This window comes from Chlamydotis macqueenii, chromosome 6 (assembly GCF_036417535.1).
Source record: "Chlamydotis macqueenii isolate bChlMac1 chromosome 6, bChlMac1.mat, whole genome shotgun sequence".
NCBI classification, from domain to species: Eukaryota; Metazoa; Chordata; class Aves; order Otidiformes; family Otididae; genus Chlamydotis; species Chlamydotis macqueenii.
The window spans coordinates 39456189-39558184 of NC_141561.1; the positions used below are offsets into that span (position 1 = coordinate 39456189).

The following is a 101996-nucleotide window of genomic DNA, read 5'->3' on the forward strand; positions in this document are numbered from 1 at the left end:
CTGAGGAATAGGAAAATGAGTTTCTGCTGGTGTTATGGGAACGTTCTGCTTTCTAATACGCTAGATACTGCTGCTCTTGATGTTGTAATTTCTCCTCCTGTCTGGTGCTGTTTGTAATTCAAAATTATAACTCCTGTCCCTCAGCAATCATACTGGGAATCATTTTGTTATGTTGCCATGCGGGGAGAGTGTTCAGTGAGATCCGACTGCTTTTAATTTCCTTTGACAAAAAAGGTTATTTGAAAAACAACCTTCACTTTGAGCCGCAGACGTCTTTAGCTGCACACGTACGAGTGCCTGTCGGGTTACTAATTTTCATGCAAAACCCAGGACTTTGGACTAGAGAAACAGGCCAAAAGATAGCTGCCGCAGGCTCTCGGGACTCCAAACTGCTACCTGAATTAGTCATGACTTGCTTCCTCTGCACTCCAGGAGTCTCACTTTGGCTGTCACCTCTGTAGCCGTGATTGAATCGTTCCGTCTCTGGAGAACTTCCCTCAGCAACCTGCATCCCCGACTCCCTTCATGCACTCGTGCTCCCACAGAAATGCTTGCAGACAGGGCTGGGATGGCTTTCTGGCTCCAGGGAAGATGTCCCTCTCCTGGAGTATTCTTCATTTTCTCTTTCATTAAAGAAATCTGATTTCTCTGTTTTGCTTGGAAAGGAGGACTTACTGCACCAAGACTGATTCTCTGTGCACGGTCACTCCTTTCACAGCACAAACCCCTCCAGTTGTTTCAGACAAAAGCCTGGAATCTTTGCACCCAGCACTGACAGACTTGACAGATAAATGAAATAGGAAGGAAAAAAGGAGGAAAAAAAAAAGGAAAGAAAAAAAGAAGTAGATTTACAAAATGGAAGGCTGTGATTTATGCCGAACTTGGCAGAACTGAGGGGCATATCAGGAAAATGTAGTAATTGAAATACCTTTGGTGCAAGCATTTAAAGGCTCAGGTTTTAAGGAACAGCCTCTTGCATTTGCTAGAGTATGACTGTGAGCTGTCGAAGTAAAAAGGGAATTCCAGCTGGTTTATGGGAAAGCCTTCACAGGCCCAAGATAACAACCCCATCCCTAAATGCTGGAATGAAAAAAGGTGAAGGAGGAAAGTTCAGATATGCTTCGTAAGTATTTCTCCAAGTCATTCCTGGTTCCTAGTTTGCTCCATGGTCTTTTCTCCGGGAGGACGTGTCTGGGTTGGAGGACCATGACTGTGCTTTCTTGATGCTGCTTCAAGTGCTATTTCCACAAGGAATCATTTTACGTAGCGAAAGAGAGGTCCACAACCCATCGGAGTGAAGGAGCTCTCAGTCCCTGTGCTATCCTTGAGTTACTGTCATCTCAACAGACTGCGGTGTCTGTCACCTCTTTTGAATATCCAAACTGAATCATGGCTGTAGGTGATGTGTTACACCATGTGTTACACCAATCTCTTTTTAAAGGACAAAAAGGGTTCTGGGTTAATCATTAGGCAAGCCAAAAGCTGAAAATGTAACACTCTCTCATGGTGCTGGGCTGGCTCCAGCTCCAAAGTTCAGGTTGTCATTGAGGACTGTGACCTCCACGGATGTGAAGTCCTGCAGGCTGACTATGTTCCAGGAGATGAAAGACAGGATTACTCCGCTCAAGAAAAAAAAGTCAAGATTAGAACTCTCTAGGCAAGAAATGCAAGCCTTCAAAAAAACCAAACAAAAACAGTGTGGGGCTTTTGGCCTTTTTTTTTTTTTTTTTTTTTTTTTTTCCTCTCTCCCCCCTAGACCTGCAGGCAAAACTTGGCTTTCTAATCTGATTTTGAGCATTGCTCTAGTGTTTCGTTCTCTGGTTTTAGTGGTGCCCAGGGGAAGCAGCAGCTGAATTCCAGGCCAATGCAGTCTCCGATAAGTATCAGCAAACATATTCACCGATTGTAATCGGAGGGTTGTGCAATTGTTTGCTATAAAGTATACATCAAATTTCAGCCGCTTGGCAATCATCACGAGACAGAGCCCATGGGGCTGTTTTTTCTCTTCTCTTGGCACGTTTCTTCGGTGCTTTGCTTACAAACTGTCCACAGCGATGCACAACTGTGCTGGGAAGCCAGCTGTTACTGCAAGAACTCTAGAGATCTTCTTTTCATATGACTTTAATAAAGCTGCATGTGGAAAAAAGCTCCGATATTGCCATCATGACCACGATGCAATTCCAAACGGCTTGCAGCAGACGCGAGTCGAAGCGTGCAGGAGGCAAAGCATTACACGTGGCAACGATCTCACGTGCCTCCTATCAGTGATATTTACTTTTTCTTGGCTACACGGACACGAACTGGCCGCTGTAATACTGCAAGCGCCATTGCCATAGTTACTGTTGCACAACATCATCATCTTTCTGATACTCCAAAGCCAGTTTTGGGTCTGGTGTGACAGGTCAGTCTGTAATGATTTTAATCTAAAAGCAGGATGCTCTCTTAAAAGAGAGGGAGGGGAGGAAGCCAGCACAGGTTAAACCCAAAGAAGCAAACAAGGTGGTGGAAAGCAAAGACTTTTGAGCACATTTTCTACCACACCAGGAAGTCCGGGTTGCTCACTGACTTCCTTCACTGTTTAAACACCGCAAGTTGTGTGATACCGCATTGCTTTTACCTTTGTACTTAAAAGCAGATCCCTTGTCTAAAAAGAGTCTTAAAAACCAGCTATATCCTTAACTTGTCCCTGTTTTAAGGCCCAAAACCATGCGGCCTTCTCCATTAAGGTCCAGTTTTTTGCTTTTCTGTAGGCACAACGTGTGACCCTTGCCCTGGCTTGCTGAGCACTCCAGCACAAATGCAGAACCAGCATCTATCTGGAGACAGCAAACTTTGGGACTGAAATGTGAGCAGCAGGGACTTCTACTTTATTTTTCAGCAGATGGAATGTGTCTGGATATAGAGCTAGCATTTTTAAAGTAAGAGCACAGAAAAGCCGTGTTTAGAGAACCCGTGAGGGAGGTAGGATAATGGTTGGTTCTCTTTGTTCCCAACAACATGAGAACTTCCACAATCGCTCGTTAAGGCAGGAGCTGATACTTTAACAAAAAGCCGACTTGCTCTGCTTCATCCCCAGCAGAGAAACATACATGTTAAATAAAAGCATGAGAAAAGTACACAAGAAGACATAAATACTCTTTAAATGGTGGCACAGTTTAAATGAAAGATGCTTGTTTTGCCTTCTCTAGCTTTAAAAACAGTCACAGCTGGGTAATTGCCTGAAATCCAAGAGAGGAGAAATCTTGGTTTTGTTTGCCGCACCAGGTGACGTCTGCACCAGCTCAAACTCTTGCTATATGAAGCACGAAATACTTGCCAGGCCACAGACACAGTGATGGGAAAACAAAATACTTAATCCTGCGTGCATCAGCTGAAAGTGGGTTTTAGCTATTACTCGTTTTCAAGTAGTGTTTTTAAGTACTGATACAGAGGTATAGATATAAGATTATAAAATTACTTTGTAAACTACTCTCACCAGTGGTTGTTTCCTTAAGTGCTGAACCTTCGAGACTCGGACCTCTTCAGCAGCACCTCTGGAAACATCTTGTTTTGATGCCTCAAACACACAGCGCAGTGCCTGATTTGAGGAATCCGCCAGGAAAGTTTTCACTGGAGCAGTTTGCCTGAATTTGCCCCAGATCAGCTGGTACTGGTGGAAATCTAGGTTCTATGTAAGCGCATAGTATTTCTCAAGATCGTGGTCTCCTCGCTCTTGGGTGACTGAGAGATCAGCTTCAGGAGTAGCTTACACTACATTCTTCGAGCCTAAGAGATAAAAGGAGGTGAGAGAATGAGAAAAACATCTTGTCAAAAACAAAATTAAAGAATGAGCAAACACGAGTTGAGAAAACGTGGCAGTAGGAAGCGTGTGCACATGCCGCGTCTCCCTTAGGATACATATTTTGTCTATATTCACCACGTTCACTTCATTTTTTCCCAAACTAGATGTTGCGTGGGTAGTTTAAAATAGGAGACTCTTGCTTCCAGTAAACAGCCCTGCCGTCTCTCTGTCTAGACTTACAATAACACTGTCTGAAGAAAAATAATAATTGGACCATGGGTTTAGATTAATCTGATTTTCAAAGACTTTTCTTCACGCCATTATAAACTGAAATTGTTAAGCAGTTCCAGAAGGTCATCGAAGACCGAATGCTGAATTTTGCTCATCGCTAATAAGAGGAACTGGCAGAGGGTGCAAGGAGTCTTGACACTGTTACAGCCTGCACTGGATAGTATTGGCTCAGCTTTAATTAGTCTTTAGAGGAGGCAGCAGTATGTTGACAGCACCTTTATGAACTGGTTCATAAAAACATTTTATTAATCCCAGCACGGGTCACAGTGGCCAGATATTAACTGAACTGCTGTACTGCAGGAAAAGGCAGGAGAGCTGGCGATACCTGAAGATAAAATAGAAGCCGATTTCTTGACTTTTCTAAAGAACAGCTTAGCTGTTTTTAAGGTCAAGGCATTTTAAGCCTAACTAATAATAACGCTGTTGTGACTCTGGCCTGCTCACTGAATTTTAGATTTTGGTAGTGGGCAGTGGCCTTCAAGGGAGGAAAAAATATCAGCAAAAGCAGAAAACGGAGCCAAGGTAGGAAACCAAGGGCTGCCACATTCACTGTTTCTAGCCATCATCGGCACATACACACACCCCTCGGGCTTGGTTTTTAATTCCTCTCTTGCCTTCTACCCTGCTGAAGCCAGACAGCGGAGAGCAGGTTTTTCTACAAACATACTTTCTTCATCTTTCGGTTACAGTTTTTCTCAGCTGAAAAACAAAACATGAGCAACTGGAAATGGACAGGCTGTTACTAAAACTTGCGGAAAAATAAATTTGACTGACAATCTTTGCATTAATAGAACAGAATAGAATATTTAAGTTGGAAGGGACCTACAATGATCATCTAGTCCAACTGCTGTGGAAGGGTTCTGACAATTTAAGGCCTCCATGTTGCGGTTCTGCACTGGTTTAACTAGATTTGACTACAATAAATTTCAATCATTTTTTAGTGAAGGGGAAGCAATATTATTCCAGTGAATTTTTAGGATGCAGCAAGTATTCTATTAGCTGACTGCTAAACCTTGTGTCGGGTCTCTAGCTTTGCTTGATCAAGCCTTCTAACCTGGATGCTTCTCCAATTGCTTTACTTTGGTTCCTTTATTAACTGGAAGCTAGTGCATGGAAGACCTCGTTAAAGCTATGCACATATTGAAGATTTACAGGTTGAGGGTCTGATTTAATCTGATCATGAAAGAGCTTCTGAAGAGTCAACTGGTGAAGTCAGTCGCTTATTCTCTAATATTAAATGCACCCTTATTATAATTTTTTTTTACAATCATTTAATCTGATTGACCATTTCTTCCACTGACCTGGTGCTGGAATGTGCAGTTGAAGTGAATTAATTTAAGCAGTCACTAATGAAATGGCCGCAGCATGCCAGATGTTTAAGGTCCCCTTTTGAAATCATGATGATTGTTGGTTTTCCTCCTCTTGTAATGCTGCCATTTTTCACATCTACCTGGTGATCTGCTGTAATTAATACTACAGCCCTGCAAGGTGATGGTAGAAGACCACATTGGTGCTGAGGGAAGGCCGTTCCCGCTGGCAGGGCCCTGATTTTCCTCAGACACAGAGGACAGAGCCGCGCTCCTGCGCGTCAAAATGGCGGCGGGGCCTCAACTGCTTCCCCCTCCTCCTGCGCCTCAAAATGGCGCCGCCCTGCCGGGCTCTCAACGCCTTCCCCAGCCCTTTGCCGCCACTCGCAACTCTCGCGAGAACTCGCCGGACGCCGTTGCTCCCCCTCCGCCAATTCCCCTTGAACTCTCGCGAGATCTCCGCGCGCGGCCGGCGAAAGCGGTTGTTGCCGGGTGCGCGCCTCCGCCTCCCCCCCAACCCCCCCCCCCCCCCGCTGCCCACTTCCGGCGGCCCCGCCGCTGAGGGAGGGAGGGCAAGGGCGGGAAGGAGGGAGGAGCCGCGCCGCCGCCGCCGGCTGCCCCGGGCCAGCCCCGGGGATGGTGTTGGCCGCGGGAGCCGGGCCTTGACGCCGCGCTCAGGTGAGTGCGGGCCGTCCCTTTGCCCCCCCCTTCTCTGCTTCCCCTTCGGGCCGGGGCTCGGGCCCAGCCCCTCCCGCCCCGCCTCAGGCCCGGCCCCCTTCGCTCCCCGACATCTCCCGGGGCGGCCCTGGCCCGCCAGGCCTCGGGGCCCCGGCCGCGCCACGGGGGAGGACCCCTCTGGGCCCCCGGGAGCGCTCCCCCGGCCTAACAGGGCCGTGCCCCCGCCGCGCCTCCCTTCTCCCCCTGCGGAGGGGCTTCCCGGGGGCGCAGGGAGCGGGGAACCGGCAGTGCGGGGCAGGGCCGCCCCCCCCCCCCCCCCGCACCCAAGGGAGCTGGAGAAATCCCGGGGCTCGGTAAATAATCCCGGTTCCCGCAGTGGCACAGCCTCGCTTTCCCCGTGCGGTTGGCAAGTTTTGGGTGCTTCCTCGCTGTGCTCCGCTGATGACATTTGGGATATAGCTGGAGACGGTAATCTCTTTTCCACACTGGTCACACTTCTCTTTGGTTTCCTAGTTTCTAGGGCAAGCGGTGAGGAAACAGATCTTTTAAGGTATTTAGGCATTTAATTCCCATTGAGGTTGATTTCATTTGGACTTGGCACCTAAAAGATGGGTGGTTTGTTTTTTTTTTTGAGGGAGTTGCCTGCAGTTTACAGTTTTTCTTTTTTTTTTTTTTTTCCTTTTAGACCTTGTGAGACTATTTCCTAGACTCCCCTACTCCTCCTCTTCCCCCCCTCAACCCCCGAAAACCAGTTGTTGACTTTCTCTTCTCCAAGGAAAAAAGAACTGTTTTGTCTACTTATTCTTTCTGTGGGGTAGTGGGAGAGAAAACCTACTGAATGTTTCAGTTGAGCAAGCAGGATTTAATTTGCCCTGAATTTTACTTTTTTTTTTAAAAGAATCTGGATTGTGAAGCTAACACACGTACTTATCAGCTTCAGAGAACTTGACCTTCTTGTAGATCTTACCCAAGTTTCATACTGTTAAGTACTATTGTGAAATATGTGCTTTCCTTTTTTTTTTTTTTTTTTTAAACCTTGTTATTCACTTACCTATTAGGTTCTTCTCAACACCCAGGTGTGGCGTCACTTGTTTTATTTCTCCTTCTTGCCCCTTGACCAGTATTTGGTGTTGGTTTGATGTTTGGTATAAATCTGTCAGCTTTCACACAACCTGGGGAAAGCAATAGGGCTGATACAGTCAGATATATTTCACAGATAGAGCGATGAAATCGACAGGCCAGAGGCTTTGTCTCCTGTTTACTCTGTGACAAGAACAAACGAAATGAACAAGAGAAGTAACTGCTGTTGCAGTGGACCTGTTAAACTTCACTTGTGTTGTCATTTTATAGTGCGATCCTCTTCATCAGTGGTTTGCTGGACTTTATCGTTTGCCTTATGAGTATCTCTGCTGACTCTCCATTTTGTACTCTGAGAGCTGATGCTACCTGAATGTCCGTTTTCCTGTCTGGGTAACTGCCTGGTCTTCTATGCAAACTGTTTCATGGAAAGGCTATATACTATCTTTTTACAAGTCCCCCCCTCTTAATTTTTTTTTGCTTAACTCATACGACTAAAGGATAAACATTTCTCCTACCATTTTAGTGGTGGTTGGGCCTAAAGAGCATGGATCTTGTCAGCATTATGTTGATTTTGGCCAAACTGTGAAGAAGAACGTGTTGCCTTCATCTAAGGGTAGTGTCAAGATGTATTAAACCATGACAGAAGGAATGTTTTGGTTTTATGACTTTGGCATTCTGTCCACTTTTTACTGTAATGTATTTGTCAGTTATCTTCTATAGTGGAGGACTGACACAGCAAAAATTCTCTTCTTTTCAGTTTCCAAATCTCCGTATGTAACATTCTCCATCGTTGCTTTGCTCTGGGAAGAGTTATTGTTGTGCAGCTGCGTAGATAATTGCACTATTTGCAGTTTAAATCCATTTCCTTTCTTGTGTCCTGGTAGCTGACTCAAAGTTTGCTTCCTAGTGTTAGAGAATTGTTCCAGTAACACCTCCCCTCCCCTTTCTCTCTTTATTTTTTGGCCAGACAAAAAGTAACCCCGAATATTGAAGCGTGGATGAGAGTGGACGTAGCAGGTTATCTGGCCAGGGATCCGGCAGGAGTATTTTCAAAGGAGCGGTGTCAAGCAGTGGTATACTGCAGTGAAATTGGATTGTAAACAATGATGAAAGTCTGACCTTTCTCTGGCAAAATTGAACTTCCTCTTGGCCTAATGTACTGTAACTCCCTCGGTATTCACATCTGAAACAAACTCCCATTCTTTAAGTACTCTAGGCCATTCTTGGCTTTAATTGCAGTCGTGTTAGCTGCATATATCGTATTCTTTGTTTGACTGCAAAGAATATGATCGTAGTTATTGAAAAAGAAACTAACTGTAACTTGGTTTTGTACGTTTTTTGTTTTGGTAATTGCCTTTATTCCAATATTTCTGTTCTAGGTTGAAGACAGCAGTAATGCTAACTCTGGCAAGCAAGTTGAAGCGGGATGATGGTGTCAGAGGACCCCGTGCATCCAATCCAGCTTCCGATTCAACTCGGAGGGTGTCTGTTCGAGACAAATTACTTGTTAAAGGTGAAAGGAATTTGTGTTTGAATATTTCGGGATTTAGAGTTTGCAGGTGTGTTGACAGTGCTCAGTATGAAATGATTTCCATAAATATTTTTTAAATTGCTTGTGACTTACCTCATGGTTTATACTGTAGGGTGTATATTGGTGCGCATCACATCTCCAACAGCTCTTTGCCTGTAGGACACTTATTTTCATTGAATAATGTAAAACATGGAAAGCCTCCTCCTTACTCTGTTGAAGAATTAATCTGTCATTGGGAACTGTCATCAATTAAAATGTTATGATAAAAAATTGTCCCAAGTGTCACGAAACATGTAGGAGGAGAACATCAGATTTGACTTGATGGAAGGGTATCTTTTGAGCAAAAATATAACTGCCTGTAACAGGAAAGAAAGTCCGAAAAGTAATAACAGTCTCCTGGTGGTCTTTAATGGTACAGATCAGAGGCAGTAAACTTTAAAAAAAAGCTCAAAAAAGCAATGCAAAGAGATACTTTTCATAGTCCTTTTTCCAGGACTTCCTGGAGTCACAGGAAGTTGAGTGTGAGGTAGCGAATAAAAAACCAGCCCCCTCATTTTTGTAGCACCACGTGGTCTGTTCAAGAAAGGCTACTGTAGGTTGCTACTACCTGACTCTCCATTGTTGGAGGTAAAAAAAAATTTTGCTTTTTGGCAGTTCTGGATAAATGAAGTAGTTTGAGAGACAGTAATTAAGCTATTTTATAGGAAAACTGGGGATGGCTCTTTTTTGTTTTTCGGATTTTCTGTAGCACGCATAATCTTATATTTTAAAATCCATAGGTGCGGGCACTTTGCAGTTACTATGGGCTTAAACTCAGGTTTACTCCCTCTAGTAATAGTTGAGTGTTTTAACGGTCGAGCTGTACAGCTTGACGTAGTGGCAAGGAATCATGTTGTTTAGGCTGGTGTTTCTGCTAGAAATGATCAATAGCAGATACGCTCCCGTTGATGTGTAGGCTGTCATGGTCAGGATTCATGCCAGTCAAATGAAACGTGCTCATGTCCTGGTCTTATTTCAGAATGGCTTGAGAATCCCTCTGGTATATTTGCCTAACTATAGCGTTACATGCCTTTTTCAAATCAGGGTAGATTCTGCCATATAACTGTATACTGGAGCAAGGTTCCACTGCAAATGCTGCTGCCTCGGTGCGCTGGGAAGTGCCTCAGCTAGACTGTAGGAATATTACCGTCAGAATTTTCTCTCTTTGCATTGTTCTAAGGACAGGGAGTTTTAATTCACTTTAAACGCTGATGTGATACCTCTTGCAAAGAGCTTGCTTTAGAATTCCAGTTTGGGAATCCTCAGTTAACTGCAGTTCTGAGGGGGAAAGATACCAGGCAGGAGCAGTAAGCTCTTTAACCAGGCTAAGCTACAAAGCCAAATTACTAAATATACATAATCTGAGATTTTCATTAACCTACAAGTGTATTCTTGAAGGGAAAATAGCAGTGTAGTATAAAGACATTTCAACTACAATGCCTGGTACAGTTTGAAGTGCCGCTGTACCCTTAGAATAATCATGTTTTTTCACTTTTATGACTCAAAGCTTACTTATGTCTGCAGGGGAAGAAAAGAATGTAAGCTGTAGAAAATTAGTATTGACATTGTAATTGCTATGGCTACCATTAGCAAACCACCACAGACTGAGTATTGACCGAGTTGGGTCCCAAACGGACAAATGTTAAAAGCAGGTCACTGCCAGCATCCTTCTGACAAGCGTGAGTGTTAGATGGTGATCCTATTGTGTGTGAAAATTGGCTCTCCAAAAAGAGTTGTAGGAGCGACTGTCAGTCTGGGTAGGATGGTTTTTGGACTGAACTGGGAACTGGCAATAAAGTTACATCACTTCAGTGTAACTACACTGAAAGTGAGGGGGAGATCTAGTAGTTAGCCTGAAAAAGGCTTTTTGAAGATATTTTCTTTTAAGCTGCACTTTAAACTAAATGTAGACCGTTCAATTACAAAAGTTTCTAGAACTTGCTCCAGCTCTTCAAGCTAGATCAGCTGAAGCACCATCTACAACACTGAGAGCCTGAGTGAAGCTGGACGTCTGACGTTGATAGTGTTTTTAGGTCGCATTGTCTAGATCTGCAGGAATGAGTTTGATAGGGAGTGAAGAGCTGCCTGCTAAAGGTACGCGTGCAGCCAGAATGCCTTTTACCGCTTGGTTGTATGAACCTGTAATAGGCTGTTTTATTAGACTTGAAACAAAGTTAGTAGGAGCCTGTAAGAGTAGTTTTAAGTAGAAGTTGTTACTGATGTTTGTTTAGGCTGGAGTTATCAACCAGACAGATGACAGTTGCAGAATGGGAGAAAGGCTCAATCAGGTCAATCTCCTGGCAACTGTGAATTAAAAAATAATCTATTCTACAAAAAAAGACAAGACATGCTGGCCATCAGTAAGGAAGGAGAAGGAGGAGAGGAGAAAAGGCCCAGCATATTCTGTTCTTATTTGCCCCAGCAGTTGTGCTGACGTTAGTGCTGGTTCAGTTGTACCTCTTAACGGTGGTGGTGGTTTTACTCTACTGTATAAAGCCTGTGAGTTGAAAGAACAAGGGAGTGTGGTCACTTACGTTAGAGAGCTCAGTGGTAGCTGTGCTCTCCCTGTAGCACACCTGGATCCTTTTTGGCCTTAAGTCTATAGCTTCTGAGTCAGTAGAGCAGCAGGCAAGTGATCTGTGCAGCGTCCTCCACAGCAGCTTACATACGTGGTGGGGCTGTCCGGGAAGCTTAGCTGAGGGTGATTTTTGGCACAGTACCTTAAATCCCGCCTGGCCCTGGGAGCTGGTGATAGCAATAAGCCAAGGTCAGATAGTGGTTTGCCTGCTCGAGTGGTGATGATGTGCTGGGAAGATATTCTCCTGTTCCTGATCCACAGTAAATTGGTGATAGTCTAATAAATTCTGCAGACAGATGTCTGCCAGTTCTACTAGCGGTATCGCCCAGACACAGACAGTGTCTGATTTTTATCTGGAGGTAAATTAAAACCAGTCTTGTTTGTGCTGATAGAGAGTCCAATCCAAGGAGACGTTAAAGGGTCTTTTTTAAGGGTGTGTTGTCGCACTGGTAACCCTGCAGTCCTCAAATGTATTGTGCACACTGGCTGGTAAATAGATCAGTGCTATTTTGATTATGGGGTGGATTGTCATGACCGCAGCAACTGATAAGTGTGGACAACGCTTACAAAATTTTAAAAACTTGGCATAGACCAACTACATGTGTCTGCTAACTGATGTTTCTGTAAAGTAGGGAAAAATAAGTGATAATTTAGGTAAAATGTTAGCTATTGGCACCATATGAATGAGAAGAAAATTCAAAGTGGACATTTGAAATAATTTTACTAAAACTGGAAGTATGTGAGCTGTCAGCCAAGTGTCATGAGGTGCTGTCCTTGGTTTTAGTGATGGGTGCATGTTAAACAGGCTTTTTTTCCCCACTTCTGTGAAAAAGTGACTCTTAAAACATTGGTGCCCTTTGCTAGTTTTTCTAAGCTGTGCCTTTGATTGCTTACATGTCCTGTGTTGTTGTTATATATTCAAATATCAATCATGGCTCAGGGCACCGTTTCGGTAGATTATTTCCTGGACATATTATGAAAGGAAAAAAAAAAAAATCTCTAAAGTTTTATGTAGGGAAGTAATTCTGAGGCAGCTGGATATTCTCTTCCAGCTGTTTTTCCTCTGAGGTGTTAAAGTCACAGCTGCTAACCAGGACTTGGTAGCAGCCTGTGCCCTGCTGATTATCTCAGCAGCTAATGGAGCACACTTGGGAGGCTAGCAGGGTACATGTACCCAGGGTGAGGAGCACAAGGTAGTTCTGAAACCCTGGGAAGTCACAGGAGAACATCCACCACTTCAAATCACTGAGGGTGTGGGAGGGTGAGGAGTAGTAATTCAGACTGACATTTCTTGGACAGAGACTTTCTAACCAAGGAGTGGTGGACTGGAGGGAGACCAAGCAGTGACTAACGTGTATTAAGACGAATGAAAAGGAGGAAACGTGAACAACTGGAGAAGGTAGAAAGCAAATACTGATGTGAGGGGGAGCAGCGGACAGAAATGGTGCTTGAAGGGGCTCTGCTGCCTCTCTGGCAGGGAGAGAGGCTCTGATAAAGCACAACTTTTAACCAAGTTCGGTATGACTCATTCTGGCATCTCTGTTTTCCCTGGATTTTCAATGTAGGCTCAGTTGGAGAGCAGGGCCCTAATTCTGTCAGAGTGGTACACCAATTACAATAGAGCAAGACATACACTTGCTTTAGCTACTTTCAATTTGTTGAGGCAATTTTTGATGTTAAAACCGCTTTAAATTAATCTCTAAGAGGGAACTTAATGGAGTTAGGAATAGAGGCCACATGACTGCTCCTGCAGGATGCTCTGAGCCATGCAGTGCTAAACTTGAAAGGTAGATCCTTTCTGAAAACGTGAAACGGGCTGAGGACAAGCCAGAGTACTATTTAAGTTTAATATTGTCTAAGGCACGTGATTCCTAAATTGAATTAAAGAACATGCCAGGATGTCAGTAATATCAGCAATGTATATGCTTATTGATCGCATCCCTTGAAATGATTTTTTTTATAGTGCATCTAAACATCATTCGGTTTTATATTATCAGTGCTGCTTAGTGTGATTGTGAGTGACAGCTTGGACAAATTTAACACCTATAAAATGAGTTAGCATGGATTATTCCTCAGTTGTCTTCACCATTTGTGGGTTTTACAACCAGGTTTATGTAACTGGAAGATGTTTCAGGTGTGCATTTGGAAGGAAGTGGGAAACTGATCATAAAAATGAAGTAAATATGCATGTAAATAAAAACGAGGAGAATCCGTATATTTGCTTTCTTCAATCCTTCTGATACAGTAATATCCCTCCTTACAATGACAGGTGAGGAAAATTGGGAGGACAGAAAATACTTCTCTTTTGAGAATTAAAAGAAAAAACCTTCCTTCATTAACGCTCTTGAAATTATGTGAGGCATAGTTTTAAAAATGCTGCATTAACTTTTTGCACATTACACAACTTATTGACAAAAGCATTTCCTTTTCAATTATGCTTTTCAGCCCTTCAAAGTGAAATCCCTTATTTTGGAAGAAGACAGTGGAAAGCTGCTTGATAAATGAGTGATTTACCTTTATTAAAGAAGAAACCGGTAGTTTACAGTAAAGTACTTGCAGTGTAACTGTGATAGATATTGCAAAGCTAAAAATACACGATGAGAATTGAAGGTAATTTGAGAAATTATTAGTGAGACTTTTTCTAGGACTTCACTGGCAAAGGGAGGTCTGGTTCAGTGTATTGCTTCACTCCTTATGCCTCTGATACAGACAGACTCTTTGTAGTGAGGCTAGTACACAAAGCACTTCTATATTCTGACTTGTTGGGGTGGGGGAAGGGGAGGGGGCAGGAAAAAGGTGATTATAGTCTGGGCGTTACTGAATATAACGTTCACGTGGGTCTCATAAACCATATGCCTGTGCACACGTCAGAAGTGTGTGTGTGTTCCTATTTCTGTCCTGAGAATTGTCATGGGTAGAGAGAGTTATTGTTTGTGAAATAATTTATAAATAGCTCTGGTTCCTTGTGTTAGCCTTAGCTTTCCCCTGTTTTGTAAAGTTCCTAAGCTGTTTCTGAAGCATAATCAGTTTGCATTCAACTCTTCCAAAGTTTGTGGAACTTTGGAAGAAGTTTAACCCTTACCTTCTTTTTATGTTTGATGGTTTAAAATAGCGTTTGGAACTGTTCAAACAAGTGCATACTGGGTCAAGAGCAGGAGTCTGCAGATGGCACCTGCCATTGGATGTGCTCCTGCACTGGATGACCTAAGGTTTCAGGAACACCAGGCTGGCTGGTTCGGAGCTCGTCTGGGTTTGGGCTGACTGCATCCCAGTTTGCTTCCTGCTAAAGCTCTGGCACACGTCTGCGCTTACAGCCTTTCAAACCTACCCAGGGTGGCTTATCAGAGCAGGAGCAGGGCCTTGCAGTGCTCACGGGTTTGCTGCTTCTTGACAATCAGCCCTCTTGACTGCGAGAGGAATTGAGATGCTCCGCAGTCTTTCTGCACCTCTGCTAAGCCAGTGCTGAGCCGGCACTGACGAGTACTATCTTCCTGTGGAAGTTTTGGAGTGCTCTCACACAGTATTTTGTTTGATAGACAAGGTCAGAAAGATTCTGAGATTAAGTTTGCTCTTTAGTTTAGTGAGGCTTTTGGAGCTCCTGGAAGTTCAGTGCATTGGAGCTGTAACTGTTGCTTCCATGTTTTGCTTATTTACAAATTTGTTGAACCATGGCAGTAAGTTGGCAGACTGCACAAGGGGTGTTCTCTTACGGAGAATATTCTTGTTGGTGGTCTTACTTTATGTAGAAAATACATAGTGTAAAACATCAGAATCCTTATGGAATTTGAATGAGGTGGTCAAAATGTTTGCTTTCAGAGCAGCAAAATACAAAAATGATTTCAATGTCAAGACTATCACTAGCAAGAGCCATAGAATTTGGAAAACTCGCCAACACTGTGGCTTTGGTGCATTAAGTGTTCTAATTATTGTTACTCACCAATGTTAATGTGGCACAGTTAATAGTAGCATCTGTTTCCTTACTTGGTGTTACTTTAAAAGTTTAGATTATTGAAGTGGGTCTTTACCTGCTTTTTTTTTAATCTTTATAAAGTTGTTTTGTTCTTAATTTCAGTGGTTTGTTGCAGAGTTGATTAGAAAGCTTATTTTTGGGGAACTTGCCTTTATTTACAAAGCTTTTGTGCAGGTTGGTTATCGTAGCCTTCCCACCTGTTTGCACACCTGCAAAGAAAGAGCACGCTGTTCTGTACTCATGGGTGTGAGCGCCTTCGTTTTCATGTTTCCACAAGAAAACACGCTCAATTCTTCTGCTGTGACAAAGGGAAACCCACTCATTCTTGTGCCATGACAAAGGGAAACATGGAAGCACAAATGCATTCCAGGAGATTTTTTCACACTTCAAAGGAACTATGGTGACCAGGAGATTCTCTACTGGCGCTTGCAGGAGGCAGAAGTGAGGCCCTGGCTCAGCAGAGCTGCTGTCATTGATGGGTTTGAACATGCTCTGTCCTTGGATTTTTTTTTTTTAATTTTTTTTTTCCTTTTGCTCTTTTCTCAGAATTGAAGTGAGGGGCGGGCAGGATTCATTAAGCCGAAACACACAAGCACAGAAAGCCATAAGGAAAGCAGTTAACACCTTAAAATAAGAGGCAGGTCCTAAACTCTACCCTGTAGTGAAGATTGATAGTGCCTTCTGCTATGAAAGGCTGGTGAGTTTAAAGAGAAAGGGATGGGGGAAACACTCTTATGATGGGTTTGTGTAGCTGCAGCCTTCACTAGTTGGTTATGTTTGTTGTTGGTTTTTTTTTTTAAACTAGAAAAGGAAAGTGAAAATGAAGTCCTTCCTTAGGGAAGCGTGAAACACAGTGCTTCTGTTTTGGTGGGGTTTTCTCTCTTGGTGTAGTAGGCTGCAGATGCAGAGATACCAGCACTGTGCCAAGCAGGTGGGAGGTGGGAGTCAGATAAGCGCAGTGCTCACTGCAGAGACCAGCCAGGTTTGGTAAGCATGAATGCAAGAAAAGTTCTGAGAAATTAGTGGTCTCTTAATTGTGATGAAATCAGCTTGGATTCTGTGCCAAGAAATCACTCCCCGTGAAAACTACAGTTTTCTTTAGATTTATTTTTTTGAGAGTTAGAGTTGAAATCTCTTACATGTTGTTGTTAGCTGAAATAAATGGGCTGTGTCTGTGATCAGGAAGCAAAGTCAGAGATCAAGTGGTAAAAAAGACTACAGAAAATGCAAAAAAAACCAAAACCCAACATTTCATTAGGTTTCCTAGAACTTCAGAAGTAAAAGGAGGGGGTATCTCGATACATCTCATTCATACTTCCGTGAACTACAGGTAGTTGAAAGTAAGACTTCAATAAACTGCACAGGAGATGGAGAAAGCAGGGGATCTTCCAGAGGAAGTAGCATGACAAAGAGAGGACTTAGGAATCAACTTCCCTTCCTAGGAGCTATGCAACTAAATTGGCTGACTTCCTTTCTTCTGTGAATAATTTTTAAGTTTTATGCATGGGAAATATAATAAATAAAAAGAAACCTTAATTGAACAAGAGTGCATATCTATAGCAAACTGTACTCCCAGGGGAGATACCTAGCAGAGACAGGAGAAGAAAAATCAGCACTCGTGAGTTTGTTCAACAGCGCAGAGGTTTATGGGGAGTTGTGCAATGGATGCAGTTTTTATCATCAACCAGTGCGTGTTGCTGTGCCAGGTGCCTGAAGTGAAGGCTTGTCTTTCTGTGTTCTTTCTGTGCTCTTAATGCTGGTTTCTGCAGGCAGGACCACATCTGGCACGGCAGTGCCCTTGAATTAGGGTTTCAGTAGCTGTTTTCAGGTGTGCGGTAGGTGGCATCGTGCTTGGAGGCTTCCCTACAAAAGCAGTGGGTAACCTGAAGCAGCCTGTAGCTGATGGTGGAAGAGCATTAGCAGTTGGATGCTGGAGAGTGGTGATGTGTATGCTTGTGCCAGTGCTCTGTGTATTAGAAGCCCCGGAGCTTCAGTCTTGGTGGAGCTGAACCTCCTAATCGCAGTAGGATACGTTTGCATTGTCTATAGGGCAGATGAGCGTTTTTAGTAATGAATTGAATGGCTTAAAGAGAAATTTCCAGGTAAACCTCCACTGCAGCTTAACTATATTTTTAAGTAAAATTTGATTTACGGAGTGGTTTAAGTTAGATCTGCTAATTTGGACTAAAAGAATTGCTTTATGCTTGTGTAAATAACAGTTGTGTGTTTCTTTTTTTTTTTTCTTTTGACAGAGGTTGCAGAACTTGAAGCTAATTTACCATGTAAGTATAGCATTTAATGGCAGATATTAAGTCAATCTAATGCTTTTTCACTTCACATGCAAGCTGTAACCTGATGTGTTTGTTAATAGTGAAAATAATAACAAAAATATTTATTTTAAAAAGTGATCCATATTCCTTAAAAAAAAAAAGCAAGATAATGTGGTTTTAGCCCTGTAATTTTACTTGTAACATATATAATGCTGTGAGCTCCCTTTCCCTTCAAATGCTGACCAGAACAGCATCATTCTGCCACGAGTTCTTGGAATACAAACAAGCACAACAAATTATTGCCTAGTAAGCTCAGAGGTATATTCAGAGCCCATGGTTTGCTCTGCCTAACTTCCTGTGGTACACATTCCTGTTTCAGAGTAATCTAAGATGTTTTCCCCGCAGAAGAGACACGAGCTGCTTGCAGCAGACTGAGAGTGTACGTGTGGGTTATTACTGTGCTGTGCATTCACACTGTCTTGTCCATCTGCTTGTCTTGCAAATAAAAGCAGCAGCTATTCTCTCTGATTATACTGGCAGGTAGCTTGTGGTATTTCAAGTCTTTCCCCATCTAAGGGAAGTTTTGACCGTATTTTTTCTCTCCGGGTTAGACTTCTGAATGCTGCTTCTGATGAGCATCTTCTATTTGCTGATGATTCTAAATCCAGATCAATGCTTCGGTCTTAAAAATCAGGCTTTTCAGTGTACAGCCTGCCTGATGGGAGGAATTACAAGGAGGAGGAAAAAATACTGAACAGAAGCAGCAAAAAGGGAGGGCAGGAAGAAGCATTATTTAACTCATCCTTTCTGTATACTCTTCTTTCTTGAAGGCAGTTATAGAGATTTTACATAAAGTAATTTTAACTTTTGTTGAACATTTTTGTGTAGACTCTTCTATAGGAGAACAGACACCTGGGAAATGTATATCAGAGTTTGTAGTTGCTACAATGCAAATGCATTCCTAGGGTTTGTGTACAGTTTCAGTAATTTTTTCAGGCAAATAGGGTCTATATCTCTCATAAATTTAGCTCCTAGACTACAGGAAAAGAACAGGCAGCTTGATGAGTTAAGAAGCTAAAGGCTGCATAACATGGATGATAATGTATCCATGGATATACATGTCTTCTAGTGCCAGCTTGTCTCTGCCACAGTTAAGAAAGGCCGGTTTTGTGCCTGGGAAGGCAACTTAGTTTGTGTCATCAAATGCGAACAAAGAGCTGTTATACTGTGAGCTTGCATCTATTGAACCGGAACCACTGGCTGGTTTCATCAGTTTGATGTTTTATCTTTTTTTTTTTTTCTACATTTGTTCTTCACTCTCACTATTCTGCTAAATTAATCTAGAAACTAGAAACAGTGTTTGGTTTGTAATGTTGCTCCATAACCTTCCCTGATAGTGTGTGTAATTGGTTATGCAGAAGAAACTTGTTTGATATGACAGCTGAACAGAGACTTCACTGGCTTTTGGATGAGGCTTTCAGTAAAGCTTGTATCTCATTATACCTTGCAGGTATAAATAATCCTTTGTTAGCGTAGGGCTGTGGTGGCATGACTTCTTGCAGACTGCAGTGTATGATCAAATGTTAATAAGATACATTACCATTAAAGAACTTGTAAGGAAGAGATGCTCGTTATGTATGCTGTCATCTTAGCGTGTAGCTACTATATATACAGAAGACCAAATCCTTTGACATTTTAAGGTCTTTGAGACAGCATAATTACTGAAAGGAAATAAGCTTCTTCCTCACAGCTCAAAGAAGTGAAGTTCCGTTACCGCAGGTGACCTGAGACTGTATAAGGAAGAGACGCTTAGAGACAAAGTGTAGGAGGAAATCACTTGACTGGAAGGTAGGGATTAATCAGGGCGTGAATTTGGAGAGTAGGAAAGATTATATACTTACTTTCCCAACAGTGGAAAAACAATTGTCTGATAATAATTATTCTTTCACTTCACAGGTACATGTAAAGTGAATTTTCCTGACCCAAACAAGCTTCATTACTTTCAGCTAACCGTAATCCCAGGTAATTTTTTTTAAACGTGTTACTTCTGTTTTTGTGTGTGTTGGTGTTTAGGAAATATATTTCCAAGAGTTTGCTTAAGAATCCAATAAACTCTCTAGTCAAAGAAAGACTGGCTGTAATACAGCGATTATTTAATAGAGGCAATGGAGAATTTGGATTTTGAGAACTCTGTTCCAATAAAAAGGCCATCAAAATTGAGCAGGTTTAGGAAGTATTCAGGTCTTGTTTGATCACTTTGATTGAAAACATTTTTTTTTCTCTCAGCCAATTTCAAACTGCCTTGTTTTATTTGCTGAGAAAAATCTTGGACTACACGTAGAGAAATTACTCTATTGCCAGCCCTGTTGCGTATTTATTCTTTTCTACTGATTGCTTGAGTCTGCAGAGATGAAAAGGTAGATGAGAGATGTAGTACTGTGGAAAACTTCAAATCTATGCATGTCTGAAGATGCTTAACAGGTGGGAGTCTTAGTCTTTGAATATTCAAGTATATGGAAATTAGTTATTTTATTATTAATACAACTTAAGTATACTGTGAAGCTTCTGCTGGCATGCTGTTCAGTAAAAACACTTTCAGAATTTATCATGTCCATGGAAGTTTCTTAATAGCCACCTGAAATTACAGAGTTTTGCTCACATGGCTGTCCATTTTAGAATAGAAAGTTAGGTTTGTTTTGCGGATGAATTTGTATGGAAGATTATTTAAACTTTAGGTGCACTTCTTGTTTTTACTGTGTGTCCCTTTGAGACTCTTTGCAACTCCTTAAATGAAAATATTGACATCTGCAGTGCACTGAATTGTTTGAGGTAGATGTGATGGGATGAGTAACTCCGTGCCAACTAATTGTTGTACATGCACATTTTCTGCAGATGCTTATTGTGAACAGAATTCAGATGCAGTATGGGAGTCCTCCTGATTTCTTACCTATAGAAATAATGGTTTACACTTAACATAAGTGATAGGAATGTTTCTGATAATCCAGTTACTTTGAAGTCAATGATCACTAGAGGTCACTGTTGCTGCTTCTTAGCCAAAATCAGCTAGCACTTCCTCGTTGGTAGAAATCCTGGGTGGTCTTCTAACACGTTCATTCATGTGATTGCTTTTTGTGATGGAAAAATGAGTAAGGCTGCCCTTAGTGTAATAAAAATAAATGCAAGCCCTAGGACTTTCAGCCTCTCATTCTGTGTGAGATGTATTCATGTTTACTTGGTGAGCGTTAGTCTGCTTGCACCGAATGTCCTTCAGTTTATATGATGCTGCTTTATTCCGTTTTGGAAATGAACTGACTTTACAAGATCATCACCATGAGAGTTAGGGAATGTGAAGCAATGACAGCTGCTTCATACTAACTCTAAAGTGTCTGAATAAATAGTCTTTTTTTTTTTTTTTTTGTCTGTTAACTGCTGTGCAGCAAGGTGTTGCAGTCAGAAGACAGTCGTTGAGTGCAGAGCATGTTTTCTGTGCTAGCTTCATTGCTGCAACGATCTTGGGAACGAGATGATATTAATTAACATTTTTTACTCTAAATATAGCTGCACAGCTGAAGTCTCTGCAGTTGCAGTCTGACCCAAGTAAACATCTATTTTCAGCTGTGCATAACTCAGGTACAGAATGTTGTGATCAGCTACAGCTTAGCACAGCTCTCTAAAGGCAGAACGTAACACATACCAAGGAAATCCTTGTAGCTTTCTGATTCCCTTAATTATTGAGATTTTTCTCTAGCATGTGCTAAATACTAGTTTTCTGTGGGATGGCAGAGAGGCAGCTAAGTGGTTGTCACAGAATTTGTCTGGGTCAGACGGGCCAAAATCTTTCCTTGATGCAACGGTTTTTGCAGTGTCTGAACAATGTTGTATGAATCTTGGCAGGCTGGAGGAAGAGCCAGTTTTCCTCCTCCTGCCCGGAACTCTCTCTTGCATTGAGGAGCTGAGTTACTTCTAGAAATCCTGCTCATACATCTGGCTCTTAAGGGAGCGCTTTGCAAATATCTCTGCAGCTTCCCAGTTGTGAAACAAGAGCTGGGCTCAGCGCAGCTGCGGCTGCCGGGGAATATCTCATGCTGCCGTGCAGATCTCAGTTAGGACTTACGTAGTAAGCGTGCATAAGCCAGAGTTGGTAGTCTGCACAGCACAAAGATTCTTGCTGGCTCACTTCTTAGGATTCTCAGTTACAGAGGTTGCATCCTTCTATGACTGATCTGCTACAGGGCTGCAGTTTATTTTATATTCATATTTTATGTTTAAGTTCTCTTATATTCTGATTAACGTTAGAGCTTGAATGTTGAAACCACGTTTTATAAGGAGTCTTACACCAAGACAGTTTCTGAAAGCAGCCGGCTGTCAGGGTACGATTAAGGCACTGACTGAACATGTTTTTCAACACTAGGAATGCCTTTTGTGGCCAGCCTTCTAGCTTTATGTTGTTGACAAAGCCTGTTCTCGGGTGTTTTGTTTTATGCGGTCAGCTTGAATGTGGCTGGTCTTGAAAGGGCAGTGAAAGAAGCTTCTTTAGGTTCACACAAAAGGTTAATTTGAATAAGAAAATAAACTTTACTGTCAAACAAATGCATTCAGCTCCCTTGCTCTCCACTTCTCTCAGTAGCCTTTCTTAGTAAGTATTTAATGTCACAAAATTATTCTGGTGACAGTGAGTTTTAAATGAAAATGAATTTAGAAAATCTTGATGAGGTTGACTGCTTATTTTGCATAAAAAGTTACTTGTGCTCAAGGAATTCTGATTCCTTTATGTTACAGCTTTCTGCAGTGTACCATGAGTGAATATATAGTAGCACACGATAGAAAATGGATAAGACTTAGATTTTGCTGCCACGATGGACAAATTGTGTGTTCTTGAGGGAGATACTGCTGGCTTTCACTGCTGTCTGAAGCTTCTTTTTCCTTTTGCCGTCTGAAACAATCGTGCTGTTGCTGAAAAATGCCCTTATGCCACTGCTTGCCTCATTTTTGTGCCAGTACCTTATTGGATCACAACCTAAGGAAAAGAAGATAGATGCTTACAAAGCAGGCAGAGTCCTGCCTGCTGCACTGATATTTGGAGCACAAAATTGGAAGCTGAGACTAAAGCGTGGTAATGACCTGGGGGAAAAAAAAAAGGTGGGTTTAGGTAGCTTGTACATGAAGAAAACTAGAGGAATACGTAGAGCTAATGCAGTTTTTCTGCAGTTCCCAGGCAGCTGGGGTAGTTTGGGGTTAGTGTGGTTATTTTAGAGTCCTGTTCTTCAGGGAATTAATAGAGAGCCTGTTTTCTATTCTGCGTGCCATAAAATGACCAATGTCAGTGAGCATGGCTGAGCATTTCTGTGCTGCTGATTTCAGGAGCTACTATCAAAAGCTCATCCTTTGTGGCCTGTCCTAATTATCTTGCATTTTCTTTTAAGGGAGTAAAATAATTTGGTTTATTTTCACAGCACTCTTAGCCATCAAAACACCTTAAAAATGCAAACTAGGATTTAGAGTCAGGCTGTTGATAATGAAACTCAAGAGTGAAGTGGGAGGGATGCTTACTCTGTTAATACAGCTTGAAGACATAAATTTAAACAGTAGGAGGAAAACTGGAGCTCAGACACGCTCCCTTTTTGCAGGAGTCTTGTCAATGGCCAACTTCCTAAGTTATGTGCTAAAGCTATTTTATTTGACTGTTTTATTTGTAGTGCTTTCCTCACTATCAGCTTTGCCAGAACTTCAATTTTTCCCACCACTGTTGCATGGAAGGTCTTTGTCCTGGTCTGTATGGGTGTTGTGGGACACAGGAAAGGAAACTACTGTGTGGGAGAACCTATTTACTTGTTTGAGCTGCCGTAAGGTGACTTTTTATCATGAAGACTGATCTTATTAATGCATTGCAAGATTTCTGGCTGGGTACTGAGGCCCTCCAGAGATATGAATTTTTAATACGCATTTGAGTGATTGGGAATGAGTAGCATGCTTTATTGTTGCTTTAGTGAAAAGGTTTGCAAACATACAGGGAGAATTGTAAAAAAGAGGGCAGGAGAGATGCTTTACTCTTCTAATTTGGTAAATATGTCCTTGCTTATTTTATAACAGAGCCAGTAGCATACCCATAACTTAACATTTTTTTGGCTAGTGCTGCCATGGATTGATGCCAAGGTAAACCCAAAACATGAAATGAGAAGTTGTAATGCAAGACAGTGGTGGGGACTGAATTGTCTTTGAGTGAGACTTCATCATGTAAGTATGTGGAAATGACCTGCAGTGTAAGGCACAGCGTGTAAAGTGCTCTCAGTCTTCCAGAGATTTCCCATCCTTACGTAGAACACAGAAAAGCAAATAACAGAAAATGGAATTAATACATGAGGAATTTCTTACAGCCTGTGGAGGTGTTAATACGCGGTTAGAAAATGTTTGAGCTAATCTAAAATGTATTTTTGCTAGGAAAAGGGATGTGCTTTCACCGTCTGGTCCTGCTGCTTTTCTGCTGACACTGGTGATAATTTAATCCCTCTACACACCGGTTCATCTCAGTAATCTGGCAGGAAATTCTGCACTGTCTTTGTGGTGATGGTTTTATACAGCGAGAGAGGCTCAGCTGGGCTTGTCCCCTCCATTTCAACTTGCCTTGTATGATTTCATCCTGCGCGTGGACACTGGGAGTTTCTTTGGTGGCTGGGTGGAAGCAGAGCTAGCCTGAGCTAGATCTGTGTGATGGGGAAAAGCAGAGAAAATTAAGACTCTTTTCAGCTTTTTTCCTTCTTGTGCCTCTCTTGAGCAATGTCAGAGTGATCTTGCAATCACTTGTGCTTGGAGTCAAGGGCCTACCTTAGTGTTCCTGCACACTGCAGAGGCTGAGGGCCCGGTCTTTTCAGTGTGCAGAGAGATGTGGAGCGTGGCATTTCTCTTGCTGCTTGGCTGGCAGGAATCTGACAGCCTTTTGGCAAGCTCTCCTCCCCTGGAGCCGTTCTTGAATGTTTCTTTTGGACAATTGTTCTACAGGGAGGATTAATAAAATCTGATTTTTTTTTTGACGTAAGGCACATGCAGATGCATCCATCACCAGGCATCCATTTCACATCAGCAGGGTTCGAATACAGAGAGCTGCTGTGCATTTTGCTCCAAGTCCACAAAATCAAGTAACTGTTGCAATTAAGCCAAGGAAAATAACTTTCCACTGCTGGGCTTCCTGAGCAACCTTAACAGCGTTGATGTTTCTCCTTTACCTTGCGGTGGTGGCAGCAGGCTTCTCCCTGTGCAAACACGTGTGGGTGTTTCATGTGATTGCTTTTATTGGGAAGCGATGGCTTGATAAGCGCTTGTGAGCCAGAGGGCAGCGGGGAGGCTGTGGAAGGCTTTGTGGCTTCCTCTATAGCAAACACTGAATTCCCGTATGGTGTTGCTTGTTTGTTTGAATATGATCACTGAAAGACCTGAGATTCTTTTGACTGTGGTTTTTACAAGGAATGGCATCGTTCTTGGAAATAGTGAGGACTCCTGACACTTGGTTAAAGCTAATACAGTGTGCTAGATGGTGGATAGTGTGAGGTTAGCTGTATCCTTTAGGGTAACTTGGTGGTGCCTGAGCTGTTTGCACTCCCAGGAGGGTGTTGGACCATTTTCCTAATCATTCCTTCCTGGAACAGTCAGTGTCTTGCTTTGAGTGTTTTGCACGTTTGACAGGGAGCAGTTTCATCAAAAGGATATTGGTATAACTCACCTTTTACATCTCATTCTTTAGAAATGGCTTGTGTTACTGATTTTTATCTCAGTATATTTGAAAACAAAAGATAAATGCTTTTATCTTCTGGTTTTTTTGGTTTTTTGTTTTTTTTTTTTCATAAAAATCAGTACATGGACATTTACTTTCTGGTAAAGCATAGTGTGCCTGAAAAAAACTGCTTAATAAATCATACTTTCTCCATTTCCACTCCAATTCAATTTAGAAGTCTTTGAAAAGCATATATTCTGGACAGGTTATTAAAGTGAGATTTTCAATGGCTAAGGCTTTTGCACCGCACAATTCAGTGTGGAGGCAGCTGTAAACATTACTGTGTGGAGTGGGAAAGACCACCATGTTCTGTTTTCGTACTCTATGCCTGTGCTGCTGTTGCAGTCCAAAATTTCTGATGCTGTTCATGTACTGAACCTGCCAATGGTCTACATAGGCTCCTGGGAGAAGCTGGACCATGATGTGCTTCCCAGCAGCTCTTCTGTTTCGCTGTTCTGCAGTCACAGGTCTTTTGGAGTGGCGCACACTGGGCGTAGTGTACACTTAAGTCTCTTCTCTGGCAGCATCAGCTTTTAGTGGCTCACTTCCCTCTACAACTGAGGGTTTGTGTTATTTAATGGGGTGATGCCCTCTCCTTTTCAGTAAGTCAGTTGATAAGAGTTTGCAAAGAGGAGCTGACTGCTCTCTTGTGATTATGGCAATTCCAGCCTGGAAGCTGCGGGCTGGTGCTGACAGCAGTGAGATTGTAGCATGGACTGAAATCTGAGCAAGTCCGTGTGGTGCTGGGTGGGAGAAAATAGAAGGTCTTGCTAGATCTGTGTAGGGACTGGGAAGGCAGCAAGTCCAGAAGACAGCATCCTGAAAGAGGATTTTGATAACCTGTGGTAGAGAAGTTAGTTTTTTCTGATCTGGAACAAGCTAGATAATAAGAAAACTCTTCTTAACCTTTCTGTAAACTATGGATTGCTTCACAGAACTTTCCTTAGCAATGGTGGTTTAAAAAAATGTTAAAAAATACTGTCATATGATCATAACCAGCCTTCCTGACCTTCAAGCCTTCACCATAGCTGTACTGTGTGATACAGAGAGTTAGAATACTGGAAGTAGTTGGAGCCTGAGCATTCCTCAGGTGCCCCAGACCCCCAGTGTGGGCTGTGTACCTGTCTGTTTTACTTAATGAAAGAACTCAATAATGGCGATGCCAAACAGACATATTTCAGATCACTTGCAAGCATTTCAGCTTCCAAGCACAGCCACCTCAAGAGTTGCAGGCTGACTATTATCCTATTATATTATCTCTGGTTACATGCAATTAGATATTTTCAGATCTCATATTTCAAAATCTAGCCATTTTAATAATTCAGTTTTGAGTCTGAGGTTGACAGAGAGGCAGGCAAATTTTCCTAACTGTATATCATCCTAACATAATTATAAGAAAAGAGCTAACTTGCTCTTTTATTGTAGTAGACTCTGAAGCGTGCTCTTGGACGCCGTTATTCATACTACTCATGATAGGTGATTGCTAGCACAAGTCTGGGAAGATGTAGTAAATCCTGGAGCAGGATTTGGCATGCATTAGCAAGTGAAGTCTGTATCCAGCGCCTTCCAGGGGTCGGTGCTGTGGTACTGCGTGTTGGCATCAATGGTTCCTCTAGCTTGGTGTTGCCTGGTCCTCTGATCAGGAAGGTGAGTTTTCTGGAGTCTCTCTGGGACTGTTGACTCTTCTGACTTAAAATTTCTGCTGTAAAGGTTTTGGGAGTGGAGGAAGACACTATGTTCACACTCTCTTTGGAGTAGGTGGCAGCTAGTGTTACGGTATAACTAGGTTAAGTGTTTGATGATAACCTGTGCTGTTATTTTAGTCTTTGTTATGACAGACATCTTGTATTATATAGTGTCCATTATTTTATCTTGTTTAACTATTTTTCTTTTTTTTTTCTTTTCTAGATGAGGGCTATTACCAAGGTGGAAAGTTTCAGTTTGAAATTGAAGTTCCTGATGCCTACAATATGGTGGTGAGTATTTGTCATTGATCTAATAGTTGTCATTTTAGATTTCCTTTCCAGCTGATATTTTTCTTTCCAGAGAGTACTTGGAATTGAAACTGAGAATCTTCTGTCTATTACTAAAATATCATGGTTTGTAGAAAAATCTCGATTGCCTGGCGTTTTTGGAGGTCACCTGAACTCCTGCTCAAAGTTGAGGTAGTGTTAAAAGTTGGATTTGGTTGCTCAAGGCCCGGGCCAGCTGGCATTTCAGAATCTCTTAAGATGAAATTCCACTGCCTCCCTGGACCACTGTTCCAATGTTTAATAACCCTTGTTGTGAATTTTTTTCCTATATCAAGTCAGTTTTCCATTTGCAGCTTGTGTGTGGCCTCTTGCTTGTGCACCTCTAAGAAGAGCCTAACTCGGTCTCCTCTATGTGCTCCCACTAGGCAATTGTAGACAGCAGTAGGGTCCTCACCTTCAGCCTTCTCTTCTCCAGGCCGAACAAATCAGGTCCCTCAACTCTCCTTGTACTGCGTGTGTTCTGATCTCATCATCATCTTGGTGGCTGTCTGCTGGGCTCATCCAGTTTGTCAGTATATCTGGTACTGGGGAGTTCAGAATGAGACTTCGTAGTTCTGGATGCAAAAAAAATAACAATTTCAATGGTTATTGAGCAAACAGCTTTCCAGAGGACGTACGAATTATTGCAGTGTCCTTACTGTAGTTAAATAGAAAGCTCCAGACAACTTAGCCTTTTCAAGCATGAGAAGTGTTGGTATTTCATGATTGTAATTCTCTAAAATTGCAGAATGTTGCAAGGGAGGAGAGGTGCAATTACAATAAAAATAACTTCAGACATCATTTTCAGAGTTTAGCTGTCAAAAGAAAAGGATTGACTCCAAAAATGGAAAACAATTGGGACACACGTCTGGTTCTCAGCAGTACATCTGCTGTTCTGTGTCCCGATAGTTTGCTATGTAAGGAAACTAGAATAATTTGAGTTGCAATATTTGCATTTAAGTGTATGAATTACAGGAAGAAGGAAGCCTCATTTTCTTCTAGTTTGAATTACTTGGATAACTTTGCTTTTGTAACTTTTTTCCAATCCTTCTGCTTTCTGTTTTCTTACTTTTGGTGTTGATTGTTTAGAACTTCTTCAGAGAGATTGAAGAATGTGTAGGGGAGGATACTAGAGAAATATTTCCAGGAGGACCTTTGGATTTTGTGTTCAGACGCACAAAGCCTGAGTTCAGTATTGGATATCTGTAGCAGTTGCAGTCACAGCATTGTTTTATATACACATATGAAGGGAGTGCAGTGGTCTGGAATGTAATAGCTTGAATTCCCAGACTGAGCTTGGAGAACACTGCATTAACGCTGATAGTAGAGTAGAAAGGTTATGTTTCTGAAATTGGAGGAGTTGGGTTTGCATTCCAGAAGATGCCTTCACGATTTTCCCAATACTCCTTTATTTATAGTCTACGAATACATGGGACATGCACTATGTCATAAAAAGTTCATGCCTTTAGAGGACCATAGCACTTCTAAAAGAGCTTTGAACTTTCCTCCTCCTTTTTCTGGTAGTTGTGCTCTCCCTTTGTAGTAATTTTGATCAAGGATTATTTGCTCAAGCTATTTTTTTTTTTTTTTTTTTTAAACTGCTTAGGATCCCGGCTGTCTTTGTTCATCTACTTCTATCTAAAACACCTACATGTACTAATAGCGTTTGCAACTGTATGCTTTTGGTTGTGGGTTTTTTTTTTTAAGTTCCCCTGAACCTCACCAAATAATTTAACACAGGTCACTTTTACTGGCTTGGGTGAGGTTATGCACACACTATAAAAGACAAAGGTGGTCATTTAAGGTTGACTGCATCCTCGTTTTAACTAGAAGAAATTGTGCCATTGCGTACCAGGGAAACATGGCCTTCAGTCATCTTCATGTTCTGTGCTGTCTACATTTTTTAATCATTTTCAGTAACAGCGGTTTAACCACCGTTGCAGCGCTGGGCACAGCGCTATAATATAACTTATGTGCCTTATACACAATATATACTCATTTTAATTTCTTAAATTTTTATGTTTAAAGTGTTCACCTAAACAACACTGCTGCAGGAAAGTATTTCCTATGTGTTAACAGGAGAGCAGAATGTTAATTTTGATCTGAGGTTTTTTGATTCTTGATTGCTATAATTAAAAACATCTTCTGGTTTGTTATGGTTCCCTGCTCAGCACTGGCAGAAAGTCTGCAGCAGATGTTAATTAGATACTTTTAAATTCTGAGCACCTCTCATTCAACACAAAAGTAAAAAGTTTGCTTGTGTGCAATTTAGAAAGAGATGCAGTGGGTTGAATGTTGAGTTATGGTCAGGTTATTAATGAAAATGTATATATTCACAAATATTGAGGCAATTATGCTGAGGCCATGGGTTTTTTTTCTGCCAGGCAGAGTAAGACTGAACCAAGTGATGGCAGAGTTTTTTTTACTAGAGCTTTTCAGACCTGCCAGTGCTCTTTCAGCCCGTAAGCAAGGTTGGGATATTGCACATCTGCATCAAGCTCCTTGCAGGAGTGCTGAACGCGTTTGTGTTGAGAGTAAAAATACCAGACAAGACTGGCAAGTCATTATAGCCCTGCCCCAGAGCCTGTAGCCATTTTCTAGCTAATCTTTTTAGCCTACAGAAAAAAAAGAACATCTGTTTTTAAAGCTATGAAATGCATAATTTATAGTATCGTTTCTGTAATGTCATCCTTTAATTTCTGTAGCATGCTGTGGCCAAAATCGTGTGTGTTTGTTGCTCCTCTGGGGAATTATTCTTTTTTTTTTTTTTTTGCCCTTCGTTCCTCATAAGCGAGCATTCAGCTTCTGCACTGGGAAGAGAAGTGGATGTGTAGTATGGTGGCATAGTATAAGAGTATATAATTAAAGAGGAAAAATTTAGCAGATTTTGTGTGGTGAACTGCAGCCATGGCTTTCTGCTTTGCCAGGGAAAGTGCTGGGGGCTGATTTGGAAAGCACTGTGTCTGTGAATACAGGGAAACAACGTGTCCTTGTGCCTTAGCTGTGACTGACTGGGATGTACACCAGCTTCCAGTACCTGGGCTATAAACTTCCTTAGTGGAAAGATTCAAGAATGTAAAATTCAGGAGGGTTGCTTTGCAGCATAGATGCTTTGGAGCAAGCGCTACGGTGAAGTGCTGCCTCTTATTTGTGAGTGGAGTGCACAGCTGGTTAGGTTCTACACCACTGATCTCCTGTACTGGGTATTGGAAATGTTTATTATGATTATCTGTAAGGCAATAAAATATAAAAGTTCTTCCACTGTATCCGTAATTAACTGAACCCATTTAAGCTGTTGGAGAGGCGGATAATTTCAGAAGCATCTGAGCTTGAGAGCTGGAAAAGGTTGCTGTTTTTAATCAGTTATTGGACGCACGAAGATGGTTCAGATAGATCTGCGCTACAGTGCTAGTGGTAATTTGTCACCCCGCTCCTGCAGGCTGCTGGTCTGCGTTTCACTCCGTGCTTTACAGAAAGGCTGAAGAGAGCTAAGAGACCTCACCGTGGGTTTTTCCTGAAGCAGTGTGTTTCCCAAAGAGAACTCTTCCAAGTGCTGCAGTTATGTGCTGTCATGTTGGCTAGTCCAATGGTTACATTTTCATTGCTGCTGATTTAATACTGTAATAGAGCAAGTATTGGTGTTGATTTGTGCTGAAACAAGCAATAATCAAATGAAATGGACCTGATGGTATCTGCGGTCCGTAAGTGATCTTTCTCCTACGCTGCTGCCCTTTGAAGGCAGCATCCAAGGAGCTGCATGCCTCGGTAGTCTTGGAGTTGATTCAGTTTGTACACTGAGCACTTGACTGCAGTCAGCTTAATGTTTTCATATTTTTCTCTCTCTCTGTACTGTTCTCAGTTAAATTTCTTTCTGCCTGATTAAGGCAGACCCGAGATCTTTATCTTCTTTCTCAATGTTAATATAAAACTACTACAGAGAACTCTTAACATTAAAAGCTATTGCTCGCTCTTTAAACTCTCGTGTGGGAAATGGGGCCAGAATGAGGAATTTTGTTCATCCTTTTTCTGTGGCCTCCGAGCAAGCAGTCAGGTGATGCTTCCTGCAGCCATAATAAAGGAAGTAGAGTTGGTCACGCTCCCAAGTACACAAGCACACAAACACAGCCTGAATGGGAAGGCCTCTGCTTTCCAGGGACAGTCGGAGTAAAAAACACTCTGAAAGGAGGACTTCATCCCATACGTGCCCCACAGATGTCTTCCAAAAGGAATTTGTGCACCTTGGATCTATTCCTTCTGTAAGAATCTGATTCAGATTGCCCAAGGTTCCAAAAAGTAGTCAAACCTGGCATTGTGTCTGCAGAATCCTCTGCTCAGATCCAGTCTCTCACCTGAGACTTACTTGATTTTTTTTTTTTTTTTTTTCCCAATTTCTAGCACTGTTTTAGGGGTATTCTACAGATGGAACCAGTAGAGTTGAGCCTTTGTTGTTTTCTGGACTCGGTGTAGTTCTTCCTGTGAGTAGTGTCCAACAAGTACAAAGAAAAGAAAAAAAAAAAAAGATCATCCTGAGAGGCCTCTTTCCCTCTAAAGTTGGAGCTAAGCTGTGTGGAAAGATACTACGGTGAGAAAATTAAGGGTTTTGATATTTAACTTTTAAGTTATTTTAGGGCGTTAAAAGACTTTGGAAGATCAACACTTCATTTTATCTCTTCTGAATTGTTTTTGAAAGTTTCATTTTTTTTTTCCCTCACTACTTCTGTAAAGATAACTGCTAAAATACTAAAAGGAATGTCAGTCTCGCCTGTCCCAGGCAGTGAGTGTGGGATGTATCTGCTCCACAGTTCAAAACACATCATATTTCATCGTACTTGGGAAGAACAGTGACCGCTCCCTGCTTGCTTATCTGTATGTGCATGAAACTGCCCTTAGTATGTTGCATACTTTCCCAGTTTCCTGTTCTTTGTGTCCTTAGCAGGAGTACAGAGTGACGGAAAGGTTTCTTGAAAAACATGGAATATTATTTACCAGATAGCCTGTGGACTGTTTTATTTGGTAATAATGGGGTGTTGTGTCCGAAAGCAGTTGGTACTGATGCAGATGTTGCAGAGGGGTCATGAGGAGAAAACTGGAGGCAGGTTGGTTAATTCTGTAGTGTCTGCTCAAACTGTTCTGCCATTAGAAACCTGTTGCTCGGTGTTTTAAAGCATTTTTTGTTGTTGTTGTTAGCAAATAGGCTGCTTTCTTGAGCTTTTGTGTAAAGCGAACATAAGTTTGTTCGTCCCGCTGGGAATGTTGCTGTCCATACAAACACCAGAGGAAGCTGTGGAACAGCAAGCAAAACATTTAATTGTGTGCACAGCAAAGGCCTTTAGCACCAAGTGCTGCCGCTTTGCCTCTGTGTCTGCAGCATCTGTTCCTCAAGCACTAATGTTTTAGTTGACTAGCTGGTGTAAGGCAACTCCTCTTCCGCTTGTTGAGCTGGGTAATCCAGTCCATCAAAAGCACCGGGCAGTGTGGCTTCGTTTTCCTTGACTCATTTCTCTGTACAGTGCTTAGCTGTGTTTTGGTGTTCAGCTTCAGCTGGTCTCAAGAAGTTCTTCAAATAACATTGATTCCACATTTCTGCTGAGAACCCCATCCCTTTCCTAGGGAAAAAGTTGTGAAGAACTACAACCGCAGGACGGATAAGGTATCTGTGTTAGTATACCTCTCCCATTAGAGTGCCAAATTCATCCAGATCTGGAACTGTCAATTCAGTTCATTTATTGATTGACACTCAATATTCATTCTCTCATTTGGTGAGAATAATGGAAGAGAGAGATCATTTATTAGCTGCGTTTTTAAAGAAATGAGACAAACTTGATCTAAAGCTTGTTCTGCAAAACTTCCACCGAAGTCAGTATATGCATAGTTCTAAAATGCTTGCGACGCTTTCTTGTTCCATCTCTGTATTCACCAGTATGTTGAAGTGGACTGCGACTGGATGTGTAAGTCAGACAGTTTCCATTACCAAAACTAAGGGGAGATCCTAAAAGAGAAGTGGCTGCTTAGAAATTGAAAAGAAAATGAATCTGTTCACTCCTGTGACCCCCAGCTAAGGTTGGATCTACCTGTGTGATTTTCAGTGTCTGAGGTCAAGGAGGAGTTTGAGCAATGAAATAAATGGATTTTGTACGCTTTGTTGTGCAATGTGTCACACGTGACCTGGAGATTGTTGGAGGTATTCAAGTGAAGTATCTCGAGAAAATCTTGTGTGGATTTAGTGGGCTAAGGAAGACTCAAAAATGATTTGGAGCAAGCTCGAAGAAGTTTTGTTTGAAGATAAATTGTGTGATACTGCTGCAGTTGTCCTGACTGTCTAATAGAGCAGAGAGAGAGAGAAAACCTTTATCTTACTGTCAGAAGTGAGTTTTTCTGATTTTTAGTAATGAAAAACACTTTGAAAGGATAAAGGAATTCTTTTGTTTCCATGATACAAAAAATAACACACCTGTTAATTCACTCTGACTGTGAGGATTAAAGGATATTGTCGTAGTTCAGCCCCGACTGGGGCTTTAGTTTGTATAAAACTTGGTTTTTTTTCCCTACTCATCAGTACATTCCCTGTTTGAAGGTGCGTATGGTAGACATTTACTCTTTTATCTTGCTCTACTGGCATGGAATTAATACTGCTGCTTTCCCTTTCTTGAGAACTAGACGTGATCTTTCAAAACAACGTGAAGGTGTACCCTAATGAAAAGCTCTGCTGTTAGAAAACTTCGAAGAACATTTATTTTGAAGGTTAAAAGTTTGAGACTGTTTTCTGCGTGCCACTTAATTGTCAGTAATGCCGTGATCCAGCACTGGGGCAGCTGGTCTACCTTGAGTTATTGGACAAACATGAAAATAGAATTTATATCTATTATGAGCTATAGATTTGTTGTGGTGATATATGTTTCTTCTTTTAGTGCTGGACAGACATGTTATTGGTAGCTCAGTACCATGCATGTTTTCTTACCTCTTTTCCAAGGAATCTTAGTTTAAAAAAAAATTTACCAAAAAGGTAATTGGGAAGTTGAGAACAAAGTGATGAGACAAAACACATCATGCTGCTTTGCAAGTGCAGCCATTTGAGCTATTTTTTTCTCTTAACTGAAAACTTCGTGGGAAGCAGTGGAGGAAAATAGCTGCACATCTGTGATATGTGATTTAATTGAAGCTCTGAAAGGTGCTGGTCTGTGCTGATGCGTTCCAGTATACTTACTGTAAGAAATCATCTGCTTGATTGAAAGCTGCAAGTTGTAATTTGGAGAGCATGGATAGAACAACGTGCAGTTGCTAAGCTACCGGAATTTTTATGACCTGCTCTTTATTTCCTTCACAAAACTAAAGCAAATGAGATTGTATTTTAAAAATCTGTATTTCAAAACTCACTATGGAATTCTGAAATCTGATGATCTTTCCTGAAAATAAGTTTGGCTTTTAATGTTAGTGTCTTAAATTCAGATGTGATGCGCCTTCTTGATCTGTTCTATTAAATTGTGAACAGGAAGGTCTGCGTTACAAAGAAGCTGTTCTTTTGATGTAGTTATTATCGTTGCATCCTCTGCTGGTTTTTAACAATCCTCTGACTTGGGTAAGCCTTAGGGGAAAACACTTTTCTGATTTAAATTGTTGTCTTACTGGTTAAGTGTTAAGAAACTGAGTGACTTGAAATGTTTTTTTTTGTTTGGTTGGTTTTTTTTGGTTTTTTTTTTTGGTTTTTTTTTTTCCCCCTGAAGGATACAGGGGGAGAGAGTAAATTCTCCTGGGTTTCTTTAAAGTTATGTTTTTCTAGGAAAAACCCTCATACCATCCCAGCTTTTGTAAAGAGTTTAAGATAAGCTAAAAGGGCAGAGAAAACCGATGTAACTCCTGTAGGTTATATTATCAGTGTCTTTAACGTATAAACCTAGGCCCTGAATATCAAGTATATTTGCTTTTTCTCAGATACCTGTGGCTTGTAACAGTGATAGGGTTTTGTCTTAAAGGATAACGTTGTAATTTGTTTTCTCTCCTGGCAGCCTCCAAAGGTAAAATGCTTGACGAGAATCTGGCATCCGAACATTACAGAGACGGGAGAAATCTGCCTAAGGTAGCAACAGCATTCTATTTATTTAACCATGGAGGTTTTTTCTGTGTGATAAAGCATTGTGTATCACTTTCATGCTGGTATTTTTTTCAATAGATTCTACAAATCAGTGGCACGTGACCCTTAGGATCTTAGAAATCTACTGAAAGTATTGTTCTTGCTGTGTGTTAGAGACTTGGCTCTTCAGGTTAGGTCTTAACGTTTTGTTCTACTTAACATAAAAAAATGTAAACTCCAACCTCAACAAACATTAGTTGTTTTTTTTTTTTTAATCCTTCCATAAATTAATATTCCTTAGGCCCCAGGAGGGCTTAAGGCTTTTTTCTTTTAATGCCTGAATGTGGTAAGTGCTTGAAAACAATTTATATTTCAAAAAGGAAGGAAAAAGTGTTCCTTAAACTTTGACAGTAACTATTCAATATTTCCCATTTGTTTATTTTAACATTTTATTTCCACTCTGACACGTGTGCCAATTAGAAGAAAACAGAATTGGGGGAGTATAAGTCTAAGTCAAAATACAAAGCCTGAAAGCTTTACTTTACCCAAGTGAGAGGCTTATGTTGCTGGGTGGTTTTTCTTGGTAGTAAATATTTCCTCTTCAAAATCAGTTTCTGAAACTTTATAGTGTCAGTGTTTCATCGTAAATACCTGATGGAGAAATTGGCCAGAAACCAAACACAAATGGAAGTGAGAATCATGACTGCCATTTTTCAAGTTAGTGGGAAATAAAAGAAAAGAGCAGATGAAGGAGAAACAAGGAATATAAGTGAGATTGAAAGCTGTTCTGAAAATCTAAATCAGTTGCCAGCCTGTGTAGCAAATTGGCGCTTAGGAAAAAAAAAGCCAATTTTTTCCTCTAGATTTAAAAATCATTTTAATGCTCCGTTCAAGGTCCTGGTGAGAATTAAGTTTCGCAGGACAGTCTGTCACACTTCATATGCAGGTCAGCTTCATCAGCTGAGAACAGCTAAAGAGCTGATACTGGTGCTTTTAGCCACCGTGGTCTGCTCTGTGATTCTGAGAGGCTTCTGTCATCAAAGGGTGACAGAAACCAGCTTGGAGAGGCTGTATTATGTTCCTGATACTTGATAGTGCCAGGCTGCCGCAGGAGTACAGGCAGCGAGGGCTAGCGCGCATGCACTTTACTTCACTTTGCGACTGGAGGATTTAAAAGCGGTGAAAATCGTACTAAATCTTCTGAGATAACTGGTTTAGATTTTTAGGTAATCTGGAGTTGTATGCTGGTGATACAGGAAGGCTGTTTTGGCAAATATATGTTGCTACTTCTAGTAAATTTATGAGCCCTATAGTGTTTCTCAGTGCCTCCTAGGGCTGTGTTGCATTTTACACAGCTGAACTTGTCATTTGACAGCAGGGAGAATGATTTCAGGATCATTATTTTTACAGTTTAGATTTCACCAGAGTCCTCGTTGGCTTAGTTGGTGGAGAAAGCTTAGATGCTTTGAGTCAAATAGTGTAAGTAAAGGAATAAAGGCTCCTCGCATTCTTGAGGCTATCTCACTGTTTCTTGTTTTTAAATGGTTTTAATTATGAAAGATTAACATAGTGTTGGAACATCATAATTCTATTTGATTAAGTGAAGTCATTTTTTCAGCATCTGCACTGAACTGTCAGCGTTATGATTGTCAGGTACTTGAACATATCAAACCTTTGAAATGTCTTGCCGTTTAGATGGAAAAACTAAACTGAGATTGCTTTCTGCCTGTTATAATGGAGAATACCATCTATATATAGTAACTGCAGTCAACTTACACAGGAGTCTTTACATTAAAATAGCTTCAGTTATTTTTAAAAGCAGAAAAAATTTCCTCATCGGTGTTTTTCCAAACTGTCTTTTCCTGAACATACCTCATGTTGGTTTGATAATTATCCTTGAATGCAAACATGCCAAATGATTAAACTTGTGGTCGAGCATGGTAGTTTTGGGCAGGAAAAGTGTTGTTTCTCCTTGCTTTATGGATTGCAATTAGTCTGCAATCCATTAATAATGGACCATATTAATTAGATCTGGACCATACTTGTGGATGTTGCCTCCTTTGCACTCGTGGAGAGAAATAAAATCAAGATACCTGGAAAGGGTGTGCTTGCTTCTACATATACCTGTTGGCTGCTTTATTGATAGTGTATAGTGCATGTCACAGACTGCTTCCCCCACACCCCCCGCCCCTATATTGATGTGATCTCTGCCTCTCTCTTTGTTCTTGGCAAAAGGAAGGCAAAAGTTTTGTTGGAACTGACATTTTATGTTGATAAATGTGTTCATCTGAGATCTTTGCATAAAGCAGATTTTTCTCCTGGACTGGTCTCCCCATTACAGTAATTCTTAGTCACTTAAGCTGTAAATCATGTCAGCTGGACTTTCAGAAAGTTTTAAGCTTACTGGAGCCACGCAGTTCCCAGTTCAGGAGATGTTTTTACAAGGTCTCTTTAGGATGCTTGTGTATTTAAAAAGAAAAAATTCCTCAAGGCTTTGCTCCATGCAGAGCTATTCACAGAATTTGTGGGAATGAAAGTTGAGCAGCTGGCTGTCCCATTAGTGGCTGTTTTTGTTACTACAGCTTCAAGAATAGTGATTTTGCAGTCTTCCCATGGGAACTCAGATAGAAATATATGAAATCATATACTGGGAGATCTCCTTAGGTACAAGCACCAGATGTTAAGGTGTGGTTGTTGGTCCCAGTCGCACCATGACGGAGGAGGAGATGCTTGGCTTTTCTCAGATCCTGCTACAGCTGCAGACAAAGAGAATGGAGAACTTCCTAGTAGCCCTGCTTCTCTGTGGCAGCAGGACCCATGGGTGATAGGTCTTTGAACAGAAGCCAAAGCAAATGCTTGTTCATCCACTAAACTAGTTTGTTATGTGTTTTGTGTATTTCTACTCACTTAGGTGTTCGTTCTGCTGTGTGTATGATGCTCTGAGAGCAGATCACTGTTCAGGCCTCTGCATTGTCTGGGAGTTGTATCTAGGTCATCCCCACGGAGAGCAGGAGATGCTGTTTCTCTAGATGCCCTGTGCTGGGAAAAGGTTTTGATTAAGGGCCTGATGATCGTTCCCAGGCTGTAGGAAGAGAGAGGATGCTGCTCTAAAAAGGAATTATATCAGCAAATGAGAAATATTAGGTGAAGGTACACTTATCTATCTTCATTGCTATTCTGCCAGAGCTCTGTGAGAGGTATGAGTGTCCCCTCTCAAGTCCTGGCTGCTGATGTCCCCAGCTGGAGATGTGCTGAGAAGGCTCTGAGGGTTTTGGAAGCTGGAAGGGTGTTAATGAGGCTCAGCTGATATGCTCAAGCACTTTGAGCTCTGTCAGTGGATATTTTTATGCTTTTTTTTGGTATGTGTTAGCTTATTCCTTACTCCTAAGTTTACAGTGAGCTGTATGAAGAGGTAAATGGGAGTACCGTAGCAAAATGTTATGGGGGACAGGCAGAAAGCAAGCAAAAAAGTCCTTTATTTGCTCAAAACCTGAAAATCCTGGCTCTTGCCTGTTTAGCAGCAATTTTTGCTTTTACTTTTGTAATATGAACAAAAATCACAACCACAAGATGCTGTTTTTAATGTTCTTGAAATTAGTTTTGAGCTGTACTAGTGGTAATGGTGTATTTTATCTTTCTAAAGGCACAGAAATGAGATTAGCAGCACAGTTAAGATGGAATGGTCTTGTCCGGTATCATCATCCTGTTCCTAGCCTATCTGCACTGAACAAAGAGTAATGCTGGTTGTGGTATATTTCCTTGGATTAAAAACTCATATGTATTTATATTAAAATTCAGGAGCATCTGTTATCGTTTATAAGGAATTTTTTCCTCCTATAAGCAATCTCTCTTGCCCCAAGTAGTCTTCATGGTGATTTCCGTGTGGGTTTCTATGGTGTTGAGTTTGTCTGTAAAGCCTTACAACGTTCTGCGTGGAAGATAGCTTACCTGCTGGAAGAGGGCTGTAAGACCCTGCCGCCGGGCTTCCCTGCACTCTGTCCTTGGAGGCTTGAGGTGCATCTGCTCCTGTTACAGCTGTTGAAGAACCTTCTTGAGCAGACAGACCTAAAAGTATTTCACTTTCTTATCCCTGCCTCCAAGATGCTGAGGTCCTCTCACAGAAGAGAGGATGATAATCCTCTTTATTGCTAGTTAGATATCCCACCAAAAATACCCTTTTTTAGATTCAGTTGCACCAGATTTGATGAGAGATGGATCTTCCTGTAAGCCTGTCTCTTCACCAGAGATGAATGTATTTTAAACTGGAGCACGTGTGTCTGTGCGCTCAGAGGAAAATAAAGGTTCAGTGTTGAGACTGTGTCACAAGGATTTCTCTCGCGCTGACTTTGCTTGTTGGAAATAACTCACGTGTTTTGACAGAGCTTGATCTCAGATTGGGAGATCTGTAATGATGCTGTGTAGAATGTAATTCTAGGAAGACATACCAATCCTTGTGCTTTAAGATCCCAGTACCTAGATGTAGTGCGAGAGGTAATTCCTACATTGCAATTACTTCCTACGTTCTTAATGTTTTCTGGGAAGATTTCTGACACAGGTTGTTTAACTAGAAGTTGCACTGTATAATATGTGTGTCTCTTTTCCAGTTTATTGAGAGAACATTCAATTGATGGCACTGGCTGGGCTCCAACTAGAACATTAAAGGTACTGTTTCCTTTTAGATACGTACATCAAGCTAGATATATCTTTTAAAATACTTTTATGGACTTGGAGAGAGACAGTGCAGTTTGCTTTACAAACAACTGAGTGTTCTGTCTTTCAACAAGTGTTGGTGGCAATACTGAAATAAGTACAGTGCTAACTGATTCTAGAAATGTTTGCCAGTTTTAGCATAGCTGCACAAACACCGCATTGGCCGATGAAAGGTTTTGAAGAATGGTATGGCTACAGGTGACCCTGAGAAACCGTGCTCGGTGAGGTTGATCTGCTTTTTTTTTCTACCCAAGCGACAAGTACAAGAGCGTGATGTGAGCAGGACTAGCAGTAAGTGACATCTGGCCCCTGTAAAATTGCTGGTAGTTGTGCCAGTGTGATTGCAGAATGACTTCAGAGGTCAGTCCCACCACAGCTGGGCAGTGTTAACAGATTCAGAGTCATGGTTCGTGTATGAAATACTCCGAGGGAGATTGTCACGAAGGACACGTGCTTCAGTGCAGTGACTGCTCTTGTCTGCCTACGGGAAGCAGTTGGTTGTCCGTTTACTGTTACGTGACCTTGCTGCCAGAAGAGTCTTGCAGAGCGCTGAGCAATAATCTCCCTTTTGCTTTTACCAGCAACCCTGCCAGAACTGGTTCTTAAAAAACATTAGCTGCATTAGGGTAGTTACAGGGTACACATGGGCGTAACCTTTTAGAAGGTGTAAGTTTTGGAAGTTTTAGATTGTTTCCTCTCCTGTATCCTTGTGGTGGCAGCAGAGCTCTTACCTGAAAAATCCTTCAAAACAAACTGGTGTGACCTTTTTAACACTATGAACTTGAAGAAGCATTTAAATTACGCCTTTTAACTTTCTGAAATAAAAAATAGTCTCCTAAATACTCTCTAAAAGTTATCTGATAAATTGTGTTTTAAGAGTGTAGAAAATTCTTCAGGGGGAAAAAAGCTAACTCAATTTTATTTTCTAGCATTTTGTTGCACTCTGTGTCATCTTGTCCATGATTGAATACTCTTTAAGTTACTAAGTGTTGAGCATTTTCTTTTTCCACTTTACTACTTGCTACTGAATGTGTTTCCGTGGACCACTGTGAACAGCAGCCTGTGTACTAGTGAAGGCACTGAAGAATGTGCTATTTCTGAATTTCTGTATTAGATACTTTTAAAATCCGGTTATGAAGGAAGTTGAGCTTTAACCCCGAAATAAATCATTGGTAGGTTAATGTTGTAAAAAATACCTATGTAAGTTTTTTTTAATCACTGTTGATACAGTTGTAAATGTTCTCTTTATTGGTAGCAACACACCTGAATCCTAAATTTTTAGATAATTTCTGGTAGCAATTTGCTTATGGATTGTGTCAAAATTGATGCGGTGCTTTGTAACTGATCTCTGTGTAATCTTTCACTTATTTGTATCTAGCTATGAGTTAGCAACAGGAGCTTATTTACCTTTCTGTCTCCATTCTGTTATGTTCTGCGTCATTTTATTGAATGCTTCTTTCCTCTCTAAAACGGTATTTGTAAAGCGAAGAGCTGCTGCAGTTGGCCTCTGCTCAGACTTGAGCTACCTTTTCTCCTGCTTTTAGATCTGATCAAAACAGAGGTTTTCCAGGCAGAAAGCAAATAGGTGGTTTTATATTCCATTCTGTCCTCAAATTTTTACGTCACTGAAGATACCAGCTTTTAAATACCTAGTATGAGATAAAGCTATTGTTACTGCTTTTGATACCCTGCTTCTTCCCCCTCAGTAATTCAACTTTCAAACTCGAAAGTGCTTGAGTAGCTCCTCTTAGTCCTCAGCATGTGCTTCCTTGTCCCTTATTCGCCATGAATATCATCTGCCTAGCTAAGACAGACCTCCCTAGTATTCATCAGTGTGCTCTCAAATGCTTGTTTTCACTTTGCTATCAAATTATCTCGGGTGATTGCTTTTAAAAAATAAAGGAAGAAGTGGATCTGTGTATTGTGATTGCCTAATTGGTTCTAAAAGTCAAGCTGTTTCTTCTGCAATTATCTCTAGCAAACTACAACTGGAAATTGGGCAGTGACTGATTTATGAACCATAAAAATAATCAAAGCACGCTTGTGCAACTCTGCTGACTGACTCTGGAGGGCTGAGCAGAGTAATGTAAAAAACAGTATTTTAAAATACACGATGAATGTTCGCAAGGAATATTCGGTCCTTTTTTCTTTTTGGAACCTTGTTCTGACGGAGCTACAGTGGGTTTCAGATGATTAAAGAACTATTTTCAGTAGGATCTTCATGTTGCTGGTAAGATATATATGCATTTCAGTTCTTAATTGAAATAAAGAGCTATTTTTTGTCATTTTCATTTTACTGCTGTCAGGAGAGACAGGAATGGGAATGGAAAACAAAGATAGTCTTAAACTATAGATGTGCAGACTTTTTTTTTTTTTATAGCCATCTATAGGAAAGCAATACTTTTTCAGGAATTCCTTTCCATAAATTCAGATACTAGGTTAAGAAATATCTGTCTGTGCTATTAGATAATCTAATCTAAAAGGAATTAAAACTTGCTTGCGATTATTGCTATTTGGAGTTTATGCATAAGAGGCTTGGTTATTTAATTAGCCTTTAATACTAAATGGGAAAATATGCCTTATTTGTCACCTTGGTTCTGCTATTGTCTTCAGACAGTAAAATTACTTTGTTTGAAATCATGCTGATGTCAAACTGTCATCTCTGGAGAAATAAATCAGAGGGTCTTGACTTTGATTTTTGCAGTTACCTTTACCCCAACGTTTAAGCATAAACCTGAGTGGTTTTAAAAAACCTTCCGTATAAGCACAAAGCTTTCATTCATCATCGTAATGAAAACAGGTGGTCTGCTGTCAAAATTACATGTAATTAGTGTAGAGGAGTGTTTTGAACAGACAATAGCTGTCACTGTGTTCAGGATGAAGGGGAAAAAAGAGAAGTAAACCTGTATGTTCTGTGTCGTTCTCATTAATTCTTGCTGCTGATAGTTTTGTTGGGGTTTTTTTTTGGTTTTTTTTTTTTTTTTTTTTTTTCCTCAGGCAGTGTTATAGTAACACTGTCCTGCTACTGATTTATTAAAATCCTGTTTTGGAATGGGTCTTTGTCCTGTATTTGGAGGTGTCAAAACATGTGTTTGTAAAAGCTGCCTTCCCGGATGGAATATGTATGTCCCCCGCTCTGGTAAAGTAAGGAGGAGGAAGTCATCTAAAGAAGAAAGCTAAAGGCTTTGTGGCAGCGTCAACAGCGCACAAATGCCAGCTCTTACTGTGCAGGAGGAGAAATTACTGGGAAGCCAGGCATAGCTTAGCAAGGAGGTTCTTGATCTTGCATGATTTTTACGTCCATCTCCTGGGATCTTCTTGGTTGTGATCACCAAGGTTATAGAACTGAGCACCTGAGAAATTGCACGTGCCATCTCAAGGGGTAGATGGACTCCGTCAAGGTGCCTGCCTCCTCCTAGTATGTACCAGTATAGAGCCTCCAAACACTGGGGAGAAACAAATTGCCCTGTGTATGGTCACAGTCGTTAACTGCATGAGGGTTTCCGCTTTAAGCGGAATACCTGTTTTTTCAGGCTGTGTGCTGCCGGCTGTCTTCTCTGGTATCAAACAGGAATTGAGTCAGGTGGATATTGTTTCAGGCAGTGTGTCCATGTCCTGTTGCTCACATAAGAGCCATGGTGGTGCCCGTCACCCAGGCCCACTCCCCACCTGGAGCAGTGTTTAGCACAGTGGAATGGGAGGAGAGGGCTGAACTTAATTCTGTGCCTGCAGCAGCTGTTCCAGAAGGACACCCTGACTGAGCAGACACTCAGGCATGTTTTTTGTCTGAGGAGCAAGATACGCAGAATAACTTTCTGGGAGTCCTCACTTCCTCGGTTGTGCGGTGCTTGGCTGGCTGTAGGTTTTATGGGTGACCTGACTGAAACACTGGTCGGAGAAGGACTGTGCCTGCTCATCTCTCAGTACTCCCTCTGGGCTCACACCCAGCTCATCCTCTTCATTTGCAGAGCTGCCTTCCTCCCTCGCATGCAGAGAGTGCTTAGAGTCCAATTCTGTGTGTTGGTCTCATGGAGGCTCCTAGGACCATGTTAGCACAATGTGTCCTGCTGCCAAGATCTTTACTCTTTTCCCCACTCAACGGAGTGAGTAACAAAATAAAACATATATTTGCCAGCAGATAACTTTAGGGAAAGGCCAGCACAACAGTAGGGAGCTGTACCTGTAGCTTGACACAAACAGCTCTGTGCAAGTGTTTGGTCTTACCCTTTATTCCCTGAAGATTTATCCTTTTATTTGCTGGAGTGTGTGGTGAGCACTGTGGGTCTCGATCAAAGGAATCTGTGAAGGAGAGAAAAGTAAGCCTGTTGGCCTTTGCGTGCCCCAGAAGGTGCAGGCACTGATGTGCTGCAAACTGCTTTGTCGCAATTAACGTAGACTCCTTCATAGCTATACTCCTGCCAGTGCAGCAGGAGCAGCAGCCACAGTGCTGCCGTACAAAGTGCCACTGCTGAACAGAGCAAGATCATTCTCTCTCAGATACACACACACACACACACCCCCACATATCTGTATATGTAATTTTTCTAACCTAATCCTGCTGTAAGCCAGGTAGCTGATGTAAGGAGGTAGCTGATGCTAGCTGGGATGCAGGCTGACAGGGTGTCCCTGCATGCATCCTTGAAGGGATTTTCTGCAGGGTAGGAGAAATATGCTTAAGCTATCCTCTTCTCCAAATTCTCCTGTGTAATGGTCCCAAGGTGTGGATAACTAATGAGCAAGAAGCTTTATCCTGAGCTCCCGATGTAATGAGGTGATTCGTTCAAACTCTCCCCAACCCACAGTTGTCCTGAGCCTTGAGAAGCAGGGGCTTCCTCTTTCATCTGCTGTGATAATGCCCTCTGCTTCTCCTGATCCTTCTTGGCAGTTATGAGACCAATCACTGCCTGGTACTGCCACAGTGTCCAGATGCTTGAGAAGCTTTGCACCCTCTTGCACCATGTGTTTGCAGTGACCCTCAGGGTCTGAGCTGCACATCACCTTGTGTTTTCTGGGGTACCGGAGGGGGTATCAGCATTGCAGAAGACAGCTCTGGGGAAGCAGTGAAACACAAGGGGATAAAAGCAGAAGAAATGTTAATTTAGGGAGTGGCAGCAGAAGGTAGCGGCAGATACAGAAGCAAAATGTTTTGAACCAGTAAAGGGGCAGAGGAGGAAGGACAAAAGTCACAACCATTTGAGGGCTGTTGTCAGCAAACATGAAAGAATGTGCATAATTTGTCTCCTTCCATAATGCAAGTAGTACTTCAGGGTGTTGTAGGAGCTCCCAGTAGTTCAGAGCCACCTTTTTGGTGTGGTTTGGGAGGTGGTGTCCACTTTGTTGGTCCTGGTCTTTACGACCCTGCTTGGTGCTGGAGCTCACACGGTGTGCATCTGCAGCAGGACTTTATCCAGAACGCAACGGCGACCTGCTCACTCTGCAAGCTCCTGGCCCAAGGCGGATCTCTGTACACACCCAGATTGATGAAAATGCTTACACAAATCAATGTCTTGTACGAACCTTTGCTTCGTAAAAGATTTTCAAAAATTCTCTTTTTCTCTCTGTAACGGCTTCTGGCAAAGCTAAATCTTTGTTTTAAATACAGTACCTGTTACTACTAGCACGTTTTTAGAGAGTCATTTGGTAAAAAAATGCAGTACATTAGTAAGTCTAATTAAACCATGCTTGTTTTCCCCAAACTGTTGATTTCTGAATATGCCATTTGTGTCGACTAATCAGTTGAGTAGACTGGTCTCCGGAGGACGATCGCTTTAGTGTTCCTAATCTCTGTAGTGCAGTTCATTAAGAAGCTATCGCAGAATTCCCCGAAGAACAATTTATGAAAGATTTATCTGCCTGCTCTGAAGTAACCTTGGGAACGAATGTCAAGGAGTCAGTAACAAAAGTAAGGGATTTTAGGCGAGTACTTCTGCATACTTGGCAATGCGCAACTGTCTTGGTCTGGGAGAGGAACAGACGATAATTGTTCCTCTTTTCTTCCCTCTAGCATATTTGAGCAGAGAAGAAATCGTCTTCCAGCCTTCCTCCTTTTTTTTTTTTTTTTTGTGTTTGCTAACTGGAGCAGTTCATACCATTTAAATGACCCAAAGCCCTCCAAGTAAGCTGCTGCTGTTGTGTTTGGATGGGAAGCACGAGCTGGGGTTGCGGGCACGTGAGGATTGGGATGGCCGTCGTGGCTGATGAAAGAAAGCCGACGTTATTCCACGTGGAAACAGTGTTTTACCTGCCACAGAAATTTTGTAAGATACTGTGCCGGTGTTATATGCAAGATTAGAGAGGAGCAGGACAGGGAGAGGAAATGTAAAAGAGAACATTTTATTTGGGGGAAGACTGGTTAGGAGGGAAGCAGTTTTTTTTGAAGCTAAGAAGTGGCTACCATCTCCGGCATGAAAACATACTTTTATTTTCTTAACCCCTTGGACCAGTGATCAGTTTTGTCCAGTCAGTTACGTTGTAGTGGTTGCAAACTGGCTGTTAATCCACGGGGAGAAATCGAGATGTTTGCGGAGCTGTGTCCAGGAGGCAGGAAGTGAAGTCCAACAGAGCCAGGGGAAGGTAGGGCTGGGTGGGATGAAGGATGCTTGGTTTTCTAGGCTGCAACAAAGAAAAAGAAGCCGGGCTTGTTTGTAAGAGATGACGGATGTGGAAAACCACCTTGAACTGGTGCGTAGGCAGACAGGACAGCGGAGAGCTGCCCCAGGAGACAGCCGTGCAGTGGCCTGACTTTCAGCATGCTGAGTTTTGGGGGGTAATTTCAAGCCCTTCTCCAAACTGCAATGTCAAAACCTTAGCACTTGTTTTATTGGAGTTATTGCTTCAGTTTGTTTAAAAAAGAAATCCTTCAGATATCTGCTTGTATAAATGACATCTGCTCCTTTCATTGATCTGAATGGGTTAAATTGTTTGTATATGCAAAATAGTTTAGCAGCAGCTTTAATTTAATCAGTCTATTAGATCAGGAATGCTCCTTGGATCTCTAAAGAAGTTTCTTTGATGGAAAGTTCATTAGCTGCTTTTGTCTGGCTTGTTCCCTGCTTAAATTAATGTATTAAATATACTTTGCCTGTTAAAGGAAAATCTTAATTTACAATTTGCATGTTTACTCTCTCTTCAAAAGAAGTGCTGTGTGGTTTTGTTTCCAAACGTTCACGAGCGTGCCTAAATGCTTGTGTGTTACATGGTTTCATGGCATTGCTTTTGTGAAGTGGCTGTGAGAATTGCCACTTGGGAAAATTTGGTGACTGAATTAGAACCTCCTACAAATGCAACGCTTTGAGACTCTCTAGCCTCAGGAGGGGCTGTTTCAAAAGCTGTATTTAGTATTTTGATTCATTGCTTGTGAACTTTAAACATCACTGCAGTGGATTTTTTTTTCCCTTATTTGGCATGCCATAAATAAATCTGTGGGCAGGAGTTTAATGTAACTTTTCACTTAAATGCAACACAAAAATACTCAAGAATGAAAAAGGGCGATTATAAAGGCTTATTTATAACCGTCTGTGAATATTCTGATTTGCTTGTGTTGACTTCCTCATGCCTGAGCCCAAAATGGTGACAGTGCCGTAGAGCAGAGCACGTTTCCATGATCCCATCTTCCGCTTACCGACTGTGGATTTAGCCAGGTACTGCTCTGCTTGGGAACCCCGGCTCTTTCGTTCTGGTATCATACCAAGGATGATGCTTTATGACGTTAAAAGAAAACTGAAGTTTTTGAACTGTTAAATCTGACAGGATCTGTCCTCCCGTGGCTTGCAGATCCTTTTAGTTCAGCAGGAAAATGTGAAGCAAGCGTTCAGGCAAGTGCTTATCTGCATGCAGCAAGCAGCTCTGCTGAAGTCAGTAACGCAAAGTGATTATTTTTGCGATGCAACAGTGTCAAATTCTTCAAATGTGAAATACTTGCTTCAGCCTCCCTCATCTGTTCCATCCCGCTTCCCTTTCTCAATAACCTAGATTTAAATCCAGGCTAGCCCCAAACTTATTACAAAAAGTTGCCCTCTGGTAGTAATTCAGCATTATTTTTTGTGGAACCATGCAAGGGTATAAAATGAATCTAGCAAATCATAAAACTTGACTAGGTGGAAGTGGATCAGAAATTACATTAAGAATTTCACATGTAAGTTATTCAGTAATAGTAGTAATAATAATAATAATAATAATAATCCTTTTGTGCTTTTTGGTCTCTAGAATGGCTATGAAAATGTACGACATTCTGGAAGCTCCCAGCCTTGCAGAGGTTTTTGCTGGGGTTTGTTGTGGGGTTATTTTGATAGAACTCTGTGCAAAGCCAAGCCTTGAATTAAATAATGAGACTAGGGTCCCAAAGTCTTAAAACCAAGGTTCAGCAAATGAGAGTTTGTGAGCAATTTAGTAAGCTTCAAAAGGAGGTGTTTACAAAATGACGTGGGAAAATAATTTGAAATAATTTACATATCTGTTTTGAGTTGCCGTATTTACTTGTGTAAGGTGCGGCACATCACTGCCTGTGTTGGAGCGCAAGCTGTTTTGTTTGGAGAGACGCTCTGCACATGTGCTGGTGGGGAGGCTCTGGGAGACCAGGGGCTTTAGCGCTGTTAAATGTCAAGAGAAGGTGAGCTGTTCGGGGTTTCGGAATCAATGTGGTTGAGTTACTCTCTTGTTTGTTTCTTTTTAGCTGCACTGGTAAGTAGTGAAACAGTTGCAAATAGTTCACAACCCCATGAATGCCGGTTTGACGTTCAGGCAGGATTTCAATATGGACAGACCCCGGTGTGCTAGTGTGAGCTCCTCAAACATCTTTGGGATGGTTTTTAACATGTAATTCTGCATCACGTTCTCCAGTGAAGGTGTACTGTCACATGGTGTAGATGAAAGTGGCTGGCTGGAGACAGAGACACTCTCAGCCATCTCTGGCTACCCACCCTGCGTGAGCCAGCCCTCAGCCCGCATCTGTGCTGCAGGCAGTGTACGTGGGGACACCGGAGCGGAGCAGACCCCGAGAGCGGTGACGCTGTGGCAGCCCGTGCTGTGCAACCTCTCATGCCTGAATGCAGAAGAGTGAAGCGGAGGCTGAGACCTTCATGCCTATTCCTACTCTCCCACTCCTGAAATCCTTTAATCAGTGATTTTGGCTTTTTTTTTTTCTCTGCGCGACTGCACTGTGCAAATAGTTTATCACTGGGATTGCTGAATGCAGTTTTTCGTAATATCATGTTTTGCTAACCTCTGCTATGCCCTGTTTCTGTGACAGCAGTTGTAGGTGAACAAGCAGCACAGAACTGAGATAGAGGATAAAGTGATGGCTTTATTTGAAATAATCTGTTTTCTCGTACTTGCTAAGGAACTGACAGTATGGTTGTTTGGGAGTGGGGATAACTGCTCAGCGCTGGAGCCTTAAAATGTATGGATAACTGTAATTCTTTGGTGTGGCAGCTATGTCCTTTTTCACAGTTTGTGTCTCTGTGCTGCCGTTGGAGGTGATGAGTACATTTGAAAGAGTTGCTGATTTTGGCACGCCTGATGATTTCAGAAGCTTCATTAGAAGGTGCTGAAACTGAAAGCACTGTCTGCCGATATCATCTTTGCTGGGCAGGTTGACGTTATTAAAAGCAGCTAACCTGAGTAGGTTGTTTGTGTGAGATCAAAGGAAAATTGGATCGTGAGATGCTGTTGTCCGGTTAATGCTGACACTGTGTCTTTTTCATTAGGACTTAATTGGATAGCATCCTTAAGGGATATAGATTTCTGTGGTCCGTCGCTTTCAGCGGAGAGACAAGCTGAAACATTCTTGTTTATTGAAGTTCTTTGCTGTGGATAGGAAGTTTTTACTTGGAGGCCTTATCTTTCTTGTGAAAGGTACATTTTAGCCGTGAAATTATTAACGTGCAGTGTTTGTCCCTCTACTGGAAATCAAGCAGTGTGGTTTTCATGGGTAGGCAGTCAAGTGCTAGCAAGGTGTAAGGTGCATCACTGATTTTAATTTTCTTATAGTTCTGAGCTCCAGTGCCCAGACTTCAGTGGGATTTTGCAGTAGGATACTGTTGTGGTTTTGTTTAGTGAGGGGGGGCCTGAGGTGGCAGCTTCTGTACGAAGCTGCTAGAAGTTGCTCCCCTTTGTTCAGTGGACTCGGCTGGGCCTAGGGCGGACCCGCTGCTGGCCAAGGCCGAGCCGATTGGTAGCAGAATGTTCTGTGATAACGCCTCTGCGATAACGTATTTAAGAAGGGGAAAACGGGGGGGGGGGGGGGGGGAGAAAAAAAAAAAGAAAAAAAAAAAGAGAAGATGTGAAGCAGCTGAGCTGGGGCAGAGAGGGGGAGGCATGGGCCTTGCAGGCCTCACCCTCTGACCTCCTGCCAGGCGGCCAACTGGGCCCAACTTGGCCCAGCCTGGCTGCAGGAAGTAGAGAGGAGAGGAGATCAGATGGATGATGTGAAGAGAACCTGAGAGGCGTCTGCCAGCCTGTTGTGAAGAATTTCTTGTGAGAGGAATGGCTGCAGACGCCAAGGTCAGTTCAGAAGGAGGGGGAGCAGTAATGCGGCTCCTGGCCGAGATTCCCCTGCAGTCTGCGATGACGACCATGGTGGAGCAGGTTGTCCCCCTGCAGCCCATGGAGGTCCATGGAGGAGCAGAGATCCACTTGGAGCCCGTGAAGGACCCCACGCCGGAGCAGGCGGATGCCTGAAGGAGGCTGTGGCCCGTGGAGAGCCCACTGGGGCAGCCGTTCTGGAGGGACTGCACCCCGTGGAAGAGATGACCCACGCCGGAGCAGTTTCACGAAGGACTGCAGCCCGTGGGAGGGACCCCACGATGGAGCAGGGGAGGAATGCGAGGAGTTCTTCCCCCGACCATGAGGCAGCGGCGTAAAACAACGTATGATGAACTGACCGCAGCCCCCATCCCCTCTTTCCCCCTGTGCCGCTCGGGGGGGAAAGGTGCTAGAGATAATGTGAAGCCTGTGAAGAGGGAGGGGTGGGGGGAGGTTATCTCGTTCTCTGTCTCATTATCCTGCTGTTTTTAGTAATAAATGAATAGTTTTCCCCAAGTCGAGTCTGTTTTGCCCATAATGGCAACTTTAAGGATCTCTCCCCGTCCTTATCTCAAACCTCGAGCCTTTTTCCTGTATTATCTCTCCCTGTTCCCTCGGAGGGTGGGGGGAGTGAGAGAGAGACTGCGTAGTCTGGCCACAACTGAGGCTAAACTATGGCAGATACCTTGATTATTGTGCTATTAAAGAAAATAGTCTTTCCTCTAGGTAGCAAAACTTAGCCTTGGAGTTGGTGGTAGATGGTCCTTTTAAGTCTCTTTCTGTAATATTTGGATATCTGCATTTTCTTCGTCTTTGAGGCTTGTAACTGTGGACTCTGAGATCAGTGCTGGTGGAACCCTTCTGGAGATGCCCAAAATAAGCTGTGACTCTAAACGAGGGATCATCTAGGGACAGCTTCCGCTGAAACTTCCCATTTGCAGGAATTGCAAACCCTCTCTGTTCATCTGTGTTTCAATAGATACTTAAGGGAAGTAAAATGATTTGAGACATATGCTTGTAGAAGAATGGTATTTCTCTGTACTCATGCTATAGCTGAATTTCTTTTCTCTGATACTTTGACAGAGTTTCAAATATTTGTCTTCAAAATCTCAAGCATCCATGAAACAGGGAAGGTTTTTCAGTATTTCGATTTAAATTAATCTATATTTCATTTCCAGTAATTTAATGGATTCGTAGAAAAAGTAAATTACGTGAACATGTTTAAATGCATGCCTAACTGACTGTGCTTTTCCTTTGCAGGATGTTGTCTGGGGGTTAAACTCTTTATTTACTGTAAGTAAATGAATATTTTGCATGTCCACTTTCTTTTTTCCTGCCTGGTTTGGCACCTAATGTGAGCCCTGTCTGTTGCCTCTTAAACTTAAGGTCATTATTTCCTTTGGCTTCTGTGGGTGTTGTACAAATTTTAAATCAGTTTGTGCTTTTGTTTGTATAACTGCAAGACTCGTACAGGCTGTCGATAACGCGTTTCCATACATTGTTTTTACTTTCGGTTACAAATCTATTATGGGATATTTTGATAACAAGTTACTTGGTATCTTCCCCACACTGTGAAATTCCTTCCGCTGGTTTACAGGAACTAGAAATTACTCTGAGAAGGAATTACATTGATGCTACAGTTATTAAAAGTGATGTTCAGGAATTAATGACTGCCCTGCAGTCTCATTCCTGTTTTGAACACTTACATGCAAGTTCAAGGGCCTCAGTACCCACCTGCAGAATTTGCATAAACCCCAACTTGTCGTAGGAATTATACAATTTTATTTAGGGATTCCATTTTCCCTCTTTTCTTAGATTGACAGGAGCAAGAAACTTGTGCCTCGTAATTACACGAGCAACTTGAAAATAGAGGAGAGGGCAGGAAGCTGCAAGAGGCAGGCAGGATGCTACACCTGCTTTTACCCTAAAAGCGGAGGGAGGCTGAGTCTTTACTGTACAAAAGCTGCCTTTTTTAGGGAGTCCAGGATTATGGTCCCCTTCCACAGGCACTGCTGCTGGGTAGGAAAGTCAGGAGAAAGCAAAGGCGCTAGCTTGGTGGCCACGTTCGTCATTGAGTCTGAAGAGGACTACCCTAGCTGCTCCAGGGTGTACAGAGGAGGCTGTGAAAAGCTTTGGATGAGGAGCATCGCTGTGGGCTTCGCTAGCCCTAGCTCGTTTTTAGAGAGAGGAATTCCTTCCACCGCTGCCTGACGGCAGAGCAGTGACTGCTGCCAGCACTATCACCAGGATCACGGTGCGTTTCTAAAACCTCTAGCATAGACCAGGCCAGTGGCTGGCTACAACCTCCTAGCTTTCCTGGCATCCAGGGGCTTCATCTGTTTCGACAACTTCTCTGGTAAATTGATTTAGAAGATTGTAGAGCGTTTGCCTTTTCAACAAAGAGTAACTGCATTTCGCAGTTAGTCTCCCACTGCGTGCTACGTAACTGGAAGAAAGCGAAACCCACTGGAGGTACAAAGAAGTGCCTTCAGAGGCAGAACTGCACATGAAAATAGTCTGTTGGGCAAACAGCTGTGGAGAATGATGGTCACACGTCGAGGACCACAGGGATTTGTCATGGCTGGTAAGAGCCGTGCTTCCCTGCTTGCCTCTTCAATTTCGCTCACACGCACCTTCTTATAAATAATTAGGCTTTGAAAAGCTAGAATTGGATCGTACTGGCCTTGCAGGTTCTTTTCTGGTTTTCTTGAAGAAAGTGAGTGAAAATGAGGTGGATTGGTGTCCTGGTTTGAGTGAAACAGGAGGTTTGCTGCTTGAAAATGAGTTGGAGAATGACAAGAGCCTTTCACACTTGTGAAACGATGGCCTTAAACTGGGGAAAATGATCTGGGCTGCAGGCAGATTAGGGGGGTTTGCGATTTGATGTTATTTTTAATAACGATTCCCCTTCTTCTATAAGCATGTTGTTCTCCATTGTTTTTAACTCTAGACCCTTTCTCCTTCCAAAGTTAATATTTATTGGGATTAAACTGATATACTTAGGATTTATTTTTACTGTTTCTGCTCGCTGCCCCCACATACCCTTAGCTCTGGGGGTCTTTGCACTCCCTTTCCTCTGGGCTCTGGTTTTCCCATTGCACTAAAACTGTCAGACTCATGCAGTTTCTTCAAAGAGGGAATGAAATTGCTTTGCTATGGAGATGATATTAAGGAAACTCTTCCTGCTTTATCACCATGCTGTTTGCAGGAGTTTTTTGAAGTGTTTACCCTTGAACAAAAATCAACAGGAATTGTGCCTCCTGAAACTTTGCATGTTCCTTCAAAGTGTGATTCAAAACTGTCTCGGTTTTTGAATAGAAATGCGTCACTGCCAGAGAGAAGAGTCGCAGAGCTGTGTGACATGCTACAGGATGAGGTCGAATGCCTTGCTGCTGTTGTCCTTTCATTGACTTGTGATTTGGTTTCAATCATCAAACTCATTTGCATTTACCTTTGGCAGGGACACTTGTCACCGTAGTTAGAAAATGGCTGGTCTCGTTTGCTGGTTTTCATTACCTTGTTCATTAGGGCTTTGGATTCCTCATATGATGCGGTGAGTGGGAACCCTATAACGTTCTCTGTTTCTTTTCCAGGATCTTTTGAATTTTGACGATCCTTTGAATATTGAGGCTGCAGAGCATCATTTGCGTGACAAGGTGAGTCAGCGGTTTATTTAAAGCGTGTTGTTCCTAAACAAATACACGTACTGTACTTGGCGATTCCCAGTAAGCCCTTTTAAACCATTCAAGCTGGTACTTCAGGCAGCCCAGTGACTCATTGTAGCAGCACCAGTGATTCAAACAAAATGTGCTTTATCTGGGAAAGTAAACTCAACACAGTAGTGTTATTCACCATATGCTGGACCTCTTGACCGTAATGTAGTCGTATCCCCAAAATAGATGATCTTTTCCGTCTTCTTTCTGAGATTTTCCCTGAAGTTGTACATGTTCTGTGCAGCAAATGATAGTGAATGAGTTTGGCGCAGTTACATGCGTATCCTTTACCTTTAAAGGCCTGCAAAAAGGTCCCATCCTCCTCTGTCTCCTTCAAAGTATAACTTTCTTCTTCACTTACATTTTGCATACTTTTATTAAGCCAGGAGAAATCTGGGCACATTGAAAGACAGGAGTGGAAACTTTATTTTGTTTTTACTGATCCTGTTTGTTCTGTGTGTATTATGGACTGGGCAAAACAAAACATGGTATGGATTAGTCACCTGATGAACATCTGCGAGACGTACATCTCAGTTGAGTCTGAGCATGGAGGCAGAGGTGAAGAAAAGTTCTGACTTCTTCATTGCATGGGTTTCTGAAGTTGCAGCACATTACATTATATAGATGCTTACCTCAAGCGTATGAAAGTTACACTTGGTGTGTTCAAGATCTCTTGTTTTAATTAAGCTCTTCTGATACTTTTGTTGAAGTTAACCTTAAAGATTGAAGAAAGCTTCCAGGTAATTGTTGATTTGAAGAGTTCATTGAAAATGCAGTAAGGCAGTGCACCTAATTTATTATCTCTTTTTTTTTTTTTTTTTTTTTTTCAAGTGAATATATCAAGATTTCGAGTTCATCTTTCCAGCTGTTTTTTGTTTAATGAGGTCTTGTAGCTATTCTGGTATTTATCAGTGTTTGCAGGGCTGGAATGAGACTGTAAGCCGAAGCTGGGAAAAATTGAGTAGAAACCTACTGTGGAAGAGAGGAATTTTTTATGGTTTTGTTGTATCATTTTGACAAAGAGTGCCAGGAAGCCTTCCAAGCCATAAAACACTGAAAGTAGTCACAGAGGGGATACAGCCCAGGATACAAAACCAGTGTAGTGCAGGTAGCAGGCTGAATAATTTTCTTTGTTTGTGTGTTAGACTGAATTATTGTCTAATAACTTGCCAGGGAAATTTGTAGCTCTTTGGGAATGGTGAGGTACACACCTATTGGTGAGTGTTGAATTTGGCACTTGATTTCTTCTAACCACCAGGCAGTGGTGTCCTCTTCCCAAGGGGTGATGAAATGCTAAGAAATCGCTTACCTGCATCTCTCAGCCTCATACAGAAATTGAAAATCTTGGCAATCCACAAAAAGGAGGAATATTACCTGCTTCTAAAAACACACCTCCCTCAAAAACAGAGAGGTGGGCACGCAAAATATGTGCTGCTACACTAATAGCATGAAAGGTTTTTGTTGTTTTTTTTTTTTTTTCAGATGACAGCAGCTGTGGAAGAAGTGGAAGGGAAATTGAGCGGCTTTTTTTGACAGTCTTCTAAATTAAAAGTATTTTTTGAACAAACATTTTCTTAGTAAGCTCTAATTAATCTCCTCACAATCACCTATAAAAATCATATGCCATGTTAACTTAATTTTTGGAGCTTATCTGAATTTAGTTTAGGTATTTAATTGATAGTGACAGCACCAGGTAGTGCTGGATTTTCCATAGTATGTCTTACAGCAACATCAAGACAAAACCAATAAACCAGAATAAATTATGGAAGGGAGAGAAATGGCTGCTTTTACAACTAGCCTCAAAGGAAGCGACTGCAGCGTGAGTTAGTTTTTGTCTCTCTCTGGCATAGATGTCACATAGTGTATAATTTTTGCATTAAATCTATGGCTTCTACCTGAGCATATAGTTGTAGGTTTTGGGAAAGCAGCTTTATGCTAAGATATAAAAATGATACAAAATTCAGAGCTCAGGTTGTTCAATTAATTGCTTTAAAGAACTATGGCTTATCTGAGATCCAAGTTAGTGCAGCTTCAGCTTCCAACCCTCAGGGCCTCCTTCAGCTCCAGGCAAGAGCTGTCAGTCACTGAACTTCTTCCCTTCCAGCTTCCTTCAACCAGGGATCATAAAGTCACTTTTACATGAATTATTTTTTAAAGTACATGTGATTGTTTATGCAGTCTTAGTAATTCTACAGTTCTTCCCCACAGAAGGCGGGGTCAGTACCTTTTTGGAAGGCTGTATAACAAATTTGGGCTGAGTCATCAACATCCGTTTCCACAAATGTTAAACAAAGAGATTACCTCAGTATTCAGACTTGCTAGCACGCTGCTTATGTATCCAAAAACTACCTTCTTATCAGCTACAGAAGTGAACTAGAAAGCTGTGTTGAAATTGGTTATTTTCATCAAAAGACCTTTTCAGTGACAGAGGACGCTGTCTGCCACCTTGTGTGACTTTAATTAATTTTTCAGAGGTGGGGCCCCTGTGTTTGTCTGTGTTAAATGGTACTGTTCAAGTGATTGCCTCGTCATTGCGATCAATTTTTTTTTTTTTAAGGCTTCAGTTTTGGCAACTGTGTGTTTATCTTGCGATTGTCATGAAGTGATGTTGGATGCTGCAAAGCGTACGTACCCACACGGTGATCTTTTTCCATATACACAGTCAGACTTTCACCTTATGAGCTCAATCTCAAGTTCTCTTGTTGCGGCACTGCCGGGAAGGCTCTGTCCTCTCTGTAACCTCCTCATCAGTATTAGGGGGCTGCTCTTAGGTCCCCCTAAAGCCTTCTCCTCTCCACCAGCAAGCCCTGTTCTTCACCCCGAGGCCTTCCTAGGAGTGCTGTCCACAGCCTGGCATCTGGGACTGTCCCAGTGCAGGGGCTGAGCGTGTCTGAGCATCAGGGCTTCACATTTTTGCTTGCTGGGCTTGCTGAGGTTGCTGTTGGCCTTTCCTCCGGCCCATGAAGGTCCCTCTGGAGGGTAGATTTGCATGTTGACTGCATCCTCTTTAGTGACTGTATTTCTGTAGATCTGGTGCCAATTTCCACACTCAGCCAGTTTTTAAACTGAAACCTTCTTGCAAGCTTGCTGGCTGTGGCTTTCAGCATTTAGAAAAGCATTCAGATAAAACTGTAGTTTCCCTTCCCTCCTTCTTCCCCCCTCTCCCCCCTTCTCCCTGCCTTTGTTTAACTCATAATCGTTTCCAGCTTAGGGACAGTTTGCATTGTTTGTTTTTGTAGTGTGTTACTTTTGGAACATTCCTGGTGCCCACATTGCACTGCAGTTAGGTCACAGTCATTGGAAGATAAGCAACCATCCTCTCTTGGTTTACAGCTCCAAAAATCAGAATGAAAAGATGATTGATGTCTCTCTGTAAACTAAGCAAGGTGTTTCCCAGCGTTCAGGCTTCTCACACTGATACAATCCCATCAGTTTGGCAGTATGAGTTTTCTTGTTGAATTAAAGAACCGCTTACTAGTTAATCAGCTAGGACCACTTTGGATGTAGCGAAGAAGTCAGCCTGTTGATAATTACGTGAACGACCAGAGCCATTAATTGTCAATCGAATCGATTCCATGGATTCCTAATCAATGAGCAAGTGTTTAAGTTTTAATGACTATTCACTTAAAAATGATGGGCTAAAAATTGTAGGGTTTGCTGTTTGGTACGGTGAACAGATAGATTTGCTTTCTGTGGGACCAGGTAGGCTGAATACCGAAAGAACAGGGATATAACTTGGTAATACAAAACCGAATCAGTTAAGTAGTTCAGGGTTTGTGTATTCCTTAGCCAGAGTTGCTATGGGTGCTGTGTCTGCTATTTGTTAGCTGAAATCTGGAAAATACTTTCCATACGTACATCTGTCGTGGTTGTTTTAATGTACTACCTCAGGACATTGCAATTTGCTGGGTTCCTTAAAAGCCCTTAAATTTCCTAGCAGTGTTTGCCGTTGCCAAAAAATATTTCAAAGCCGTATGTGCTGTACACAACAGGAAAATTCATTACACTGTTCATGTGGCTTAAAGTAAAAAGTTTTCCAAATATTCCTTAGCTTTCTTCCTCACCTAGGGCTGCCATATCAAGAAAGCTAACGCTGTGTTGTATTTTAATTGTATTTGCCTGTTGTGTTTGGTGCAGTTTAAAAGGCTGAAGCAATTTTTGTCATCCTGCAGATTAGCAAACACTCATTACTTGTTCATCCATGTGGTCTTGGGCTCTTTTAATAGGAGAAGCTGAGTAACATCACCCTGTGTTATTTTCCCCGCACAATCTTTTCCGTCTTCTCGGTGAAACTCATCTGTCAGTATTCAGTGCATGGAAGCGCTTCCTGCAACGACAACCACGTGTAAAAGTGGTCTTAGTTAGGGGGAAAAAAGGCAAAACCATCTTCTGCCGCTGTCAGCAAAGGGAGTTTTGTTTCCCTGCCTTCTCCATGGCTAGATCAGTAGCAAAGCTTGTAGCTGTTGTTTTGGTACTTTAGTGATGAATTGTTATGCATAGATTTGTATGGGGGAGTTTGGTTCTGGCCCAGGTTTTAGAAATCGTGGGTTTTAACTACAGCTGCCACATTTTAGCACCTCTGGTTGTCGGTGACTGTATTTCTAGTCCATCTGTCTTCAGGTAGCTTTACAGGCTGTTATGATGTTGATTGTAGACATTGTGATTTTATTCTGAGGGAGGAGGAGCTGTATATTTATAAGAATATTAAGGGGAAAATTCAGGAGAGTTGGAATTTGTGTATGACATACTGCAGTTCACCATGACTGAACAACTCATGATGTGCTTATGGCTGTAGCCTTTGTAGTTTGTAGTTCTTAAGGTCTTTAGTTTTTAGTAGATCTTCCTTACAGTTGTGGTTTCTAGTCCTGCTTAAATAACGTCTCTCTGATTCCTCACCACAGTAATACTAGCACACGAGCCAAAATTTTCCAGAAGAAACCAAGGACAGTATTGCCAGCCCCATTTCACCTGGGATAATGGTTTATTTTCAGGAGCTGCACCCTTAGAGAGTCAGCGCTGACACCAGTGATATGGGAGGGCAGAAGGTACTGGGGAAGAGGAGTGTTGGGGCAGACTTTTCCTTGTGTCACTTACATGCTGCTGTGACAGCTATTGAATCTTTTTATTTTTCTTTTTTTCACAAGAAAATACATTATCACTTGGCTTTTGCTGGTTTTGTTTGTTTGGGTTTTTTATTTGTTTAATTCAAGGCTTCTCTTGGTAATAAAGAAAATAAGGTTTTAATTTCAGGATTATTCTGTGGAGATGGATTTACGATGTTTATGGTGTTACTATGTCTGAAGCTGCCTCTTAAAGTTTCCTCTTAGGATTTTAATTGCCCTACATAGCAGTTCCTTAGGAAACAAGCCTTGAGAAGAAAAGTTTCTCCTCTCAATTGCTTGCGGTCTTTGGAGGTTGTTCTAATGAGTCTTCTGGGATGAATTTTTCCTTGAATTACTTGAGGACTGTCTTCTTGTCTTTATAAGCGAGAGCACTAATGTAATTCCTTTAGAAATTCCATTGGTAATTAGGAGCAGTTGCTGACTACGTGTTTCACAGAAGAGCTTTATAACCTTTCATAATTCTATGCAGGTTTTTTGAGTCCTTAAATTGCAAGCAGTTTAGGATTTTTATAGAATAATCTTAATTTTTCAAACCCTACTTTGGGCAACTGGGCAAGAACTAGCAGCACCTGACAAAATGCCAGTGCCTGGGCCAGATTCTGGAGGGGACATTCATGTATCTTATGAAAACAGGTAAGTCATGGAAAGAGACTGTCAGCAAGAGGTCTGCCTGTAAGTAATGATCAGATGTAAGAAACAAATACAGGTTCGTCTGTAGAAGATCTTGAGGTATCCCTTTGGAAATATAGTAAGTTGAATTTCCCCCAAAATTATCCCTCTGCATCAAAAACTGTCGTTGCCTAGCATAACCTCTTTAGTTCTGGAGCCACCATGAACCAGCAACAACTTGAAATTGTAAAAACTTATTTTTTACCAAGAGTGATTTCATCATTGCTGGGTTTTTTACCTTCTGGATTTTTTAGTTTGTTTTTTTTTCACACCAGAAACTACTAAGTCTGACTTGTGAAGCACATTCTCAAAATGGAAAGGCGTTACAGTTCTTCTGTCTCACCTCAGGTTTTATCAAACACTAAACCAATCAGCCACACTGTGCTTTCCTTCCCCAGCTGCCCTGCGGGGTGATAAATACAGAAGCTGGCAGATTTGGGATCTTTCATCTCTTCTGAAGTGTAATTGTGACCTCAGACTGATAATACCTTCAGGCAGTTAAAAAGTCCTAGAGCTTGCTGCCTGTGTGTCATCTCAGATTTGACCCTTCCGAAGACTTCCAAAATAATTTCATGACCAACCGTACTTTTCTCCTCCTGTCTTCTTATTTCTGTGTTTACTCATAGTAAGGGCGTAATTACATTTAGATTTAAGTCTACCTTGAAATTCCATTTTTCTATGTAGCTGAAGAAATGCATTTAAAGCTAAATAGTGTCTTCAGATTTGGATTCTTCTTCATCTCTTGTCATTGATCTCTTTGAATTTAGTTTTCTTCTATTGATGTAGTTTCCTATGTAAGAAGATCAGTCTGTTTGGAATGCTATTTGATGCATCTGAATGAAAAGCACTATATAAATTCTAGCGTATCGCAGGGCTGTTGCAGCCTCTAAGCAGGTTCACCTCTTCCTAAATAAAGACTGCCAGAACGTATCTTCCAGCTTTGAGGTATTTGGATTTGTGTGGCTGGCAGCAAAAGCTTGCCGGTGGATGTTCTTCACTGGGTTTTCTGCTCGCTAGATTTAATTGTTAGCAGTTAAATATCTTAAAGTAAATCTGTCTGAGAAGTAGAAATATTATCCTGTAGTGACAAGTGACTGTTGGTGAATTTGGGTGCAAAACAATTTGGATAGTACTCACCAAAAATGCCCAATATTCTGTAAAAGGCATTTCAATATCAAGCATTTATACTATATAAAATATAATAAAATTGCACAATCCACGGGTGCTGCATCTTGTCACTGTGCAGTTCATTTTCATTTGTGGTAAAAAGCACTAGAAATAGCTCTAAACAAGCATTTCACGTAATTCATAATTACCTGGAAAGTGAAATAGCTGTGTTCCTTTGATGGGTCGTGTTCCTTAAAGAAACTGAAAACAATCAAAATGGTTTTATTCTGCAAAGTAGGCAAAAGCATATGGGTAGAATAAAAGTCAAATACCTGCTCTGTATTACCCAGGTTTATGTCTGGTTTCTGTCTGAATCACGGAATCACAGGGCGGTTTGGGTGGGAGGGGTCCTTTCAAGGCCATCCAGTCCAACCCCCCTGCCAGGAGCAGGGACATCTCCAACCGGATCAGGTTGCTCAGAGCCCCGGCCAACCTGGCCTTGAACGCTTCCAGGGATGGGGCTCCCGCCACCTCTCTGAGTGCTTTTTTCTTTGTCAGGTTGGGTCCAGGCAATGCACTCCAAAAGTTTTTAATGACAAACTGTTTTTTCTAATGCCTTCCCCAAGGAATTTTTTAAAAATAATGCTCATTGAATTCACTAATGCATTATTTTTAGCCCACTTCTGTGTGTCAAACTCGTCACCCTTGCCAACAGTTTCCCATCACAGCCGTATGCTTTCCTAAAGGTCTGCAGTTTCTCGAGCATATTCCTATGAAATTTTGTAGGCGGACAACGCTAATGATATTTGAAGAATTCTGTTAATTTCATTTTGTGACCATTCTATCTTAATTTTTTAAGTTCAGATGCTTAAAGTTTAGTGATGGCTAAAGACAGCTGGGAAATTAGCCTTAGAACAGAAAAATAATTTGAATGCATTTACTTGTAATTCATTTTACATCTTGAAAATGTATTCTGTTGCGTGGAGCGACAGATACAACAAATGTATCCTGTGCTAGAGGAGCAACCGTGTGTGGAGCCGGCTGTGCTAGATGCTCCTAAGTGGTGAGGAGCAGTCCCTCAGCCGCACCCTGCCTGTTTAACTGCAGGGGGACACGGTGACGAGAAGTGATGGACCGTGCAGAACTGACTTGCTTTGTCGCACTGGTAACACGGTACAGAGGGAAAACTTTTGCTTTGACTGTTTCTGAAGGTAGCGTACTGGAGTCTGACTGGTTTTTCTTTGCACAGCTTCAAGTCAGAGAGAGCAGTTCCACCTTGACAGTTCTGTTAGGTGGAAATGCTTTTGATTAAAGTGGAAATTTTTGAGTTTGCCGCTTGGCTAGAGAGGCAGGCGTGTTTCCTGGTGGCTCTCCTATTCTGTGTTATGCTCACTGCTTTTTCACTAAGTAGCGTTTCCTGCATGGGTGGTCTGAGTGAAGCCCACTAGGTGTTGTGGAAACATCTGGCTAGGTTCTCATCCGCTGCCGTTTACAGTGACCCCGTGTCCAATCCAGAAATAGTCACTGCAGCACGTGTGTTCACAAGCGGCGGGCTTTGTGAGTTCAAAGTCAACTGTTGCCTCTTTCAGTACTGTGCAGGCTTCTTCCTTCTTGTGGGACGTAAGATTTAGAAGGTCAGTATAGTTTTGTAACCCTCCTTCCCCCCAGCTTTACAAGTTCACCTCTGCAGGTCAGAATACATTGGGTTCCATCTTCCATATGCATCTTTCTCACGTTCTGCTTGAATGTAGGGAATCACAGCATTATTTCACAGCCTCTTCAGAATATTGGGAAAGCATCTTTATGAATTGTTGGCAGAGCAGAAGGATCAGATGAGAGTTTGACGCTAACTGCTAGCTTGGAGAACCACGAGTAACTTATACTGTGTGTCTAAATGTGCAAGGTGCTGGATGCCCTCAGTATCTCCTTCAATTAAAAAAGAGTTGTGAACATCCAGAGTTTTTCAGGATGGGCCTTTAGTCTTGCATTGATCTTGCAGCAGCTGTTCCACAAAATAGCGTTCGCTAACTGTCCTTCTTCCGTTATCAGCATGGCACATGAAAATGTATTCACTGTTCCTGCAAGACCCAGGGGCGTAACGAAGCGTGAATACAGATTATCTGCCAGTCACTCCTGTCCCCTGTATGCAAGAACAAAGGCGGATGGCGGTACGGAGAGGAATCACAAGCTGTTAGTGACATGGTGGGTTAGTGTACCCGAATGTAATCTTGCATAAATGAATAGAGATAAAAAGAAAATGTAACTTTGCTGTTACTGGAAGGACGTAATGTAATATCCAGCTCCAAGGTGATGTCGATAGCCTGATATTTTGCTAATTGTGCAGAGAGTTATTAGATCTGGCATGTCACATTACCAGCTGTTTCCTGCTGCGCGCTTGTCAGAAACCTCAAATTCATGACTGACAGGTCTGCGCTGCTTGCTTGAATTTCTGCCTTCATCCAATTTATTTTGTAATTTATTGAGACAGTAGCTTCCTGCTCTGAAACAACTCAAGGAGCAACAGATGCAGCCACAACTGTAATGCAGAAGCAACACCAGAGAATTTTGGTATGAACACATCAAACAATGGAGTCAAGAAACATTGTCCACCTTGTGTGGAGTACCTGGTGGTGCTGATGACCTGTTGAACGTGGCATAAGAAAGTGGTAGATCAGCAATAAACAAATTTTTCTGGATTCTCCTTACAGCACCATGCTGGTGCTGACTTCAAATATTACCTTGTTTAGCCTCGAGTTCGTTTTGGCGAAGTAAACGGAGAGAAGTGGCTTGGTTGCAGCTGCCAAATGAAGTGTTGTCAGGGAGTGGGTCTTTTCTAAGGATTCCAGCCCTGTGTTGGCAGACTTAGGAGGAAACTATCTGAAAACTTCAGTTTGTCATGGTGTACTGACTCCTTGTCAGTAGTGTGAATATTCAGTAATAAAGTCTGTAAAGGCAGAATTTTTTTTTTCTGGTGTGTTGAAAGACATTTATTTCAATAGTGAAACATTTACCATGTAACCTGCAAATCACTTTCCCTGTAATATATTTTATTACTCAGCAGAAGCTACAAATAAGTTCCTATTTCTGTGTCCATGGCCATGGTTGAGCGTATGGATTGACCGTAGCCACCGTTCTTAAATACCCTCCTCGGGTATTCGCATTTCACTCAAATTACAGCCCTTTATCACTTTCAGAGTACTGCCAGTGTTTGTTGTTAGGAAACAACAGCTGCTTTTGATTTTTTTAGTATCATTGAGCATATGAACCCGTAAGCTGAAATCCCTCTCGAAAAAATAAGTAGGACTTACATTTAATAGAAGGAAAAGGCAGTAAACCAGGTTTGGACATATTTTTAATATTATTTCCACAAATTGCCCTGGAGCAGATGAAGACACGTTATCATCCTCTTGAATGTGGTTTCCTCCTCTCACTGCCAAGGCAACAAGGGCGATAGATACCCTGGCATTTCAGTTGTGTTCTCTTTCTTATCCTTTCCTTAATTTTCACTTGAATGTGTCTCAGTCTTGCTGTCACGTTCCGGCACAGACAGCCTTTCTCACCTATTTTCTCTCTGCTCTGACAAGTTCAGTTCTGAAGGAGCAAAGACAGATCACTCTTCTCCGCTGTGCTACCCTTCTGACTTGTAGACACCAAAGGTTCCCATTGTATAGAAAAGCTAAAATGCACAAAGGAAGAAGCAATCAATTTTGTAATCTAAGCTTGATGTTCTAATTTTTTTTTTATCTGCCTGCAAAATAAATCCTTTCTCTGGTTTTCAGAACTGAGATGGGGCTGCAGTTTGAATCAGCACTGTGCTGCAGTGACTGCGATCACAGCTGAGACTCTTTAGGGGTTTTCTTTCTTACATCTTACAAACTTCAACCCCTGCCATCAGCCCGTGTTTGTGATAAACAGAGTAGAGGATGTTTGGCAAGGCAATCAGTGCGAGCCTTAAGACCGAGTCCCTGACAGTAAGTAACCCTCCTGTCTGAATTGGTTCAGATAGCCGCTCTCCCTTGAGGAGCTCCTCTTTGGTGCTGTGTAACACTGACAAAAAGAGGTTTCACGTGGCTTTTTCAAACGGTTCTTGTGCTGCTGAGAGGAGAGGTGCTCTTAATGGCTTGGCAGTGGGCCCACACCATCCACTCATCCTTACGATGAGGGGTTACTCATCCGTGATATAATTACTATATTCTACTGGCAATCCCAGCTGCAATTCCTTGGCTGAAAGGAAATTCTCTCTTGTGTGTGGCTCAAGTCCATGGCCATCTCTTTAGAAATAAAGGCTGCCATCAGGAGAATGGCAGTAAAGTACAGATAGCTACTAAAACAGTTAAAAAGGAGAAAAAAGTTTTTGCCTTGATCATGAGAAGCAATCAATTTAACATGATTATTTTAAATTATTGTAAGTGGGCAGAGAGACAGAACTGCAGGGCACTTCGGGTTTAACGTAATTTTTTGATTAAAGTTTCCTAGACTGTAAAACTGTAATCGGGTCGGAGGAGGAGGGGAATCCATCCATCTATTATAAGCTAAACAATCTAGTCTTGAACATATTGAAATATGAGATAATAGCAATTAGGTGTAGAACAAAAGAGTTTCTGTGGAGCTGAGAGTAGAGGAATTACTGAGTTAACAAGCCTGACACTTTCCTCCTCCATTCCTCAAGACTGAAAATTATACTTTTAACAAAATATTCCTATGCTTGGTGCGTCACTGTGGTATGGATAGATGTGTCGACCTCGGTGCTGCTATCGTTTTTGAAGGATTTGTTTTCCATCCTTTCACTTCTCTGATAAAAGTTGGATATTGTTTTGGAGACCGTCAATCTAATATTCTTGTAACAGCAGCAGAATAATTTGAGGAAATATAAAATTATAGATAATGATGAAATTGAGTAAGGAGACACTGGAAGACTTTGCTAGGCAGCTGGCAGGTTACATGTTGTTAATGTGATCGCAAGGTAAGGGTCTGCCATTTCTTGCTTATGCCCAATGTAACCCAATAAACCGTGATTCGCACAGAACTGGTCAAGAGAATGAAGATGGCTGTCCAGGGTGGAGAAATCTGCTGCGTGTTTGGGGTACAAAAGGTAGCACCAAAAAGAAAGGTGAGGTCAGCACTCCAGTTTGGAACGCTGCAAGTCCTAGAGAGGACCTGCAGAGGTAATGATGACCCCACAAAGCGCTTACTCATACTTATGAGTGTGATGTGTCAGCGTTACAAGTGCTGGGACAACCGCTTGACATCTCTGGTAAAATAAACAGACACCAAGAAGAAACAAAATAGTGAAGAAGAGAGAAGGGTAGTGAAGAAGTCAAGTTTTAGCTTACGTATGTCTTTATGCATTTCTTTTGTAAAGATTCACTGGATCATCCCATAGAAAGAATTATCGGAGATCTCCTGACCTACCTCAACTGGTGATTAAGCATCAGGAAACCCACCAAAAATCCGGGGATTCTCGGAGTACTATAGCACTCGCCATATTTGGCAAAACATTTCTTATGGTAATGAGTTTTAAAAACAATACCTTCTCACTGTTTCTACACATATAGAAGTAGCTGTAGTGCCTCAAACTCTTTTCTGCCATAGCCCTGGATCCCACAGCAAACTTGGGAACTTTCAGCGTGATTTCTTGCCAATACTGTGACCTCACAAACCACGTCAGAATGATTCCAATATCCCATGGAAGAGTGAAAGTAGAGAAGGAGAAATCCAGTTTAGAGACAAATGGAAAGTAACTAAAAATGGTAGGAGGTAATCCAGCGAGCCGTTCAGGTGTTATGAAAAGGAATGCATGCAAGCAGAGCAGCTAGTTTGGTATCGTATACCATTTGGTTTTGACAGTGCCACTCTTTTCTATCAACCTTGAGAATTAATAATGCAAGATGAAGAAGCATAGAATCGTATGATCATTAAGGTTGGAAAAGATCATCAAGTCCAACCGTCAGCCCAACACCACCTTGCCTACTAAACCGTGTCCTGGAGTGCCATGTCTACACGTTCTTTCAACACCTCCAGGGACCTCAATTACTTCATAGGCAATCTTAATAACTGTTGTAGCTCAGCCCCGATGGCGACCGGACTACGCAGTCTCTCTCTCGCTCTCCTCAGCACCCTCCTCCCTGATATCCTGAGCATGGTGTCCCATGGGATGGAACAGCCCTTGGGCTCATTTGGGTAAACTTATCCCAGCTGTTGGCTAATTGGTAACCTAGCCCAGCTGGGTGCCCCAGGCCTAGGGGCCACCGGCTCTGCTTCTCCTCCCAGCTCAGGTGAATATTAATTCTATCCTAGCCAGAACCAGGACAATTGCGTGTATCTTTCTGTTGCTGGAGTAAGAGCCAGTAGTATTGAAAACGAAAAAATGAGTTGTGCAAAAATCTGCTAAAAATTAATATATGTAATAGACCAATTACTGATTACTTCAGATGTGGCTAAATACAGAAGAGGAAAAAAGACAAATGTAGGTGAAAATATGTAGATCTCATGATCAGTATGAAGTAATGGAACTCCCTGCGGTGTTTAAATAGCTTGCGGGTGTTCTCTTTACCAGAATAAAGCCTCACTTAGTGTACAGGAGTCTGTTTGCAACCCACACATTTTTACCCATCCAGCTAGGGAATATCTAGCACAATCAGGAGAGGGCTTTAAAAGACACATTCAGCAAGGAAAGACAGCAAAATCTGACAGCGTACAGATTTGCAGGCTATCATTACTCCTTCCCTGCTGCAATCCAGCTTTTCCTCGATCCTCTTTCCCTCTTCTGCTCTCCCAGCAAGAACTGCAGTTCCCTTGCCTTCCTGCAGCCCTCTTGGGTTGCACCCAGGTCTCCTTGCCACCAGCTGCGCCTTGCGTCACACTTTCCTGGTGGCTCGCTCCAGACCATCCCCTTTGCTGCCGCTGACAGCTTTTGTGACAGTTACGGGAACTGGATGTAAAGACTCTGCTGCTCTGTCAAATTTGATGGAAATTTATGTTTAAAAGCTACAGGGATTTAGGGGGAGGCTGGGATGAGGGAAGGGGACAGATGGACAGCATCACTGCGTAAGTCTTATTCCTTTTAAAAAAAAAAAAAAGACTAAAAAGAAAAGTAATTGCTAAGGGTTCACTTCAGCGGAGCTTCAGGACAAACAAATTAAGCATGGACTAGCTAAATGGACAGTGAGGTGGACTCAACCAGCTGAAATGATGGGCTCAGGGAGTTGTGACCAGTGGCACAAAGTCCTAGTGGAGTACTCAAGGGGTTGATATTGGGGACAATACTGTTTAACCGCTTCATTAACGACCTGGATGAAGAGGCAGGGTTTGCTGATGATGTAAAAGTGGAAGAAGGGGGGCTGCCTTTCAGAAGGACGTCAACAGACTAGGAGAATTGCACAGAGAGGAACCTCATGAAGTTCAGCAAGGGGAGGTGTAAAATCTTGCCTGTGAATAACACGATTCACGAGTACATACTGGGAGCTGGCTGGGTTGCAAGTATCTTTGCAGAAAAAGACCTTGGGGTCTTGGTGGTCACCAAGTTGACCACAAGCCACCAAAGAAGACCACTAGCATCCTGGGCTGTACTATGAAGACCATTGGTAGCAGGTCAAGGGAGGTGGTGCTTTCACACCAGTTAGGCCTGATGAGACACATCCAGAGTGCTGCAGCCGGTTCCAGGCTCCCCGGGAGTAGAGAGACAGGGACTTAATTGGAGTGAGCCTAGCAAAGGGCCAGAGATGATTAATGAAGCTGAACGACTGTCATGAGAGCCAGAGCAACTGACGGGGACTGTTCAGTCTGGAGAAGAGAAGGCTTGGGGGCACCTCAGTGGACATAAATACCTGATCGGAGGGTGCAAAGAAGGCAGAACCAGACTCTTCTCAGTGGTGCACAGTGACAGGCACCACTGAGAGGCAATGGGAACAAACTGAAATACAGAAGGTTTCTTTTAAACATTAGAAAGAGAGTTATTTCACTGTAAGGGTGGTGAAACACAGGAACAGGTTACCTAGAGAGGTTGTGGAGTCTCTGTCCTTGGACGTACTCAAAATGTGACTGGACACGGTCCTGGGCTACAGCTGACTCTACCATGAGCACAGGAGCTGGGCTAGACTGTCTCCCTGCCAACCTCAGCAGCTCCGTGACTCTGAAATGCCTTCTGAGGACATCGCAAGGATGAAGTGCTGGAAAACCTACGGTTACAGAACAAATAGCCTTTCTAATCAGAGAGACCCAGAAGGAGCTACCAGGATGGAACTGGGTCTCCAGGGACTCCTCAGGCTTTTGATTTCTGATCTAGGTCCAAGAATTCAGGATGCAAATTAGTATGTTTTCATCTTCAGCTTGTTCAGTGCTGGACTTTGTCAACGACTCGGGTGTTGCAGCTGACTCTCAGCTCAAGGAAGGGTAGACCACAGAAAGGCTCTCTCGTTCTTGCCAAGACAGAGATATCGTTAGAGCTGACAAGGGGAAGCATGCCCAGATGTTGCTCTCAGCATGTTTGCTTCAAGCTGGCTTTGTCAAGCCTTCATGTTTTGTTATTTGCATGGTAGAATATTTGAGTTAGTGTTGCTTAAATTCACGTAGTCTCATCCTTACTGTGCTATTTTACTTACGTTGGCGCTTCTCTCGGCATGGGATCTGCCTTTGTCCGTTGTCTCGTGCGAGGTTTTCCATTAAACGCGATTCCCTTGTTTAAACTGATAGCCCTGCACCAGCCCTTGACATCCTGAAATCTCTCTTCCTACTGGGAAGCAGCCGGTTCTGAACGTTTTGAAGAACACTGCTTTTTATTTCTAACAGTACAAAACAGTGACGTGATGGAAGTGTGAGGGGGTTTTTAACCTTCTTCAAGTAAAATGAGAAACTCGCGTTTATTCCTGGCTGCTGAATCGAGTACCTGTTTCCTGGTTTCTTCTAAAAGGGTTTATGAAACGTTGAAGAATTGTTCTAATTATGTGCACCCACAAAGCGTATTTGACGAACTGAAGTAGATCTTCACCTTGGCCAGACAAGCCTGTCATCTCTTGTGTAAGCAAACTTTTTTTTCCCCATATTTGTAATGAATCCCAAAGTACGCGCGACTGATCCAGAGCTTGCAGCCTGACTTCCCTGACGTACGCTGCCACTGTTCCGACGCCAGCTGCTCCGCGCATCGATTCCGTTTCGTGCCCATGATGGGGATGCGAGCGCGTCGCTGTGACACCTGAAGGCGTCAGCAGGGCAGTAACAGACGCGTCGGAGCTAGAGCCCCAGCATTTTCGTTATCCCAAAATTCTGCTTCAGAGCACGGATGTCCAGCCAGGACGAGCGGTTGTGGACGCCGTAAAGGTTTCGGAGTCTTTGAGTGGCAGGAGCTTCTCAAGAGAAGAACTTGATCTCCTGCGTTAGAGACCGACCTTAGCTTTTCACGCTTTTCCAACACTGGAAAAGAATTTAGCCCTGAAAGGCTTTCAAACGTGCTGTGGTTTCCTTGGAAGCTGTTTAATTTTTGGTGTGGGATTTTGATTACTCTTTGATTACAGCTTATTAAGAACAACAGTACCCCCCCAGTCCAAAAACCTCTTTTCATAAGAATTCGCCCCGTGAGTCATTGCGTTTATTCATCCCCATATTTATTGCAGTAATTCCTTCACTTCCTCTGCGCACCGAACCACCCGGTTTGGTGTTTGTCGTTCTCGCTGAGATTGTGGCAGCCACAACAGAACACGTATTTTGGTTTTCTACAGCATTCTTGCATTTAGAGGTTTTTATTCGATGACCTCCCCGTTTTATGTTCCATGTCCGTGTTACGTGTGTGCAAACGAGCAACAGCACGGCTGCTAATTGTGCTAACAGATGTAAGTAGGAAAACCATTAATTTTCTAATGCTAGAAGTATTTATAGAAACCGTTATCCGACTTTCCTCACACTTTGATTAAGGATGGAGCCTCTTTCAGGTTCAGCAAAGCTGATGAAGCTTTTGCAGGTGGTTTGACTTGCTGAGGTGATGATAGAAACGCGGAAAAAATGCAGATGTTTTAAAGATTTTTGGATTACGTGCTGTAGGTAAATAAGTGGCTGGTTGGGTTTGTTTGAACATCGTTCGACTTGAGTAGAGTACGACTTGCAGAAACCCTCTCGCCAGACCCAGGCAGCTCCCATTTCCTCCACGCTTGCAATTTATCCATTAAGATGTCGGATCCCGAGGACATATCCTCTCTTGGGAATGAGTGGCATCCTCATTGGTGGAAGTGCGTTTGCAGCACAGAGGAGGTTCACATCAGCGTAATTGGGATGATTCAGGTAATTTTCTTGAAGGGCTCTCTGTAACCCTTTCCAACAACCGTATCGACAAACCGGTCAGCACGCCTGGCGCCAGCCTTGCGCTGACCCCGCTGGCGTTGGAGGAGTGGGGAGACCAGCGCCTGACATCAGGGACTGAGTGACTGAGCAATCCCACGCTCGCTGGTTTAACTGCCAGGAAGTTTAATTTGGTTTTGGCCACCTGGACAAAATCATAAATGGTAATAAATCGGTCACGGTCAGGGCAAATCCCAAGTTCCCTCTCCTTTTGCACCAATGGGATTCAGATGTAGTTATCCCTGGCTACTCCAGCAGCTTTCACACCCTGTCTCCTAATCCGTAGCTCTTTCCTCTTGCAGTAACTTCAGAGAGTGCTTTTTTCCCTTTGTTTCACTGGCAAAGAGCAGAAAGTTTGCAGAAGCACGAGGGAGATGATTCTGACTTAAGATCTGAGCATCTCGGACGCGTGGATATGCATCATGGGCAGTGTGCGAACGCTTCGCTCTGTCTTTGGAACACATCTTCGACTTCTCCTCGGAGTAGCATCCTGGCAGGCAGGTCGCTGACGCTTTTCACATCGCTTCTGCAGCCTACCTGTATGAACAGATATTTTGGAAAAAAGTCCTGAATCTTAAGGTTTTACTTCTTCCCCACGATACTGCCTTTTCCCAAATAGTCGCAGTAAAACAGAGCAGTGGGGTTTGGGTTTTTGGCAGTAAAAATTCCACCGGTTTTCCCCTTTGGACTTAGCTACCAAGGAGCTGTCCTAAAGCATTTTTTCATGCTTCGTGCGTAGAAACAGTGTTTAAAATCTGAAGTGGAGGACACGGGCTGTGAAAATCGACGCAGTTTCAAATGCACCTGCTAGGCACGGGAGCCGGCGGGAGATACCGATGTAGAGGTGTCCGCTCTTCTCTTTCTTCGTGGAACTAAAATTTTAAGTAGAGACTGAGCTAAATAAAACAGTGACAGGGAAAGGATAGCAAGGCAGGAACACAGATTGGAAAACCACCTCACACTTGAGACTTTTGCGTTGCTCAAAGATTTCATTCAGCTCTTTTTAAACGGGAGTGGGTGTGTGGAGGTTGGTGGGCGTGCATACTCATTTATTTCCTGCAAGATTGAGAAGAAAGAAAAGATCGCTTTAAATATAATCCCTAGGGCCAAATACTGCAGTGTGTGAAGTGGTGGCAGTACTGGCATATGAAGGATAATGAGCTGAGTCTGCTTTGTTTTGTTTTGTTTTATTTTTTTAATTGTGTAATTCCTATATATACCTTTGTTTTAAATAATAACAACAGAAAGATTCCTGAGATAGTTTCCGTTACAGCTTTTCCAAACTTCTCTGGTAGCTGTCACAGAGAACTATTGTGTTTGCTGCGAATAAGTGAGCAGATCTTCTTTCTTTTTCAAATAAAAAGCTTAAAAATAGACAAGCCGTTAATCAGTACAACTCCGTGCTGGAAAAATTATTGAAAAAGTAAAGTCTCCTCTCTCAGAGGTGCCAAATCAGGTCAAACCCCAGGTTTTGAAGAGGTACCTAGTTCTTGAGTGCATGAAGTGTAAAATACCTTGTAGTAACAATTTTTTCTAGTCTGCCATCTTTTTTTAATCTCATTTCAGTGGGGCATTTTGCACACAGGAGGTCTGGCTCCTGCCTTAGCCCCGGGCGCAGAGCTCGCCACCCGAGACGAAGCGAGGTGGCAGGTACTGCTCCTCGATGGAAACCCAAACCTCGCTCCTCCCCACCACCCGGCTCGTCTCCAGGGAACCCGAGGGCGGTTTCGTCCACCTCTAACTCCATGTATCTCGTATCTGGAAATTTGTGAAGGAAATACTGCAGAGTGAGATTGATGAAAGGCAAATGACAGTAGTTTAAAATCAGATTTCCCCTTTGGAAAGCTCCTCCGGGTGGTATTTCCAGTACTCTCTGATGGTCTGTGACGCAGACTCTGGGCTGGGTACCGTTCCTTGCAGTCTCCTGCAGAAGGAGGCAGAGAAAGAAGCTCCGTTCAAGTTGGTAGGCTTTATTTTTTTCATAAGAGTAGGTGTTTTGCACAACCTGCAAAACCTCCCCGTGGCAGGTGAACGTGTCTCCAGCTCCACTCGCAGCGAAACGAGTCCCTCCTCTTTCCCTCAGCATTCCTGGCAGGATTTTCTGTGTGCCTCTTTATAATGCAGAACACGTGCTGCTCTGATTAATTATTTTCCCTCTGAGTATTCCGTACGGCACACAGACAGATGTGCCGATGAAGAAGTGCCCCCCCTGTTCATCGGGAACCGCTCAGCCGTATGGCGTGTGAAGCTGGGATGTTACAGCTGTGGGGTGATGGACATCTGTGTGATGGACTTCATCAGCTGGAAAACAAAGTCATGGCCAACACTGCTGATGGATTGTAGTTCTTACTTGATCCTTTCATTTGGGACTAAATCTTTAAAATCTTTACCCTTTTGCTGAGGGAAAAACTCATCAGCAGAAAACCAAGCCGTCGTAAAAGGATGAGGAATTGTTTGAAGCGCGGGGCCACGGAAATACTGACGCGTCCTAAGCTGAGCTGTAGCAAAGAGGCTGTGTTGCTGCTTTGTTCTGGTGCGATGTGATGTCCAGCAAAAGTTTTAGTGGCGGCGCATGGCTAAATGCCGACCAAGAGATGGGGAGAAATCTTTTGTGTTTTTTTTAAAAACAGCAACACACATGGTGTAGTCAAGCAGGCAGAGTTCGCTTGAGGCAGGGAAAATTGGCTTTGCCAGCTTCTGTTTGGATTTTAAATATCTTACCGTGTATTTCAGATTTCGGAACGGGTTACTGCATGCCCCTGTGGGGGAAGACAGCTCTCTCCCTGTTTTTAAAACAAGCTCACCGCTAAAAGCAACTCCTCGCTGCTTTTCAGGCCTCCTCCGGTACAAAGTGCTGGTGCTCACCCTTCAGCTTCCGTGGCCCCTGCTCTCCACGCAGCTGCGCCCTCTGAGCCGCTTTAGCAAACAAGTGACGTGGAGGATGGAGTTTTAATTCTCTAGGTGACGGCAAACTCTGTGCAGTCCAGTCCCCAGAGGAGACGCTGGCGGAGCACGGACAACCTGCCTGCAAGGACTCGAGCGGTCGCCTCGGTTCTCCTACACCGCGTTGGAAATGTGTGCTGGGTCTCCGTGAGAGGTGGGGGGGGCCTCTCACTGGCTGGAAATTTGACCCTGATGTGGGAATCCGCCACCGCTGTCACCCCACGTGAGTCCCTCTCTGACATGTTTGGGGTAATTCTGACTGTGCTTTCCCCTAGGAGGACTTTCGGAATAAAGTTGAGGATTACATTAAGCGCTACGCCAGATGATGAAGGGAGATCGATGGCAGGACCATGGCTTCCGCACTAGAGCTGTCCTTAACTTCAACACCACCGCCGCCGCCAAAACCAGCCCGGATTGTACCAGTCCTGTGTCCATGTTGTACTGAAGAAGAAAACTAACTTCATAACTTGTCCATGTTCAAAGGAGAGTTCAGCATCAATGCAGCGAGAAATTCTCTATGTTGGTTGAAAAAAAAAAAAAAAAAGTTGTTTGCTTACTTTTCAAAATGTTTACTCTTCTGAACTGTACTGTATATCCTGTCGATGAGATATGCTTGAGAAGTTTAAAAAAAAAAAATCACTATTGCAATTGTAATTACACTTTTTTTAACTCTTGCCTAGTTTGGAGGGGGAAAGATAGAAAAACCAAACCAGAGAGAAAAGGTGGCGTGTTTTTGGAACACTTCGAGTTGGCAATAAAATGGTCTCCTGTGAAGCAAATCACAATCCTGTTGCCTTTGGTGAGCAGAAACTGCGAGTTTTTTTCCAAGAGTCATTCAGCCAAGGCTTAGAGCTTGCCACCATGCGAGCGCTAAATGAAATTCTACTTCTCCTGTTGAAATTCTCAGTGATATTTAACGTAAGTACGTTTTCGTCACACGTTTGGGATTTTTACGTTGTTATTTTCAGCTGCAGTTTGGGCTGCAGTGTTTTTTTGTTTCTATTCATTGTGTGAAGTAGTTTAAAGAAATACAGACTCATCCGTAACTTAAGTAAATGTGTAGTATTAGTAAAAATATCTATATATATTATATATATTATATATTTCTGTGGAAATTTAATGAGAGGGAGATTTTTTTTGTAAGAAATCTGCCTTTGGCTTTCCTATCTGGATGTGGTGAGGGAGCATCAGATGCTGTTCCATCTGATGACAGCAACTTCAAGAGAAGACCTCATTGTGCTCTTCAAACTTCTGCACGGAGAGCGGGTGACAGGGAACGCGGCCGCGGACGATACCGCGCTGCACCCTCTTTTAACCAGTTGTGGCTTTTTTGGTAGTTTTGAAAGGAAATGATGCTGTAACTGCACTTTCTGTAAGCAGCTGTATATCAAACACGCGGTGCGTGCAAGCGGAGATCCTTCGGGAGAGAGCAGCACGCACCTCAGGAGTCGCCTCACAGTAAATGCCCCGAGCAGCCCGCTGCCTGTCGCGTGCCAGGGCTCCCCGCTGCTCGTCCGGGCGCAGCCTCCCAGCCCGAAACGCGTTGCGCCGGTGGGATCACGCAGAGGGGGCACGATGGAACCCATTCGAGCTTTTTCTCTCTAGATAAAGCCTAGAAATAAACGTTCGTGTGGTTTCATGCGGAGCAAGTGTGTGTGTGACGCTTGGCCGTTGGCTGTTGTTTTTTTTTTTTATCCCTCGGCAGAAGGAAGCCAACATTGCCTCAGTGAGTTGGGCTGCAAATTTTAAGCCTTGCTTGTCGAGTTTTCCCTGTGCCTTTTCCCTCACAGCTTCACAGGCTCCCGTAGGCGCTACCGGAGGCCTAGGGGAGCAGGGAGCAGCGTGCGGGAGGAGAGCCGTACGGTGGGCAGGGTTGGGGCACCAGCCGCCTGTGTGAGCGCCGAGCGAGAGCTGCGCTCGGCGAAGCCGGTCCTCACGTCCCAGCACAGTCCTGCCGTGTCACCCTGTGCCGTGGCGTTCCTCACCTGCGGAATGTTCAGGTTGGGATGCTGTTAAATGCTGCACAAGGCGGCTTCAGCGGCTTCCCATCCGGAATACACGGGAGAAAAAATGTTACACCTCATCCTCGTCCTGGAAGAGCCCGTCAGCTCACAGTTCAGGAGAATAAACTGAATTATTTTTTCCTGAACACAGGGAGCTGGCTTTTTTTTTTTCTTAATATGTATGTATATTTATTTTTACGTGTATTTTTACATGTGTGTTTGTATAGATGCAGCTTATCTCTAATCCTTCCAGCCACCCTCCGTTTTTGCCTCTCACCGAAGCGCTAAGCCAGGGTGCCGCGGGGCGGCATGGTTCACCGCGCGTGCGGCCAAAATCCTGCTGCAGAGATCTCGGGGGGAGCTCGTCGCTGTCCTGCACCCGCGCGGACCCTCGGCCGCGGCAGGAGGCACGCTCTCCTGTACGTCCCCATGTGGGCATCTGACAGCCTGGGGCGAACCAGGCGGCTGGCTGGGCAGGACGCTGGCCAGCTCGTGCAATTTTAGGGTTGTTTTTTTTTTTGCAAACGTGAAGGCCAAGGTGGGAATAGCCGTTGGGTCCCCCTGAGGGACCCCTCCCTGAGCTGGTGGGGCCCGGAGGTGTTGGGGACAGCAGAGACCAGCGGTGAGGGCAGGGGTCCTCCCCCTCATCCTAGATACTGCCCAGACCTCCCCCCCGAGAGACCCAGCCCCACTCCTGGACCCTGCTGAAGGGGAGGGGCCCCTACCTGCCCACCCACACCCAGGGACCCCCCCCCTGGGGACCCTGCTGCTTCCAGGGGACAACCCCTACTTCCAGGACGCCCAGTGCCACCCCTAAAGGTGCCCACGGGGTGGGGGCAACACTACTGGGGGAGGGGGCCCTCTGGGATCACAGGATCCTTCAGGGGCAGCGAGGGGGGGGCATCTGAGGGGGCCCCTTGACGCACCTGCACCCCGACGTTCACAGAGGGGCGCGCGCCAAGGATTTGCACCAGAGACGGACACCTGGTTTGTTTTTGTATTTATTGGTTTAGGCAGGAAAAGCACCTTACTCCCATTGCTCGTTAGCCCCGGGCTCTGCCAAGGCCACCACTGGTGCCACCACCTCGCACCGCCAACTTCCACCCATCGCTCCCCGTGCCCCAGGCAAACCCCTCCCCGTGCGGGCTTCGGCCTTACACTGTGGGCCGGGGCAGAAGATGCCTTTCCTGGTGTGAAAAGAAAAAAAAATAAAAATAAAAAGGACAAAAAGAAAAAGCCGTGACATTTTCATCGTCCGGGGTTGCACCCAGACCCACCAGCCTCGCCGTTACACCCACTGGCACCTCCCAACAGGATTTCAACCCCATGCCCTCTTTTTTTTTTGTATTAAAAAAGAAAAAAAATTCCAATTTTGGTAAAACACGATGCTGTGGGTGCCGGGAGGGAAGGAGCTGGGAAAGACACGGCGGTGCCGATGCCGTGCTCCCCGCTGCCGGGGCAGCGTGCGACAGCTTCGCCGGCCACCGGCATCCCGTACCGCCAACCAGCCGAGTCTTAAACGACGTATTTATTGGGAACCGCCGGGCGACCGGCACGTGGTGGTGCGGAGGGTACCGGCAAGGGAGCAGCGGTGGCGTTACCGTCTTGGCCTCCTGGATGTGGTACCCCCCCAGATGCTCCTCTTCCAGGGTCTTCCCAAAAATACGGGTGCTTTCAGGTGGAGGCTCCCCCTGTCCCTCCCCTGCGCCGGCGGCAGGCCGTCCCTACACGATGCCCTCGCTGCGTTTGCTCCTCCACACCACCAGCGCGGTCATCAGCAGGGTGACGAGGACGGGCAGCAGGATGAAGGGGCAGAGGACGCCGTTGGGGGGGTCGCGGAGCGCCCGGCCGGAGGGAGAGCAGTTCCTGAAGTACTGCTTGTGCACGGCCACGAAGAACTCGTCCACCAGCCGGTTGGGCCAGTAGCAGTCGAGCCTCTCGGCGATCAGCGCCGTGCAGTTCGTCAGCTCCCCGTAGGTGCTGCAACACAGAGACGGGCACGGGGGTGGCAGCGGGACCAGCGCCCAGCCGTCAGCATGCCACCTCCCCGCCCTGTACAAGCTCAAATATAGCTGCTTGCTATTAGCGATGTGTGTGTGTGGTATTTGAGTGTTAAATGAGTTATTTGAATCTTTTAGGGTTTGTTTTTTTTTTTTATATTATAGGTAGATAGGTAAAAAATGTATGTGGGTTTGTTTTATTTCCCATCAGATTTTGCCACTTTGCGCACTCTTTAAGCGCCCACCCGCAGCCAAAAGCACAGGGAGTTTTCATTTACAGAAGGAATTTTTTTTTTTTTATTTGTGTTAATTTCTGCAGGATTTCACAGCCGAACCGGTGCCGTTAGAAAAACACCAATGGGACCCCAATTACCCTCAAGGAAACCCATCCTCCGCCCGGAGCATCCTGCCCGGCAGCCGGCCTCAGGGCACCCTCCCCGAGCTTGCGCGGGTTCAGCCAAAAGGGGACGGAAATAAATACACTGCATCTACCTACAGTTCTTTTAATTGCCTAAAAATAAGGCTTTTTTGACCCAACACCGTGCTTTTGAAGCTCATCTCGCTGCAATTCACAGCACCACGCTTTGCAGGGCTGCAGGACCATCACCCATCCCACCTCTCACTGGGCAGCAAGTCCATTTTTTTGAACTTTTAATTTTTTTTTTTTTTTTTTTAATATTTGGAAAAAAGAGGAGCAGCCCTAAGCCAGAGGGGCTGCAGGAAGAGGACAGCCCCTGTGCTGGTCCATCCACCCACCCTCTGGAAGGACAGGTATTGCCATGGGTTTCAAATCCAACCTGCTTTAAAATGAGCTATGCGTTAAAAAAAAAACAGTTAATATATAATATTTTTTTTCCCCATCCCAATTACTCGGTTAATCCTAGAGAAGCAGAGCGAACCAAAACCCAACTCTTCAATTAAAAACCCGCCTGGGGAAGAAATGGTTTAGAAGCCACTCGCCGCAGCCTCTCTGCGTCTCATCAGCCAGGTTTTCGGGCCGGCGGCGGTTGCCTTGCCGTGCTCATCGGCACACGGCAGCGCCGGAGGGAGGCCCTGTGGAGTCCGGTGATTTAATTAACCGGGCGCCTGGAACCGCTAAAAAGCAGCTTCTGCTCAGCATCCCGGTGTGCAAAATTACCGTTTCCCAGTCATCAGCAGCCTTCGCGGCTCTCGGGAGCTGAAGCATCTCCAGGAATCACAGGGAAGGAGTTAACAGAGCCGTGAACAAAAGCTATTTTTAAACCTGCCTTAGCCCTTCCCCGGCTCAGACTGCGCTTTGGTGTTGACAAGTAGTTGCTCCCACACTTGTGCGTGAAGATGTCCAAGTAACCACAGCCAAATGGAGGCAGCAGATGAAGGGATGAAGTGTAATCACACCTTGCTCTTCGGCAGCACCTCTAGTTCAGTTCCTTCTATTTTCATGTCCCCTGTCTTGGCCATCCACGGCCACAAGCTGACAACTGTCGGCCGAGTCCACCCGGGCCAGCTGCGCGGGTCCTGAGCTGCCGTGGTGTTTGGAGACCAGGCCTGTGAGACTCCGTCCTGTCCTCGCATGCACAGCACGCAGACGCGCCATTGAGGACCTTCCCATCGTGTGTGCACCGCCCGCTACCGCAGAGGGACACCAAAGGGATCCATTTGCTGGGATACGGATAAACCAGACCGGTCGGGCCCAGGCTGCTGACATCTTGTCAGGAGGGATCAAGATCCCACCGGAGAGCAGCAGCAGTGTTGACGCCCGGGGCTGAGCGTGCTCTTTCCCGCCACAGCCGTGGCGAGAGCTCATCCTGTTGAGTCTCCAAAGCGGCATCTGGTTCTCTCTCTGCGCAAGCAGAGCCGTGTTATTACGTTAGCACCACGCCAGCACGGCCCCACCGGGGAATTCAGCCCGTGCTGACAGTGAAACCTCTCAGGGCCTTGTTTTTGCACCTTGTACTGTTCATAACAACCCAACGCCAGGCTACAAAACCTGGCTGGCCGTCGAGGAGTTAGTTAAGAGGAGGAATGAGCATGGAGGGCATCCTGAGCTCCCCATGATGGTCACTGTGTCCCCAGAGACCAACAGACATGGTGGGGGGAGAGGGAAGGGAGATGTGGTCTGCGCCCACACCACCTCCTTCTGCTCTCCCTCCTCTCCCGCAGCTTTGCCTTAAATTGAATCACAGGATGGTTTGGGTGGGAGGGGACCTTCAAAGCCCATCCAGTGCAACCCCCCTGCAAGGAGCAGGGACATCTCCAACCACATCAGGTTGCTCAGAGCCCCGGCCAACCTGGCCTGGAATGTTTCCAGGGATGGGGCATCCACCACCTCTCCGGGCAACCCGGGCCAGTGGCTCACCAGCATCTTAATTTAAAAATCCTTAAAAGGTGGGAGGCAATGCTACCTTTGATTACTTCATTAAAAATAATAATAAATTTGTGATTATTGAGCTGATGTAGCACAGCATTGGGAACAGGGCAAGTTTTCCCAAGCCACCCCACCACCGCAGGCTGCAGGTGGGGAGATGAGCAGCCTGCCCTGAAAAGTACATTTCTTTGTTCTCAATATTTTTTTTTCCCTGCCTGATGTAAACTGCAATTAAAACTGTTTTCTCCATCGCCATAGAAACGGTTTGGGTTTCAAGGATGCTGGAGGAGGCATCATGGGGACCCCGACGGGGACGGGGCTGGTGGGAAGCAATCGAGGACTGATTTACGGTTTGGCGGGATCCGAATGCTTACAGCGCTGTAAATCCTAAGCAATGCCTCTGGGTGGTTTTTTTTTTTTTTTTTTTTTTTTACCATCGCAACTGAGACTGGAATTGGATCTGCCATTTCTTCCTCGCCAGCGCCGTGGTGCAGGCAGTGTTACGCCACGGATACCAGCTGGGGCTCACAGGTTCGCCAGCTCTCCCTTGTCGGGATTTTCCCTATCCTCCTCAATTCCCTTGCTTCAGAAGGAAAAAAAAACAAAAACAAAAACAAACAACCAACCCACAAGGCTTTCCTTTTGCTTTATACATTAAAAGAAAATTTTCAGGCGTGCCACGGGGCGGATATATTTGGGATGAAGGCGCCGGACTCGGCTGGAGTGACACCCGCAGCTGTGGCACTGCTCAGCACAGCGAACATCGTCCTGTCCTGCTCGCTGCCCGATGCACCAACGCCGTGCAAAACCCTCCGGCCCAAGGCATCCCCCGGCCACCACCGTGAAGCAGAGGAGACCATGACGCAGCTCCAGCTTTAAATAACAGGGTGGCCGCCAGCCCTGGAACACAAAACATCCGGGAGCTTGGGCTGAATGGCTCTCAGGCCAGGGATCCATGGAGCAATGGCACGGAGGGGCTGGAGAGCCCGGGTCGGTGGGCAGCTGACCCAGCAGGCACCCGCACGCACGGCTTCACCGGATCGCTCGTCCTTTGGGGAGGAAGAGGGGGAAGGAAACCAGATGACCCAAAGGAGAACACTTCTCGGAGCAGTCCTTCTCCCTTCCAATTTCTGGAACGAATTACTTTATTAAAAACCACCTGGCAAGGGTGCACCGGCTCAGGCGCCTTCCCCTGGTACTTGATTTTGCAATCACAACCCAGCAGCTTTCCCCAAATAAGCACGGCTAAGAGAGCCAGCAGAGCTCACCGGTGCTGGACAAGCCTTCTCAGAGAGCTGGTGCTCGTCCACACGGTCCAAGCCCAACCTCAGCAACCACTCCTGGTCCAAAGAGACCCGAACGCAGCGGCAGCAGCAACGCAAGAGCTCGGTTTGTATTGCTGAGGGTAAGCCGGGAGGATAATCTACAGGCTATCAACAGGAGCGCTAAAGCACGACGACCAACTCTGCCGAGACAATTCATTTATCCAGATGTTCCCATCGTGTCACGCTCAACTGATGGGCCTAAGGGGCATTTCCCTGCTCCTGCTCCATGAGAAATCACCGCTCCGAGCGTGCTGCTGCTGATGGTACAGGTCCTGTCAGAGGCAAAACGTTCAAATATTTCTCGTTCTCGTTTTGGACAGGTTTCAAGCATCACAGTTCCTCGGTTTGGGCGAAGATCTGGAGAGGAGAAGAGGATCTAGGCGGGTGTTTGATTTCCATTTCTTCATCTCGTCTCTGGTGGAAGTCAAGTCCTTCCCCCAAAGCCAGAGGGGCGACCAGCCAGCCTAGGCCATCCTCTGCTGGGACATCTCCTAACAGCACTGTTTCTCCTAAAAGGGGGTGGGGAGGCCCATCCACACCAGGGAGCAGGGGTGTTGAGTGAGGTGGCCACCCAAAACCCACATCCTTGCAGAGCAGCTTCTTTACAGCAGTAGCTGAGCTACTTCTACCTGATTTTTTTTTTTTTTTTACCCCAGTGTCCTGAGGGCGCAGGAGGATCAGAGGAATGTCATCTCGTAAATAACCCCGGCCTTGTGTTTGCACGGAGCAAATGGACTCGCGCAATCGAATTAAACACTGCGAGTTTATCAACATTTCCTCCAAGTGCCTCGAGGATAACAAGTTTAGTAGAAGCTATTTAGAAGAAATACAGGATGTTGGAGATAAAGAACAAGCTCTTTAATGCAGCTCCGCTTCCTGCGCAACGGCTTTGGAGGAGGAGACGGATTGCACCTCACCAGGCTTGCAGATAGCACGGAACCAGGAGCGCAAGCAAAGTCCCGCCCCTGGGACACACACAGCCCCTGCGATGGGAACAGCTCTGCCGGGGGCGTCCCCAGGGGTGGGAGCTCACCCAGGAGACAACAGGGAGGTGGTTTTTCTCCTTCTCCTGCCACTCACCACACCTGGGACCACATCTGGATGCTGCCTCCAAAGGTTTCGGCACAGGAGAGCAGGTCCCACAGAGATCCCCCAAGGCAATTGGGGGCTGGAGCAACGGCAGCAGCCCTGGACATGGGATGAGGCTCAGATGAGGTTTCTCAGAACCAGAAAAATGTCCACAATCTTTCCACTCTTTTCTTCCCCTCCATTTTGCCACCAATAAAGGGGAAGGAAAGTCCAAGCTGTCCTTTTCAAAAGCTGTCTCTCTATATACACATACACAGAGATTTTAATTTGGCACAGAAGAAAGGGACGTGAAGCAGGAAATCCTCCAAAATCTTCCAAACCCTCTAAATATTGTGCAAACCCCTCATGGCATACAGCAACCTCTGTTCGCCATTCCCAACGGACCTTGATCCCCGCTACGTCGCAAGAGCTCACTTTTGTCTCTCACTTCGTTTTCCCAGAGAAAGGCCACGGCACAACAACGCTGTGTGGTGCGGGAAGCCAACTCAGAGTGGAGAACGTGGGGTTTGGTTTTTTTTATCTTTTCAGGCCCTCATGCCAACACATGGACACCTCTGACCGGTCTTTGCAACTTCAGCCAGAACCATCTCACGAGGAGAATGATTTATACCGTGCCAGCCTCTCCCTTTAGTTGCAAAGAAAATCAACATGCAACTTTTGGAAGCAGCCAGGAGGTCCAGTGGGATGGTCTGGGATTTTCTCATAGAGAGGGTGTGAGGGCATCTCAGTGGGTTGTGGGGTTTTCAAACTGAGTTAGGGCATTTTGGACGGTCTGCAGAACCTGAGTGCTGAGCAAAAAGAAAAATCTTATGGAAAATATGTCCATCAAGCTGTGAGTCACCAAAAGAGGTAGCGGAGCCATGACGGGGATCCCAATAGTCTGCCTTGTTAACACATTGATACCCAGCACGTAGCAGATAGCTGTGGTCTTCTCCTGTTGAAGCTCCGTCACGGGGGCATGTGGTTCCTTCACACATACAAAACTGTACTGAGCAAGATCACCATCCTGGCATCCAAACACGGCTTAGGTTGGGCTCCCTGAAAACCTATTTAATCACAGAATGGCTGAGGTTGGAGAGGATCTCTGGAGGTCCATCTTGTCTTGTCCAAATGCCCCCCAGTGCAGCCCCAGACACCATTCACCCTCTCTGCTGCAAGGGCAGGTTTCTGGCTCATGTTCAACTTGGTGTCCATCAGGACCCCCAGGGCCTCTTCTGCCAAGCTGCTTTCCAGCTGGACAGTCCCCAGCACAACCTGGTGCCTGGGGTTGTTCCTCCCCAGGTGTAGGAATTTGGACTTCTCCTTGTTGAACCCCATGAGGTTCCCATCAGCCCATTTCTCCAGCCTGTTGAGGGACTCTGGACGGCAGCACGACCCTCTGGAGCATCACCCGCTCCTCCCAGTCTGGTGTCATCTGTGAACTTGGTACACTGCAGGTATGGTCTGCATCATCACCCAGACCATTGTTGGAGAGGTTAAACAGGACTGGACCCAGCACTGACCCCTGGGGTACACCACTAGTTGCTGGCCTCCAACAGGACTTTGTCCAATGATCACCACCCTCCGGGCTCGGCCATTCAGCCAGTTTTCAAACCACCTCTCTGTCTGCTCGTCCAGCCCACACTTCACCAGTTTCTCTGTGAGGAGACAAAAGCCTCACCGAAGCCCAGGTAGACAACGTCCACTGCTCTCCCTTCCAAGCCCAGCAGTTGAAAGTGGAGTGAAACGACACATTTATTCCCCCCTCCATGAAAAAAAACCCCACTGCTGACCTCCTTAGATGTCCAAAAAGATAGGTGCAGGTGGTCCCAGGACACCAGGAAGGAAGGGGTGAGTAGAGGGACCTCACTTACCCCACGGTCTCATCCCAGTCACACCAGAGCCGCTGCCCGATGCCCTCCATGCTGAGCTGGAACTGCTTCAGGCAGTAGTGCCGGATCATCCAGCCATAGTCCGCCTCCTGGCACGCCGTCGCTGTGATGAAGTGATGAGCTGGAAGACAGGCGAGGGGTGAGCAGGGTTAGGCTCTGCCACAGTGTGTCATGGCCCAACGATAGCTCCTTGCCCTCCACCGCGCGGTCCCCTCACAGCTTTTCATGCAGAGGGCATCTGCCAAAGCAAAGCTGGCCATCAAAGCACCACCACTCTCGCTCTGCTGCTTCAAAATCTCCTTCTTAGGGTTTTATTTCCCTCTTCACATCCCTCTGACCCCGCAGCATCCGTTACCCTCCCAAGTGTCTGACGCTAGATAAATCAATTATTCAAAATACACTGGGTGAGTCATGAATAAGTAAGGACGTAGATTTATTCTCTGCTGATCACTTGACGGTCATTGTTGGACTTTAAAATCCCAGCTTTTTGGTTTACAAAAAGAGTGAGGGTGTGGGGAAGCTGGGGAATAACCCCACAGCTCCCAGTCAGATCCCTGCTGCTGCTGAGCAAAGGCTCCCTTAAAAATTATCTGCATGGTGCCACGCTTGGAAACAAACATCCCTCTCCAACGGAGCACAGGGACAAATATCCATCTCCGATGGAGCGCAGGGACAAATATCCATCTCCGATGGAGCGCAGGGACAAGCACGGTGAAATTCATCTCCGGCTGCACGGCGCTGATTTAATTCACCTCCGGGTACGCGTCCCTGCTACACGGTGCCTTCTGGTTTGGGATCAGAGGAGGAAGAGATCCCGCTTACTTCCCTACAAGTTTGTGCACAATCGGTGCAGTTTTGGTAGGAAATGGGAAAGGAAAAGGACAGTGATGCTTCACAGAGATCAGGCTCGAAGGCAAAAAATCCTTTGGAGGAATGATTTACTGACCCTGGCTATAAATAATCCCTCTCCCTTCGTCCCAAAGTGCCAGTTAGTGCCTTTGCAGCTCCTGGAGTACATTGCAGGCAGGCATCGCATACCAGCACTATTTTTTGCTACGCGTGAATAACTGCGCAAAAGAGTGGGGCTTTATTTTTATCTTATTTTTTATCAAAACAGAATTCAGCTACTTATTTAGCGGTCTGTGAGTGCAATCCCTGGGACAGCGCCAGCGGCTCCTGCCCCGGGGACGCCCTCCTCAGCAGCCCCCAAATCCTCAGAGTGCTTAGGTACCAGCATCCTACAGAAGTTGGACTGTGAAGGACGAGCGCCCTGCAAACATTACGCCCATCAAGCAGCCGGAGAAACAGCTTGCAGAGAAAACCCTGGCAGCGAGCACATCAAGTGCGGAGCAGGAGAGGGCTGCCTGAGGAGAGAAAGGGAAGCAGGGGAGGCGAACAGATTGACAAGCAGCCGGAGGAGCGGCCGAGGGAATTGAGGAGCAAAGGAGAAAAGGGAGCCAGGCAGAAATGAGTGAGACATGCAAAATGCAGAGAGAAATTGAGGACGACAAAGCCGCTTTAAGAAATTCAACAGCGATACAGCACAAGAAAAAAGGGAAGCAGAAGTTAACCCAGCATGGCCAGGCTGCTCTTCGCCTGGCTTCGCTCCTCCCCACTCCCAATTAGCACTGATGAACCTAGAGACAAGTCCTCACTTGTACCACAGGAACAACTGTCCTTAGAGACGGCCAGACACTTCCTGACGACCCTGCAGAACGGACCTGGAGGAAAACACCTCAGCAGGCGGCTCCACCTTGGGTGGAGAGAAGAGAGACACCAAATAAACCATGGGGATGAAGCAGCTGAGAACTGCAAACGCGTGCTTGAGTAGCTGCAAGGCACATATATCAGCGTGAAAATCAGCCCCACTGTTAAAAGAAAAGGAAAAAACAACCAACCCAAACCAAGAGCTTTAAGCACTTGCCAATCAAAGCAGCTCAAAAGACACTGCTGGGTTGGACGTGGCCGTGGGCTGACAGGTGTGGGCAGCCGGGAGGGAGCCAGCGCATGGGCTTCGCCATCCCCGAGCGCGTGACTCGTACGCTTGGACTTTGTTCCTGCCTCTTGTCTCAGCTCCGAAGGTCCTTCGAGGCACGTCACCACCTTTCTTCACTCCCCCAGCAGCTCTTCGCAATGTTCTTCAGAAGTTCTGCCTTCCCCATGAGGACTTGCCTTCTGCAGTGGTGAACATCTCAGGTGCTGACAGCCAAGGCTTGGCTTCGTAACCCCAAGGAGATGAGCAGAGACTGTGCTCCTGGAAGACACCGCCCTCCATGCATCTCCCATAGCTACACGTGGGGTCTGTCTGCAAATCCTTTTCCCCAGGAGGCTGGAGAAACCAGACCCATCAGCCAGTAACTGAGACGTTTCATGAGGACATCATGAAGGACTCTTTTGTTTTATACACCAGAGGCAAAGAACATCCAAGAGGAACAAGGCTCGACAGAGCCCACTGTGCAAATGCTGTGAGGACGGAGCGAGCACGGCGAGGCCGAAAAGCTCTTTTGTTATCAGCTGGCTGGGGAGAATTGGCTTCAGCTTTAAATGCACATTTTTAGGTCAAAGGGAGGAGAGGCTCCTGCCATGTTTCCACATGGTCCCCACCTAAACCCATGGATATTTCCCTGCTGCGTCCCGGACTTCCCCTAAATTCACGTTTCTAGATACGTCAGGCTAGGCCGTGCTCAGGGTTTGTAACAACAGCAGAAAAAAAGCAGGGAGGGATTTTTCTGGCTCTCATTCCAGAAGGTTTTCCTTCCCCCCTCAGCCCTGCTGACGGAGAAGGCATAAGTCAGCTGCAGCGAGCCGTAAATAACCGAGCTCCGGAGCGGTCACGTCCCGGTGCTTAGCAGCATCCATTTGTGAAGGCTATGAGGAGCTGCTGAATAAATGAGCTCCAAAACACAACCGTACCAAGGGCTGCGCTGCCTCCAACAGCTCCCTTCTCATGTGCTCCGGGCACTCCCGTTCCCTTGGAAAAAAAGGCATTGGGAGCTGCGGGAACGCAGTGGTCCCCTAGGAACATCCCACCGGAGCCATGTTTGGTCTTTAGGTGCCGTGTAGACACGGAGCAGGGGATTATCTCCATCTTCCTGCGTTTCCCCAACCCATCCATCCATACAGGTGGTATCAGTGCGAGCCGTCAAAAATTCATCCTTGCAGCATGCGTGTGCGCTGCCTTCTATCCAAAGACATCTTCTGTTGGAAGGAGGCACCATCCGACGCGGTGTTTATCTTGGCGCGAGGACCCGCGTGTCTGGTGATGAACGCCCTTCCCTGCTGAGAGGAGCACTGATTGCCTGATCAGAGATACAACTTTAAAGATCTTTAATTTGCCTCCTCCCAGGAAATATCAGGTGAGCGGCGGGGAGGAAGTGATTGGAAGGAAGGCTTTTTCAGGCACCCTCCTGATTACCCTGGGATTGATGTCCTGAAAAGTCCCAGCAAATGTCTCCCAGGGCTCAGCTTCCTAAGGGTTAGCTGCAAAAAACCCAAGCCATGAATTGTTACAAAGATGTTGGGAAAATAACCGGACTTTCTTCCGTTGCACTTCTTACAGCTGGGGGTTAGGCTCACAGCTCTAGAAAACAACTTGGTGGACATCACCTCCTCCTTCTCCTGCCACCGCTGCAGAGCTTGCACACTTGCCATGGTGGCAGTTCTTGCGTCTTTCTCTGCAATAAGTGTTGCCTTTCACATCACTGCCCTCCCTGTGTAATTTTTCAGTTTCCAGACATTTTCTCCTCATTTTTCTGGGACTTCTTGCTGGGACGTGCAGCCAGTCCCATGGGGAGGCAGAGGCAGGGAGGACGGTGGAGCCTGAGAACAGATGAACATTTCAGGCTGGCATAGCACAGGAGGTCAAAGCGATGCCAGCGCTGACGGACTCAGTTCCCAGGCATCACAACGGAGCCTGCCGGCGTTTTTTGCATGCCCCGCCGACCCGGTCCTCTGCCATTTGACCTCTGGATGCTGCCCACGATGTGTGCGTGCTGAGAATATACAGAGAGTCCCAAGTAAGGCAGTCTCATTTTTGGGAAGATCCCACCAAGGTGGACTCAGATGCTGTGTGTCCTTCTGGGCTTGCTGGGTTTCTCCAGATGTAGCCAGGGCAGCCCCAAGCTGTTTCCACCTTTTCTTTTGGTGGAAACCATTCAGGGCTTCACAGCAAAGAGCAGAAAAGAGCCAGTTATTCATCTAAAAGTTTAGAGGGCTCACTAAACCCCAAAAGACAGCAGATAACTGCAAAGCGACGCTCACAGAAGGGCTGGCAATGACCAAGCCACACGTAGCTCAACCCAAGCACCAGTAAAGCTCTGGGCTCAAAGAACAAGCGTCCCATTATCTTCTCCTGGGCTCCTCTCAAACGCCATGACCCACCCTGTGAAACGATGAGCTCTCTCAACGAGCCTGAGATGAGAGAGCCAGTCTGTTTTCCACTCCTTTTCAACGTGGTTGTCTGCTCTGTTTTACTGAGAACTAGCGTCGCGGTTTGGACCCGCTTGCGAAATAAAACCCAACAAGAGCTGGAAATCTGGAACTCATTTGCTGAGCGTGCTTCCAGCCTTCCAGCGTGCTGCCTTTGCCACGTCCGCAGCCAGCGGTACGAATCCTGCCCCAGCAGGTACAAATCTGTGACGTGAAACCAAGTAAAGCCCAGTGCTGCATGCTGCCAAACCAGGTACTGACCAGCTGGGAACAATGCTGGGAAAGTGACGGTCGCTTGTGGCTAACCCCAAATCTGATTTTGTCCCACTCTCTTGTGGCCAACATCCCCCAGAAGATAAGCAGGCAGAAGACAAGCACGAAAACCATCCCGGTTTGCAGCCAAAAAATTGAAACCTTTGGGGGGGTTTGCCTTGTTGACTCAAAGCCCACAAACCAGCCCAGCTGGAGGCAGCAGATGGTTTCATGGGGGACGGAGCAAGTGCTTGCAGGACTAAAAATAAACCCACCACTCCCAGGCGCGCTGGCACGTAAACGGCTGGGCTGGGCTCCGGCTGGCGCCCATAAACTGCCAACGTGGGAACTGGGTGCTGGGCACCGACGTCCTCTGCAGCTCACCCACCTGAGGAGCACCTTCCCCAACCAGGCTCTGTACCCTATGGGGTACAGCTCCGGATAAGGTCCAAAAAACCAAACCACTGCATAACCTAGCAGGAAGCTCAGTTCTTGTGCAAGAAACCTCACATCAAGAAACACGAGAAAGAGGGGAAGTCACCCACACCAGTTGGGAAGAAGGAGGAAGAAAGGCACAACTGACCCTAATGTCCGCAGCCCCATAACCACTGGGAAAGGGTCTGGCACCCTGTGCTTCAAAATGTACCTTCTGCCAGGGCTGCTTTGGGCAGCTTCACAGCTTGCAAACGCTCCCTGGCTTCACCAGGAAAAAAATGCAACTGGTGCTCAGCAAACCTGTGACCCTCTTCGGCTGGAGCTGGGTGGGCAGAAAAACGCAGATGTTGGTGTTTGGGAACGACAGGGGAGCTGGCTCAACACTATTTATTTCTCTGTCAGAAAGGAGGGAGCCATCTGCTAACACCTCTCCTTGCTGACAGCCTGGGATGCGCCCCCGCAGTCAAACGAAACCTCCGAGCCCTGGCAGGGCTATTTCTGGCCTGGTTTTTGCATGGGGAATGTATTTTTAAAGCTTCTCCCCCCTGCCTGGCTGGGTCAGGCCGGGGGCACTGGCACCCACTCCGAGCTGCTGGGATCTGGCAGCAGCTCCTGGGGCTGCGCTTGGGAACGGCGAGATGGATGGAGGTGTCCCAACCCTGTGGGCGATCACGGGGGAGACAGAGACCTGTACCCTTCTCAAGCAGCCTGCCCGAGCCCCACCAGAAGCACAGGATCATCCCATTGCAATCCCTGTGAAGGCTGAGCCCAACTTCTCTCCAAGCATCTCAAAAACTGCATTTATTAATGCACAAGTGGATGAGCTGCTGCTGCTTTCACCATAGCAAAGCAGCAGGCTCCCCCCCCCGGTTTAGGGAGCTCAGAAACACGTGAAGGTGTTTGAAGTCCTGGCAGAGATGCTGCTGTTTCCCCGACTGCTGCAGGCAGGCCCGCTGCCTCCCAAGCAACGCATGGGAAGAGCCTGTCCCCTCCACTAGCAACCCATAGGATTCAGGCTCGGGGACATTAGGACGAGGAGGAACTCAGTGGCCAGTCAAAGGCAGTCGCCCACTATCTGGTTTGAAGTGAGAAGGGCATTTCTCATCCTAGCAGCATTAATTCAGAGAGCTGCTCTGTCCCAGATTTGCTCCCTGATGCTTCTGGGGCATCCTCGGGTCCCAAAACCAGGCAGCCTCTGCCTCCCTTGCCTGCTGCACGCTTGTTCACTTGGTGTGTTGTGACACTGTTCCTTAATCCACAGGATTTTCCCTCCCAACATAGCCAGGATGTAAAGAGGGAATTCACGGGACATTCAGAGGTTCTCACATGCTGAAAGGCAGCGGGGATTTTTCAACACACAAGGATTTCGGAGGCAGAGCAGATGGTGGGAGGTGAGGGGAACATCTGCCCATCTCCCAGGAAGGCTGATCCCAGCATGTACTGGACATACTGCCACTGCTCCCTTTGGAGAAGAGAAGGAGCACCCCCCACTCCCTGCCTCCCCTCCACCCGGGGGGCTGCAGATGGAGCAGCAGAAGGAAACTACCCAGCTCCTACTTGAACAGAGTGGTCTGTAAGCACGGCACCAATGCAGTTACACAGCACAGCCAGAACTCCCCAATAAGGTCTGCAGATGGAGGGCTCATCCTGTGTTTCACCTGTCCAACAGCTTCACTGCTGTGAAGCCACTAAAACTTTCAAAGGACTCAAAAACTCAGGAAGCTTGGATGGGAAAGAAGTTGCTCAGGCTGGAGGGGGGGAAGAAAAGCCTCACGGCAGGGAAAAAAATTTAAATGAAAAGAGATAGGGCTAGGAAAGCTCAATTTTAGGAAAGCTGATATCCCCCTGAAAAACACGTGTGTGGCTGGGGCTTTGCTCATGCTGCTCTGGGGAGCGAGCTGCAGGCGCTGCAGTCCTGGGGCAGAGCATCGCTGCGGGCCTCCCCTCACAGGTCAGTGCCGCTGCATCTCCCTCCATCCGAGCTTCCTCACAAAACAGCCTGCCTTGATCCCGGCAAATAAACACTTGCCGGCTAATTCCACTAAATCCCAGTGAAATGAGAGCACCGTGGCGGGAGGTACCATGGCATAAGTGCTGTGCCAGGGGCGTAAGCTGTGGCAAGGGTCAGTGTAAAACATTGCTGGCTTGGGAGACGGGGGATACCTAAATGCAGAATCGGCAAAGAAAGTCAGTCCCTGCTCGGCCAGGCTGGAGACAGTCCCTTGTTAGGGACCTGACCACACGGAAAGCTCGGGTGGTAGACGTCCTCCAAGAGGCCAAAGGCTTCCACATCTTTGGGAACAAAGCACAACACATGGTCACTGTGGTCCTGCCAGCGCCATCCCACCACTGCTTCCAGAGCAGCATCCCCAGAAGTCCCATTTCTGGGGTGACGTGGGAGCAGAGCCAGCGCAAGGGCTGCGCCTTGCAAAAGCCAGGCCAGAGGAAGCGCACAGATGCTCCAGAAACACTTCTGGTGATAAACATCACCGAGCATGGAGACTTACTGACAGTAAAAGGCAGTAACAGGAGAAGGTCAAACGGAAACAAACGGATCACGAATAAGCATCGGCTCCAGCTCAGCTGCACACCGGCAGCCGGACATGGTTCTCGGCACAAATGCCAGCAGCCCTGTACTGGCACACTGCATTTTCCAGTCTCCTCATTATACCTGCAAACAGGGCACACAGCACCAAAGCGCTACCGTTGACCACATCCCTACCTATATTTTTTTGGCAGCCTAATGGTTACCACGATAAACGCACCGTCTACAACTCACTCTGAAGCGATACTGGGCACCACGTTATTACCCAAGCGCGTTGCACCCAAGCTCTGCGATTGCCTTCACCCAGCCACAGCAACTGGAACAGCTCTGGTCCCCACTCGCTGGAGCCAGCACCCAGACCCTGCTGTCCCATCCTGGCTCTGCGGCCCCACAAGGAACGAGGCTGCGGCACACTCCGTTGCGCCCGATAATCAGCTCCGCAGCCAAGTTCCTAATTAGGGCTGCTTTGTGAGCGGCAGGCTAACGAAGTTGGCCGGTACATGGGTCAGGACTCCTTTGCCCTCATCCCTCTTCCTAGCGTGACACCTCCTCGCCACATCCTGGCTCTTGTCGCCCGGGGATCTGCACCTGCCCTGCCTGCCACAGCAGCTGCTTTCCCATGGGACAAGGGACCCGGCCTGAAGCGCCTCCGGGAGATGCCCGTGCTTCCCCCCGGGCATTGCAGGGTCCTGCTACTGGAGATGGGGTCCCCTGCACCTGGGGAGGGAGCTCTGCAAGGAGGAAAATAATTTGGGAGACTGAAATGAAAACGACTATGGTCTTCACCTTGCCCATGCGGGATTTCACCTGCCTACCTCTGCCGACAACGCTGTCCTCTTGTAATGCTGGGGATAGCTACAAAACAACAGCAAAAACTCAGACACCGCCATCCTAGCAAAAACTAAATGACTACAAATCACCAAAGTAGCAGCTCGATGGATAAATTGCTATGTTCCTTTGCTGGCACAACAGAACGCCAAAATTAAAACCTCGGATATCCTTTCGGGTTTCGTAATTATGTTCAGCTGTATGCAAAATGTCTCGTTAGTGCCGGCCAGGAAAAAAAAACCCTATCTATTTATTTTGCTTTGTGTAATACAACGAAGGGGAATAACTGTTCCAGGAGCACAGTCCCACTGGATGAGGTCCTCCTTTTCCGCACCGAGTCAATAAATCAGACCAAGGGTGTTTAGGTTGTGCATGGAAAGGACAACTCCAGTTGTCCTAAATATCAAAGTGATTTGTTTTCTGAGGATTTGAGGGGTTTAAGAAACATGGAAGTGCTTTGGGATGGTGTTAGGCTTCCAAAGCACTAAATTACTGCAAGATACAGTGACTCCGTTATTCCTCTTCCAAGTTCACCTGGAGGACCTCAGAAAGTAGCTTTCCTGCACCTACAAGGTAACAGCCGAACCCTCCCCAAATGAAGGATAATTAAACATCGTTCCGATACAGGTCCCTAGACTTGATTCTGCATAAGGCAGAATGATAAATACTTTTCTTCCTGTCCCTCCCCTCCAAATAATTTAGTAACTAAAATAAAATCAAGACCAGCTGACAAGGGGGGAAGGAGAATGAGAATCAAAACCCAGGCATGCTGAAAACCAACTGCTGGCTGACTGCAAATCAGAAGAGGGAAAAATCTGCCATGAGCAGTTAGTTATAAAGATAATTATATCCTCAATGAATAGCGGAGTCTTTTTAAAAATAATTCACCTTGATTAAATTAATGGAGGAAAAGACACAGGGGTTAGACATGCAGTGGAGACTGGGGATGGTGCAGCCCTGACTTGACTGATTCCTAGTTCAAATATCCGCTCCCTGACCCAGATGAGCTCAACCAGGGATCCCCATTTAATCCTGCGCGCCCATCTTTTGCAAACAGCCCACGCGGTTGACAGCGGCTTCCAGGGGCTGAAGGAAAGGACGCCACCCCTGGGAACCAGCCGCGTCTCTCCTGCCTACCAGGGCAGGACAGCGGATTCCAGCATCATCATCCTGGCACCTTAACCCGGCGTCAGACTCGCGCTTTAGAGTTATTTTTAACACACCAACAAAGCATGCGATGCCAAAAGGGGCCAGATGGTTTGGTCCCAAAGCTGGGCTGGTCTTGCAGAAAGCCAGGGAGAAAAGAGTGGCCACCAGGCTCAAGATCTCAAGAACATGCTAAAGGCAAACACGCTCTTCTCCTCCCGCCCCCAGACTATTTTTTCCTTCAGCTATTTCAGTTGATTGAGGCTATAATAAGAACAGGGAAAATAACACCAAGGTTAAAAGTGCCCGGCATCAGTTTGGAGACAACACGCTTCGATCCTTGGTTCAGGTTTCAACGGGTTTGTGTGCGTTAAACGCAGATTATTCCGGTATGCGGGATTACGAATCATTTTATTGAACTACCTTCGAGAAAAAAATTACTTCCTGGGCAAACATTATTCACTCAAACAGATTGCCTATAAAAAAGTATATAATAAATAAATATAAAAATTCATTAGGGAGAAAAACCAAAGAAATAGCTGCACTATCTTGTTGGTGCATTCATCACGGGCTGCAAAGAACAGCAGCGTGACTAAATACTTTCAATATACAGTTTCCAGACTAAAATCTGTCACGGAGCCACGTGAGCCGCCCATGAACAATTTATTTTCCTTTTTAATAGAGGTTTCTTGATGCAGTTCCAGCTGAGTAACACGCAGAGATGGCACTTCTCTGCAACTCACCCACACAGAGCGCTGCCATTTTCCCAACAACCGTTACCTAAAAGACACGGGGAAGCCTGAACGGATCGTGTCCTGCCCCCGGCTGAAATCCAGCGCTGCCGGAGGTTGTTGCCCAGGCTGCTGCCTGTTTCCCGGCACAGAGCCCCACTGGGATGCTTTCCCGGGGTGCCAGGCTGTGGTTTTAAATCCTGAAAAGCTCAAGTTCTAGAAGGGCAGAGACAAGGGACTGAAACCATTAAGCAGGTTCCTTACTGGATTTGCTGATTAAAAGCACCAAAACCTCCACCAAACATGCTCGCTAATACCAACGGAGTCAGACTTTACAGCTGTTAGGGAGGCAGAAGGAACTTGCTAGCGCAGTGCACTAACCTGATTTCCACCTGCAGGTTTCCAAGACCTCCCTCAACTCTGTAATGACTCGATATTGATTTCCAGCCCTTCAAAAACACGAAGGATGCCAACCCCATTTTTAGCAATTATGAGGTCTCTAATTTCATTCCAGGTCACGGCATTTATATTTTCATTACCCGCAACCTCCAGGGTCATTACAAATACAAGATTACACTGTGGGTGCTTAATGGCTGTTTCATTCAACAGCATTTCAGAGTTAATAAATGCAATTCAATTTCTCAAAGCCAAGTGGCTTCCTGACCGGATAACACAGCCCGCATCCAGCCAACCAAACCCATACACCAGCGGTTTCTATAGGAATAGAGCTGGCACATATGGAAGCGGTACGTGAACTTAGACAGTGGAAGTAATTTCTTTTGCACTACTCACATGCTTTTCTTTTAATGTATAGGAAGCCTCAAGTCCTCTCCATCTCAGAGATGCTCTGAAAGGGAGGAGGAACGTTTTACTTTATTGTCAAGGACACGACAAACTCTAAATATTTAGGATTTTGCCAGAGACATGGTAGCCTTCAATTAGCCTTTAAAGCAAGACTATTTTTCTAAAAGAGTTGCTCGAGCTCAAATAACATGCAGGCCTTACTAAACGTGCTTTGGGGTGAGGGAAGACACAAAGAATCCTAACGCATGGCAAAATTTTGCAGTAGCGGTGCAGTTGCCTGTCTCACAAAGCTGTCTCCCTTCTTGCTACTTTTTTGCGTTAATCTTTTATTATTACTATTATTTTCGAGCCCAGGAAATTGAAGTGATTAGCTGACTACAGCCTGATTGACGATGTTACGGTGTAAGGGTTTAAGGATGGTGACAGGGCAAAGGGAATACACAGCTACCCAGGTACGCACGGAAAATCCAAAGCCAACTTCTCTCACATCTCGGACAGGGATCAAATTCGTGATGTTTATATGTGGAGTTAAGACCATTTAAACCACTCCAAAGAACTCCAAAGGTTTTAAGTTGCCACCTCTTCTCCTGACTCCTGGGGTCCCGGCAGCCAAATAGAGGACACAAAGGCACTTGCAAATTCGTATTTTCCAGGACAGATGATAAACTGTTTTGGTTTTTTTAAGAAAGTATAATTTTCTGTAGAATGTGCAAACACAATGCTGTACAGCATAGACAGAAGACACAAGGAATCAATATGACATTAGCGATTAACTGGCCTTACTTGCAATTCCCTCTTATCTCTTTCAACAATACAGCTGCCTAGACCCAAAAGAAATCAAAGCAGCACAGCACAGCACCGTGTGCCAGCAGAAACAGGCACAGGAAGCGACAGCAAACGCTGGTATGGAGAATGTCCATCCCCAAGGGTTCCCCAGCCACACATTTGGGAGAGGCACTGAGCGTCACCTGGCCCTTCCCACACCAGCCAGCATCCCTGGGTACGGAGGCGGGGGCATGGGAGGTATGGTACAAGCGGTGCAGCAGAAGTGCCATCGCCGCGGACCCATCTCTCCGGAAACCTATGTGGGGTTTAGCAGAAATAACAGAGTTTTCCTGTTAACTCTCAGCCGCAGGACCTTGACCTGGCTTGGGAGCCATAATCCCGCTTCATCCATCATCACCAGCAATAACAAGTCTCCTTGGGAAAGCCAGCCCTCAAGTAACCCCTTAAACACCGAAGTAAGGCTGCAGAGCAGAGCGTGGTGCTAATCATCACCGCTCCTGGTAAAGATCACCAAGAGCACGGCTCGTTCCCTCCTGTCTGAGCAGCCTCTGCAGGGAAGCGCAGCCAAAACCCAGGAAAAGCCAAATTCTACCTCTAATGGAAGGAGTTACCTTGGGAAACAGCTGCATTTCAAGCCTGCTGAATGAGACCAGGGTTACTTTTAGGCAGTCAATACCCTGACCATCGCTGCTCTTTACAGGACTCCGCAGCTGGTTGCAAAGTCGCTTACAGCTTGAGCTTTAAGAGAGAGGCTTGCGCTTCAAGAGCAAGGCTCTTCTTGCAAAGGACAGCTCAGCCAATCCTGCCGGGATCTGGACCCCAGATTCAGTACAGCCGGGGTGTTATGGTGGCAGGGAGAGGGTGTGTGTCATCCTCTCCAGGCCTGAATCGCATGCAAATCTGGGAGTCAACAGCTTTGAGCTGCCAGGGGAAAGCTCTCCAGTTAGGCAAGTACGGCTCTCAGCCATAGGCCAGGAGCTCGGTCCCCACCACCAAGAAGTCCTGCAGAGGCTCTGGTCACAAGGCAGGGAGCGTGCTCCCAACTGGCAGCAGAAGTTGCTGCGCTCTGACTTGATGCGGAAATGAGCAACTCAACAGAGGCACAAAAAAAGCAGCATCAACCTTAACCTCGCTCCCTTTGTTTTATTCTGGATGCCACCTGGGCACCTTAGGCGGAATCTGTTTCTTCTGAAACAGGAGGACGGCCTCCCCAGACCACTTCTCCATCCTGCTGTGGGCTGCAGTGGCAGAACACAACTGCACGCAACGAGAAGGAGCTGGGGCAGGACCAGGCTCAGTGAAAGCCCCTCAGCTCAGGGTGAGCTGTGTACAGAGGTGGACACGTCTCCAGAAATACAGCTCTGGGAAGGAGATCATCATCAACCAACACTCATCGTTCATAAAGCTCTCAACAATTCGCAAGGGAAAGTGATTTAGCAACTAAGTCAGCTGTCCAAGAGCATGTCCCAAGGCAGTGGCAGGGCTCATGGGCCGGCAGTAAAAATGTCAACACAGAGCCACAAAACTTGTCCTCCCTACCTGCTGCCTGTCCATAGAGACAGTGAGGGGCACGATTTATAGGAACAGAGACGGTGCTCTTCACATAAGACCCAGTGTTGAGCAGAGGCACTCTGGCTTTGCTTGCCATCTCAGCACTCACATTAGCAAGATCCTGGCACACCTAATAGCAGAGCTTTTTTTTCCCCCTTTTACGTTTCCTTTTTAGTTTTAAACACCTGCTTCCTCAGAAGCATCAGCAACCTCCAAATTCACAACTCCACTGTGACTTCTGGGCTCTCTCAGTTGTCACCTGCAATTTCAGTGCAGCCCTGCCTGTGTGTGGGGCTGTAAAGCAGAAAAAAACAAACAGGATTTTTTGCTGTTTCTTTTAAATAGTGCAGAATGTGCGCAGAAAAAAAAAAAAATCACAGGAGGAGGATACAGCGAAAGACAAATGCATCCGCCACACAACACTAGGATTAGCTGTCACCTATCACTTGCACAGAGGCAAGACGTCCTGCTGCAACTGAACATACTGGAAATGGAAAAAAGCAGCCTGGAGTATCCTCAATTCCTGCTGTCTTCACTTTCAAAAGTTACAGTACCCAAACTGAGAGAAGGAAGGAGCAGGAAAAGGGGAAAGGGACTGGGAAAATACAGCAGAGATAAACACTAACTAAGCAGGAATCAGCGCTCGCTAGCAGTAATATCAGCTACAGGTTTCCATGAAAGACTGCTCCCTCCTCAGCCAGGGACCCGGAGCCTTTCCCCGCAACTGAGCACGGATGACCTGCTTCAGTTAACGGCACAGCCTTCTCCTTCTCATGAGTAACCGCCAGCTAACGAGTAGTAAATAGTTAATTACGTGGTACAGATAACACCATTGCATGCAGCACAGCTCAATGCATTATTCACCAGGGTTCTGAGGAGAAAACCGGCAAGAGAAGGAAGGGGAGGAAAGAGAAATCCACGCTTCCTCAAAGAGGAATGATTTCATGGGAGATCAGCATTCGGACGAGGGTATGCAGTTTCCCTTCTAAGTAACCTTAAATAAACAGCCTGCCTCTTATACAGAGTACCAAGACAGGATCCTTCTGAGCTTCCTGCTGCGGATACTCAGGTTACGAGCACAGCACAAGCCTCTACCTGTTGCATCTGAAGTGCTAGGGACATCAGAGAAAGCACGGCATGCTGCGTCCCGTGAAAATAACCAGGCGATGCAGTGAGGATTTCCAACCCGATTTTAAGTTGACCATCTGCTAAACCCAGGACATCCGACATCAGCTCAGAAACGCTTGCTTGAACGAGCACTTCAGGCTGTTCCCGAAGCTTCAGTTCTCTCCCTGTGGCTCAGAAATGGGAATACAGAGACTCCTAAAGCAGTCTGTCGGTAATTAATTTCTACTTTTCAAACAAATGGCAGAAGACCTCTCCCAGCGCGAGCATGCTTCAGTAAATCTCACGTACCAATTAGCAAATCCCACACAAAGCAGGCTGTGTCCGATAGCATCGTCATCTGACACATTTAGAGGCCAAGTGAGACGTTTTATTATTTCCCAGCGGTTCGGAACGATTTCTCCTTTTAATTTCCACTCGCTTTCTGTGCTGCCAGCAACCCCGTTCTGCGGGCAGAGGCAGCGCCCACCTCCCTCCGGCCCCGCAGTCAGCCGGAGCGCTTCCCGCAACCGCCCCGCAGCCACCGCCACTCGCGACTGGTGAAGTTTGCTGCCAGGGGAGGTCTGCGTGCATTGGGGGGGGATGTTGCGGGGTCGCTCACTTACCCAGCAGGAAGCAGAGGAAGCGCCGCGGGAGCAGGGCCATCTCCGCGGCTGGCGGCCCATGGGAAGGAGCGGGGCGGCAGGGCGGGGTAGTGTGTCCCCCCTCCAACCCAACCCACGCCCCGCGTTTGTGGCGTGGAGACTCCGCTCCGCTCCCCGGGGCCGGGCTGCTGCGGGCAGGGGCGGGCCCCGCTCCCCCGGCCGCCCCGCCTGCCACCTGAGCCGGGCGCTGGGTGCTTCGCTCCTCCCGGGGAGGGGGTGGCCGCAGGGTTTTTCGGTTGCCAGCAGAAGGCAGGGCCGGAGGCAGGTGACTTTTTCTGACGACTTCAGCGGGATTTGGGCGACACCAGCGCCATCGTCACCTCCTCACCCTGGAGCGGGCACAGCTGGGCACCCAGAGACACGGGAAAGGGAACAGAAAGAGTGAGCGGTCTTTGTTTTCTCGCTCATTTTTCCATCTCCACAGAAGGCATTCCCCTCTAGCCTGAGGCTAAAACCCAGACCTTCCTTTTCCTTTTTACAGCACTGAAGGTGAACATAGAGGACGTAATGCAATCTTGGAAAGAAAATTAATGTTTGTGGGTTTTTTTTGTTTTTTTTTTTTTTTTTTTCTACCGAGTGGAAAATCATTCCTGAGCTAGTGCAGCTCCACCTACTGCTGATATAACTGAATTTTTGCCTTGCCTGAACAAGAGGGTAACTGCTCGGGCTCTTCAGAAGCACATTTGGGATGAGGCTATGGCATTAGGAGCGTGTCACCCCAGTGGGTGAGGGCTCCAGCTGCAGAGAGCTCATCGACCCACAACTTGAAATGGAGAGAACCTTAAGTTAGGTCTCCCTTTCAAAGGCAGAACAACAAACACCAGGAAACCTTGACTGAACAACGCAATGTCCTAACTTCAGCGTTTCACGTCATACCCATTTCTGCTTTCCTAACAGAAACAAAACAGCTTGCAGGCTAGAAAGCCAGTTCCATCCTAAACTATTCATCTCACCCGACGAATTGCAGGATCAAACCTAGGGAACACAATTTGCTATTAATAATGGAGTAGAGCGAAGCCTCCGGCTGCTTTCATCTTGATACAAACAAGGAAGAAATCAAAGCTGAGGCCTCACCTGCAGCCTCAGGACCAAGTTTACAGTACCGGGTGTTGAAGACAAGGCTGGGGGTCTGAAAGCATTACCTACACTGGCTCTGCTAAGAGGAGAAGGAAGGGATGAGATCTGCAAACAGCAAGACAGCCGCACAACTTTTTGAAGGAGGAAATTGAACCTTTATTCAGCAGGTAAATAAGGCTGCTATTTTCAGCAGCAAACGCAACCGGGATCTAAAACAATGTACAACAAAGAGACAGAGATGGACAACAGCAGTGTACGCTCTTGTCATGCAGTATCACAGCATGAGCCTGTCCGTGTCAATCAAGGATAAATCTCCTCACCCCCTGACCAGACACGTACACCTAAGCTGCCTTTCCTTCGTTTACCAGAAGAGGATTTAAAATTGAGACCTCTTCTGCACAGTAACAACACAGGCGAACATGAAAGACTGAGTACTCCCAGCTTTCCTCCTCCTCCCTGTATCAACTGAAACAAGAAGTCGCAAGGAGTGTGTGCTTCCCAAATACCAGCCCATTGGACACAAAAAA

At 45.0% G+C, this 101996-nt stretch overlaps 2 protein-coding genes across 2 annotated transcripts; one reads left to right on the top strand and one right to left on the bottom strand.

Moving 5' to 3' along the window:
• Positions 1–5903: 5903 nt before the first annotated feature.
• Positions 5904–76121, top strand: UBE2F (ubiquitin conjugating enzyme E2 F (putative)). The gene is made up of 11 exons (XM_086751203.1): positions 5904–6057; positions 8517–8650; positions 17508–17537; positions 19482–19547; positions 27199–27266; positions 35306–35376; positions 39975–40032; positions 51862–51894; positions 54195–54257; positions 69498–69604; positions 74758–76121. Exons 2-11 carry the CDS (start codon positions 8533–8535, stop codon positions 74846–74848), a joined length of 705 nt encoding a protein of 234 aa, XP_086607329.1. The 5' UTR covers positions 5904–6057; positions 8517–8532; the 3' UTR covers positions 74849–76121.
• A 1347-nt stretch (positions 76122–77468) lies between these two features.
• RAMP1 (receptor activity modifying protein 1) lies at positions 77469–100607 on the bottom strand. Its single transcript, XM_086750972.1, has 3 exons — positions 100354–100607; positions 85100–85238; positions 77469–78465 (listed from the first exon to the last, which is right to left on the bottom strand). The coding sequence occupies exons 1-3, from the start codon at positions 100391–100393 to the stop codon at positions 78210–78212; spliced, it is 435 nt and encodes a 144-aa protein (XP_086607098.1). The 5' UTR covers positions 100394–100607; the 3' UTR covers positions 77469–78209.
• Positions 100608–101996: the final 1389 nt, after the last annotated feature.

What these genes read in the sequence shown, in the direction of transcription:
- UBE2F (XM_086751203.1), top strand. Translation starts at nt 8,533, where the DNA reads ATGCTAACTCTGGCAAGCAAGTTGAAGCGGGATGATGGTGTCAGAGGA. An exon ending in ACGGGAGAAATCTGCCTAAG is followed by an intron (nt 35,377 to 39,974) that starts GTAGCAACAGCA and finishes TCTCTTTTCCAG; the next exon opens with TTTATTGAGAGAACATTCAA. An exon ending in AGCATCATTTGCGTGACAAG is followed by an intron (nt 54,258 to 69,497) that starts GTGAGTCAGCGG and finishes TTTCTGATCTAG; the next exon opens with GTCCAAGAATTCAGGATGCA.
- RAMP1 (XM_086750972.1), bottom strand. Translation starts at nt 100,393, where the DNA reads ATGGCCCTGCTCCCGCGGCGCTTCCTCTGCTTCCTGCTGG. An exon ending in CTTCCTCTGCTTCCTGCTGG is followed by an intron (nt 85,239 to 100,353) that starts GTAAGTGAGCGA and finishes CCTGTCTTCCAG; the next exon opens with CTCATCACTTCATCACAGCG. An exon ending in GACTGGGATGAGACCGTGGG is followed by an intron (nt 78,466 to 85,099) that starts GTAAGTGAGGTC and finishes TCTGTGTTGCAG; the next exon opens with CACCTACGGGGAGCTGACGA.